The sequence below is a fragment of the Ranitomeya variabilis genome, chromosome 1 (assembly GCF_051348905.1).
Source record: "Ranitomeya variabilis isolate aRanVar5 chromosome 1, aRanVar5.hap1, whole genome shotgun sequence".
NCBI classification, from domain to species: Eukaryota; Metazoa; Chordata; class Amphibia; order Anura; family Dendrobatidae; genus Ranitomeya; species Ranitomeya variabilis.
In genome coordinates, this window is record NC_135232.1 from 977,793,232 (window position 1) to 977,937,410 (window position 144,179).

The 144,179-nt window shown below is 43.7% G+C and overlaps 1 protein-coding gene across 1 annotated transcript; it reads right to left on the reverse strand.

The window, feature by feature from the left end:
- Positions 1-23,820: 23,820 nt before the first annotated feature.
- On the reverse strand, positions 23,821-96,161 carry ASIC5 (acid sensing ion channel subunit family member 5). The gene is made up of 10 exons (XM_077282188.1): positions 96,152-96,161; positions 92,098-92,416; positions 68,685-68,922; positions 66,553-66,675; positions 62,815-62,964; positions 56,286-56,433; positions 52,932-52,988; positions 39,463-39,631; positions 34,536-34,627; positions 23,821-24,023 (listed from the first exon to the last, which is right to left on the reverse strand). The coding sequence occupies exons 1-10, from the start codon at positions 96,159-96,161 to the stop codon at positions 23,842-23,844; spliced, it is 1,488 nt and encodes a 495-aa protein (XP_077138303.1). The 3' UTR covers positions 23,821-23,841.
- Between the last annotated feature and the right edge of the window lie 48,018 nt (positions 96,162-144,179).

The following is a 144,179-nucleotide window of genomic DNA, read 5'->3' on the forward strand; positions in this document are numbered from 1 at the left end:
TGAGTCACAGAACAAGCAGAAGTAACCCTGCTACAGTACATGGACAATCTACTCCTTTGTGCAATTGACTTTGACACGTGTAAAGCCCATTCCTTGTATCTCCTACTCTACCTGGCGGAGCAGCACTGCAGGATCTCAAAGAACAAAGTCCAGTGGTGTCTGAAGCAAGTTACGTTCCAGAGACACTGTATTGCTCACCAGGCGAAACACCTGACAGATGACCGGAAGACCACAGTGGAGAAGATGGTCCCTCCGACAACTCCAAAGGTGCTACAGGCCTTCCTTGGTCTAGTTTCGTATTGCAGAGCCTGGATCCCTGATGCTTCCATCCTAATGCAGCCTCTGTGTGAATAAAACAGCATGACCCCGTTCCTCCTGACTGATGCAGCCTTCAGCTCGTTCAAGAAGTTAAAAGGCACAGTAGTCTCAGCGCCAGCACTAGGCCCATCTGACTACGAGAAGCCATTCCGTCTCTACTGATGAGAAAAGAAGGCCTTGCTACTGGAGTCCTGACACAGCTTCAGGGGGGAAAGCAGAAACTTTCGGACTACTTTTCAGCTTGCCTGGATCCAGTTGCAAGGGAAGCCTCTTCCTCCCGCATGAGAGCAGCAGTTGCAGCACACGCCCTCCTGGACAGGACTACTGACATCAGTGGAAAAATCATTGGAAACCCTGGCTCTGCATGACATCTCGGCAATCCTCAACCAAACCCAGCTAAAACATCTCTCCACCGCCAGGCATCTTCGCCTCCAGTGCTCTCTACTCCTGCCCAACAATGTCGCCATCTCCAGATGCACAGTCCTCAACCTGTCCACTCTACTCCCACTCCCAAGGGGGGATACAGATATGGACCCTCAGATAAAAAGTCTGCATGGGATCTGAATTTTCTCCGGACGGATGACCATGATTGCTTCAGCATCATGCCACAGGAAACAGCAGGACTACCCAAGGTGGCAGAAGAGCCAGTGACCAACCCAGAGTTGATCCTCTATGTGGATGGCTCCAGATTTGCAGATGATGAAGGAAGATTCCACACGGGATGTGCAGTGACCAGCAATCAAGAGATCCTGTGGTCCAGAAGTCTGCTGCCCACTCTGTCAGCCCAGGAAGCAGAACTGATAGCGCTGATGAAGGCCTACCAGATGGCAGAAGACAAGACTGAGAAAATGTATACCGATTCAAGGTACTTGCATGGCATAGCACATGACTTCGGACCCATCTGGGCTGCAAGGGACTTCATCACAGCAAGCGGAACAACCGTGAAGCATCATGGAGCCATTAAGGACCTGCTGAACACACTTCAACTTCCAAAAGTGGTGGCAGTACTAAAAGTCAAAGCGCATGGAAAACTGAACACAGTAGGGGCACGAGGCAACAACATGGCGGATATGGCAGCCAAAGAAACAGTCAAGGGAAGACAATATGGACAAGTGGAAGCGGTCGTAGAGCCGGACGGCTGCTACAGGACGGCTGAAGACAGGAAACCTGACAAGATGACATCCTGGGATCTGCTCAAAAAAGCTGCAAGAGCAAGCCCCAAAGGACGAGAAGGAATGCTGGATGCAGAAGTGAGCAACACATGAAGAAGGAAGGGTATACTAAATGGACTACAAACCCGGTTTACCCCGAAGCATGTACCCTATGGTGGTCCAGTGGACACATGGGCCCACACACAGATTAAAGACACAGATGAATGATCCGATTGGTGCTTACTGGTTCGCTCCAGAAATCTCCACCCTAACAGCCAAGTTCATAAACAGCTGTCTGACCTGTGGCAAATGCAACCCTGGAAGAATGAAGAAAGTTCCCACACATCATCTTGCCAGACCACTGTACCCCTTCCAGAGGATCCAGATAGACCACATCCAGATGCCGCCAAGTCGAGGTTTCAAATATGCCCTTGTGGCCGTGAACATGTTCTCAGGATGGCAGCCAGAAGCTTTCCCAGTGAATAACCAGTCAGCAAAGACTACTGCAAAGAAGCTACTCTCAGAGATGAGATATGCAGCTATGGGGTCCCAGAAGTGATAGAGAGTGACCAGGGACCCACATTCACAGCAAACCTCACACAAGAGATCTAGTCAGCAGTAGGGTCAGACTTAGGCCTACACACTCCCAATCACACTACTCAGTGTTAGGCACACTTCCAGAGGCCCAGCAAAGCTGTCACTATATGAAATTTTGTTTGTGTCTAGTCCCAGGTTAGGGGTATCCTTTTTCTCAGCAGCTGACTATGTAATATGATACTTTGTCTGCTTATGTAATTGAACTCACCAAGAAACTTGCTAACATCCATTCTCGAGTTTTTTTCTTCATTGCCAGATCCAGATTCAGTGTCCGGTATGCACTCCTAGAAGCCAGGAGACTGGGTGTTGGTGAAAAAGTTTGTAAGGAGAACACCACTCGATCCCAGATTTGATGGTCCTGCTCAAGTGCTGCTGATGACACCAAACTCTGTGAAACTGGAGGGAAGACCCACTTGGATCCACTCATCGCATGGCAAGAAAGCTCTCCTACCAGAAGATGACATCCAAGCCAGAATGATGTTGCGGCCTGACCGAATAGATGACCTACCTGATAAAGACTATACATCGCTCACTACACATGCTATTGACTAAGAGACTGATTGCAATGAACCCCCTTTAGGGACAGATCTCCTGACCGCCCATTTGCGAAAAGTCTGTACGGAGTGGGGCACAGGCGATAGGCTTGTGTCAGTTCGCCGACAGCACAAAAGAGTTGCAGCGCTTTGGGACAGGAGGCTAGGATTAGGGCAAGTGATATCTAAGGGGGGCTTGTGATAGAAATATATATATCATGTAGATCTCACTTGCATGTATACTCCTCTATAATCATATATACTCTTATACTCACAGCTAATATATACATTATAATCAATGGATTAAAATGGCTGACAATGAACTGATATGAGCCAGACAGATTGTATGGGGTTTTCCATCTCTCAAAAGCAGAAAAGTGTCAGATGTTTGGTGACTGCTGATCAGATGTCTCCACTTTGTCCTAGACACAGAACTCAAGTTTAGTTGCTTAATCCGCTGTCATATGAGCATTAGTCACAATATTCCATATATGTTTAGATAACCAATAACAGAGGAGCTAGACAATATGGTAATTAACTAACCACCCCTGACAACCCCTAACCACTCCTTTCTATGTGAAAATATAAAACTATGTATGTACAATAAAGTATCAGTATTGATGGAATGTTGTTCTGTCACAGTTGTGTACAGTCCATTCTTGATGAGCGCTCAAAATACTCAGTCTAATTGGGAGCGGCCACAGCACACACAGGGATATATTTATCCAACCCTAATATTTCCATAACAGTATGATGGCCCCAGTTATCCCCATATATATAGTATGATGGCCTAAGTTCTCCATATTAAAAATAATGAAGTTTATCGTCACCTCATCCTGATTCACGGCACTGCAGCCTCCATTTTCGCTTCTGGTCCGCAGAGTGGCATGAGACAATAATGTCATTGTGCCGCCTGCATGAGCACACTGAAGTCTTAGGAAGCTGCGGTCTGCAGCTTATGAAACAGACCAGGGCTGCCACTTGGAATTTCGGGACCCATACTGACAACATTTTTGGGCCCCCCTTGTGACTGCGCCTAGGATCCACCCCAGCTCCGCCTCCACCACCCCACTGCCCACTCTTTGAAAAACTCAACTTCTCCACCACATCCTCACCAATCAGATATTAACAGTTCCCATCCAACACCAGATTACATTCATAACCAGCAGCTTTTGTTCTGGCCAGAAGAATTTTTAAGCTGCCACCATGACATGGTAGACTCTTTCGGGCAGGCCCTACTCTACTCTAAACTATTAAAAATAAATAAATTTTAGGTATTTCTTTTTTTAAGGGAATGAGTCACATACAGTTTTTTTAAACAACCATTAATACCATATACAGTGGGGCAAAAAAGTATTTAGTCAGTCAGCAATAGTGCAAGTTCCACCACTTAAAAAGATGAGAGGCGTCTGTAATTTACATCATAGGTAGACCTCAACTATGGAAGACAAACTGAGAAAAAAAAAATCCAGAAAATCACATTGTCTGTTTTTTTATCATTTTATTTGCATATTATGGTGGAAAATAAGTATTTGGTCAGAAACAAACAATCAAGATTTCTGGCTCTCACAGACCTGTAACTTCTTCTTTAAGAGTCTCCTCTTTCCTCCACTCATTACCTGTAGTAATGGCACCTGTTTAAACTTGTTATCAGTATAAAAAGACACCTGTGCACACCCTCAAACAGTCTGACTCCAAACTCCACTATGGTGAAGACCAAAGAGCTGTCAAAGGACACCAGAAACAAAATTGTAGCCCTGCACCAGGCTGGGAAGACTGAATCAGCAATAGCCAACCAGCTTGGAGTGAAGAAATCAACAGTGGGAGCAATAATTAGAAAATGGAAGACATTCAAGACCACTGATAATCTCCCTCGATCTGGGGCTCCACGCAAAATCCCACCCCGTGGGGTCAGAATGATCACAAGAACAGTGAGCAAAAATCCCAGAACCACGCGGGGGGACCTAGTGAATGAACTGCAGAGAGCTGGGACCAATGTAACAAGGCCTACCATAAGTAACACACTACGCCACCATGGACTCAGATCCTGCAGTGCCAGACGTGTCCCACTGCTTAAGCCAGTACATGTCCGGGCCCGTCTGAAGTTTGCTAGAGAGCATTTGGATGATCCAGAGGAGTTTTGGGAGAATGTCCTATGGTCTGATGAAACCAAACTGGAACTGTTTGGTAGAAACACAACTTGTCGTGTTTGGAGGAAAAAGAATACTGAGTTGCATCCATCAAACACCATACCTACTGTAAAGCATGGTGGTGGAAACATCATGCTTTGGGGCTGTTTCTCTGCAAAGGGGCCAGGACGACTGACCCGGGTACATGAAAGAATGAATGGGGCCATGTATTGTGAGATTTTGAGTGCAAACCTCCTTCCATCAGCAAGGGCATTGAAGATGAAACGTGGCTGGGTCTTTCAACATGACAATGATCCAAAGCACACCGCCAGGGCAACGAAGGAGTGGCTTCGTAAGAAGCATTTCAAGGTCCTGGAGTGGCCTAGCCAGTCTCCAGATCTCAACCCTATAGAAAACCTTTGGAGGGAGTTGAAAGTCCGTGTTGCCAAGCGAAAAGCCAAAAACATCACTGCTCTAGAGGAGATCTGCATGGAGGAATGGGCCAACATACCAACAACAGTGTGTGGCAACCTTGTGAAGACTTACAGAAAACGTTTGACCTCTGTCATTGCCAACAAAGGATATATTACAAAGTATTGAGATGAAATTTTGTTTCTGACCAAATACTTATTTTCCACCATAATATGCAAATAAAATGTTAAAAAAACAGACAATGTGATTTTCTGGATTTTTTTTTCTCAGTTTGTCTCCCATAGTTGAGGTCTACCTATGATGTAAATTACAGACGCCTCTCATCTTTTTAAGTGGTGGAACTTGCACTATTGCTGACTGACTAAATACTTTTTTGCCCCACTGTACAAGGGACAAATATTGTCACACCATGACCAGACCACATATTACCACCACATAGTGACCGAATAATACCACATACAAGGAACAAATACCGCCACACCATGGCCAAACTACATATTACCACCACATAATTACTGAAAACTATAATACTGATCATTAATTAAAAAAACACAATACTAAGTGCCATTGTACACAGGAACTCTGTATTTACTGTCGGTGTACAGGAAGTACAATGATCACTGGTGACATTATACCAGGAGCTCTGTATATAGTGCCAGTGTACAGGTAATACAGTGATCACCAGTGACATTATACACAGGAGCTCTGTATATAGTATACAGTGTATAGTGTCAGTGTACAGTTAAAACAATGACTCACCAGTGATGTCTCTTGCTGAAGTCCTTCATCTTTGCTTTTCTTTTTCATCCAGCACAGACTGCCATCACTTCTTCCAGCCAGGACTCGTCTCTGCATGAAATAACACAGTTACCGCTTCCAGAGCACATTCCCCACTTTTTCTCTTTCTTCTACACTACACACCTAAATACAGAGGTGCACCCACAATCAATATATAATTGGTTATTATGCAACTCACCATTCCAAATATAAATTATAATCCACCATTGTGCACCCACTAACAATAAATAGCCACTCTCCCCATTTAATATATAAATTAATTAGCACCTGTACTCTTTCCCCCAATTCATTACTAGTCACTTCATCGTCAACGCCCCCCACTTTGTACTTCTCGCTCTAACCCTAACCCCGATTCATTATATTTACATGCCCCTCCCGCCCCAGTTCATCGTCATGTCTTTCTCCCCCACCCTCTATTAATTATCAACTGCTCTACCCCACATTCATTTACTCCCCCACCCTCAAATTCCATTATTTGTTCTCCCCCTAGATCATCATTTACTCTCCCCACCCCCCACCTTCAATTCATCATTTGCTCTCCCCAACCCCCACCTTCAATTAAATTGGTGTCCCCGTCCCTCACACTGAATTCATAATTTGCAGTCCCCAGTCCTCTCTCCCACTTCATCATTTGCAGTCCCCTCACTTTAATTTGAAGTCCCCTTACTTCATCCATTGCAGTCCCCTATCACCCACTCACTTCATCTGCAATGCCCCTTCATCAGTTTCAGCCCCCTATCCCCCTTCCATGTCATCATGTGCAGTCCACCATCAGACACACTTCACCAAGTGCAGTCCCCTTCCCCCCACTTCATCAAGTGCAGTCCCCCTTACCCCCTACTTTATTATGTGCAGTTCCCCTTACCTCCCATTTCATCATGTGCAGTCCCCTTACTCCCACTTCATCATGTGCAGTCCCCCTTACCCCCCACTTCATGTGCAGTCCCTTTTACCCCACATTTCATCATGTGCAGCCCCACTTCCCCACTTCATCATGTGCAATCCCCTTACTCCCCCCCACTTCATGTGCAGTCCCCCTTACCCCCACTTCATGTGCAGCCCTACTCCCCCCCACTCTATTATGTGCAGTCCCCCTTACCCCCAATTCATGTGCAGCCCAACTCCCACCTTCATCATGTGCAGTCCCTCTTACCCCCACATCATCAAGTGCAGCCCCACTCCCCCACTTCATCATGTGCAATCCCCATTACTCCCCCACTTCATGTGCAGTACCCCTTACCCCCTCTTTGTGTGCAGCCCCACTCCCTCTCCATCATGTGCAGTCCCCCTTACCCCCATGTCATCATGTGCAGCCCCACTCCCCTATTTCATCATGTGCAGCCCCACTTCATCATGTGCAATCCCCCTTACTCCCCCATTTCATCAAGTTCAGTCCCCCTTACCCTCCACTTTATGTCCAGCCACACTCCCCCTTCATCATGTGCAATCCCCCATATCCCCCATGTCATCATGTCCAGCCCCACTCCATCATGCGCAGCCCCACTCCATCATGTGCAGTCTCTTTTAACCCCCAAACTCCATCATGTGCAGTCCACCTTACACTTAACACTTCATCACTTGCAGTTACCCTCACCCCTCATCCACTGAATTCATTTTATAAAGAAAACAAAAAAGTTTTTCATACTTACCTCACAGTCGCTCCCCAGCAGTGCCATTCTGCTTCCAGCATCCGGTACATGTCAGTGCGTGCGCGATGACGTCATCGCGCATGCGTCGACACCTGACCCGGAAGAACAGAGAACATGGAGGGAGCAGAAGCTGTGCAGTGGCAGCCGTCAAGGTTAGATGGCTGTACACAGTTCCCGTTCCCGGCGCTGACATGTGCGCTGATAGACTGTGATGTGGCTGTGTCTGCTGCCGGCTGCGTCACAGTACAGTGGACACGGCCGCACACAATTTGCTGTGCATAGCCATCAGGCGGGCGGCCCTGTACAGCCGCTGGGGGTGTGGCCCGGGGGGCATTTGCCTCTCTGCCCCCCGACCCAGCCCGCCCCTGCGCTTTAGCACAACTTGTCAGAGATTGACAGCGGCATTTAACATGTTAACAGACACAGGTGGATCAGGATTCCACCCAATAAAATCAGCTGTCGTGTGGAGGGAAAGATACGGGCCCTGGTGCTGAACCCACAGAGAAATGACTGATGAAGTATGAATACGTCATTGGTCGTGAAGGGGTTAATAAACCTGTGTTTGCATTAAAGAGGTCAAAAGGGATTTAATACAGTCTTAGGAGATCTCAGAGTGTTGTGCACATGTTTTCCAGGGAATCAGAGGCTTTGAAATTTGTGGCAATCATAATTCTGCAAAGCTGGCAACCTGTAATTTCAAAAGATCCACTCATCTCCACCTTTATCATTATAGATGGTTTGCAGCATGTTACATGTCAAGTTACTGTTTGCTGCATCTTGGTACGCAATGTGCTAAATGTCCAGTTAATGTTTGCTATATCAGTAAGTGATGGGATGAGGACACTGAACTACAGTATATCTATTACTAGTTTAATCTTGTGTGAAGGTGCAGTAGAGGAAGAAGGCACGTGCACCTAGATTATGAGGTTTTATTGTTATATAGAACTATCCTGCTTGCTAATTATTTACTTAAGATGGAATGGAATCAGGTGTGGGCTTCCCCGAGAAGCAGAGGAGCATATCTGTAAGGTAATGTAAGGTCATGCACTTGGGTAGAAGTAATAAGACGTATAACTATGTGCTTAATTCTAAAAACTCTGGGCAAAACCGTCAATGAAAAAGACCTGGGTGTATGGGTGGATGACAAACTCATATTTAGTGGCCAGTGTCAGGCAGCTGCTACAAAGGCAAATAAAATAATGAGATGTATTAAAAGAGGCATAGATGCTCATGAGGAGAACATAATTTTACCTCTATACAAGTCACTAGTGCGACCACACGTAGAATACTGTGCACAGTTCTGGTCTCCGGTGTATAAGAAAGACATAGCTGAACTAGAGTGGGTGCAGAGAAGAGCGACCAAGGTTATTAGAGGACTGGGGGGTCTGCAATACCAAGATAGGTTATTACACTTGGGGCTATTTAGTTTGGAAAAACGAAGGCTAAGGGGTGATCTTATGTTAATGTATAAATATATGAGGGGACAGTACAAAGACCTTTCTGATGATCTTTTTAATCATAGACCGGTGACAGGGACAAGGGGGCATCCTCTACGTCTGGAGGAAAAAAGGTTTAAGCATAATAACAGATGCGGATTCTTTACTGTAAGAGCAGTGAGACTATGGAACTCTCTGCCGTATGATGTTGTAATGAGTGATTCATTAATTAAATTTAAGAGGGGACTGGATGCCTTTCTGGAAAAGCATAATGTTACAGGGTATATACACTAGATTCCATGATAGGGTGTTGATCCAGGGAACTAGTCTGATTGCCGTATGTGGAGTCGGGAAGGAATTTTTTTTCCCCAAGGTGGAGCTTACTCTTACCACATGGGGGTTTTTTTTGCCTTCCTCTGGATCAACATGTTAGGGCATGTTAGGTTAGGCTATGGGTTGAACTAGATGGACTTAAAGTCTCCCTTCAACCTTTATAACTATCTCCCACTATCGGCAGGCGCCCATCATCTGTTTTGGGCCGCTGTCTGCTGCTTTGGATGACAAGGGCTAGAACTGTACATTTAAATGTGATTTCACGTCACCCAGCGTGCTTTGCTGCTTCTGCACGCTAAAGAAAAGCTTGTGGGCAGAATGGATGAGGTCAGCATAGTGCTGACACAGGAGGTCTCGGACGTTTATACAGTGAGGAGGGGAGAGGACGCTATACATCTTGCTATGTACGGGCTGAATCCTTCTTTGTGTCTGCGGTTGCTCTACATAATGCATGGTGTGATTTATTACAGCAGTTTGAACAGTGTCGGACTAGGGTGTCAAGGGCCCACCAGTAACCTACTCAAGGACCCCACTTTTTAGCTTCATACAAATGTGACATTGTCCTCAATCACAAATATATATAACAATGAACTGGGTAGATTTGTAAATGAATTAGATGCTGCGTTTGTTTATTATTTTTTGCACATATGAGGGGTTGTTTTTTCCAGGATGAGTTGTACTTTTGAATTACACCATTCATTTTGGTGCCTGTCTCAGCATCATTCATTTTACCACATAATGGTGGTGGAAAACAGGAAAAAAATCTAAGTGTGTTGAAATTGGGAAAAAATGTTATTGAGACAATTGTTTTTTAGGAATTTTTTTTTACGGCAGACATTTTGCAGTAAAAAATGAACTGGCAGTTTGATTCTTCTCATCAGTACAATTGCGGCAATACAACATTTTCCGACTTTTTAAATCATTTTACTGGTGAAAAAAATCAGAACTTTAAAAAAAAAAAATAGTTTTGATTATGTCACCATTTTCCAAGACCTATGATGCTTTCATTTTTCAGTCTATGGAGCTGTATGAGTGCTTAATTTTTGCAGGTCGATACATTACTATTGATAACATTTTAGGATAGATATGACATTTTGATAGATTGGATTTTTCTGGACACGGTGAAATCACATATGTGTATTTATTTTTTTAGGTATTTTTAATTTTTTTATTATTCACTATATTTATTAGTATTCTTAGGGGTTTTGAACCTGCAATCATCGGTTTGCTCGTAATACAAGTGTTTCTCACAAAATTAGAATATCATCAAAAAGCTAATTTATTACAGTTCTTCAATCTAAAAAGTGAAACTCATATATTATATAGAGTCACTACAAACAGATCTATTTCAAGTGTCTATTTCTGTTAATGTTGATGATTATGGCTTACAGCCAATGAATATTCAAAAGTCATTATCTTAGTAAATTAGAATACTTTATAACACCAGTTTGAAAAATGATTTTAAATTCTGAAGTGTTGGTGTACTGAAATGTATGTTCAGTAAATGCACTCAATCCTTTTGCATCAATTACTGCATCAATGCGGTGTGGCATGGAGGCGATCAGCCTGTGGAACTGCTGAGGTGTTATGGAAGCCCAGGTTGCTGTGATAGCAGCCTTCAGCTCGTCTGCAATGTTGGGTCTGGTGGCTCTTATCTTCCTCTTGACAATACCCCACAGATTCTCTATAGGGGTTAAGATCAGGTAAGTTTGCTGGCCAATCAAGCACAGTGATACTGTTGTTTTTAAACCAGGTATTGATACTTTTGGCAGTGTGGACAGGTGCCAAGTCCTGCTGGAGAATTCATTTTCCATATCCAAAAATCTTGTTGGCAGAGGGGAGCATGAAGTGCTCTAAAATTTCCTGGTAGATGGCTGAGCTGACTTTGGTCTTAATAAAACACAATGGACCTACACCAGTAGATGACATGGCTCACCAAACCATCACTGATTGTGGAAACTTCACAATAGACCTCAAGCAGATTAGATTGTGTGCCTCTCCGCTCTTTCTCCAGAGTCTGAGACCTTGATTTCCAAATGAAATGCAATATTTCCTTTCATGTGGAAACAACACCTTGGACCACTGAGCAACAGTCCAGTTCTTTTTCTCCTCGGCCCAGGTAAGATGCTTCTGGCGTTGTCTATTGATCATGAGGGGCTTGAAACAAGGAATGAGACACTTGTAGCCCATGTCCTGGATATGTCTGTGTGTGGTGGCTCTTGAAGCAATGACTCCAGCAACAGTCCACTCCTTGTGAATCTCCCACACATTTTTGAATGGCCTTTTCTTAACAATCCTTTCAAGGCTGCAGTTATCCCGGTTGCTAGTGCACCTTTTTCCACCACACTTTTTCCTTCCACTCACCTTTCCTTTAATATGCTTGGATACAGCACTCTGTGAACAGAGCCAGCTTCTTTAGCAATGACCTTTATGACCTTTTGTGGCTTACCCTCCTTGTGGAGTATGTCAATGACTGCCTTCTGGACATCTGTCAAGTCAGGAGTCTTCCCCATGATTGTGGCGCCTAGTGAAACAGACTAAGGGACCTTTTTAAATGCTGATTGCCTCCATGCCACTCTGCATTGATGCAGTAATTGATGCAAAAGGAGCCTCGACCAAGTACTGAATGCATTTACTGAACATACATTTCAGTAGGCCAATATTTCGGATTTTAAAATAATTTTTCAAGCTGGTGCTATAAAGTATTCTAATTTACTGAGATAATGACTTTTGGGTTTCCACCTGCTGTAAGCCATAATAAGCAACATAAACAGAAATAAACACTTGAAATAGATCACTCTGTTTGTAATGATTCTATATTATACACTGCTCAAAAAAAAAAAAAAGAGAACACTAAAATCCCACATCCTACATATCACTGAATGAAATATTCCAGTTGTAAATCTATATTCATTACATAGTGGAATGTGTTGAGATTGAGAACAATAAAACCTAAAAATGATCAACGTAAATCACAACTAATATCCCAGTTGGAATGATGCTCAAAATCAAAGTGAAAAATGAAGTTACAGGCTGATCCAACTTCAGTGGAAATGCCTCAAGACAAGGAAATGATGCTCAGTAGTGTGTGTGGCCTCCACGTCCTGTATATCCTCCCTACAACGCCTGAGCATGCTCCTGATGAGGCGGCGGATGGTCTCCTGAGGGATCTCCTCCCAGACCTGGACTAACGCATCCGCCAACTCCTGGACAGTCTGTGGTGCAACGTGATGTTGGAGGTTGGTGTGAGACATGATGTCCCAGATGTGTTCAATCGGATTCAGGTTTGGGGAATGGGCGGGCCAGTCCATAGCTTCAATGCCTTCATCTTGCAGGAACTGCTGATACTCTCCAGTCACATGAGGTCTGGCACTGTCCTGCATTAGGAGGAACCCAGGGCCAACCGCACCAGCATATGGTCTCACAAGAGGTCTGAGGATCTCATCTCGGTACCTAATGGCAGTCAGGCTACCTCTGGCGAGCACATAGAGGGCTGTGCAGCCCTCCAAAGAAATGCCACCCCACACCATTACTGACCCACTGCCAAACCAGTCATGCTGAAGGATGTTGCAGGCAGCAGATCGCTCTCCACGGCATCTCCAGACTCTGTCACGTCTGTCACATGTGTTCCCAGGGTGCCAGTAGTGAATTTGCCAATCCTGGTGTTCTGTGGCAAATGCCAAGCGTCCGGCACAGTGTTGGGCTGTGAGCATAACACCCATCTGTGGACGTCGGGCACTCAGACCATCCACATGGAGTTGGTTTCTAATTGTTTGTGCAGACACATGCACATTTGTGGCCTGCTGGAGATCTTTTTGCAGTGCTCTGGCAGTGCTCTTCCTGTTCCTCCTTGCACAAAGGCTGAGATAATGGTCCTGCTGCTGGGTTGTTGCCCTCCTATGGCCCCGTCCAAATCTCCTGGTGTACTGGCCTGTCTCCTGGTAGTGCCTCCAGCCTTTGGACACTACACTGACAGACACAGCAAACCTTCTTTCCACAGCTAGCATTGATGTGCTATCTTGGATGAGCTGCACTGCCTGAGCCACTTGTGTGGGTTGTAGAGTCTGTTTCATGCTACCGCGAGTGTGAAAGCACAACCAACATTCAAAAGTGACCAAAACATCAGCCAGAAAGCATTGGTACTGAGATGTGGTCTGTGGTCCCCACCTGCAGAACCACTCCTTTATAGAGTGTGACTTGATAATTGCCAATAATTTCCATCTGTTGTCTATTGCATTTGCACAACAGCATGTGAAATTGTCAGTATTGCTTCCTAAGTGGACAGTTTGATTTCACAGAAGTTTGATTTACTTGGAGTTATATTTTGTTGTTTAAGTGTTCCCTTTATTTTTTTGAGCAGTGTATATGAGTTTCACTTTTTGTATTGAAGAACTGAAATAAATTAACTTTTGATGATATTCTAATTTAGTGAGAAGCACTTGTATATATAGTAATACCACAATACCACAGTATAGCTACATACAGTGGGGAAAATAAGTATGTGATACACTGCTGATTTAGCAAGATTTCCCACCTAGAAAGAATGGAGAGGTGTGTAAATTTTATCATAAGTACACATCAACTGTGAGAGACAGAATCTTTAAACAAATCCAGAAAATCACATTGTATGATTATTACATAATTAATTTGCATTTCATTGCATGAAATAAGTATTTGATACAATAAAAAACAGAACTTAATATGTGGCACAGAAACCTTTGGTTGCAATTACAAAGGTCAGATGTTTCCTGTAGCTGTTGACCAAGTTTGCACACACTGCAGTATAGATTTGGCCCACTCCTCCAAACAAATCTTCTCCAGATCTTATAGATTTCAGGGCTGCCAATGGGCAACATTGAGTTTCAGCTCCCTCTAAAGATTTGCTATTGGGTTCAGGTCTGGAGACTGACTAGGCCACTTTCTTATGGAGTCACGCCTTAGTTGCCCTGGCTGTGTGTGTCAGAAATTTTCATGGTGGAAGACCCAACCACGATCCATCTTCAATGCTCTTAATGAGGGAAGGAGGCTGTTGGCCAAAATTTTGCGATACATGACCCCATCCATCCTCCCTTCAATAAGGTACAGTCGTTCTGTCCTCCTTGCTGAAAAGCACCCCCAAAGTATGATGTTTCCCCCACCTTGCTTGATTGTGACGATGTTCTTGGGGGTGTACTCATCCTTCTTCTTCCTGCAAACACAGAGAGTCGAGCTGATACCAAAACGTTCTATTTTGGTCTCATCTGACCACACGACCTTCTCCCATCCCTCCTTTTTATCATCAAGAACTTCAAACAGGAAGAAAAAAAAGGAAAAGCCAGTTCACTGATCTTTCAGAAGGTGCACGGAACCCACGTCCTGATGAGACTAACCATGTAGAAAACACAGAAAAAAAAATTTGTTCCAGCTCTTCTTGATAAAAGACTTTATTTCATGCGTTTAAAATACAGACAGCCCCTTGAACAATGCACAGGAGGACATAAGCTATGCGTTTCGATCGCTGCCACGATCTTTATCAAAGCTACATGCCACTGAGTGAAAAAACATTAAAAAGAACCCAACACTGATCAAATGTCATATTTCCATCACATGATCAAAAGGTCCTTGTGCCAAAAATGCATACATTTGAACATATATAAAAACACACATACCGTATTTTTCGCTTTGTAAGACGCTCCGGATTATAAGACGCACCCCAAATTTTGAGGAGAAAAATAGGAAAAAACTTTTTTTAATAAATTGGTGGGGCGTCTTATAATCCATGCATCTTATTACTTACCAGGGGTTGTGGCTGTGGTGGATCAGGGTCCCAGGGTCGTTGCTGGAGGCAGGAGTGGAGCATTTCTGCAGGCTGGGATGAGGGGGTCTGCAGGGGGCTCCTGTGCTGCAGGGGGCTCCTGTGCTGCAGGCTGGGATGAGGGGTCTGCAGGGGACTCGTGTGCTGCAGGGCTGTCTCCGATGCTGCAGGGCTGTCTCCGGTGCTGCGGGGGGCTCTGGCGACATTTTGTGAAAGGCCAGAGCCCCCGGCAGTTCGTCCATGCGTTCCTGTATGACTGACTCCGGGAAAATGGCCGCCGGAATCTCGAGAGATGAGATCTCAGCACTGAAATCTCATCTCCCGAGATTCCGGTGGCCATTTTCCCGGAGTCAGTCATACTGGAACTAACTCCGGGAAAAAATTTTTTTATCCAACATATTGGATTATAGACATGGATTCACACTCTTCCCTCTTTCCCCATTTAGAGCTATACAATCATTTGAGTGATTTTGCTTCCGCTATTTCCGCATGCTCTAAACAAGCAATAACTTGCTGTAAGTACCACTGCTTCACCTGATATATTACCCCACATATCACTACGGTCCATCATGTTTTGCACCATTGCGCGCTTTGTCTCACCTTCTCCTATTGCGCTCATCTAGGCACAACTCTGATCAGTATACAAACGATTGTAGGTGTCTAAAAAGAAAGAAAAAAGACACTATACGGTATGTGTTACTCCCATAAATATGTCTCCTTCACAATTAATCATGTGTTTTTTGAGCGAGAATACTGTATACGGCTATGCTCTGATACAATGTCTTTCCATTATCTCTTTAAAATGGCTCCTTGATCATGTTGTATATACCTTATTTTTGTTTATAATGTACCTGGTTTTGATACACTGTACTATATTGTATTATGTTTATTTTTTGTTTATGTGATTGTAGTGACTGACGAAAGCCTAATTGAGGCTGAAACGTTTCCCCAGTGCTACATTAGCACCTAATAAAATCAGCAAAAACACTTAAGTTGAGTGCGAGACTTTTTCGTTCTGTTTGTAAAGGAGTTGGGTACCTAGTCTCTGCACCTATTATAGCAGTGCACACGGTGTTTTCTCCACATTTTCCCGGAGTCAGTCATACTGGAACTAACTCCGGGAAAATGGCCGCTGGAATCTCTCTAAAGATGAGATCTCAGCACTGAAATCTCATCTCCCGAGATTCCAGCGGCCATTTTCCCAGAATTAGTCATACTGGAACGCATGGACGAACTGCCGGGGGGCTCTGGTCTTTCACAAAATGTCGCCAGAGCCCCCCGCAGCACCGGAGCCTCCAGCATCACCCGGGGCAGCAGCGGACAACCCCGGCAGCGGCGGCTGACGACAGCGGCGGCGGGCGGTAGCGGCGGCGGACACCCCCTCATCCCAGCCTGAAATGGTAAGCGGTATATCCGCTTTGTTAGACGCACCCACATTTCCCCCCCCTAAATTTGGGGGAAATAAAGTGCGTCTTACAAAGCGTAAAATACGGTATATATATCGCTGCAAATTGGTTATTTACACATATAAAAATTAACAAAAGACAATAGCAATACAAATCAATATATTATGCCTTGATTATTAGTAGTGAAACATGGTTTAACCCATCCGGAAACCTGGTTCCCAAATTGAAGATCCAAAATGTTTCTCGTGTAAGTAAATTTCTCCTAGTGTCCCCACCCCGCAAAGGACTTTTAACTCTTTCTAATCCTGCAACCTATAGGGAAAAAATGTTGTGTGAGTGGCAAATAATAAAATGCTTGGTTGCTGATGAAATGTTGTGATTCCCATTTCTATGATTAAGAATATCATGCAAATGTTCCCCTATGCCTGGACATGTGCTGAAATGAGCAGGGGGACCTTATGTGCACTGTAGGATTTTAATCCATGATAGTGTAGCTTGTTACTAATGGTAATACTTGAGACTGTGGTCCCAGCTCTCTTGAGGTCATTGATCAGATCCTCCCATGTAGTCCTGGGCTGTTTCCTCAACTTTCTCAGAATCATCCTTACCCACGAGGCAAGATTTTGCATGGAGCCCCACACAGAGAAAATTTGACTGTCATCTTGTGTTTCTTCCACTTTCTAATAATTTTGACAACAGTTGTTGCCTTCTAACCAAGCTGCTTGCCTAATGTCCTATAGCTCATTTCAGCCTTGAGCAGGTCTACAATTTTGTCCCTGGTGTCCTCAGATAGCTCTTTGGTCTTGGTGGAGAGGTTGGAGTGTGATTGATTGAGTGTGTGGACAGGTGTCTTTTAGATAATGAGTTCAAACAGGTGTAATTAATACAGGTAATGAGTGCAGAGTAGGAGGGATTCTTAAAGAAAAACCAACAGGTGTGTGAGAGCCATAATTCTTGCTGGTTGGTAGGTGGTTAAGTACTTATCTCATGCAATAAAATGTAATTTAATTAGGCAAAATAATAAAATGAGATTTTCTGTTTTTAATTTTTAGATTCTGTCTCTCACAGTTGAAGTGTACCTACAATACAAATTATAGACCTCGCCATTCTTTGTAGGTAGGAAAAATTGCAGAATCGACAATGTATCAAATACTAATTTTCCCTACTGTACAGTAAAAACCGGTTACTTTTGAAGCCTGGCATGACATGTTCCCATTGTGGCATGCTATTAATGCCACTTTTAAAGGCCCAGAGCTCAAGCAAGTCAAGGACCCACGTGTACGGGACTCACGCGTGCTGATGGCTGTTGATGGCTGAAGATGTTTTCCCCTCTTCCCAGTTTGTTGTGCTTGTTGCGCCTCCCCTGCTGGATGGTAGCAATGCTGCAGCTGCTGAAGTGTCCTAAACACTCAGTCAAGGACTGGATCCTATCCAATAGGGAGAAACTGCCTCTAAGGGACTGTGTCCTTGTCACAAGGACCAATGTTTATGGGAGGGCAGATGGAAGACCTGATGATTCAGCTGAGTTCAAGGCAGATGGACTGGGCCCATGAACTGATGGGGCCACTGTTGTGTTGGCCTCAAGGCCTCTGATTATAAAGAACTTGAACTCTTTGTTCCGGGGTCCCAACTCAGTGGGACTGGGGTCAGTGCAGACCAGAACCTCCAGAAAGAGACTTATTGCTTATTGTTTTCTAGAAGTGAGATTGTGTGTAGAAATGTAATGTATATATGGGGTAAGGTGAGAGTTAATTTTGGGGACTAGTCCATAGTGGGAGGGGCTAGTCTTAGTGAAATGCATTCCTTCCTGTTGGGAAGGGAGACAGGGTTTGTTCTTCAGAGTGAGCAGTGCTGTTTACATGAGTAACCCTAGATAAGTGAAGACCTGAGAGGAGGGATAGCGAGATCCTGAAGATAAGTGATTAAGAGAGACAGAGTGGCCTTCCAGAGACGGGTCCTATGAGAGGATGCCTAACCACGAGACCTTGGGCTTTTAAAGCTGAGAGGTAAGGGGCCTAAACAGGACTGAGTACGGTGGACTAGTAAAAAATCATGAGTGGACATTCCAAAGCACTAGTAGTGGAAGAAAAAGAATGTAAACGGCCAAACAAGTAAATGAGACTTGTTGATCAGAACTGTAGTGTTAAAGCTGAGTTGTGGCAAAGCTGGGAGAAACTGGGCACATAAATATCCCTGAAGTATACTACTGTAAGGTGGCCAGGCAGGTAGTCGTGGCGGTGAGCTGTTGTGTTCCCACACAAAGGAAACAATGTCCCATCAGTTGTGTGTGATAAGTGCAAAATAGAACACTCGCATTAGGCTCCGGGGTTCTGTATTTCTAGTTCCAGCTTCCGGATTAACACAAACAGTTCCAAACTTGGTATTCATGATTAACAGTTCAACTTAACTTGAGGACAGGGGTTTAAATACAGATGCAGCACAGTTCACATTCATTTGCATTTCCTGAGCTCTCCCTGCATTCTCTAGCAACTCTCCTCCCGAAGACGCTCCTTTCACACCTGCTGCTCTCGTGCCCCTAGGTCTAGGTCCACCACCTCTATCTTTCCCCATCCGGTTTCTCTTGGGAAAGGTAAAAGGCGCACTCAGTTCTGCCTAGTCCCGGCCATATTCCCCGGCTCCTCTCAGAATGATTACTACACTGTATGGTGACCGCTCACAATATTCCCCGGCTCCTCTCAGAATGATTACTACACTGTATGGTGACCGCTCACATGCTGCCCATCCTGGGGTCCTGCACCGCCTCAGCGGTCTCCAGCCCCAAGCCCCTTCTGCCTTCCGTCTTCAGTTGCTATATCCCTCGCTCTGCTCTTAACCAGGAAGTCTCTCCACTATATCTCACTGCTCTGCACTACACCCATCTCTAGCTCCTTCCAACCTGGAAAAACTCTTATTTTATCTATGCTTATACTGACACTCTAATTCCCTATCTCTATTGTGCCCCACTAAACTATACCCAATACTATCCTATTCTACAGCTACCTTCTTACCTTGTCCTTCACATCTACCCCATTTCTTGTAACAATATTGAACATTAGATGTAAAACTCTTATGCAATATAACATACACAATGTTATTATTAAGATACAAGTAAGCATCGTTCACATTGCTTCAATTTAACTGTACACACATGGACACTAGGGGGAGATGCGCATGACAGCTTCTGTCACCCCCTTACATTACTAAGTAAGAGTACTGTGTGGAAAATGCTTCATGTTGCAAAGAAATGTCCATAAGACTTTGTACAAGGTATGCCTTGTATACAAAACTTACCAAGTTACTGGTTAGTAAAGAGTTTATTTTTGAATGGTGATCTCCCTCATTTAACTGTGAAACGTCTGGTCCTAGTAAACCAGCAAAATCGCTTTTAAGCAGCCTGAACGGGCGTATTACCCACACAGCACAAGGCCAGACAACCAGCCTGGACCCTGTGCAACATTCCACAACTGCAGTATTGGAGGAGCGCAGTGATAATGACTCTGGACAGATTGGGAGACAACAGTACACTCCAATGACACTAGCCATCTTCAGAAAAGTCTTTACAAGCTCAATATAAAAGAGCTTATAATCACAGTGCTCGTTTGGCCATCGCTGCAAGACTGCACTGATGAACATAAATCCAGACAATGAGCGGTAAACAATAACATTCAAATCACTCTGCTCAAGAGGATTTGTATCCTCTTCCTGATATCCACCATACACATATGACGTAAGTTGGAACCGGGTGTATGGATCGGGCAGACAGAATGAGCCCACCCCACAGATGGCGGATAATGACTGTGCGTCACAGACATAACCTGCCTCCAGCATTTCTACCTGTGACTGATAATCTGTCAATCTCTGACAACAACATTGGCAGTGCTCTGGTGTGGAGGACACGTCATTCTATGCTCTCATCAGACACCCGGCGACATGATCATGGGGAACCGAAGGGTTGCTATGGCAGCTGAGTGCCTGTTGAAGACCCCCATGCTTACCCTCAGTGAGCAGTATTGAAACTCAGCTTGTGGCTGGGATTCAAATCAGACTGTGATTTTTACTATACAGTATATAGCAATAATGAAGTATTGCTGTATATAGGATAAGCAATCAGACAATCGCAGGCTCAAGTCCCCTAGGGGAAATAACAAATATGGTAAATGGTAAGTCATGAAGTTTTTTTATTTTTTTAAATGACAAACAAATTTTATTTTTTTCACAAATTTCAGATGTGTCTTTCCCCACTAAAGTAATAACAAGCTTGGAATCGCAGAAAATCATATGAACTTGGACAATCATGAAGCAAAGTAATTTTCACCACACAATGTATGCCGTATAAACAATTCCCAAAAAACAATGTCACTATATTTTTTCCGCTATGCAATTTCACTGCACTTTTTCCACTACAATATGTGGGAAAATTAATGGTGTCATTAAAACATATAACTTGTCCCCAAAAAAACAAGCCCTCATATGTTTATGTTAATGGAAAATAAAAAAGATATGGCTCTTGGAAGAAGGGGAGGAAAAAAGATAACATTAAAAATCAAAATTGGCTAGGTTAGGAAGGAGATAATAACCAGTAAATTGAAAAGTTGCTTGTATGAGCACTTAGAAATTTTATAAAACATGGGAGTAACCTTTTAAAGATTGAAATGCAGGATATCTACACAAGCACCCAAATGCAGCTGCAGCAGTGAGTTGGGAGACTAGTATAATGATGACTTCCCACCGTGACCATGGACATTTTCATTGTATAACAGACATTAACATTGTTCATATTCCTTAGGTTAGCCTGAGAGAAAAAAATGCAATGTACAGCAGAAAGAGTATTTTAAAATCTTTACTATTAATGCTCATTACATTTCTTTGCTCAAGGTCCCAAATACATGTAAATTTTAGTAATTACAATAAAAACTGTCTATTCGATTCTTATACATAATTATTGTACTTTTTTACATATGATGTAAGCAAATCAATAAATAACTACAGTGGAGAAAGTAAGCATTTGATACACTGCGGGTTTTGCCACCTACAAAAAATGGAGAGGTATGTAATATTTATCGTGGTTACACTTCAACTGAGTGAAACGAAATCTAAAAATAAAAAACAGAAAATCACACTGTATGATTTTTAAATAATTAAATTGTATTCTATTGCGTGAAATAAATATTTGATCACCTACCATCCAGCAAAAACTCTATCAAAGACCTGCTACTTTTTCTTTAAGAAGCCGTCGTACTCTGCACTCATTACCTGTGTTAATTAATTGCACCTTTTTGAACTTATTGCCTGTATGAAAGACACCTGTCCACACACTCAATCCATCACACTCCAACCTCTCCACCATGGCAAAGACCAAGGAGCTGTCTAAGGACACTAAGGACAAAATTGTAGACCTGCACAAGGTTGGGATGGGCTACCAGACAATAGGCAAGCAGCTTGGTTCGAAGGCAACAACTGTTGGAAAAATTATTAGAAAATGGAAGAAACACAAGATGACTATCAATCTTCCTCAGTCTGGGGCTCCATGCAAGATCGTGAGGTAAGGATGATTCTGAGAAAGGCCAGGATCAGCACAGAACTACATGGGAGGACCTGGTCAATGACCTGAAGAGAACTGGGGCCACAGTCTCAAACATTACTGTTAGTAACATACTTTGCTGCCATGGATTAAAATCCTATACGACACGCAAGGTCCCCCTGCTCACTCCATCACAAGCCCAGGCCTGTTTGACGTTTGCCAATGACCATCTGGATTATCCAGAGGAGGCATGGGAGAAGGTCATGAGGTCAGATGACACCAAAAGAGAACTTATTGGTTTCAACTCCACTTGCCATGTTTGGAGGGAGAAGAAGGATAAGTACAACCCCAATAACACCTCCCTAACCTTGATGCATGGTGGGGGAAACATACTTTGGGGCTGCTCTTCTGTAAAGGGAACAGGACGACTGCACAGTATTGAGGGGAGGATGGATGGGGTCATGTATCGCGAAAATTTAGCCAACAACCTCCTTCCTTCTGTAAGAGCATTGAAGATGGTTTGTGGCTGGGTCTTCCACTTTGGAAGGAGTTGAAACTTAATGTTGCCCAGCAGCAGCCCCGAAACCTGAAAGATCTGTAGAATAACTGTATGGAGAAGTGGGCCAAAATCTCGCTGCAGTGTGTTCAAAGTTGGTCAAGAACTACAGGAAACGTCTAACCTCTGTAACTGCAGACCAAGGTTTGTGTACCAAATATTAAGTTCTGCTTTTCTATTGTATCAAATACTTATTTCATGCAATAAAATACAAAAAAATTGTACAATGTAATTTTCTGGATTTTTTTAAGATTCTTTCTGTCGCAGATGAAGTGTACCTACAATAAAAATTACAGACCTCCTCATTCTTTCTAGATGGGAAAACTTGAAAAATCGGCAGTGTGTCAAACGCTTATTTTGCTGACTGTAGATACTATAAGTGCATGTAAAATGAACATGAAAACATCATATAACAAAATGTCACTGTGCATATCAACATGCTACATCTGTACTTAAAGATCTTTTACATTTATGGATCTACATATCTGGAAAGTTTCTGCAGCTTTGGCTTTAATTGAAATCTCTCAGTATAATCAACCCTCCTAAGCTGTTTATATGGGCATACAGATAATGGAAAGTGGAATATGATAACACCTTGATGTCTGTGATCTTATTCTAGAATAATCAAGGTTCGTCTGAAAATGTAAAGAAGCTGTTAAGATCTGTGAGCCAGAGGTAGACCTTCCCAAGAACCTGCATCCAGAGATTACTTTAAATGAAAGAGGTTGTTACAAGTGTGAAATGTAATGACTTTTCTCTGTTCTCTTGATCTCACTGAAGAGCTAAGTGTGATAACTAACAAAGTACAGAAAAGCTGAACTTTGTCTTATTACAATTACATTTGCAATTGTACTCCTTCTCTTATAGTGTTGTCAACTCTGCTGTGCTGCCGTTCTCCCCACTGGCTGGTGGTGAGATGGAAGTTGAAGAAGTGTTAAAGAAGAATAAGACATTGGATTGCAGATATCAAAGTGTCACTTCATTCAGCTTCCTATGACCTACATGCTCATATAGACGACTGAGCAGGGTTGATCCTACTAACCAATTAAATTTTAAAAGCTATAAAATTCATTCAAAATATGCATTACATACATTATTTAAAGCATTCCCTTAGCAGAAAGATTTGCATATATACGAATTTACGGAAAATAATTATTAGTGGTCAAAAGACATATAATAGACTGGTCATTAGCATTCTTGCCTCTCCTGTTTATATCTTGACTGGCTGTCAGTCCATTGTGAGATATTGGGAACTTTCAGAATGAGAAAGGCACATAACCAGAAGAAGTTGGTCAGCAGAAACTCTAGAATCTCAATAATTGTAATCATGCTTGCTCCACAGAACAAACCCATCTGGCCACCAACGTCAGCTAAAAAAAAGAACACGATGGGAGAACCTGTTAACATGGCTGTCACCAAAAGAATTTACAGATCAATTTATAGCTTATAAAGGATCACAATCAACGTCAATCTATAGTATATTCTCCACAGGGCCTTCATTCATCCAGTCCGCAGTGATTATTCTATGCCCTGAACTCACAAACAGTTATACTCACACATGTATTAATTATACCATTTCTATTTGTGAGGGTGGAGAGGATGACGTTTCACCTCTCTGAAAATTCCTGTTATTTTAATGCATGGAAAATGTACTTTTTTGGGTTATCCTCATTGAGGCTGCAGTTCCTGATAGATAGTCATGTAAGGGTTAACTGTACGGCCGGCCCACATTTGGGGAAAAGTATAAGAGACTTATGGGTTAGTTTCAATTTTGTGTAAGCAGTTAGGAAAAAAAGAGAAAGGAAGGAGTAAGGACAACTTCAAAAAAAGGTGCTCAGGACTGTGTGTGTGTATGGGCTAAGAGAATAGAAGCAACAGAATCTCATTGGTGGCAGCAGTCTACTGTAAGCAGGTGAGTCGGTGGAAAACCTAAATTGAGGAATTTTACAAGGGTCCCTAAGTGACTACAGGGAACAAAGGAGTGTAGGCCAGGCTTGGAAACTGCAGTCACAGAAAGAGACAGTCCACAAGGTTGGGGGTACTCTCAATAAGGTGAGAGCCAGAGGTCTGCCATTATGTGGTTTCATAGAAGTAGGCTGAAATGTGGTAGTCACAGCTCAACACATCGACCCAAGTGGCACTATACTGGGAAGATGGAGGTCTCCGACTTAAGCTGCCATTCTCCAACTGTGATGCTGTTCATATCCATTGGAAGTGTACCGCTGCATTGTACAAAAGATCATGACAACTGTAACTCTTGCTATTTTGTGTGTGCAAACCCGATTGTTATTAAAGAGAACTTTGTTTTCATGAACCGGTGTGGCTTCAATATCTTGGGTCAAAGGGAACCGATGCCATGCAAAGTGTGATGCCACACAGCCGCACACTGAGCAAGGCGCGGGAGCGCCGCTCTACAGCCCACATTACCACGCCACTAGAGCAGTCTCAGATACCTGAGAGGGTCCCTCTCTACATGTTCTACCCTCTACCCTGGCACCAAACAACCAAGTAACCCCATGACTAAGACCCAGGAGGATCGAAACGTTGCTTTTTTTTGTGTTAAATCATATCACTTCACTGCTTGTGGTTTATATTTCTATTTTGGAATAAACTGTGAAAATACGTTTTGCAAACTAATGAATAAGAGTGTGCGGTGAATCTCTATTACTATGCCATGCAAAGTGTGGCAGAGCAGGACTGGGAGGTGACCATTGCAGAAACACGGCCGCACAAACATACAAATTCAAGACTCTGTTTTCCTGTAGTGGTCTGGGGTATGGGAGATGAGTACCTTTCCTGCGGCTACCACCCCAGGCACCATTACATATATATAAACTATCCACAGAACAAAGGACATCAAAAGCATACTTGCTCAATTGGGGTGTTGATGGCATCTGCTAAACAATTTGATTGAATATTTTTGAAACACAAGATTTGTTTTGCCTAATTGCAAAATAAAAGCCCACACAAAATCAAAATTTCTGGCAAAATTTAGACCCTGATCTTTATTATTATGACTCAATTTGGTCCGCCAAAAAGTATTATTCATGAGAATATGCCCCTAATTTTATCCTTGGCATGAAGAGGTTTCTGTTTTGGATTTATACAAAATCAGCAGAAAAAAAAATCCTGGCGTGCTTCATTGGAGGTAGTTTAGGTGAGAATATTGTTGTAAACGTGGAACTTAAGGTACTCCTACAAATGGCTTTACCTCTCTACATATCAGTCATAGGAATAGAGGATTCATGTATTTTTTATGCACTAATTTTGGTATATTTTATAGGTAAAGATGGTTTAAAGGGAATCTGTCAGTAGGATAAACCCTCCTAAGCTATTTATATGGGCGTGTAGGTCATAGGAAACTATATAAAATGATACCCTGATACAGTTATATGAAAAAGTTTGGGCACCCCTATTAATCTTAAGCTTAATGTTTTATAAAAATTGTTTTTTTTGCAACAGCTATTTCAGTTTCATATATCTAATAACTGTTGGACACAGTAATGTTTCTGCCTTCAAATGAGGTTTATTGTACTAACAGAAAATGTGCAATCTGCATTCAAACAAAATTGGACAGGTGCATAAGTATGGGCACCCTTATCATTTTCTTGTTTTAAATACTCATACCTACTTTTTACTGACTTACTAAAGCCCTTTTTTTGGTTTTGTAACCTCATTGAGCTTTGAACTTCATAGCCAGGTGTATGCAATCACGAGAAAAGCTACTTAAAGTGGCCACTTGCAAGTTGTTCTCCTGTTTGAATCTCCTCTGAAGAGTGGCATCATGGGCTCCTCAAAACAACTGTCAAATGATCTGAAAACAAAGACTATTCAACATAGTTGTTCAGGGGAAGGACACAAAAAGCTGTCTCAGAGATTTAACCTGTTAATTTCCACTGTGAGGAACATAGTAAGGAAATGGAAAAACACAGGTACGGTTCTTGTTAAGGCCAGAAGTGGCAGGCCAAGAAAAACATCAGAAAGGCAGAGAAGAAGAATGGTGAGATCAGTCAAGGACAATCATCAGACCACCTCCAGAGAGCTGCAGCATCAACTTGCTGCAGATGGTGTCACTGTGCATCGGTCAACTATACAACGCACTTTGCACAAGGAGAAGCTGTATGGGAGAGTGATGCGAAAGAAGCCGTTTCTGCAAGCACGCCACAAACAGAGTCAGCTGAGGTATGCAAAAGCACATTTGGAGAAGCCAATTTCTTTTTGGAAGAAGGTCCTGTGGACTGATGAAACCAAGATTGATTTGTTTGGTCATACAAAAAGGCGTTATGCATGGCAGCAAAAAAAAAAAAGCATTCCAAGAAAAACACTTGCTACCCACAGTAAAATTTGGTGGAGGTTCCATAATGCTTTGGGGCTGTGTGGCCAATACCGGCACTGGGAATCTTGTTAAAGTAGAGGGACGCATGGATTCCTCTCAGTATCAGCAGATTCTTGACAATAATGTTCATGAATCAGTGACAAAGTTGAAGTTACGCAGGGGATGGATCTTTCAGCAAGACAATGATCCAAAACACCGCTCCAAATCTACTCAGGCATTCATGCAGAGGAACAATTACACAGTTCTGGAATGGCCATCCCAGACCTGAATATCATTGAACATCTGTGGGATCATTTGAAGAGGGCTGTTCATGCTCGGCGACCATCAAACTTAACTGAACTGGAATTGTTTTGTAAAGAGGAATGGTCAAAAATACCTTCATCCAGGATCCAGGAACTCATTAAAAGCTACAGGAAGTGACTAGAGGCTGTTATTTTTGCAAAAGGAGGATCTACTTTATATTAATGTCACTTTTCTGGTGAGGTGCCCATACTTATGCACCTGTCAAATTTTGTTTGAATGCAAATTGCACATTTTCTGTTAGTACAATAAACCTCATTTCAAGGCAGAAACATTACTGTGTCCAACAGTTATTAGATATATGAAACTGAAATAGCTGTTGCAAAAAAAACTATTTTTATAAAACATTAAGCTTAAGATTAATAGGGGTGCCCAAACTTTTTCATATAACTGTATCTATGATCTGATGTCTTACTCCACAGAGTAAGAGGGTGACATCGTTTCCTCACTCTCTATCTCCTCTCTTGGCCTCTTCAACTGGAGTAACTTTAGTCCACCTCGGACATACCATGCCACGGAAACCTTTTTCTCCCTAGTACACCAGAAAGTTAATTCGTTGACTCACCGGCAACGCCTTGGTCTCTTCCCATCACATTCGAATATTTCTCCTACTGAGAAACAAGCACTTTCCTCCCTTCACACCAATAATTCCATCACTGTGAAACCGGCTGACAAAGGGGGAGCAATTGTAATTATGAACCGTGCACAGTACATGAATGAGATTAACCGCCAGTTATCAGATTCCAATACTTATGGTATTTTACCAAGGGATCCGGTTACCAGCATTAGTCTTAAGATTCGCAGAGTTGTGGACATGTACCTGGCACGACATACTATTGATCACAAAACAGCCACATTCCTTGTCAATCCTCACCCGGTCACACCAGTTTTCTATGTCTTACCTAAAATTCATAAGTCACTTCAAAACCCACCCGGCAGGCCAATCGTGGCCTCGACGGATTCTGTCTTGTCTCCCCTCTCCGTTTTTTTGGAAAAAGTCCTAACACCACTGATCAGATCAACTCAGTCCTTTCTCCTAGACACTGAGAACTTTCTGAGTGTAATTAAACAACTTGGCACAGTTCCACCCAATAGCACCCTTGTTACTCTTGATGTAAATAGCCTCTACACATCTATCCAGCACACCAAGGGGACAGAGGCCACAAGACACCTGCTATGCCAGTCCGCGATGTCGGAGGATGCTATCCAATTTTGCCTTGATTTACTTCATCTTGTACTTTTTGAAAACTATTTTTTGTACAGGGATACGTTCTACATCCAAAAGTGCGGTACAGCAATGGGTTCAAACGTTGCACCGGCTTATGCTAATGTGTCTATGAATTTCTTTGAAATCACCTATGTATTCACCAACAATCTTTTTACATGCCACGCGTTGGGATATCGCCGCTATATTGATGACATCTTTCTCATTTGGACAGGCACCCCTGATACGCTCACATCTTTCCATGCCTATCTGAACTCTATTTTCCCTGAATTACAGTTCACCATCCATCATGACACTGTATCAGTACCCTTTTTGGACACTATGGTTTCGAATGATAACCTTATCCACTGATGTCTATTGTAAACCCACTGACTGTAACAGTCTTTTACATTATACCAGTTGTCATCCTCGTGCTATGAAAAACAGTTTGCCACGATCTCAATTTAACAGGGTCGCCCGTATTGTCTCTGACACCAGTAATTTGAATGACAGGTTGATCACTATGACACAGAAATTCCGGACTAGAGGTTACCCTTCTAGACTCATCGAGGAGAGGACACGGATTCTCTCACCTCCATCTCCCCTTCCATGCAATAAACCCACAGAGAGGGTTCCATTTGTCCAAGTCTTCCACCCTCTGATGCCCAAGGTCTATTCTATTATCAAGAGACACTGACCCCTCCTGGCAAAAGCATACCCGGACATCCCCCCTTTTAGGGAACCGGCACTTATGTGCAGTAAAAGACCCACCAACATTAAGGATAGGCGAGTCAGGGTGGATATAGGTAGTGCACTCCCCGCCACCACACAGACATACCTTACCACCCGACATCATGGTACCTTCCCCTGCCTAAGCTGCGCAGCATGCTCTAACATCATAAAATTGGACTGTATAACCCACCCTAGGACTGGTAAATCCTATCCCATACAGGGTTTTTTCACATGCAACTCCAATTTCGTCATTTATTTGATAAAATGCCCCTGTGGGCTTCTGTATGTGGGTGAAACCACACAACATATAAAGGACAGAATTGCCAGTCACAAATCTACTATCAGATGCGGAAAAAATTGGCTACCCCTTCCAGACCATTTCTCAAAATTTAGGCACACAGTGGCCCAACTAAAATTTCAGGTCATTGAGCATGTCCCTCGTCCTAGGCTAGGTGGTGATCATATCAAAATACTCAAGTCACGTGAGACCTATTGGATCCACAAATAGGATACCTTGGCCCCAAAGGGACTCAATAGGGAAATTGACTGGTTGTTATAAGCATTTGTAGATTTCCTTGTATTTATTTTTTTTCTCTCCATTAATCCTTTTATCATCCTTTTTCAGGCTCGTTAATCCAATGTGACAATAGACCCACCTCCCCTTATGATACTAGGTGAGTTACCCTCTTGCTTGCATACATGCATCAACATATATTCATTATTTGGTTAGTGCACACTTTTCTATTAGTTATGCCCATCTGCAGACATATAATCCCTCTTTGCACATACGTACCTGTAGGTCCTATACCTACTTATATTAATGTTATCCTTATATGTTATGTCCCAATAATGGATGTTTTTACTGCAGGTTTATATATCCATTCCATTGATACACTAACCCAGTAATATGTTGATCCCCTTCTATACCTTGGAGCTCTTGGATACCTCCCATTTAATGCACCACGTATCTGATACCTCCCATCCTCTTACTATATGTAAGATGCCCACTTCCTCTCTATTTGCATATATTACTTGGCCCATCGCTAACAGCGAGATTCACAACGTGTTTACCAGTTGCCATGACAATCCACTGACATGCGCATTACATACCGCTGAATTGCGATACGTGTTGTGAACTCTATTTTTGGGCTCCCTCTAGTGGTCACAAGCGGTACTATGTAGTGTTGTCTTTCTGCAGGTTGGCTTCATCACCTGGTTCGTTATCCTTGGTTGGTTCCTATTTAACTCACCTGGATACTCAGTTCCTTGCCTGCTATCAATGTATTCAGTGCTCTTCAGATTCCTGGTGACTACCTTGCTCCCAGTCTCTCCAAGACAAGCTAAGTTTTTGTTTGTTCAGTTTCTGATTATCAGCGTTCATCATGTTTTTTTGTCCAGCTTGTTAAAATGTGATTTCTTACTTGCTGGTTGCTCTAGGGAACTGAGTTTCTCCCCTCACACCGTTAGTTGGTGTGGGGGTTCTTGAAATCTCAGTGTGGATATTTTGTAAGGGTTTTTTACTGACCGCATAAACCCCTTTTTTATTTTCTGCTGTCTAGAATTAGTGGGCCTCTTTTGCTGAATCTGCTTTCACCCCTGTGTATGTGCCTTCCTCTTACCTCACCGTTATTATCTGTTGGGGGCTTCTATATCTTTTTGGGATTATTTCTCTGGAGGCAAGATAGGTCTTTCTTTCTCTCTAGGGGTAGTTAGTTCCTCAGGCTGGCTCTAGACGTCTAGGATTTTAGACACGTTCACCGGCTGCCTCTAGTGTGGATGGATAGGTTCAGTTTTGCGGTCAGTCCAGTTTTCCACCTCCCTAGAGCTTGTCCTATGTTTAGTCACCTTGCTGGAGTAATTTGTGATCCTCAAACACTAAGGATCATAACAGTATAGCAGGCCATAAAGTGTTTTTTGCATCGCAGAAGTGGGATTAAAAGAAGACCTGAGTACATTTTTTTTTTTTTGTGCTGCAGTCTGTCTAGCTTCTTTCATCCCCTTGAACTCTGAGTGGTTTTGAGCTCAGCTGCAGACATGGATGTTCAGACTCTGACTTCTAGTGTGGATCATCTTGCTGCACGGGTGCAAAGTATTCAGGATTTTGTTATTCATAGCCCTATGTCAGAACCAAAGATACCCATTCCTGAGTTGTTTTCTGGAGATAGATCTAGGTTTCAGAATTTTAACAATAATTGTAAGTTATTTCTATCTCTGAGACCTCGTTCCTCTGGTGATTCCGCTCAGTAAGTAAAGATTGTTATCTCCTTGTTGCGTGGCGACCCGCAGAATTGGGCTTTCTCTCTGGCGCCAGGAGATCCTGCATTGCTTAATGTGGATGCGTTTTTTCTGGCTCTTGGATTGCTTTATGAGGAGCCTAATCTTGAGAATCAGGCAGAAAAAGCGTTGCTGGCCCTCTCTCAAGGGCAGGATGAAGCAGAGGTGTATTGTCAAAAATTTCGGAAATGGTCAGTGCTTACTCAATGGAATGAGTGTGCCCTGGCTGCAAATTTCAGAGAAGGTCTTTCTGAAGCCATTAAGGATGTTATGGTGGGGTTCCCCACCCCTACAAGTCTGAGTGATTCTATGGCTTTAGCCATTCAGGTTGATCGGCGTTTGCGGGAGCGCAAATCTGCTCATCCTTTGGCGGTATTTTCTGAACAGGGACCTGAGTCTATGCAATGTGATCGAACCCTGACCAGAATTGAGCGACAAAGTCATAGACGTCAAAATGGGTTGTGTTTTTACTGTGGTGATTCTGCTCATGTTATCTCAGCATGCTCTAAACGCTTAAAAAAGGTTGCTAAACCTGTCACCATTGGTACTATACAGCCTAAATTTATTTTGTCTGTTACTTTGATTTGTTCTTTGTCGTCTTACCCGGTTATGGCTTTTGTGGATTCGGGTGCTGCCCTGAATCTGATGGATTTGTCGTTTGCCAGGCGCTGTGGTTTTGTCCTGGAGCCTTTGGAATTTCCTATTCCTCTGAGGGGAATTGATGCTACGCCATTGGCTGAGAATAAGCCTCAGTATTGGACGCAAATGACCATGTGCATGACTCCCATACATCAGGAGGTGATTCGCTTTCTAGTTTTGCATAATTTGCATGATGTTGTCGTTTTGGGTCTGCCATGGCTGCAGGCTCATAATCCAGTTTTAGATTGGAAAGCTATGTCTGTGTCAAGTTGGGGTTGTCAGGGAATTCATGGCGATACTCCGTTGGTATCTATTGCTTCTTCCACTCCTTCTGAGGTCCCTGAGTTTTTGTCTGACTACCAGGATGTATTTGATGAGCCCAGGTCCAGTGTCCTGCCCCCTCATAGGGATTGTGACTGTGCTATAAATTTAATTCCTGGTAGTAAAAAACCCTTACAAAATATCCACACTGAGATTTCAAGAACCCCCACACCAACTAACGGTGTGAGGGGAGAAACTCAGTCCCCTAGAGCAACCAGCAAGTAAGAAATCACATTTTAACAAGCTGGACAAAAAAACATGATGAACGCTGATAATCAGAAACTGAACAAACAAAAACTTAGCTTGTCTTGGAGAGACTGGGAGCAAGGTAGTCACCAGGAATCTGAAGAGCACTGAATACATTGATAGCAGGCAAGGAACTGAGTATCCAGGTGAGTTAAATAGGAACCAACCAAGGATAACGAACCAGGTGATGAAGCCAACCTGCAGAAAGACAACACTACACAGTATCGCTTGTGACCACTAGAGGGAGCCCAAAAATAGAGTTCACAACAGATACGTCACTTCCGGTTTACACCGCGCACTTCCGGTGCGGCGGTGATTTACCAGTTGCCATGACAATCTACCAACATGCACATTACATACCGCTGAATTGCGAGACGTCACTTCCGGTTTATACCGCGCACTTCCGGTGCGGCGGCCGGGAGCTCCCCCTTAAAAGGATCCTGAGCGGCAGCATGCTCACGCCGGTAACAGCAGGGCGGTGGGAGCGCGGCTTACTACATAGGACACTGCAGGTAACACGGGGCTTCCCAGACAACCCCCCGGTCCATGCACAGTGGGACCGGTTTTACAGACGTTGTTTACCCTTTCAGATCCAGATCTTTTGGCTGCTTCATATGGACTTTGACATCCTATTAGGTATTATACACATCTCCAGGGGCACTCTGTTGGTCTGTTTGTTCCTTTATACTGATTGGCTTTTTTCTACAGTGTAGGAGTATTACCATTAGAGCAATCTTCCTCTACCTTAACACTGTGTATACTGAAATAAGGTAATTACTACGCCATTTTGGTATACCATTATGGGGATTATTCACAGATCATACGTTTAAGGTGGCAGATGGATCTTATCATACGTGTTGCACCCTTTCAGTTAGCCCGCTGGCTATTTGTCTTTTAACTAATGCACTATTCACAGTGTTACTTTTACCCGCAGGGCACTCAGGATTGTTACGTTACCCTGTGTCACCATTTCTTGATGCTACTTTCTGACTCGTCTTGCTCACCACTATTCGCCTTTTCCACTGGCATATATATATGGCGGAAGCTGTAGATGGACTCATTAATCTGTTGCCGACCCAGGACCTTTCTTACCGATGCTTCTGTATTATGTATTTTATGTTTTATGTATTTTATTATTGTTTATTACCTTCATTTATTGATTTTTGTCTTGTTTTGCGTATGTTGTCTGTTTTTCTTTTTTTCACAGCGATCACGTGACAAAGGCTCTGGTTGAGCCGAAATGTTGTAAATAGATCGCATAAGTTGCATATTCTGTTCCGCTCCCAGATTGTATGTTAAATAAAATTCACACTATACTTTATGTTACTAAAGAGTGTGCGGTGAATCTTATATATTTTACTCCACAGATATCCACGTTTTTCTTAAATGTAAATGAGCTGTTCCAGGCTTTGGGCTGGACACTGATCTGTATGACAATCTGCCTCCAGAGCTTATTATATATAAAAGTGGGTGTTAGCACTGTCACTTTGAATTCTTTAATCTGTGATATACTGCAGTAACAGCACAGCAGCACCTTTATAACAGCATATTTTTTATATTCACATTATACACCTTGCTTTCAAGGCAATTAATAGCTTTGCTGTATTGAAATTTGCAACAAATATATTCACTGCTTATCAAATTTTTGTTGAAAATTTGGCAAAGCCTGTAAATTCAAATTTCAAGAGAGTTGATCATCTTTAATGGCAGTGATTAGTTCTTTAATAAAGCAAACATCGTTTACAAATGGGGTCAAAGAACTTTATGCTGGATAGTACAGTAATACAGATAAAAACTATTTCAGTAGGATTTTTTTGTATGGTAACTTACAAAGAAGTTCAGTAGATGACAAAGCTTTCTGTTGCTTGGTTATTTTATAATTCAACTCATGATATTTAATGTCAATGTACACCAAATTATTCCTAAAAAGAAAAAAAAGATCAAATTCACCTACTGTATTAAAGTAGAAATAAAAACTTTACACTAAAAACAAATGTTATGTAATTCACACAATATAGACATAATAGATATGTGAATATTAATTTTGGAGAATACAGTAGGTAATTTTCCTAAGAAAAAGGGTCAGGCGGGTAACTTTTAATTTAAACTCTCAACCATTTTATTCTCTTGGGATATAAGTTGCTTTCAGTACTGCCTGGCAAATGCTTTTTATGTTCTTATTGAACACACATGAACATTTAGTCAAGTGGAAAGTGTAAATGTAACTAAAGAACAATTTGTGGTCATCTGGCACCTCTAAATATGGCTACCATGAACAGTCTTGGAGCTAAATACTCCATTTTCCAGATCCCAAGAATTCCATGGCCTTTACCCTTTAACTCCTATACAGGAGTCTGGACTTAAAATGGACCCCAAGGCTGAAGCTACGGAGTTTGCTGCTGTTCCATGGTGCGAGTTGAAGGCAAGAAAGTTGAGCAGGTGGGGTCAATGCCAAAAGGTCATATCAGGGACGAAATGGAAATGCAAGCTGATGGTTAAAATTAAAACCTATTTCAGAAATCTGAATACATCACGACAACACAACAGGAGCACAGAATAGACTTACAGACAAGATGGCAAAACTATTAACTGATGGCGGAAGTCAGAGCTTCAGGGGTTTAAATAGCTCTCAGGAAGGAGTGATCAAAACCAGATCAAAATTAAACTCATAGTTCCTTGAATAAGCTGCACCAAAAGTCCCTGGAAAAAAACAGGACTGTTGCTGTCATGCGTCACTAGTAATACAGGCACACCGCAGCCCAGTAGCCAAAGCAGATGAATTGACACATATGTTACACATATAATGCATTTTTTGAACTACAACATGCATTTTTTTAGCAAGAAAAAGTCTTACTTAAAAGTGGCTGCGTGCCATATTCTAAAGACAGAATCCTCAATCTCCCCACACCTGAGCAATGCCTGACCCTCATCTCCAGTTCCTCAGTGATCTGGCAGTGGGTTCATGAAGTGCTTCTCCTCATCATCCTAGCATTTTGCAGCGATGCATACATACAGTGGGTATGGAAAGTATTCAGAATCATACCCCTTTGAATTTTTCACTGTTTTTCACTGTTTGTTTCATTGCAGCCATCTGGCAAATTCAAAAAAGTTAACTTTTTTTCTCATCAATGTACACTCTGCACCCCATTTTGAGCTAGTACAGCCATGAGTCTTCTTGGTAATGAACAATGATGCTACAAGACTTCTGGTGGTCCCAAACTTCTTCCATTTAAGGATTATGAAGGCTACTGTGCTCTTAGAAACCTTGGCCAGTTCCTTTGACCTCATGATTCTCATTTGGTCTGACATGAACTGTGAGCTATGAGGTCTTATATAGACAGGTGTGTGCATTTCCAAATCAAGTCCATTCACCTGGATTTGGGGATCCTCTGCCATTCTTCCTTGCAGATCCTCTCCAGTTCCCTTCAGGTTGGATGGTAAACGTTGGTGGACAGCCATTTTCAGGTCTCTCCAGAGATGCTCAATTGGGTTTAGAAAAATATTTAGAATTGAGAGTCCTCAGTGGTTGATACCTTTTAATGGCTAACTGAAAAGATGGTAACAAATTGCAAGCTTTCGAAACTACACAGGTCTCTTCATCAGGCAAAGACTAAAAGTTAGCCATTAAAAGGTATCAACCACTGAGGACTCTCAACTCTAAATATTTTTCTATCTACTGGCTAACACGGTACCAAGATATATATCTTTCCTGTATCAATTGGGTTTAGGTCAGGGCTTTGGCTGGGCCAGTCAAGACTGGTCACAGAGTTGTTCTGAAGCCACTCCTTTGTTATTTTATCTGTGTGCTTAGGGTCATTGTCTTGTTGGAAGGTGAACCTTTGGCCAAGTCTGAGGTTCAGAGCACTCTGGAAGAGGTTTTCATCCAGGATATCTCTGTACTTGGCCGCATTCATGTTTCCTTCAATGACAACCAGTCATCCTGTCCCTGCAGCTGAAAAACACCCCCATAGCATGATGCTGCCACCAATTTTCACTGTTGGGATTGTATTGGGCAGGTGATGAGCAGTGCCTGGTTTTCTCCACACATACTGCTTAGAATTATCACCAAAAAGGTCTATCTTCATTTCATCAGACCAGAGAATCTTATTTCTCATAGTCTGGGAGTCCGTCATGGTTTTTTTCTTAGCAAACTCAATGCGGGCTTTCATATGTCTTACACTGAGGAGAGGCTTCCGTCTAGCCACTCTGCAATAAAGGCCCGACTGGTGGAGGGCTGCAGTGATAGTTGACTTTGTGGAACTTTCACCCATCTCCCTTCTGCATCTCTGGAGCTCAGCCACAGTAATCTTGGGGTTCTTTTTTTACCTCTCTCACCAAGGCTCCTCTCCCACGATTGCTCAGTTTGGCTGGCCTGCCAGGTCTAGGAAGACTTCTGGTTGTCCCAAACTTCTTCCATTTAAGGATTATGAAGGCTACTGTGCTCTTAGAAACTTTGAATACTGCAGAAATTCATAACCTTGGCCAGTTCCTTTGACCTCATGATTCTCATTTGGTCTGACATGAACTGTGAGCTATGAGGTCTTATATAGACAGGTGTGTGCATTTCCAAATCAAGTCCATTCAGTTTAATTAAACATAGCTGGCCTCCAATGAAGGAGTAGAACTATCACAAGGATGATCACAAGGAATTGGACAGCATGTGACTTAAATATGAGTGTATGAGCAAAAGGTCTGAATACTTATGACCATGTGATATTTCATTTTTTCTTTTTTATTAAATTTGCTAAATTTTAACTCTGTGACTGTTAGGGCTGGCGGAACGCACCGAGTAAATATAGAGATGTTATTTGATGCGTTCGCAGCCCGGGGTCCACCGTACAGGAAAAGAACCTGCTGCTGGCAAACGGCGGCACTATATGGCGGTAGAAGCGAACTCTGTTGCTTCACAGAGTCACTATAAAGAAAGGACTGTGTCCTGTTAAGCTTCACAGGAATAAACAGTAACTGCTGAGCAGATAGCAGCTTGTGGTCACACAGTCAAGGAGGCAAACATACAATCTCCTCACCGGAGGAGCCGGTATTCTAAGTGGCTTATTTCAGCCGGGGCCCTGAAACCATACACACAATCTCCTCACCGGAGGTGCCGGTATTCTAAGTGGCTTATTTCAGCCGGGTGCCTGAATACACACAAGAGTGACCACATTGGCGCAAAACTCATAACATGGATAGATACTAGCGCATGGCCGTGCGGCCATGCGAACCTTTTATAGCTGCAGCAAGTACAGGTCCTTCCTAGAAGGACCAATGAGAGGTTGCCACAGAGCCTGAGCAACTTCAGGACCTTCCTGGAGAACCAATGGGTTTTGCTGCAGTATCTGAGCATGTGACTCTCGATCTCCAATGAGAGATCTTACCCTGGGCATGCTCAGAAGGGAAAAAGCAGAACTTAGTCCCAAAAGCGTCTGCTCACCGCTGCCCAGCACTGGCTTCAATGGCAGAAGCTGGAAAAGCAGCAGCAACCCTTTGCACAGAGTCAGATTGAGCGAGACGCTGGGACTGACGTCTCCGCTGAGCAGGCTCTACTGTGGCAGGAGAAGAATGGGAGATCGCATCGGACATGGCCCGAGATCCCCCTGTGCAGGCGGGAACTCAACCCCCAACAGTGACAAGCCAGAACCCTGACCTAAACCTAATTGAGCATCTCTGAAGAGACCTGAATGTGGCTGTTCACCAACGTTCCCCATCCAACCTGACGGAACTGGAGAGGATCTGCAAGGAAGAATGGCAGAAGATCCCCAAATCCAGATGTGAAATACTTGTTACATAATTCCCAAGAAGACTCATGGCTGTACTAGCTCAAAAGGGTGCTTCTACTCAATACTGAGCAAAGTGTCAGAATACTTATGACCACGTGATATTTTAGTTTTTCTTTTTTTTATAAATTTGCAAAAAAATTACTGCATTTTTGCTTTTTCAGTCAAGATGGGTTGCAGAGTGTACAGTAATGTGAAAAAATTAACTTTTTTGAATTTACCAAATGGCTGCAATGAAACAAAGAGTGAAGAATTTAAAGGAGTATGAATACTTTCCGTACCCACTGTAGTTGCAGAGTGCTTTTCTCTCTGCCAAACACTGACCTGTCTGATCAATGCAGGGCAGGAGAAAATGAGCTTTTTTACTGGCTCTGCTGCATTACATCTGCCAGAGACTCTTCTGGCACTGAGCTCATTCACACAAATACTGTGTCCAGCAGCCCCTTCCTTCATTCTCTCTTCCTCCTCCTAGGTCAGTGAAGCTCCAGTATCAAAACCAAGTGCCTTCAATTTTCTTATAGACCATAGCATCGTACAGTCCTAAAAATGTTGCGGTTTATTTTGTCTTTAAGACGAAGATCTAATACTACAATAATGTGGGATTAAAACAAAACACATTAAAGATACCTCCTTTGTGGATGGTCCATTTTCTTATCTAGGAAATAACTGTACAAGACTTTCTTCCCTCGGGTTACTCATTTAAAATCAATAGACCATTCATTAGCTGATGTTTGTCGCTTGCAGTCTATGATTTATGTTGCTTAAGTACTTAGTGATAGAACAATGTTTTATGCATTAAGATGTTTGACTGCCAGTCTCCTGGCATTCCTCTGTTTGCAGACCATAAAATTCCAGCTTGAGAAAATCTGAGGTCATCAATGAGCTCAAATATTTCTTTGTAATCAATAAGGGAACGTGGATAAATATTAGTAATGAGATGACAACGCAAGAACTTTAATTCAGACTGGTATACGCACACTTACCTCATGTACGAAGCATTTTTGTTAAGTTTACTTGAGAGATAATCGGCAGCTTTCATACTTGGAAATGTTGAATATGAGAGGACTGCAGGATAGTCTGTCTCTTCACAAGGAACGGGACACGTAGAATTGTATGTTCCTACTGTACATAGCTCTTCCTTCTCAAGTCGAACTGCAAACACAATATAGTCTATTCTTCCAACAGGTATGTTCATCCAGCTCTCCTACATGAAGCGCACATAATACATCACCCAGCTTTGCGCATAGACTTTCCCCTGCTCCTAGCATTGTGATGGTATGTTCATCCAGCTCTCCTACATGAAGCGCACATAATACATCACCCAGCTTTGCGCATAGACTTTCCCCTGCTCCTAGCATTGTGATGGTATGTTCATCCAGCTCTCCTACATGAAGCGCACATAATACATCACCCAGCTTTGCGCATAGACTTTCCCCTGCTCCTAGCATTGTGATGGTATGTTCATCCAGCTCTCCTACATGAAGCGCACATAATACATCACCCAGCTTTGCGCATAGACTTTCCCCTGCTCCTAGCATTGTGATGGTATGCCTTTCAGCTAACCCCCAACTTACTCTGATATTTATGACCTTGTTTACTTAGTCTTGATTGTATGCATCTGGTCGACCCTTAATTCTCTGACCAAGATGAGCAGAGACCACTCCTCTCTGCTCCACACCTGACCGCACTTAGTTTTCCATATATTGCATAGCACAAGTCTGCAGGACTTTAGTCTGCAGTGTGATTTCTAGAAGTGTGTTCTAAAAGTGTGGATTACAGTAGAATTAAAACCTGAATTGAACCTGAAGGTAACTGGCCAGTCACTGCAAACAATGTTTCTGTTTGTTGTCACTTTTACCCCTATAATCTTTCACTTTCTGCAACCTCCCCCAATCCCCACACCAAGTAAGGAACTGTTCATCTCCTCTTCAATCCTCCCCATCCATCTCACCTCCTCCTCAGAACTGTTCCTTAACATACAATCCTCTGTCTCAAAGCACAGGCAGCCCCCTCACGCTCTCTCCTGCTCCCACCTGCTAACACTATCTCTGCTCCTTCTCACTGCTGGTGATATCTCTCCAAATCCTGGTCCTCCTCACCATATTACCACAGTCATTTCTACCTCCCATCCACGCTCCATCACAAACTTCCGTAACCTCTCTAACCTTATACCCATTCGCCCAGCCCCCGCTTCCCCAGTCCCACTAACAGGAGCTCTGTGGAACGCTCGCTCTGTCTGTAACAAGCTTTCCTACATCCATGATCTTTTTGTTACTACCAAACTTTCCTTCCTCGCCATCACCGAAACCTGGCTCACCCCTTCTGACACGGCCTCCCCTGCTGCACTCTCTTACGGTGGCTTCCACCTTTCTCACACACCCCGCCCCAGCAGCAAGCATGGTGGAGGAGTTGGTTTTCTCCTGTCAGATAACTGCTCCTTCACCCCAATCCCACTGCCACCCTCTGTTACCCTCCCTTCCTTTGAGGTGCACTCTGTGCGCATCTACTCCCCCTCCAACCTCCAACTGGCTGTTATTTACCGCCCCCCAGGGCCAGCCACCACCTTCTTTGACCACTTCACCACCTGGCTACTTCATTTCCTTTCTGCGGACATCCCCACTATCATCATGGGCGATTTCAACATACCCATTGACACTTCCCTCTCAGCTGCCACTAAACTTCTATCTCTCTCTTCCTCCTTCGGCCTCACTCAATGGTCTTCTGCAGCCACTCACAAAGATGGTCACACACTGGACCTCATCTTCACCCGCCTCTGCTCCCTATCTAACCTCTCTAACTCGCCTCTTCCTCTCTCTGACCACAACCTTCTCACATTCTCATCTCTCTCCACTCCATGTCTAGAGTCCCCACCCCACAAACTTTCACACCCTCGCAGAAATCTTAAACATCTTGACCTACATTCATTCTCTGAATCCCTCCTCCCTCTCACAGACATAAGTTCCATACACAATGCGGATGACGCTGCCGCTCTATATAACACCACAATAGCTGTAGCCTTGGAATATGCTGCCCCACTTACACATACCAAAGCTCGCAAAATCAACAGACAGCCCTGGCACACCAGCCTGACCAAGGAACTGAGGCGAGCTTCCAGGGCTGCTGAGCGCAGATGGAAAAGATCCCACTCCAACGACCACTTAATCGCATTCAAACAGTCCCTCACTACTTTCAAGACTGCACTCGCCACAGCTAAACAAACCTACTTCTCATCTCTCATATCCTCCCTGTCTCACAACCCTAAACAGTTATTCAACACCTTCAATTCTCTCCTCCGTCCCCCAGCACCTCCTCTCTCCCCACTTATCTCTGCTGAAGACTTTGCCTCATTCTTCAAGCAGAAGATTGATAACATCAGAGACAGTTTTGGTCAACAAGCCCCAGAGCCCTTCCTCCCAACTTCCCTACCCTCCACCTCCAAAACCAACTACTCCACCATTACAGAAGATCAACTCGCCACTCTACTCTCAAGATCGCATCTCACCACCTGTGCACTTGACCCGCTCCCATCCCACCTCATCCCAAACCTCACCACAATCTTCATCCCAACCCTAACCCATCTCTTCAACCTATCACTAACAACTGGTGTTTTCCCCTCAAGCTTTAAACATGCCTCCATCACACCTATCCTCAAAAAGCCCTCTCTTGACCCATCCTCTGTATCTAGCTATCGCCCTATATCACTTCTCCCCTATGCCTCAAAACTACTGGAACAACACGTCTACCTTGAACTGTCCTCCCATCTCTCTTCTTGCTCCCTCTTTGACCGCTTACAATCTGGCTTCCGGTCACACCATTCCACTGAAACTGCCCTAACTAAGGTCACCAATGACCTCTTAACCGCCAAGAGCAAGCGACACTACTCTGTTCTCCTCCTCCTCGACCTGTCGGCTGCCTTTGACACAGTGGACCATTCCCTATTATTACAGACCCTCTCATCCCTTGGCATCACAGACTTGGCCCTATCCTGGATCTCATCATACCTAACAGACCGGACATTCAGCGTCTTCCACTCACACACCACCTCCTCACCTCGCCCCCTCTCTGTCGGAGTCCCACAAGGTTCAGTCCTTGGGCCCCTGCTCTTCTCCATTTACACCTTTGGCCTGGGACAGCTCATAGAATCTCATGGCTTTCAGTATCACCTCTATGCTGATGACACACAGATCTACATCTCTGGACCAGATATCACCTCCCTACTAACCAGAATCCCTCAATGTCTGTCCACTATTTCATCCTTCTTCTCCGCTAGATTTCTGAAACTTAACATGGACAAAACAGAATTCATCATCTTTCCCCCATCTCACGTGACCCCCCCAACGAACCTATCCATTACAGTAAATGGCTGCCCACTCTCCCCAGTCCCACAAGCTCGCTGCCTCGGGGTAATCCTTGACGCTGATCTCTCCTTCAAACCACATATCCAAGCCCTTTCCACTTCCTGCCGACTTCAACTCAAAAATATTGCACGAATCCGTTCATTCCTCAACCAAGAATCTGCAAAAACCCTAGTCCATGCCCTCATCATCTCTCGCCTTGACTACTGCAACCTTCTGCTCTGTGGCCTCCCCTCAAACACTCTCGCACCCCTCCAATCTATTCTAAACTCTGCTGCCCGACTAATCCACCTGTCCCCCCGCTATTCTCCGGCCTCTCCCCTCTGTCAATCCCTTCACTGGCTCCCCATTGCCCAGAGACTCCAGTACAAAACCCTAACCATGACGTACAAAGCCATCCACAACCTGTCTCCTCCTTACATCTGCGACCTCATCTCCCGGTACTTTCCTACACGCAACCTCCGATCGTCACAAGATCTCCTTCTCTACTCCCCTCTTATCTCCTCTTCCCACAATCGCATACAAGATTTCTCTCGCGTATCACCCCTACTCTGGAACCCTCTACCACAACACATCAGACTCTCGCCCACCATCGAAACCTTCAAAAAGAATCTGAAGACCCACCTCTTCCGACAAGCCTACAACCTGCAGTAACCACCGATCGACCAAACCGCTGCATGACCAGCTCTACCCTCACCTACTGTATTCTCACCCATCCCTTGTAGATTGTGAGCCTTCGCGGGCAGGGTCCTCTCTCCTACTGTACCAGTTATGACTTGTATTGTTCAAGATTATTGTACTTGTTATTATGTATACCCCTCCTCACTTGTAAAGCGCCATGGAATAAATGGCGCTATAACAATAAATAATAATAATAATAATAATATAGTCTAACCACATACAGTAAAACTACTTACAGTTTATAGGTAAAAGAATAAATAATACATCTTTGTGCTAGATCATGAAATTCGTGCTACTTACTCTAAGAAAGTTCACTTACTGCATCCAGGTCTGGTGAGCAGAAGCTACATTAACCAAAAGTTGGGTGACAGTGTGTTCGGCATTGGGATTCTCCCACTGTGCAGGGTAGATCCTAAGCATTGTCTGGAGCTGTGGTCTCCCATTCGGGTCTGGCTGATGCGGTTGCTGCTCAGCACAGACGTCAGTCCCAGCATCTTTCTCAGGCTCATGGTACACGTTTGGTTACTGCTGGCTTTCCAGCCAAGTCTATGGTAACCAGTGATATGCAGGTGGAGCCTTGCGCTCTGGAGTCTAAGTCCAGAGATCACCTTTATGAGCATGTCCATGATGTGACATCCTCTTATTGGTGGTCAGACGTTAGCTGCTCTGGTGATGTGGCAGCTCCTCATTGGCCCGCAGGCGATGTCTCGACCAACTGGGCATGAGTGCTTGGGGTGGAGCCTGGCATATAAAAGGTTCTCAGCGGCGCACGTGGGCGTGCTAGTGTCATTTATGTTTGTTGTATGTGGGTGGCTACTCTTTCCCTCTGTCTCCATGTTTGTGTGTGTGTGTCTTTGCTCAGAGTTTGTACACATTGGCAGGCAGGTTGCACACTTATGCGATTTCGTACCATTGGCTATGTGATGGGGCCTCTGGTTTGCTACATGCTTAGGGTGCCGGTTCAGTAGTGTCAAGACTGGGGTAACTAGCCGCTTGGCTTAGCATCTGTTTCATACATCTGCGCGATTAGTACAGTTCAGTTACAGAGCAAGTTCAACCCTTCTGCTATACTTCTCGGTGTAAGCGACAGGGTATTGTACCTAGCGTCAAAGAGCTCTCTCTTGGCTCAGCATCTGCTTTATTCGTGTGTGTGGTTAACACTGTTTAGTTGCAGAGCTAGCCCAATCCACATGCTATTATCCCTGTGATGCTAACAGGGTATAGCACTTCGCATACTGGTACCGTACCTCTCGGTGAAGTAACTGAGTTGGTACTCAGTGTTCCGTTCACACTGAGTGGCGTTAACACAATGTGTGTTCAAGGTAATGCTTGCTGTTGTGTTCCATCATTACTCACACTAGCAGCAGGGTTCTTCTCTGCACGCTGGACCCCAGGTTGCGATTGCACTTTACTTTCATATTTAATTTTTTTATTTAGTGCAATCCGTCAACCCTAACACAGTGGGTATCACCTGGTACAGGGCCAGTGGAACTACTGACCCTGGGTTGGGATCTTGTGGACTGGGACCATCTCACTGTGACCATTTACTTAAGTTGCTGTAAGACCGTGGATGGAAGAAATAAAACTAATTGAAATATTAACCTGCCAAGGTTATTATTACAACCCACAACATCAGATCTTCACAAGTGGTGGCATCAGTGGGATCACCTATCTATGGACAGCTTACCGGGTAAATTTACTGATTGGTGACTTGGCAGAAGAGATGGCAGAATCCATCTACTGTACAAGAGGCTCAAGAAGGAGAAGCTGAGAGTCCTTTGCTCTGGGAGAGAGCTACGGTGGTTGCTGTAGGACAACCGTGTGACCTTAATTCAGTGCTTTGGCCGAGTGGGACCGAGAACACCCACAGTGGTGGTCAGTTCAGATGTGGAGGACGGCAGCTCTTGGGAGGGACCAGAGCTGAGGGCTGTCATCTAGATGGCAAAGGATCAACTGACTGAGTTGATGTGGATGCTGGCTGTGCTAGGAGAGAGGGCCACTGAGATAGAGCCAGTGGCAGTGGTAAGCACATATCTACTCCCACTCGCCTCACCGCAGATGACAATGGATAACAGAAGAGAGGGGCCCGCATCTTTAAGGTACTGAGACATATTACAATTCAATGATGACACCTCGGATATTGATGAACATCTCTGGTTATTTGAAAACCTCTACCTGCAGCATGAGGTGTCAGTCAGTGACTAGCTGAGATTTTTGAGTGTTGGCCTTACCGGAAGAGCAAGAGAAGCTTTTAATAACTTTTCATCTGGTTATTAGAGATGTTACTCTACCATTCATAGTGCATTACTAGAGAAGTATGCCGTCATGCCTGATACCTACAGGAGGAAATTTTGGGAGACTGACAAACCCGTTTTACACGTGCATCATACAGTGGGGCAAAAAAGTATTTAGTCAGTCAGCAATAGTGCAAGTTCCACCACTTAAAAAGATGAGAGGCGTCTGTAATTTACATCATAGGTAGACCTCAACTATGGGAGACAAACTGAGAAAAAAAAATCCAGAAAATCACATTGTCTGTTTTTTTAGCATTTTATTTGCATTTTATGGTGGAAAATAAGTATTTGGTCAGAAACAAACAATCAAGATTTCTGGCTCTCACAGACCTGTAACTTCTTCTTTAAGAGTCTCCTCTTTCCTCCACTCATTACCTGTAGTAATGGCTCCTGTTTAAACTTGTTATCAGTATAAAAAGACACCTGTGCACACCCTCAAACAGTCTGACTCCAAACTCCACTATGGTGAAGACCAAAGAGCTGTCAAAGGACACCAGAAACAAAATTGTAGCCCTGCACCAGGCTGGGAAGACTGAATCTGCAATAGCCAACCAGCTTGGAGTGAAGAAATCAACAGTGGGAGCAATAATTAGAAAATGGAAGACATACAAGACCACTGATAATCTCCCTCGATCTGGGGCTCCACGGAAAATCCCACCCCGTGGGGTCAGAATGATCACAAGAACGGTGAGCAAAAATCCCAGAACCACGTGGGGGGACCTAGTGAACGAACTGCAGAGAGCTGGGACCAATGTAACAAGGCCTACCATAAGTAACACACTATGCCACCATGGACTCAGATCCTGCAGTGCCAGACGTGTCCCACTGCTTAAGCCAGTACATGTCCGGGCCCGTCTGAAGTTTGCTAGAGAGCATTTCGATGATCCAGAGGAGTTTTGGGAGAATGTCCTATGGTCTGATGAAACCAAACTGGAACTGTTTGGTAGAAACACAACTTGTCGTGTTTGGAGGAAAAAGAATTCTGAGTTGCATCCATCAAACACCATACCTACTGTAAAGCATGGTGGTGGAAACATCATGCTTTGGGGCTGTTTCTCTGCAAAGGGGCCAGGACGACTGATCCGGGTACATGAAAGAATGAATGGGGCCATGTATCGTGAGATTTTGAGTGCAAACCTCCTTCCATCAGCAAGGGCATTGAAGATGAAATGTGGCTGGGTCTTTCAACATGACAATGATCCAAAGCACACCGCCAGGGCAACGAAGGAGTGGCTTCGTAAGAAGCATTTCAAGGTCCTGGAGTGGCCTAGCCAGTCTCCAGATCTCAACCCTATAGAAAACCTTTGGAGGGAGTTGAAAGTCCGTGTTGCCAAGCGAAAAGCCAAAAACATCACTGCTCTAGAGGAGATCTGCATGGAGGAATGGGCCAACTTACCAACAACAGTGTGTGGCAACCTTGTGAAGACTTACAGAAAACGTTTGACCTCTGTCATTGCCAACAAAGGATATATTACAAAGTATTGAGATGAAATTTTGTTTCTGACCAAATACTTATTTTCCACCATAATATGCAAATAAAATGATAAAAAAACAGACAATGTGATTTTCTGGATTTTTTTTTCTCAGTTTGTCTCCCATAGTTGAGGTCTACCTATGATGTAAATTACAGACGCCTCTCATCTTTTTAAGTGGTGGAACTTGCACTATTGCTGACTGACTAAATACTTTTTTGCCCCACTGTACGTCATGCACTCGGTGGATAGAAAGACTGGGGGCTTGGAAAGCAGAATATGTCTTGGATATATTAATGCAGGAACAATGTATGTCTAAGCTCCCAGGTGACTTAAAGGATGGTGGATAGAAAACAACTCAGTCTGAATGATGCTGCAAGACTGGCTGATGATTAGTCTGCCAATTGACCTGGGCTACATGGAAGGACAGCCCCAGTGAGTTGGAAACAGGGGCTTACATGGAGGTCGGTGAGACCCATGGACCAGCAAGAAGAGGAACTGTGGGGATTTCAGACTTCACCAAACTTCACAAAGAGGAGGAGGTTTCCCAACCCCCAAGTACGGTCCTCATCAAGCCGAGGGGGGTTAAGTTTCCATATCTGTGGATGCGTGGGACACTTTGCCAGGGAATGCCAGGAACATTCTAGCCTACATCATCCGCATCACCAACCAGTGAACACTGTGCTGCAATGGGTCTGGAATGCTGGGGGTGAGACGATCCCACTAACACAACCAGAAGAGGAAGAGGCATGTTTGGTACAAGGACAAGTGTCCTGGACTAGATAGGACATATCAGCAACCATAAACCAGCATCTGCAGCCAGTCTGGGTAGAGGGCGTGGAGGCTGAGGGGGTGCCGTGACTCTGGAGTCTCAGTCATTTTGATCAAAGAACATCTAGTACCGGACGACCAATGTATTTTTCCCGCCAGCCATATGTTAGTCAACGTAGCTAGAGGTGAATCTCTGAAAGTTAGGAGGGCCCGACTACATTTAGACTTGGGTTACAGTCATAGAATGGTGGATGTAGGAGTAGTGTGGCACTTAACAGTAGATGTTTTGCTGGAGAACAGCCTATAGACAGTGTTGGTGTGCCACTGGGCAAATGTCTTAACCCGAAGACAAGGATCCGTATCATCGAGCTGAAGAATCACAAGAGAGAGGCACCGCATCGTTTGCCTTCATCAGCTTCCAGGATCTGTGGAATGCGGAGGATACCATGATTGGATGCAATGGATTCGAGTTCAGTTCTCATCAGTTATATGTGGAGTTTCCCAGGTCGAACCCAGGATCAGGGGGAGGATATGAATGACCCTGTGGAAGGAACAGACACCTGCCCCGTCAAAGTGAACACAGAGTTCTCGTCTCAGGGCTTCCCCCATTGAGGAGTTGGCAGGATCTGAAAGATCATATGAGAGAAGTTGGAGATGTCTGCTATGCTGATGTACACAAGGATCAAATGGGGATTGTGGAGTTAATTCAGAAGGCAGACATAGAATATGCTTTGAGGAAACTGGATGATACAAAGTTTTGTTCTCAAGAAGGTGAAACCTCTAACATCCTTGTCTGTGATGAAAGAAATGCTGATGGCTTGTCCCTGGCAAGTGGAGAAGGATGACCAGAAGCATTTATTCTTAATTATGCCAGACGTACAGGGAATACGGAAATAATTCATACCCTATTAAAATTTTCACTCTTTATTTCATTGCAGCCATTTGGTAAATTCAAAAAAGTTCATTTTTTCACATTAATGTACACTCTGCACCCCATCATCACTGAAAAAAAAACCAGAAAGGTAGACATTTTTGCAAATTTAAAGGGAACCTGTCACCCCCTCAGGCGTTTGTAACTAAAACAGCCACCTTGTGCAGCACTAATGCTGCATTTGGACAAGGTGGCTCTTTTAGTTATGCTCCTTGCACATGCCAAAATAAACCCTTATAAAATGTGCCCCCTCATACCGTGAAACTGTCCGGGAGGCGGGACTTTCATTCCTAATCAGACGCAGCACAGCCGTCATTCATACCCCCTTGGTGCTGTGCGCCGCCCCCTCAGCGTTGTTTGAATCTGTCCCAGAGCCTGCGCTGTTATGTTATCCCTTGGGCATGCGCAGTTAGCGACATTTGATGTCAGGCTGACTGCGCCTGTGCGGCCGCGCTGCCCGAGATCCTACCCCGCAGTGTCTTCTGATTTATTCTCACTGCGGGGCTGGGATTCGTGGCCATGCGCAGTGCATATCTTCGCCTCTCACTCATCTCTGCCTTCTTCAGACTGTGCGGCGTCAGCTGATCCCTAATCGCCGTGGAATGCGATTAGGTATCATACCCAAGAAGACTCATGGCTATACTAGCTCAAAAGGATGCTGCTACTCAATGCCAAGCAAAGGGTCTGAATACTTATGACCATGTGATATTTCAGCTTTGCTTTATTAATAAATTTGTAAAAATTACTACATTTCTGTTTTTTTTCAGTCAAGATGGGGTGCAGAGTGTACATTAATGAGAAAAAAGGGAACTTTTTTGAATTTACTAAATGGCTGCAAAGAAAAAAAGAGTAAACAATTTAAAGGGATCTGAATACTTTCCGTACCCATTGTATTGTTCCTATATTCCTATGGCCATTTACCTGGAGTTGCTGTAAGACTGTGGACTGAAGAAATAAAACTAATTGCATCACCTGCCTAGGTGATTATTACGACCCACAACCTCAGACACTCACATTAATAATTACCTCAACACCATTGAACAAGTGAATCCGAGCAGACAGAGTTAGCATGTGTGACCGCCAGCACTTGACACATTAGACATTCTTTAAATTAATTAAGATTCTTCTTTGGGGCACCATAACAAGTATGTAATGGCAATATCTAGACAAGGGAACTTTTTTTAAATGATTCCAAGTAAATTTTTGGGAATCATGGAGTGTTGATGAATTATCCTGGCAGCTATGTAGAATATGGTTGCAAGTTCAAGTCCCCAAATGATTGAAAAAATGCAAATAAAGTAAAAAATAATTATCTGACATCACTCAGGAATGAAAACTAGCCATTAGAATAATGGACCTTTTTGTCTTTATGTTTTTGATCTAGGGGAAATGCGTATGGGCTTTTGTGATTGTAGTTATTGCTGTACATTACACAGTAAATGTATTATTGTGTGTATTATAACCAGGTATGGACTAGGACTGAAATTCAGCCCTGGCATTTAAACTCATACAGACCCATGCTGTCCCCATCCCCGAGCACCAGATGGGATATATTACTACTATTACCCTGGATGGAGGAAAGCAAGATTTACTACAAGACCAATATTTCTAATGATTCCCGTGGCCTACTGGGGTAAGTGATGGAGTCAGTGACTTTGTGCTCCGTCACAACTCTTAATAGTATGGGTGTATTGAGAACACCGATTCTGTTAACAATGTAGAAGACAAGGCGGCCCACGACCAGACAGGCCCTTCTGGTATTTACCAGAATTGTCAGATGGCCAGTCCGGCCCTGATTATAACCTATATACATTATATTAACAGTATAATATAAATCATTCCTTTTTCCCTGCAGGGTTGTTTATTGTTCCTGAAAATGTTATCTGTCTGTCGTTATCACCTTTGTTAAAGAAAAAGGGGGTAGCGGGCACCACAGACACAAGTGAATCAGGGATCAACCATATGCATATAAGTAAGACAATTGAAAACTTAGACAAGAGAAAGGATATGCACACCAATGGGATCAACCATCAAAAATTACAACTTTATTTGTAGAAAAAAGCACAACAGAGCAAAACCAAACATTTAAAAACATTTCAAAAACCAAGAAAATGGCACATGGCTGATAAGACACATGCACCCCCCCAGGCAATTGGAAATAAATATCTGCTTCACATTCCCCTGATGAAGACGCTTCTATAGCGTCGATACGCGTGGGGCCTCAGTCCCCCCCAGCACCAGCACAAGCTTTTACTATTGGGCTACCGCATCTTTGTTCGGCTCTTGTGTCGCTCTTTTCCCGGACCCTTGAGTAATATATTCAGGTTACCAGATAGTTTCTTGTGCAATGAGACCTATTGCACAGGATGAATGGGTCCAGGGTATGGGACTTAAGGCTTCATATATTTTTTGTGCCTATCTGTGAGTGATTGATCAGTGCACATAGAGTATAGCTGGTAGCAGAGTGGTGTTCACTTGTGCATATGTTTATATATGTATATAGACCTCTTGAATGAATATACCTTGTTTTGCTTGGTGCTCTAAGATATTTATTTCCAATTGCCTGGGGGGGGTGCATGTGTCTTATCAGCCATGTGCCATTTTCTTGGTTTTTAAATGTTTTTAAATGTTTGGTTTTGCTCTGTTGTGCTTTTTTCTACAAATAAAGTTGTAATTTTTGATGGTTGATCCCATTGGTGTGCATATCCTTTCTCTTGTCTAAGTTTTCTTTGTTAAAGAAAAAAAATATGAACAGTTACAATCAAGAAAGTCCGGAAATTTCTGAACTCAGCAATTAGTAGTAGATGAATACTCATCCTGTGAGTTACTGGACTGTACTATGAATAGGGACTAGATATTATACAGTGTATATACACTAGATGGAGGCCCGATGTGAGGGGGTAATGTCACGATGGAGGCAGGCTTTGCAGCGTTGAGAATCTCCCCCCATGTGCTCACCCACCTATCCACTCTCTCTTTCCCCATGTGCTGACTTCTCCCATCTGTGCTCTCTTCTTTGACCTGTCTACCCCATGTGCTGTCTCTCTCCTTCCTATGCTGTGTTCTTCCCTCATGTGCTGTCCTGTTTAAGCTGTCTCCCCCCTTGTGCTCTGTCTCTCTCACCCCTGTGCGCTGTGTGTGTGTGTACGGCATATACAGTGTGTTTGTGTGTGATGCGTACAGCATATACAGTGTGTGTGTGTGTGTGTGTGTGTGTGTGGTGCGTATGGCGTATATAAAGTGTGTGTGTGTGGTGCGTACGGCACATACAGTGTGTGTGTGTGGTGCGTACAGCGTATACAGTGTGTCTGTGTGTGTGTTGCGTATGGCGCATACAGTGTGTGTGTGTGGTGCGTACAGCATATACAGTGTGTCTGTGTGTGTGTATTGCGTATGGCGCATACAGTGTGTGTGTGTGTGGTGCGTACAGCGTATACAGTGTGTCTGTGTGTGTGGTGCGTACGACGCATACAGTGTGTGTGTGTGGTGCGACGGTGTTCCGCTGGTGGTACCGCAGAAGAGGCTGGTACCACCAGCAGTTTCCATATTGAGACACTCATCACTTGGGTGTCCCAATATGGCGGTCGGTGAACTTCTGCCACTTGGAATTCTGGAATCTGGACACATCTGGACGGAACAGGATGTGAAGACATTTCAAGGTAAGTATATATTAAGATCACCTTTTAACATAAAGCTGATATGGCAATCAACTGTTCACCACGTGACTAGTCTTCAAAACATCAATCACCCAGATTTCCAAGAAAATCAGGCATTTCATCAGACATCATCACCTATTACTCATTCCTAGTACATTAAATATTTACATAGTTGCTGCATCATTTACCATCACTTCTTTCTCAACCAAGTCCCCTATCTGCCTCATGCATGTACGAGTATTTATAGTAAAAATACTATAGTACGCAAATAAATACATTCAATACAACTTACAAAGTGTAGGGTATACACAGTTATAGAAACGATGAAGATCACATTCTTTCCCAAAACCTATAAAGAAAAAAAGTGTACTTTACCTGCCTTGTTTCATCAGACAAGTAATGCTGCCTGTCACGCAGATGTCAAGGGAATTTGTAAGTGTTAATAACCCTCCTAAGTCATCTATATGGGCATGTAGGTCACAGAAAGCTGGACAAAATGATACCTAGATATCTGCGATCCAATAACTTATTCCAGAGAAATCCACATTCTTCTTAATTTGTAAATAAGTTAGGATCGGATTGCAGATATCAAGGTATCATCTTAATCAGCTTTCTATGATCTACATGCCCATATAGACAACTTAGGAGGTTGATCCCTTTATTAAAAAGCATTCATCATTATTAGGCTTTGGCCAAAGCAGACTATTGTGGCAAATAATATACATTTTCCCAAGGACTCATCAGCCAATAGCACAATGAAAAAGGTTAAATGGCTGTATGCATGTATACACCCGGATAATCCACACCATGTATGGCAATGGATCGGTAATTTCAGGCCCGCACAACAATACGAACTATCATGAAAATGACATTATATAATTTGTATAATCAAGATACAGCACTTCAGCGTTTGTTATGTTGTGTATGTATGTATGTATGTATGTATATATACAGCTCTGGCAAAAATTAAGAGACCACTGCAAAATGTTCAGTTTGTTTGATTTTTCTCTTTATAGGTATATTTTTGAGTAAAATGTAAACTGTTCATTTATTCTACAAACTTCTGACAACATGTCTCTGAATTTCCAAGCAATAAATTTAGTATTTTTTTCTGAAAAGGAGAAATGGTCAAAATTTAAAAAAAACAGTGACTTCAGACCTCAAATAATGCAAAGAAAACATGTTCATAATCATTTAGAAACAACAATACTAATGTTTTAACTCAGGAAAAGTTCAGAAATCAATATTTTGTGGAATAACCATGATTTTTAATCACAGCTTTCATGCATCTTGGCATGCTTTCCACCAGTCTTTCACACTGCTTCTAGCGCAAAAATGTAAGCAGTTCTTCTTTGTTTGATGGCTTGTGACTATCCATCATCCTCTTCATTACATTCCAGAGGTTTTCAATAGGGTTTAGGTCTGGAGACTGGGCTGCCCATGACAGGGTGTTCATATGGTGGTCTATTAATTTTGCCAGAGCTGTATATATATATATATATATATATATATATATATATATACTGCTCAAAAAAATAAGGGGAACACTTAAACAACAGAATATAACTCCAAGTAAATCAAACTTCCGTGAAATCAAACTGTCCATTTAGGAAGCATAACTTTTTGGCAATCAATTTCACATGCTGTTGTGTAAATGGAATAGACACAGATGGAAATTATTGACAATTATCAAGACACACTCAATAAAGGAATGGTTCTGCTGGTGGGCACCACAGACGACATCTTAGTACCAATGCTTTCTTGCTGATGTTTTGGTCACTTTTGAATGTTAGTTGTGCTATCACACTTGTGGTAGCATGAGACAGACTCTGCAACTCACACAAGTGGCTCAGGTAGTGCAGCTCATCCAGGATGGCACATCAATGCGAGCTGTGGCAAGAAGGTTTGCTGTGTGTGTCAGCATAGTGTCCAGAGGCTGGAGGCACTACCAGGAGACAGGCCAGTACACCAGGACACATGGAGGGGGCCATAGGAGGGCAACAACACAGAATTTCACAGAATTCTGATTTACCTGGAGTTATATTCTGTTGTTTACATACCACTGCAGAATTTTTTTCTTTCCTGGCCTTTTTTTTTTAGAGAATATGGATGTTAACACCAAAATTTCTCCACTCATGGTGGTAGGGTAAAGCCATTTATTGTCAAACTACTGTGTTTTCTCTTTTTAAATCATAACGACAACCCAAAACATCCAAATGACTCTGATCAAAAGTTCACATACCCTGGTGATTTTGGCCTGATAACATACACAGAAGTTGACACAAATGGGTTTTAATGACTACAAAAGGTAACATCCTCACCTGTGACCTGTTTACTTGAAATCAGTGTATATGCATAAAAGCTGAGTGAGTTTCTGGGATCCAGACAAATTATTGCATCTTTCATCCAGCCACTGATGTTTCTGGAGTGTGAGTCATGGGGAAAGCAAAAGAATTGTCAACAGATCTACGGGAAAAGGTAGTTGAACTGTATAAAACAGGAAAGGGATACACAAAGATATCCAAGGAATTGATAATGCCAGTCAGCAGTGTTCACAGTGTGATTAGAAATGGAAAATCAGGGGCTCTGTAAAAACAAAACCAAGGTCAGGTAGACCAACAAAATTGTTGTCCACAGCTGCCAGGAAAATTGTTTGGGATGCAAAGAAAAACCCACAAATAACATCAGCTGAAACACAGGACTCTCTGAAAACTAGCAGTGTGGCTGTTTCAAGATGCACAATATGGAGGCACTTGAAGAAAAATGAGCTGCATGGTCAAGTCACCAGTAGAAAGTTATTGCTAGGCAAATGCCATAAAGTATGTCACCTACAGAACACAGAAACAAGCCTCAAAACTTCCGGAACAAGGTAATTTGGAGTGATGAGACCAAAATTGAACTTTTTGGCCACAACCATAAACATTATGTTTGGAGAGAGGTCAACAAAGCCTATGATGAAAGGAACACCTTTACTACCATAAAACACGGTACAGGAAACTTGGTCAAAGTTGAAAGAAAGATGAATGCAGCACGTTATCAGCAAATACTGGAGGCAAATTTGCACTCATCAGCCCAGAAGCTGCGCATGGGACGTACTTGGACGTTCCAACATGACAACGATCCAAAACACAAGGCCACAAGTTGACCTGTCATTGGCTACAGCAGGACAAAGGTTCTGGAGTGGCCATCTCAGTCTCCTGAATTCAATATCATTGAGTCACTCTGGGGAGATCTCAAACGAGCAGTTCATGCTAGACAGCCCAGGAATTTACAGGAACTGGAGGCTTTTTGCCAAGCAGAGTGGGCGACTTTACCATCTGAGAAAATAAAGATCCTCATCCACAACTACCACAATAGACTTCAAGCTGTCATTGATGTTAGAGGGGGCAATACACGGTATTAAGAAATGGGGTATGTGAACTTTTGATTAGTGTCATTTGGATGTTTTGGGTTGTCATTATGATTTAAAAAGAGAAAACACAGTGGTTTGAGAATAAATTGTTTCACCCAACCACTAACCATGACTAGAGAGAAAGTTTTGGTGTTATAATTCAAATTCTCTGAAAAAGGCTGTCAATCGTTCTTTATAGCTATACTACATCTGGCTTTTAAAATGAAATGCGTTATTTTTAATTATAACTTATACCTGGCAGAAGAAAAGGCAAACATCCACATTCATTTTGTATATAAGATGACTTGCATTCTTGAAGGCATCCATAAGTGCTGTAGACTTCTTCATATGCTAGTACTAATGCAGGATTGCATTCACCCCAAGGATATTCCTGAGTAATTGTCTGGAATGTGTACAAATAGGTTTTCTAATTTAGTGATTTTCAAAGAAGAAGAAAAGGTAAAACAAACTGAATCCTAATGTGAATTAATTTGGAAAAGTAGAAGTATCATTTTATCATTTTATCTTTAAGATCAATGTAGAGTTTTACACCAAAGCCTTTAAAATAAATAATAATGATATCCACTTGACATAACAGATATATGGTCTGTCACCAATTAAAGGGAAAATAAACTATATCAGTTTATTATATGTTCCCCAGTGCACATTCAGGTATATAAAATAATTTACTGTTAGTTTCTCTATAATACATGTTATTTTCTTATTTGCCAACATTCACAAATCTAAAGTTATTTAAGCCCAACATTAGTACGACCTGGATACCTGCCAAAAATATACAGACACTCTCCAAAAACTACCATTTTTGGGCAAGAATTTATTTTATTTGCGGTAATTAAAATGAGCCTGAATGTCGTATCTGAAGATGTTTAAAGGCTGGAGTTACAGTGAGAGCTCCGACTAATCAGATTACGCAAAAATATGAAAGGTAACGTGATTAACCAATAAGCTGCTTAAAACAAGAGATGAACAAGGGTGGAAAGTGTCGTGAATAATGATCAGCAGCCATTTTGATAAGATACATAAACAAAATTCAGGTCTGCTGTAATGCAAGTTTCTATAAGAAAAAATCACAATGACATTTTAGAATATATTTGTCATATAATTCCATAATGATTACTCCAAAAACATAAAATTGGAGATTTTTGATTCCTTATTTTCTTCAAAAGTAGCAGCAGTGGTTTACTCACTCAAAGATATTATCCAAACTGATTGGGGTATGTAATAGCAATAAAGCATATCTTTGTAGTGTATATGCTATTAAAACGCACAAACATGGGAATAATAGGTACAGTCATATGAAAAAGTTTGGGCACCCCTATTAATCTTAAGCTTAATCTTTTATAAAAAATGGTTTATTTTGCAACAGCTATTTCAGTTTCATATATCTAATAACTGTTGGACACAGTAATGTTTCTGCCTTGAAATGAGGTTTATTGTACTAACAGAAAATGTGCAATCTGCATTCAAACAAAATTTGACAGGTGCATAAGTATGGGCACCCTTATCATTTTCTTGTTTTAAATACTCCTACCTACTTTTTACTGACTTACTAAAGCACTTTTTTTGGTTTTGTGACCTCATTGAGCTTTGAACTTCATAGCTAGGTGTATGCAATCATGAGAAAAGCTACTTAAAGTGGTCACTTGCAAGTTGTTCTCCTGTTTGAATCTCCTCTGAAGAGTGTCATCATGGGCTCCTCAAAACAACTGTCAAATGATCTGAAAACAAAGATTATTCAACATAGTTGTTCAGGGGAAGGATACAAAAAGCTGTCTCAGAGATTTAACCTGTCAATTTCCACTGTGAGGAACATAGTAAGGAAATGGAAGAACACAGGTACAGTTCTTGTTAAGGCCAGAAATGGCAGGCCAAGAAAAACATCAGAAAGGCAGAGAAGAAGAATGGTGAGATCAGTCAAGGACAATCCTCAGATCATCTCCAGAGAGCTGCAGCATCAACTTGCTGCAGATGGTGTCACTGTGCATCGGTCAACTATACAACGCACTGTGTTTTTTTGCCGCCATGCATAACGCCTTTTTGTATTACCAAACAACTCAATCTTGGTTTCATGAGTCCACAGGACCTTCTTCCAAAAATAAATTGGCTTCTCCAAATGTGCTTTTGCATACCTCAGCCGACTATGTTTGTGGCGTGCTTGCAGAAATGGCTTCTTTCGCATCACTCTCCCATACAGCTTCTCCTTGTGCAAAGTGCGTTGTATAGTTGACCGATGCACAGTGACACCATCTGCAGCAAGTTGATGCTGCAGCTCTCTGGAGATGGTCTGAGGATTGTCCTTGACTGATCTCACCATTCTTCTTCTCTGCCTTTCTGATGTTTTTCTTGGCCTGCCACTTCTGGCCTTAACAAGAACTGTACCTGTGTTCTTCCATTTCCTTACTATGTTCCTCACAGTGGAAATTGACAGGCTAAACCTCTGAGACAGCATTTTGTATCCTTCCCCTGAACAACTATGTTGAATAATCTTTGTTTTCAGATCATTTGACAGTTGTTTTGAGGAGCCCATGATGCCACTCTTCAGATGAGATTCAAACAGGAGAACAACTTGGAAGTGGCCACTTTAAGTAGCTTTTCTCATGATTGCATACACCTAGCTATGAAATTCAAAGCTCAATGAGGTTACAAAACCAAAAAAAGTGCTTTAGTAAGTCAGTAAAAAGTAGGTAGGAGTATTTAAAACAAGAAAATGATAAGGGTGCCCATACTTATGCACCTGTCAAAATTTGTTTGAATGCAGATTGCACATTTTCTGTTAGTACAATAAACCTCATTTCAAGGCAGAAACATTACTGTGTCCAACAGTTATTAGATATATGAAACTGAAATAGCTGTTGCAAAAAAAAAACATTTTTATAAAACATTAAGCTTAAGATTAATAGGGGTGCCCAAACTTTTTCATATGACTGTAAATATCTCCATGCAGATAGATAGAAATAGAGATGAATAGTATATTACACCTTAATATGAGGCAAGCGATTGGCTACACGGGAACAAACTGGAATTCTTCAGTATTATGATCAGTCGAATAAAAAAATTCTATGAAAAAAGTAGGGTACTTTAGATTTACTGCAATATATATATAAAAACAGTCTAATAAATGAATCTCAGAGTTGAGTCCCAAAGAAAATTGAGTCACTATTAATAATGAGCGAGCGTGCTCAGATGTCATGTTATCCATGCATCTCGGGCGTGCTCGAGTAAGACAGCCGCAACACATGGAGGGTTTGCCTGTTTGTTAGGCAATCCCCACATATGTTGCGGCTGTCTAACAGCCATGATTCATGCATCAGCAGGGACTTGAACATAATAGACGAGCACTTTAAGCCCAAAAATATAGATAACCTATTACTAATATAATTAAATCAAATTCAAGTAGACAACAAAATCTTGTACCAAAAAAACTACCTGAACAACTAAAACCATAATAACCACATAATCAACCATATTGTCTTCATAATGTAAATAATTTTATTAAAGACACCAATCCAAATTTACACAAAATCATGATTAAAAAACATATATAACAGATCTAAAAACAAGGAGAGCAGATCACCATACATAATCTAATTTAATTTATAATCCACAATAAGGTACTATGTACATCCAGCTAGTTATGGTAAGTAGGGAAACACATATTTCATGTTAACAATCTCATCATCTATCAAAATAGTCAATAAAGTGCTATAAATATATATCAAATCCTGGTAGTACCAAAAATAAATAAAGTGCATATATAATAGGGTACATATAACTCCAAAATATACCATAAAGTGCGGAAGTGCAAGTCATATACAATGATTTCTAGCAAGGGAGTTCCAGAGATATAATATATATGTCCATATAATAACCAGGATTCATTTCCCACGTGGTGCCACTGCTGCCCCTCACTCTAATGCGCGTTTCACACGTTGTTTCGTCAGGGAGTGATCACGTTTCAGACGTTGCTTCGTCAGGGAGTGATCACGTTTCACACGTTGCTTCGTCAGGGAGTGATCACGTTTCACATGTTGCTTCGTCAGGGAGCATGCTCGCTCATCACTAGTCACTATACAATAAGCATATAGATGCCACCAAACCTATGGTGCACTGGTGACTCATATGGACGTATTTAGTATGACCACAGTGGTGGGTTTATGATAATTAAACAAAATATAAATAAAGTAGAATGTCCTCACCTGTTAGTGGTAGATTGCTGGTGGTCTGGCATCGGGGGTGTCTCAGATAGTACTTTGCAGATATCGTGGGAAAGGCATCTGGTATTGCGCCCATCTTTCCCTATATAATCTGCACTAGTCTGATACCCCTTTTGCTCCCACCCTGACAAGGGCAGCTCACAGATAATTCCTATATCGGTTGGCCCTGCACTCTGTCTTTATGCCGCTCATGTTTCCCGACATGTTTCTTGCAGAGGAGTCATCAGGGAACATGTACACATGGTGTAGTAGGAGTATATACTAAAGTGCTATGCATAAGAGCCACTCCTGTCTCTGCTACCTCTAAGCAAAGCAGTGGAGAGGTTTATAGGGCAGGGGTTATATTCCATCACAGAGTGATTATAATAAGGAACAGGTGATACGAAAGTCAATTGTCCAATAAAAACTGAGCTTCCATTATTAGATATTACAAAGTCACAAAATTATATACTTGCTGCGACCTAATTAGTTACATATCACTCACCAGTGGGTGGAGCAAGTGGTAAGGCATGCGGTCTTTAGGTCTATGTGGTGTGCGCTCCTGCTGGAATGCAAACAAGCCGAAGTGAACTGTAGAAATGTCAATTCTGCTGACACAGGGATCGCATCATCATGACATTTCTGGTTCGATAGAACACCTAGCCCCTCCTCTTCATGGAGCGCACAGCCATTTTGGAGTGGGCTATATCATCGCTATATGGCCAGTAGTGGCAGGAGTGGCCTTACAGATGATTCACTGACCAAGATAACCTATTTGGTTTTGGGTCATGTTTGTGCTTTTTAAAGTGAACCTTGCTTAGGTTTCTGTTGGTGGCGTAGTGGTTTGCGACTGCGCAGGTGACGAAAAACAGCGCGCTCTGCGCTATATCCCTGGTGATCGGTGGGGGCGGCCATCTTCCTGTGGCCGCGCGTGCGCAGTTGGAGCGCTCTGCTGCCCGGGGCTTCAGGAAAATGGCCGCAGGCTGCCGCGCGTGCGCAGATGGAGATCGCGGCGGCCATTTTCCTGAAGCCGAGATGCGAACTCTGCTTCAGGAAAATGGCCGCCGCGATCCCCATCTGCGCACGCGCGGCATACCGCGGCCATTTTCCTGAAGCCCCGGGCAGCAGAGCGCTCCAACTGCGCACGCGCGGCCACAGGAAGATGGCCGCCCCCACCGATCACCAGGGATATAGCGCAGAGCATGCTGTTTTTCGTCACCTGTGCAGTCGCAAACCACTACGCCACCAACGGAAACCTAAGCAAGATCTGGGGGAAGAAACAGCTTTGTCACCACGCCCCTATGACCAGACCAGCATGATTGACAAGCGAAAATGGGGACTTTGGTAAGTAATTTCGGCAGCTTAGGTGGGGAATCAGGGTAGAAAAAAATACACTTTTGTAAAGCACAGCTCATGCCCTATGTAGCGGTATTTTTATCTCCGAGTGAAAAACCGGGGTGACAGGTTCCCTTTAATTCATGAATAAAGCACATAAGGAATTAGTAAACTTCTTGAATGTAGTTTTGAGCATTTTGCGGGATATAGGTTTTAGAAAGGTTTATGTTTTGGTTATTTTCTGTCATATAGGCCCCCCAAAGTCACTTAAAATGTGATGCGGTCTTTAGAAAAATGGCTTTGTAAATTTTGTTGGAAAAATGTGAAATTGATGACCAACTTTTAACCTTTCTAACTTCCAAAAAGAAAAAAAAAGTATGTTTAAAAATTGATGCAGGTGTAAAGTAGACATGTGGTAAATGTTAGTTATTAACTATTTTGACTGACATAAGTCTTTGGTTTCAGGGCATAAGAATTCAAAGTTTGAAAATTGAGACATTTTCAAAATTTCCTCCAAATTTCCGATTTTTTCACAAATAAACGCAAGTCATGTTGAACAAATTTTATTACTGTCATGAAGTACAATATGTCATGAAGAAATGTCTTAGAATCACTGGGATCCGTTGAAGCGTTAATACCTCATAAATTAACACTGGTCAGAGTTGTAAAGTTTGGTCTGGTTATGAAAGGGAAAAATGGCTGGGGGGTGGGGAGGGGGTTTATATCCCAAAGAGAAACAGTTTTAAAACTGGTAAATGCGCATGCATGATAAAACTAAAAAATGTGTCTGGCCACCAACAGGCATACATGGACAGTCATGAACTGGTTAATTAAATGAGTGTTTGTAATTTGTAAATATTTATCTAATGTTTCGAAAATAGCGGAAGAACTTGTATTGCATTAGCCACAGAAACCGGCTTTATAATTAGGTTTGACAGAAACCAGGAGCTGTCTTAACATATCTGAATCCCTAAGGGTCATCACTATGTTCTACAAAGCTATGCTAATATCTGGAAGATGACATTTATTGGCTTTACAGCCTGCTGGCTTTCAGTGGGGTCCGCTGTTTGTTTTTAAAAACATAGTACATTATGTATGTAAATCTAATTAGAGGAAAGACTATGCATGCACTTAGGAAACCTTCTTGCTGTTAAGTCGTCTTCTGAATCATTTATTTGCATAATAAAATATACCATATTTGCCTCTAGCTTCCATTCTTTTAAATATGTAAATACCTTCAAATGTCTTATAGAAGCGTGAGCGTGCATCCCTGCAGGACAGTGTAGACCCAAACCATCAAATCTGGGAGGAATCTTTGGAGAGTGTATCACAAATGTTATCCCAGCATCCACGTACCCCAGCGACGGATCATCAGTAAATTCTGTCTGGTTTAAAAGAACCATAAATATTAATTATAAAGAGATGTGTATTAAACGTTGTAGTCAACGTACCAAAAGGTATATACTGTATACGATAGATAACAACTAGAAAGTTGAAGAATACATCCATGTGAAAGTGAAACATCTTCGAAGCTGGTAGTATTTTACAGGACCTCTACTGTTACTCTAAAGAAACAGTAACAGAATCATCAACAATACTACAAAGCAATACTAAAAGCATGATGTCAAGGATAGGGAAATGAGTGGTATATCCGTCCACAATGTGTAAAAATTAGTTCATGCTTTATTAAATGTTCATTAAAAACACAGAATCCAAAAAATCTCTATATGAACCTAACAATACATTTGCACAAAGCTAGGCAAATATCAATTTTTGGGGTAATAAAGCTGTAAAGTAAAAAACATGGGGCAAAATATGAAGGGATCTGAAAATTCTATAGGACAAAGTTTTAGAGGGCCTCAAAAGCAACAAAAATATCACATACCGTACATACTCGAGTATAAGTCGACCCGAGTATAAGCCGAGGAACCTAATTTTTCTACGAAAAACTGGGAAAACTTATTGACTCGAGTATAAGCTGGATATGCATTGTCCCCTCATCCCTATCCTGGTATGCATGGCTCCCCATCCCCATCCTTGTATGCATGGCTCCCCATCCCCATATGCATAGCTCCGTGTCTCTGTCCTTGTATGTAGGCTCCCCGTCGCTGTCATTGTATCCATGGCTCCTCATTCCCGTCCTTGTATGCATGGCTCCCCATCTCTGTATGCATGGCTCCTTATCTCAGTCCTTGCATGCATGGCTCCTTATCCCCAATCCTTGTATGCATACTTCCTATAAAAAAACACATCCTACTTACATTTCCTGCGTGCCCTCGCTGCATCTCATTCCGGCGCCAGCAGCTCTTTCGGCTGAGCGATCATGTGTCCCCACTCATTAAAGTAATTAATATTTACTCCACGCCTATGGGAGTGGAGAGGATTGAATATTCATTACCTTAATGAGCGGGGGACACGTGATTGCTTGGCTGGAAGACTGGCACCGGAAGGAGATGCAGCGAGGGCACGCAGAGAAGGTAAGTATGATGTATGCTGGAAGCTGGCGGCTGCGGCTGTAACTACTGTGCACGCTATAAGAGAAATGAATATTCACTGCCAGCGCAGTGAATATTCATTTCTCTTTAGCTGCGGGCACAGCTACACAGTTATATAAGTTTATATAATTTATACAATATGATTTTCTGGATTTTATTTCTGATATTCTATATCTCAATGTTAAAATTAACCTACCCTTAAAATTATAGACTGTTCATGTCTTTTTCAGTAAGCAAACTTACAAAATCAGCATGGGATCAAAGACTTTTTTCCCCCACTGTATATAATATACCATTACTTAAGGTCTCTGCTTGCCGACACCTTGGAACTACCGCCTGGGGCACTCTCTCTTCATCCTGCTTTCCTTCTCACCACTGCTCCATCAGTTGACAGTCAGATAACTCCACAACATCCCGCTAGCCTTTCTGTCCCAGACCTCGCCTCAAGAGAATCTCTCACTCCATCTAAGACTTTTCCTTGTCTCCACTCTAGATCACGCTATCTGTTGCCTCACTTTAGTGACACCCAATTCATGCAGCACTGCTGACTAATCAGACCACTGGCAGAAACAGACAGAAAAGGGCCCCTGTGCAAGAACAATATATGGGCCCTTTGCAGGACAAGAGCTTCTAAAAATGCAAAATAACATCTGCTTTGGAGGTACAAATGGGCCCACTTAACTCTTAGGCCCCTGTGCGCCCGCACAGGTTACTTCAGTGATATGGCCAACTTTTAGTCAGACCAAAATGTCTGCTCTTGCTTGCAATCTAGACCCTATCGGCCTCCCTGACAAGAAACTCCCTCTGTCCCTTCAGGCTCTCCTACTCTGGGCTCGTCTCAACTATTAACCTTGTAGGCTACCTAGTGCTGGGAAGAACACAACTGTGATGGGGTGATATGCTATGTGGGTATCATTTTGTGTATATTTCTATTTTACTGATTATCATGGTGTTACTGTATCTTGTAGGATGAGTTGCTATTTGCCATCTGATATTCTCCCCACAGTTCTGTATTGTTATCTCTCCACAGGGTCAGTGAATAATGTTGTTTGCTAATATGCTAATGACATGTTGACCTAGCTTGTTGAAACAATGAGCCCCTGAGACCTTCCCCCTCCTGGCCTGTGAATGAGGGGGGGGAGAAGTGTAAATATCAGGGAGGTGAGACACAGAGATCAGTCTTGTGTGGAACCTGGATGTGAAGAGCATGTCAGAGAGAAAGAAGGGAATATGGACTGTTATCCTCTGTGCTGGATTGTTGGACGTTTATTCTGTAACTGAACTGCATTCGTGTTCTGGAATATTTAATCCTTTGTGTGATAGATCGTATATATGGACCTTTCGTGTTTTGCCTAAATAAAGGTCTTGGAATTGTTCACTATTCTCTTGCTCTGTTGATTGTGTGATACCGGAGAAGGAACCGTGACAACAACCCATCATTATCAATACAGCTTATTATGCATTCAAATGTCATAACGCAATGCAACAGTATACATGTCTTTAGAGGGAATGTGGGCAACACCTCCACCCCCTTACACATGCCCCAAAGATTGCTGTGCAGTGACCTCTGGGACCCTACAGCCAGAACTTCCTGCTGCAAGTAGGTGCAAGAGCATGAGCAGTGAACTCTGGGGCCTGCTTATAGCTGGAAGCCCTGACTTAGAGTGAATGGCAAGCTGTAGATGTGACACGATGAAGGCATGAATGACCAAACAGTAGAAAGTGGCAGCCAGACAGGAGAGCAGTGAGGCAAGTATGTTTTTTTTAACCTTTTGCCAGTCTTCTCCTGTTCAATTGCTGAATTTACCTGCAGCGAATTACCAAAAAATGTTTTCTCCAAAAAGCAGATTTTTTAAAAATTCCAATAGAATTAAATACCACCCAAACAAATTTGTCCATCTATACTTCTAGGGGAAGTCAGAGTGTTATACAAATATTGTTGGGCCAGTTAGAGGCTTTTCTGTATTGCAATTAGCGGCAGAGAGAAAATCAAAATTTGTTGAATTTGTTGAAAAAATTAAGCAAAACTGAAGAATTAGAAAAGATCTGCCCAACTCTATTGGAATACATTCACATGGAGCGAATACACTGCAGAATTTATAAGTATATTACCAGTAAAGAGGATCTTGTTTGACTAAATTTCATCCGCATACTGCATTTCTTACACTGATCTGTTAAGAAATATATCCACATGGGACATAAATTGGGCAAAAATAAAATTACACATCATTTGGTCTGGATCTTGCTGGAAATTTGATACCGATTTTAACCTATGCATGGCAAAGGGTAACATTTGCTGAAAATATCTTAGCATTAATTGACTTGTGAGCAATTTTATATTCGCACCACAGGACACTATTCCCTGTGGAATATTTATGCAGATTTGGAAAAGCTTGCCTCAAGTGCTTACGGTTAATGTTTAACACTGGACATTTGTAAAAAGATGTTTGTCTTCATTTACTGAAGTTATTGTATTACCTGCTTTATATCAAATAGTACACTTAATCCTCTTCCAGAACTACTGACCCTTTTATATGGTTTGGCGGGATCTTGATTAAAAGTGTAACAGTTTCCATATTCTGTGAAAACATGTTTAAAATCCTTAAAGGGAATAAATAAATAATGAGAAACGTAGTCATTAAAATAAACTATTTAAACATAAAGAACAAATGCAGCATATTCTTTAACAGAACTTTAAGCAATAATGTGTGTTATTTGCGGAATACATTTATTAATTAACTTGAGTAAGGGCTTGTGAACACATAATGTTTTTGCTTAGAAAAAAATGCAGCATTTTACTGTACCAGCAAATATAATAAGATTTCTGACGTTTTATGCATATGCTGATTATTTTTTATCATTTGTAAGCAGTTTCAGGTATGCATGTCAATTCTTTCAGCATTTTTCACCCATTCAAATGAATGGAGAAGAAATCTCATAAAAAATGCATGCAAAAGTGTGACAAAAATCATGCGCATATCATGCAGAGGTTAACAGAAATGTCTGCTGCAGATATTTAACGTGTGCACACACCCTGAGGTATCCTTACTGCATGTAGGTATTCACAATTAACCCCATAGGGAGGGGATGCCGTCAATTTTTGGTTTTGCTGTTTAATTTTTTAAATCTTTTTCAAATAGCCATAACTTTTTAATTTTCCACCCACATATCCCTTTGACTGATTGTTTCTTACAGGATGGGTTATAGTTTTAAAGGAAAACATTCATTTTACAATGTGGAGAAATGGAAAATGGCCAAAAAAATCCAAGTGTGATGAAATGATGAAGAGAAAAAAAACAATTCCATCATTATTTTTGGGGTTTTCATTTAACAGCCTTAATTGTGCAGTAAAAATTACCTGGAAATATGATTATCCAGGTAAGTAAGATTACAGAGATACATATAGTTTTTTTTTTTACTATTTTACTGGCTTAACAAAAAAATCAGAATTTACATGTATGTATTTTCTTCAAGCAGCACAGACGACAAGGGCCAATATATGTCTATGAGTCCATGAAAAAGAGTTACAGCACATGGATGTCATCCGTGTGCCATCTGTGTGCTGTATGTGCTACATTAGTAGAAGAGAAGCTTTGTAATTTCATTCTTTCTTTATCCATACTGGAAAAACACTGATGACACCGGTACTGTTTTTTCCAGTACTGGTTTTATACGGATGTGTGAAGGGGCCTTAGGCCGGGTCACACTTGCGAGTGCAATGCAAGAAACTTGCGTGTGTCTCTCGCATCAACACCCAGCACTGCTGATGGCACTCAGGACAGGAGTGTGTGGCTGCATAGAAATACATGCAGCCGCATGCTCCGGTCCCGAGTGCCGTCAGCAGTGCCGGGTATTGAGGCGAGAGATTGAGGCGAGAGACTGGTGCGAGTTTCTCGCATTGAACTCACAAGTGTGACACCGGCCTTAAATAGAGTCTGTCAGCACAGAATGACTGTCAAACCAAGTACAGGAGCTCAGATACAGCCAGGCTCGGACCGGCCCACAGGAGAACAGGAGAATCCTCCGGTGGGCCCCTTGCAGTAGTGGGCCACCACCCTCTTATATGAGCAGTTCTTGGCACAATTCACTCGATTCACTATGTACAGACAAATGCAGCATCTTTATTTTTATTGCTATTTTATTGCTATAGAAATTTGTGATTGAGAATAATATCACATTTGCATGTAGCTGAAAAGTGGAGCCCTGGAGTTGATGTTACTGGTGGGCCCCTGGCATCACAGTTCGACACTGGATACAGCTATGATAAAAATCCCACGGACTGGCCCGGCACCTCTCCTGACCGGAGCATAGCAGCATAATGTATTCCTATGCAGCTGTTATGCTCAGGTCGGGAGCGCAGATGCTTAGTCCGAGTTTTTCAATTCGATCCTCGCTCCAGAAATGCCTCTTCTGTCTGTCCCCTACTTGTTAACCCTCACACTGTAAAATCAGCTTTAATGTGTAGACTATTTCTGAATCAAAATGTAATATGGTAGTCATAAATTACACTGCTAAGTTATGATTGGCAAATTAGTTTTTGCAAATAATCATGTATACGTGAAGATATGTCCTTTATTATAAACTACTGGAAGAAATGAAAGAAACTTTACCTCTGGGTAGCATGGAATGCCAAAAAAATTACACTTTAATAATGTCCTGTTATTGATATAAAATCCATGGTTTTTGGTGAAGTCCTTAATGCTGAAATTTTGGTTAAGTTGCAAAAAATCAATTACTTCCTGTAAACTGTCAAAATTTTCCTCGGTATTCGAAAAATAAAGAACTGTAGACACAATGTTCCACATTAAAAATGCAACACTCAGATTATTAACAGCATTGGTTTGGAACCTAAAAAATGAAGAAGATACCGATTGTGAGACATTGGCAAGGAAAGCAATGGGAATTACTATAAATCCCCAAGATTCCTCTTAGACCTCATTCACACATCAATATTTTTGATCAGTATTTCATCAGTATTTGTTTGCCAAAACCATGAATGTCTCCAAAGCCCTGAACAGGTGTCAATCTTTCAATTTGTTTCTCTCTGTAGGTTACTCTTGTAACTTTTGTTTATAAACACTGATGCAAAATACTGACGTGTGAATGAGGACACATAAATATGATGTGTCCTTAGGATGTCCTTTTTTTTCAGGCAGCACACATAGGGGTGGAGCCACATATTCATCACTGTAATGAGCAGTACCACGTGACCGCTCACACAGGACAAGCTGCCGGCGCTGAGAGGAGGCATCGTGGGAGCTGGGTGAGTATTACTCTGCAAGAGGGTGGGCGCACGGGGGGTGGGAGGCGGGAGGTGACCCCAAACTTTATTTTTAGCAAAAAAATTTAAAAAACCTTGATTTTTCATTCCTTCTCTCCAGCGAACGCTGCTGGGGAGAAGGAATGAATTTTGGCTACAGCACCATAAGCAGGGGACAGCGCTTAACTGTAGCGCAGTCTCCTGCACGGTCTGTGTGGTCCTCAGTCAGCACACGGTCGGCATACGGCTGCCGCACATGTGCCACACTGATGTGCCACGTGAGCACATGGACACATGGGCACAGATAACTCCGGTACCGATTTCTCCGGTACCGGAATTATCTGGACGTGTGAGACTGGCCTCAAAGACTACCTATAACGATCACCAAGCTTCTTACATTTCTCAACTGGAATTTTCGACCACTCTTCTTTTGCGAACTGCTTCAGGTCTCTGATCTTGGAAGGATGTCTTCTCCCAACACCAATTTTAAGATCTCTCCACAGTTGTTTAATGCGATTTAGGTCTGGACTCATTGCTGGACACTTTAGAACTCTCCAGCGCTTTGTGTCCATCCATTTCTGGGTGTTTCTTGAAGTATGTTTGGGGTAATTGTTCTGCTGGAAAACCCATGATCTAGGATGCAAACCCAGCTTCCTGACACTGGACACTACATTACGATCCAAAATCCTTTGGTAATCTTCAGATTTCATGATGCCTTGCTCACAGTCAAATCACCCAGTGCCAGACCCAGAAAAACAACCTCAAAACATTTTTGAAACATCACCATATTTGACTGTAGGTACTGTGTTCTTTTCTTTGTGGCACACATAGACACACAATGCAAAGATCGAGTCAACTACTCCCCTTTTTATCTGGTTTCAGATGTGATTTACATATTTCCCACATCTGCTACTTGCCACAGGTGAGTTTGAATGTCCATCACATAATTTTGGAATGGTGCCAACAATTTTGTCTGGCCCATTTTGGGGGTTTTGTGTGAAATTATATCCAATTCGCTATTTTTCTCTGTTTTTTGTGTTGTTCCAATATACACAATGAAAATAAACGTGAAATTGCAATAATTTTCTGGGAGAAATATTTCGTTTTCTGGAACAATTTCAAGTGCACCAGCACTTTCATAATGACTGTATGTGTGATGCTGCGCTCTTTGGTTTGCATATAGTTGTCATGGGAAGACTAGGTGGGCAAGAGCAAATAACCCGGGCCCCTGCAATTTCCCTCAGACTAGGGAAATCCTGACTGACCCTCTACCTAGAGTTTACACTGATGGTGTGCATGTCTAGGCCTCGAACCTCACCCTGTCTCCTGTTTCAACCCTAGGCTGAAACCACCGCACGCCACCCAGTGAAAAGATTATACACCAATATCCACAGTTAGCACAGACAAGGATAACGGAAAAAATATACACCACGCCGCAGTCACTCAGGAATACACAATAAGTGCACAGGGCAAAAAAAATACAAATATAGGAAGGAGTAAATAAGACAAAGGGAAATACACCACCAGCAACGATACTCCAACTACTAGCTCACCACTCCAGACCGAGATAACAATGCACAAGACAGAAGCTATAATCGGCGACGCCCAATGTTCAGGAGAACTATTTAAAGGCAGTGGGCATGGCCCAGTTTCCAATCCGAGCACCAGGTAAATTAACCCCGGACCAGCTAGATAAAATCTAGCCGACGCCAATGAGCGCATAGTGGTCAAAAGTGGAATTACCGCTGTCTGTCGAACGACCTGGTCTGAACAACGTCTGACATGACAGTACCCCACCTTCTACGAGGGACCCCAGGGCCCTCACGGCTTATAGGACCTGGCTTGTCCGGATGGCGGCGGTGAAAAAACCTGACCAGCCGATCATGAATGTCCGAGGCTGGTACTCAGGACCTCTCCTCAGGCCCATAACCACGCCAGTGCACAAGTACTGTAAAGTGCGGCGCACTACACGAGAGTCAACCACCTTGGAGACTTCAAATTCCAAATTACCATCCACCAAGACTGGAGGTGGCATAGGCGCCGCGTCCACGGAACCCACCACCTTCTTTAAAAGAGACCTGTGGAACACGTTGTGTATCTTATACATCATAGGAAGCTCCAATCGGTACGCTACTGGGTTAATGATGGCGGTGACCCTAAATGGACCAAAAAACCGTGGACCCAATTTAAGAGATGGTATTTTGAGTCTTATGATTTTTGTGGATAACCACTCCCAGTCATCCACACTCAGGTCCGGACCTGGCACATGCCTACTGTGAGGCAACACGTTTGTACCTAGCACCCACACTCAACAGGCGCTGTTTAACTCTCCTTCAGACTGATGACAATTGTGCTCCTAACTGGTCCTCTTCCGGAACGCCGGAAGAGCCCCTCTGACTCAAAGTACAAAATTGATGATGTAGCCCGTAAACACAAAAAAAGGAGACTCCCTAGACGACTCCTGGCGGTGATTATTGATGGCAAACTCAGCCAAAGGAAGAAACTTTGACCACTCCTCCTGGTTATCCGAAACAAAGCAGCATAAGTACTGTTCCAAATTTTGGTTCATACGCTTGGTCTGACCATTAGACTGAGGGTGAAACGCCGAAGAATGAGAAAACTTGATCCCCAGCCGTGAACAAAATGGTTTCCAAAATTTTGCCACAAACTGAGACCCCCTATCAGAAACGATGTCAGACGGAATCCCATGAAGTCTGACCACCTCCTGCACAAATACCTGAGCCAGAGTCTTAGCATTAGGCAATGAAGGCAAAGACACAAAGTGCGACATTTTTGAAAACCGATCAACAATCACCAAGATGACCGTGTTCCCAGCTGAGGAGGGCAAGTCACTGATAAAATCCATGGAGATTTCCATCCATGGCTTACTAGGTACCTCGAGAGGAAGTAGTGTGCCAACAGGACGGGAGCGAGGCGTCTTAGTCCTGGCGCACGTGGTGCAAGCTGACACGTATGAGACCACGTCCTGTCGGATCTTGGGCCACCAAAACCGACATGACACCAACTCCAAGGTACCCCTAACCCCTGGATGGCCAGCCAGGACAGCATCATGATGCTCCGCCAAAACCTTTAAGCGGAGATGAAGCGGTACAAACGTTTTGTTAATGGGAAGCTCAGATGGTACCTCCTCCTGGGCCTCGGCAATCTCAGCCTCAACCTCGGTAGTGAGAGCCAAAACCACAACACCCTTTTGGAGGATGGGTACTGGATCTTCCCGAGGCTCTCCCCCAGAAAACACCTGGACAAAGCATCCACCTTAGTGTTTTTAGAACCAGGTCTGTAAGTGACAACAAAGTTGAACTGCGTGAAAAACAATGCCCAGCGAGCCTGCCTGGGAGACAGACGCTTGGCAGACTCCAAATAAAGCAAATTCTTATGGTCCGTAATAACAGTAACCTGATGAACCGACCCCTCCAAGAAGTGTCGCCATTCCTCAAAGGCCAATTTGATTGCCAACAACTCTCTGTTGCCGATATCATAGTTACGTTGGCGGGCGACAGTTTCTTGGAAAAATAGGCGCATGGACGCAAACCGCTCAAGGATGAGCCTTGTGACAGCACCGCCCCCACACCAACCTCAGACGCATCGACTTCTACAACAAAAGGTTTCGATACATCTGGCTGCACCAGAATGGGAGCCGAAACAAACCTGTTTTTAAGAGATTCAAATGCGCACACAGCAGCCTCAGGCCAAACGGAGAAATTGGTACCCTTTTTAGTCATGTCAGTTAGTGGTTTAGCAATGATAGAAAAATCCTTGATAAACTTCCTATAGTAGTTAGAAAACCCAAGGAACCGCTGAAGTGCTTTTAGGTTATCAGGCCGTTCCCAATGCAACACCGCTTGCACCTTAGCGGCGTCCATTTTAAACCCTGAAGCAGACACAATATAGCCCAAGAAAGGCAACTCCTGTACCGAAAATACACATTTCTCCAGTTTCGCATATAGCTTATTCTCTCTGAGAAGCTGTAACACCTGCCTGACATGATCTAAATGAGTATCACGGTCGCAAGAATATATGAGGATGTCATCTAGGTACACGATAACGAATTTCCCCAAAACATGCGAGAACACATCATTTATGAAATGTTGAAACACTGCAGGTGCGTTAGTCAACCCAAATGGCATCACCAAATTTTCAAAATGACCCTCAGGGGTATTAAAAGCCGTCTTCCACTCATCACCTTGACAGACTCTTATGAGGTTGTACGCCCCCCTGAGGTCAAGCTTGGTAAACCACTTAGCACTTGCCACCTGGTTGAACAAATCCGGTATCAGTGGCATAGGATATGGATCACGAACCGTAATCTGGTTCAACTCCCTGAAATCCAAACACGGGCGTAATCCGCCATCTTTCTTCTTCATGAAGAAGAACCCTGCTGCCACAGGCGAGGATGAAGGCCTGATGTGCCCTTTGCTCAAACTTTCAGCAATGTAATCCTTTAACGCTTGTCTCTCCGGACCGGAGATGTTAAACATCCTTGCTTTAGGCAATTTGGCCCCTGGTTTAAACCTGATAGTAAAGTCATAGGGACGATGTGGTGGCATCTCTGAACAACCCTTCTCAGGCAATTCTCCTGGCAGAACTCGCTCCACTGAACTATGTCCTGAGTTTTCCAGTCAATTACCGGGTTGTGCATAGACAACCATGGAAAACCCAAAACCACCTGAGCAGGAAGATTCCTGAGCACCTTACATGTAACCTGCTCGGAATGTAAAACCCCAATGTGGAGTTTCACCTCAGCCACAAATTCAGTAATTGGCAGCTCAATAACCTTATCAGGGAGCATGCATTGAGAAACCACCATGGAGGATATACATAAGCTCAGATTGGTCTCTTCCACACCCTCTGAGCTTAGAAGTTTTCCGCCGTTGCATTTTTCTTAGACAGCAGAGGACAGATGTTAATAAAATGACCAGTTTTACCACAGTAAAAACAGGCTCCCTGCTTCCTGAGCTCAGGGGCTCGACGCTTCACATGTGACACCTCTGCGATTTGCATAGGCTCCGTGGGCTCACCTGCAGCAACCTCACGTGAACCTAAACCCTCTCCCATAGGCGATGTCTCATGCTCCCCCTGACGCAAACGGCGATCAATGCGGACAACCAGACTCATAGCGGAGTCTAGAGAAGTAGGAGTCTCATACATCAGAAGGGCTTTTTTAACCCTTCCAGAAACCCCATGAATAAACTGACTCCACAGCGCTGGATCATTCCACTGTGTATCGATCGCCCAGTGACGAAATCCAGAACAGTAATCCTCTGCAACTCGCTCCCCCTGGTGAATAGTGCGTATCTTAGATTCTGCTAGAGCCATTCTGTCAGGCTCATTGTAAATATTTCCAAGAAAGGAAAAAAAACTCTCCACAGAGTCAAATGCAGCAGAATCAGATGGCAAAGAAAACGCCCATGCTTGGGGATCCCCGCTTAACAATGACAACACCAGGCCCACACGCTGAGCCTCATTACCCGAGGAGATCGGGCGCAAACGGAAATATAGTTTGCAAGCTTCACGAAAAGAAACAAATTTACTGCGTTCCCCAGCAAATTTTTCAGGCAAAGGAAATTTAGGCTCAGCAACTCTACCTGTCGTTCCAGCTTGCACAGTAGATACTGCTAGTCCTTGTTGCTGCACTGCCCCCCTCAACTCAGTGACCTGTAGGGACAGCGCCTCCAACTGGCGGGTTATGGAAGTCATGGGATCCATGACAAAAAAAAAAAAAAAGGAAACCCCCTTTTTTTTTTGTTTTAAAGGCCAATTATAATGTCACGGGAAGACTAGGTGGGCAAGAGCAAATAACCCGGGACCCTGCAATTTCCCTCAGACTAGGGAAATCCTGATTGACCCTCTACCTAGAGTTTACACTGATGGTGTGCATGTCTAGGCCTCGAACCTCACCCTGTCTCGTGTTTCAACCCTAGGCTGAAACCACCGCACGCCACCCAGTGAAAAGATTATACACCAATACCCACAGTTAGCACAGACAAGGATAACGGAAAAAATATACACCACGCCGCAGTCACTCAGGAATACACAATAAGTGCACAGGGCAAAATAAATACAAATATAGGAAGGAGTAAATAAGACAAAGGAAAATACACCACCAGCAACGAATCTCCAGCAACCAGCTCTCCACTCCAGACCGAGATAACAACGCACAAGACAGAAGCTATAATCGGCGACGCCCAATGTTCAGGAGAACTATTCAAAGGCAGTGGGCATGGCCCAGCTTCCAATCCGAGCACCAGGTAAATTAACCCCGGACCGGCTAGATAAAATCTAGCTGACGCCAATGAGCGCATAGTGGTCAAAAGCAGAATTACCGCTGTCTGTCGAACGACCTGGTCTGAACAGCGTCCGACATGACAATAGTAGAGTCACAGGAGCTTGTGCTGTTCACACTTGATATACTCAAACAAACACAAACACACACATACGTAGTACTGTGCAAAATGTTTAGGCCGATGTGGAGAAAATGTTACAAAGTAACAATGCTTTCAAAAAAAGAAGTGTTAATTTATTTTAATCAATTAATCCCTTTCTGACCTCGGACGGGATAGTACGTCCGAGGTCAGATCCCCCTCTTTGATGCAGGGCTTTGGCAGTGAGCCCGCATCAAAGCCGGGACATGTTAGCTGTTTTGAACAGCTGACATGTGCCCGCAATAGCGGCGGGTGAAATCGCGATTCACCCGCCTTTATTAACTAGTGAAATTCCGCTGTCAAACGCTGACAGCGGCATTTAACCAGCGCTTCCGGCCATCCGGCCGGAAATGAGCGCATCGCTGACCCCCGTCACATGATCGGGGGTCAGCGATGCATCTGCATAGTAACCATAGAGGTCCTTGAGACCTCTATGGTTACTGATGCCGGCCTGCTGTGAGCGCCACCCTGTGGTCGGCGCTCATACCACACCTGCAATTCAGCTACATAGCAGCGATCTGATGATCGCTGCTATGTAGCAGAGGTGATCGAGTTGTGCCAGCTTCTAGCCTCCTATGGAGGCTATTGAATCATGGAAAAAGTTAAAAAAAAGTAAAGAAAATGTGAAAAAAATAAAAAGTTTAAATCACCCCCCTTTCGCCCCATTCAAAATAAATCAATAAAAAAAAAATCAAACCTACACATATTTGGTATCGCCGCATTCAGAATCGCCCGATCTATCAATAAAAAAAGCATTAACCTGATCGCTAAATGGCGTAGCGAGAAAAAAATTTGAAACGCCAGAATTACGTTTTTTGGTCGCCACGACATTGCATTAAAATGCAATAACTGGCGATCTAAAGAACGTATCTGCACCAAAATGGTATCATTAAAAACGCCATATCGGCTCGCAAAAAATAAGCCCTCAACTGACCCCAGATCACAAAAAATGGAGACACTACGGGTATCACAAAATGGCACAATTTTTTTTTTAGCAAAGTTTGGAATTTTTTTCACCCCTTAGATAAAAAATAACCTAGACATCTTAGGTGTCTTTGAACTTGTAATGACCTGGAGAATCATAATGGCAGGTCAGTTTTAGCATTTAGTGAACCTAGCAAAAAAGCCAAACAAAAAACAAGTGTGGGATTGCACTTTTTTTTGCAATTTCACCGCACTTGGAATTTTTTTTCCGTTTTCTAGTACACAACATGCTAAAACCAATGATGTCATTCAAAAGTACAACTTGTTTTGCAAAAAATAAGCCCTCACATGGCCATATTGACGGAAAAATAAAAAAGTTACAGCTCTGGGAAGGAGGGGAGCAAAAAACGAACACGGAAAAACAGAAAATCCCAAGGTCATGAAGGGGTTAAGGACAAACAGAAGAATTTGCACAAGCCTACATCCACAGATATGTGGTTTGTTCCAGAAGATATTTGGAACAAGATTCCTGCTGAGGAACTTCAAAAACTGTGTGCAACTGTGTTTAGAAGAATTGATACCTTGATGCTGTTTTGATGGCAAAGGATGGCCCCACCAAATATTGATTTAATTTAGATTTCTCATTAAATGATAAAAATAGACTAACATTTCAATTTTGAAAACGTTTTTACCTTGTATTATTTTTTTCCACACTTGCCTAGAACGTTTGCACAGTACACTTTCTGTATATATATATATATATATATATATATATATATATATATATATATATATATATATATATATATATCCTTCCTCTAGTGTTAGCTTTCTGTTACTCTTTCTTATGTTAACGGGTCGGTTTTGACCCGTGTCTTAAATCACCCCTAGGTTACCCTAAAAACAGTTATTTATGATCCAATTTGTTTCTTACCTCTTAGTTACCTTGTTAGGGTTTCTCATCCATGGGAGGATTGATTTTAATATTTTTGTTGTGGCCCCCTGGGCCTTTCATTTGAGAGCATACCCTTCATTTTCAATATAAAAATATTGTCAAATGAACCTCAAGAGAATAATATAAACTTAAAAAAGTTTGTTATATTACCTGACTATTACTGAAGGGTTTTAGAACACATTTCTTAAATGTAAAAAAAATATACATATATATTTTATATTATTAACTCTAGTAACATCTATTGTGTTACAGGTCAATTTTGACCCATATCTAACTACTTTATGAAAAAGGCAAAAAACAGATTTTTTTTTTTTATAGAACTTTAATACAAATAAAAGATGAAAATTATATTAACATTAATAGCAATAATAATAAAAAGTAGCTTTTCTAGGTCAAACAAACAAACAACAATCAATCAAGCAAATCAAATCAACAGAAATCAAGTACTAGTTTTTAGATGCATTAGTATTTAGATGCATGTGTGGCAAAAAGTGACACTTTTTGTGTGTTCTTTGCAGAGGTATTTTTTGCAGGCGAAGCACGATGTGTTTGTCTTTCTGTCCTCATCCTCATTGCTAGGGCAGACCTGACACCTCTTTCTTTTAGAATCAGGTGGTCTCACTGGGGTTGTGGCTGTTGTGGTTGATGTTCAGGCAGGGCTGGTTGAGGAGGATGCTGGTGATGATGCTCTTTGTGTTGCTGTGGGTGTGGACGAAGCACTTGTTGAGCTCTGGGGTTGTCGGACCAAGGCTGCAGCTGCTGGGTCTCGGGGCACTCGTTCCCTTTGGTCAATGTGCACCTTGACAAGGGATCTTCCTAGTTCCTCAAGAAACATCCTCCGCTTGTTTTTTTTCTTTGAATTCCATCCTTGGCGAATGTGGGTCCACAACACAAATGAATTGCATGCTGACACATCAAGGATGTTGTAAAATACAACCATTGGCCATCTCCTAGTCATTCGCTGGCAAGTGTAGGTGGCAGTCAGCTTGTCCAAGTTGTCCACTCCTCCTTTGTTTTTGTTATAGTCCAGGATGATTCTGGGCTTTTTGTCACTTCCTGATAACACAGCTGCATCTTTGTGAAGTGTGGACATCAGTACCACATTCCGTCGTTTTTTGGGGCAGTATGAAACAGCAGTGGTGGTGTCTGTGAAAACAAACTTTGAGGAAAGTGGAGCCCTGTCCTTCATCTGCAACAATTCAGCGGGCAAGCTCAGGTTTGTTTTTTTTCACTGTACCCACCATGGTGATTTTCCTCCTGAGAAGTTCTTGTCCAAGGTCATAGCTGGTAAAAAAATTGTCACAAGTAATGTTATGACCCTGCAGTCCAGTAGTCATATCGAGGACTACACGTTTTCCTTGGTTTTCAGGGATGCTGCTTGCAGACTTGCCTGTGTAAATCTGTAGAGTCCATGCATAGCTAGTTTTTGCATCACAGGCTGCCCAGATTTTTATGCCTTATTTGCCTGGCTTACTTGGCATGTATTGCCGGTAGGGGCATTTTCCGCGGAAAGGGAGAAAACGTTCGTCTACTGTCACCTCTGGCCCTGGGTTGAACATCTGTGGAAGGAGCTGCACCCATTTCTCCCAAACATCCCTGATGGGAGCAAGTTTGTCAGATTTTGTTCTGGTGTCTCTGTTGTCAAATCTGAGGACTCTTGATATCATTTGAAACTTTTGAAGTGATATTGTTGCCCGGAAAATATTCCTGCCTGTCGATGCCGTGGACTTTTTTTCCTTCAAGTTTTGTCATAGCAATAATGACTTTTTTTTATTGACAATGGCATAAACAGATCAAAACATGTCTTGATGTCACTTACTCTTGTCACAGCAAACCTTGTGATCCCAGGGGTCATTTTTTTGACATTTGCAGCATCTGCCCTGCCATGTACATCTGGAGTTACTGAGCTCCAACTGATCTTGCCTCTTTTGGATTTGAATCTTTCAGCGGGAGCAGCTTCAGCACCAGTGACCTCCTCATCAGACTGATCAGAACTGTCTGTGTCTTCCAGGTGATACTCCACATCATCTTCCTCCTCAGAAACCTGTTCATCTGTATCAGTTTGCCGCTGTGTGTCCTCTGATTCATTATCATCTAAGATATAATCCAGAATTTGGCTTACATCAAATCTTCTCATTGTTGCATGTGTAAACTGGAGATGTATACTCTGCAAAGTACCAACTCAAAGCTGATTTGGTCATACATGCCTGGACATGTTCCTAACTCAAGCTGGCTGTGGGCTGTTGGTTTATATTGTGTTTATGAGTTCAGTTTTGGGACTTATTATTGTTTTTTTACTCTTATATTAGACCTGGGTCGAAATTGACCCTAACAACACAAATGTTATAATTTTAATAAGAGCATTTTTTAATTTATTTTTTTATTGTATTTTGTTTAAAAATAAGTTCCTGAAAAAGTCAAAAAGTCTTGATGCAATAAACAAATGTATGCAGAATTTGTATGCATGTAAAACCTAAAACGGGTCGGTCACGACCCTAACACTAGAGGAAGGATATATATATATATATATATATATATATATATATATATTTACTATATAATTGTCTAAGGGTCACTTCCGTCTTTCTGTCTGTCTGTCTTTCTGTCTGTCACGGATATTCATTGGTCGCGGCCTCTGTCTGTCATGGAAATCCAAGTCGCTGATTGGCCGTGGCAAAACGCCCATGACCAATCAGCGACGCACACAGTCCGGAAGAAAATGGCCGCTCCTTACTCCCCGCACTCAGTGCCCGGCGCCCGCATACTTCCCTCCGGTCACCGCTCACACAGGGTTAATGCCGGCGGTAATGGACCACGTTATGCCGCGGGTAATGCACTCCGTAACCTCTGCTATTAACCCTGTGTGTCCCCAATTTTTTACTATTGGTGCTGTCTATGCGGCACAATATACTATGTGGGCTGTGCTATATACAACGTGGGCTATGCAATATACAACGTGGTCTGTGCAATATACTATGTGGGCTACGCAATATACAACGTGGGATGCGCAATATACAACGTGGGCTGCGCAATATGCAACGTGGGCTGCGCAATATACAACGTGGGCTGTGCAATATACTACGTGGGCTGCGCAATATACTACATGGGCTGCGCAATGTACAATGTGGGCTGCGCAATGTACTATGTGGGCTGCGCAATGTACTACGTGGGCTGCGCAATGTACTACGTGGGCTGTGCAATGTACAACGTGGGCTGCGCAATATACAACGCACTCCGTAACCTCTGCTATTAACCCTGTGTGTCCCCAATTTTTTACTATTGGTGCTGTCTATGCGGCACAATATACTATGTGGGCTGTGCAATATACAACGTGGGCTACGCAATATACAACGTGGGCTGCGCAATGTACAACGAGGCCTGCGCAATATACAACGTGGGATGCGCAATATACAACGTGGGCTGCGCAATATACAACGTGGGCTGCGCAATATACAACGTGGGCTGTGCAATATACTACGTGGGCTGCGCAATATACTACATGGGCTGCGCAATGTACAAGGTGGGCTGCGCAATGTACTACGTGGGCTGCGCAATGTACTACGTGGGCTGTGCAATGTACTACGTGGGCTGTGCAATGTACAATGTGGGCTGCGCAATATACAACGTGGGCTGCGCAATGTATTACGTAGGCTGCACAATGTACTACGTGGGCTGCGCAATGTACTACTTGGGCTGCGCAATGTACTGCGTGGGCTGCGCAATGTACTGCGTTGGCTGCGCAATGTACTGCATTGGCTGCGCAATGTACTGCGTGGGCTGCACAATGTACTGCGTGGGCTGCGCAATGTACTGCATGGCTGTGCAATATACTACGTGGGCTGTGCTATACACTACGCATACATATTCTAGAATACCCGATGCGTTAGAATCGGGCCACCATCTAATATATACAGTTAGGTCCATATATATTTGGACAGAGACAACATTTTTCTAATTTTGGTTATAGACATTACCACAATGAATTTAAAACAAAACAATTCAGATGCAGTTGAAGTTCAGACTTTCAGCTTTCATTTGAGGGTATCCACATTAAAATTGGATGAAGGGTTTAGGAGTTTCAGCTCCTTAACATGTGCCACCCTGTTTTTAAAGGGACCAAAAGTAATTGGACAATTGACTCCAAGGCTATTTCATGGACAGGTGTGGGCAATCCCTTCGTTATGTCATTCTCAATTAAGCAGATAAAAGGCCTGGAGTTGATCTGAGGTATGGTGCTTGCATTTGGAAGGTTTTGCTGTGAAGTAAACATGCGGTCAAAGGAGCTCTCCATGCAGGTGAAACAAGCCATCCTTAAGCTGCGAAAACAGAAAAAACCTATCAGAGAACTTGCTACAATATTATGAGTGGCAAAATCTACAGTTTGGTACATCCTGAGAAAGAAAGAAAGAAAGCACTGGTGAACTCATCAATGCAAAAAGACCTGGGTGCCCACAGAAGACAATTGTGGTGGATGATTGCAGAATAATCTCCATGGTGAAAAGAAACCCCTTCACAACAGCCAACCAAGTGAACAACACTCTCCAGGAGGTAGGGGTATCAATATCCAAATCTACCATAAAGACTGCATGAAAGTAAATACAGAGGGTTCACTGCACGGTGCAAGCCGCTCATAAGCATCAAGAATAAAAAGGCTAGACTGGACTTTGCTAAAAAACATCTAAAAAAGCCAGCACAGTTCTGGAGGAACATTCTTTGGACAGATGAAACCAAGATCAACTTGTACCAGAATGATGGAAAGAGAAAAGTATGGCGAAGGCGTGGTACAGCTCATGATCCAAAGCATACCACATCATCTGTAAAACACGGCGGAGGCAGTGTGATGGCTTGGGCATGCATAGCTGCCAGTGGCACTGGGTCACTAGTATTTATTGATGATGTGACACAGGACAGATGCAGCCGAATGAATTCTGAGGTATTCAGAGCCATACTGTATGCTCAGATCCAGCCAAATGCAGCCAAACTGATTGGTCGTCGTTTCATACTAGAGATGGACAATGACCCAAAACATAAAGCCAAAGCAACCCAGGAGTTTATTAAAGCAAAGAAGTGGAATATTCTTGAATGGCCAAGTCAGTCACCTGATCTCAACCCAATTGAGCATGCATTTCACTTGTTAAAAACTAAACTTCAGACAGGAAGGCCCACAAACAAACACCAACTGAAAACCACCGCAATGAAGGCCCGGCAGAGCATCAAAAAGGAGGAAACACAGCGTCTGGTGATGTCCATGAGTTCAAGACTTCAGGCAGTCATTGCCAACAAAGGGTTTTCAACCAAGTGCTAAAAATTAACATTTTATTTAAAATTATTGAATCTGTCCAATTACTTTTGGTCCCTTTAAAAACAGGAGCTGAAACTCCTAAACCCTTCATCCTATTTTAATGTGGATACCCTCAAATGAAATCTGAAAGTCTGAACTTCAACTGCATCTGAATTGTTTTGTTTAAAATTAATTGTGGTAATGTCTATGACCAAAATTAGAAAAATGTTGTCTCTGTCCAAATATATTTGGACCTAACTGTATATATATATATATATATATATATATATATATATATATTTACATTGCTCAAAAAAATAATGGGGAACAACTAAACAACAGAATATAACTCCAAGTAAATCAAGCTTCTGTGAAATGAAACTGTCCACTTAGGAAGCAACACTGTTTGACAATCAATTTCACATGCTGCTGTGCAAATGGAGTAGACAACAGATGGAAATTATTGCCAATTATCAAGACACACTCAATAAATTAGTGGTTCTTCAGGTGGGGACCACAGACCACATCTCAGTATAAATGTTTTCTGGCTCATGTTTTGGTCACTTTTGAATGTTGGTTGTGCTTTCACACTCGTAGTAGCATGAGATGGACTCTACAACCCACACAAGTGGCTCAGGTAGTGCAGCTCATCCAGGATGGCACATCAATGCGAGCTGTGGCAAGAAGGCTTGCTGTGTCTGTCAGCGTAGTTTCCAGAAGTTGGAGTCGCTACCAGGAGACAGACAAGTACACCAGGAGACGTGGATGGGGCTGTAGGAGGGCAACAACCCAGCAGCAGGACTGCTACCTCAGCCTTTCTGCAAGGAGGAACAGGAGGAGCACTGCCAGAGCCCTGCAAAATTACCTCCAGCAGGCCACAAATGGCATGTATCTGCACAAATGGTTAGAAACTGACTCTATGAGGAAGGTCTGAGTGCCCAACATCCACAGATGGGGGTTATGCTCACAGCGTAACACTGTGCAGGATGCTTGGCATTTGCCACAGAACACCAGGATTGGCAAATTCGCCACTGGCACCCTGTGCTCTTCACAGATGAAAGTAGGTTCACACTGAGCACATGTGACAGACGTGACAGAGTCTGGAGACACCATGGAGAGCAATCTGCTGCCTGCAACATCCTTCAGCATGACTAGCTTGGCAGTGGGTCAGTAATGGTGTGGGGTGGCATTTCTTTGGAGGGCCGCACAGCCCTCCATGTGCTCGCCAGAGGTAGCTTGACTGCCATTAGGTACCGAGATAAGATCCTCAGACCCCTTGTGAGACCATATGCTGGTGCGATTGGCCCTGGGTTCCTCCTAATGCAGGACAATGCCAGACCTCATGTGTTGTGAATTTGCTTTTTGCTCCCTCTAGTGGTTACTAGTTTTTTGACTCTGGTTTTTCTGTCATTCCTTTTATCCGCACCTGGGTCGTTAGTTAGGGGTGTTGCTATATAAGCTCCCTGGACCTTCAGTTCAATGCCTGGCAACGTAGTTATCAGAGCTAGTCTGCTGTGCTCTTGTCTACTGATCCTGGTTCCAGTTATATCAGCTAAGTCTGCCTTTTGCTTTTTGCTATTTGTTTTGGTTTTGTATTTTTGTCCAGCTTGTTCCAAATCTATATCCTGACCTTTGCTGGAAGCTCTAGGGGGCTGGTGTTCTCCCCCCGGACCGTTAGACGGTTCGGGGGTTCTTGAATTTCCAGTGTGGATTTTGATAGGGTTTTTGTTGACCATATAAGTTACCTTTCTTTATTCTGCTATCAGTAAGCGGGCCTCTCTGTGCTAAACCTGGTTCATTTCTGTGTTTGTCATTTCCTCTTACCTCACCGTTATTATTTGTGGGGGGCTTCTATCCAGCTTTGGGGTCCCCTTCTCTGGAGGCAAGAAAGGTCTTTTGTTTTCCTCTACTAGGGGTAGCTAGATTCTCCGGCTGGAGCGTGTCATCTAGAATCAACGTAGGAATGATCCCCGGCTACTTCTAGTGTTGGCGTTAGGAGTAGATATATGGTCAACCCAGTTACCACTGCCCTATGAGCTGGATTTTTGTATTCTGCAGACTTCCACGTACCTCTGAGACCCTCGCCATTGGGGTCATAACAGTTTGCCAGGCCAGTATTAAATGTTTAATGCGTTGCAGAAGAGGGATTATAAGAAAGAAGATTCTGAGTTTTTTTTTTTTTTTCTTTCTTCTTCCCCTTTACCTCAGAGTGGCTATGCTTGCTGCAGACATGAATGTCCAGACCTTGATTACAAGTGTGGACCAGCTGGCTACTCGTGTGCAGGGCATACAAGACTATGTTATCAGAAATCCTAGGTCAGAACCTAAAATACCGATTCCTGAACTGTTTTCCGGAGACAGGTTTAAGTTTAGGAATTTTGTGAATAATTGTAAATTGTTTTTGTCCCTGAGACCCTGTTCATCTGGAGACTCTGCTCATCAAGTAAAAATAGTTATTTCGTTCTTACGGGGCGACCCTCAGGATTGGGCTTTTTCGCTGGCGCCAGGAGATCCGGCATTGGCTGATATTGATGCGTTTTTTCTGGCGCTCGGTTTACTTTATGAGGAACCCAATCTTGAGATTCAGGCAGAAAAGGCCTTGCTGGCTATGTCTCAGGGGCAGGACGAGGCTGAAGTGTATTGCCAAAAATTTCGGAAATGGTCCGTGCTGACACATTGGAACGAGTGTGCACTGGCCGCTAATTTTAGAAATGGCCTATCTGAAGCCATTAAGAATGTTATGGTGGGTTTTCCCATTCCCACAGGTCTCAATGATACTATGGCACTGGCTATTCAAATTGACCGGCGGTTGCGGGAGCGCAAAACCGCAAATTCCCTCATGGTGTTGTCTGAACAGACACCTAATTCGGTGCAATGTGATAGAAAAACCGCAAATTCCCTCATGGTGTTGTCTGAACAGACACCTGATTTAATGCAATGTGATAGAATCCTGACTAGAAATGAGCGGAAAATTCATAGACGCCGGAATGGCTTGTGCTACTACTGTGGTGATTCTACACATGTTATCTCAGCATGCTCTAAACGTATAGCTAAGGTTGTTAGTCCTGTCACCGTTGGTAATTTGCAACCTAAATTTATTCTGTCTGTAACTTTGATTTGCTCACTGTCGTCTTATCCTGTCATGGCGTTTGTAGATTCAGGTGCTGCCCTGAGTCTTATGGATCTGTCATTTGCTAAGCACTGTGGTTTTACTCTTGAACCATTAGAAAATCCTATTCCTCTTAGGGGTATTGATGCTACGCCATTGGCAGCAAATAAACCGCAGTATTGGACACAGGTTATCATGTGCATGACTCCTGAACACCGCGAGGTGATACGTTTCCTGGTTTTACATAAAATGCATGATTTGGTTGTTTTAGGGCTGCCATGGTTACAGACCCATAATCCAGTCCTGGACTGGAAGGCTATGTCAGTCTCAAGTTGGGGCTGTCGTGGTATTCATGGGGATTCCCTGCCTGTGTCTATTGCTTCTTCTACGCCTTCGGAAGTTCCGGAGTATTTGTCTGATTATCAGGATGTCTTCAGTGAGTCTGAGTCCAGTGCACTGCCTCCTCATAGGGACTGTGACTGTGCTATAGATTTGATCCCAGGCAGTAAGTTTCCTAAGGGAAGACTGTTTAATCTGTCGGTACCTGAACATACCGCTATGCGTTCATATATCAGGGAGTCTCTGGAGAAAGGACATATTCGTCCGTCTTCTTCCCCCCTTGGTGCGGGATTCTTTTTTGTGGCAAAAAAGGACGGATCTTTGAGACCTTGTATTGATTATCGGCTTTTAAATAAGATCACTGTCAAATTTCAGTATCCTTTACCGCTGTTGTCTGACTTGTTTGCCCGGATTAAAGGTGCCAAGTGGTTCACCAAGATAGACCTTCGTGGTGCGTACAACCTTGTGCGCATTAAGCAAGGTGATGAATGGAAAACCGCATTCAATACGCCCGAAGGTCATTTTGAGTACTTGGTGATGCCTTTTGGGCTCTCCAATGCGCCTTCAGTTTTTCAGTCCTTTATGCATGACATTTTCCGGAAGTATCTGGATAAATTTTTGATTGTTTATCTGGATGATATTTTGGTTTTTTCTGATGATTGGGATTCGCATGTGGAGCAGGTCAGGTTGGTCTTTAAAATTTTGCGTGAAAATTCTTTGTTTGTCAAGGGCTCAAAGTGTCTCTTTGGTGTACAGAAGGTTCCCTTTTTGGGGTTCATTTTTTCCCCTTCTGCTGTGGAGATGGACCCAGTCAAGGTCCGAGCTATTCTTGATTGGACTCAGCCCTCGTCGGTTAAGAGTCTTCAGAAGTTCTTGGGTTTCGCTAACTTCTACCGTCGTTTTATCGCTAATTTTTCTAGCATTGTGAAACCGTTGACGGATATGACCAAGAAGGGCTCCGATGTAGCTAACTGGGCTCCTGCTGCCGTGGAGGCTTTCCAGGAGTTGAAGCGCCGGTTTACTTCGGCGCCTGTTTTGTGCCAGCCCGATGTCTCACTTCCCTTTCAGGTTGAGGTGGATGCTTCAGAGATTGGAGCAGGGGCCGTTTTGTCGCAGAGAGGCCCTGGTTGCTCTGTTATGAAACCTTGTGCCTTTTTCTCCAGGAAGTTTTCACCTGCCGAGCGAAATTATGATGTGGGCAATCGGGAGTTGTTGGCCATGAAATGGGCATTTGAGGAGTGGCGTCATTGGCTCGAGGGTGCTAAGCATCGTGTGGTGGTCTTGACTGATCACAAAAATCTGATGTATCTCGAGTCTGCTAAACGCCTTAATCCGAGACAGGCCCGCTGGTCATTGTTTTTCTCCCGCTTTGATTTTGTTGTCTCGTATTTACCAGGTTCAAAGAATGTGAAGGCCGATGCTCTTTCTAGGAGCTTTGTGCCTGATGCTCCTGGAGTCGCTGATCCTGTTGGTATTCTTAAAGATGGAGTTATCTTGTCAGCTATTTCTCCGGATCTGCGACGTGTGTTGCAGAGATTTCAGGCTGATAGGCCTGAGTCTTGTCCACCTGACAGACTGTTTGTCCCGGATAAATGGACCAGCAGAGTCATTTCCGAGGTTCATTCCTCGGTGTTGGCAGGTCACCCGGGAATTTTTGGCACCAGAGATCTGGTGGCCAGGTCCTTTTGGTGGCCTTCCTTGTCAAGGGATGTGCGGTCATTTGTGCAGTCCTGTGGGACTTGTGCTCGAGCTAAGCCTTGCTGTTCTCGTGCCAGCGGTTTGCTCTTGCCCTTGCCTGTCCCGAAGAGACCTTGGACACATATCTCCATGGATTTCATTTCTGATCTTCCGCTATCTCAGGGCATGTCCGTTATCTGGGTGATATGTGATCGCTTCTCCAAGATGGTCCATTTGGTTCCTTTGCCTAAGCTGCCTTCCTCTTCCGATCTGGTTCCTGTGTTTTTCCAGAACGTGGTTCGTTTGCACGGCATCCCTGAGAATATTGTGTCAGACAGAGGATCCCAGTTCATTTCTAGGTTCTGGCGATCCTTTTGTAGTAGGATGGGCATTGATTTGTCGTTTTCGTCTGCTTTCCATCCTCAGACTAATGGACAGACGGAGCGAACCAATCAGACTTTGGAGGCTTATTTGAGGTGTTTTGTCTCTGCTGATCAGGACGATTGGGTGACATTCTTGCTGTTGGCTGAGTTTGCCCTTAATAATCGGGCTAGTTCCGCCACCTTGGTTTCGCCTTTTTTCTGCAACTCTGGTTTCCATCCTCGCTTTTCTTCGGGTCATGTGGAGCCTTCTGACTGTCCTGGGGTGGATTCTGTGGTAGATAGGTTGCAGCGGATCTGGAATCATGTGGTGGACAACTTGAAGTTGTCACAGGAGAGGGCTCAGCGCTTTGCCAACCGCCGCCGCGGTGTGGGTCCCCGACTACGCGTTGGGGATTTGGTATGGCTTTCTTCCCGCTTTGTTCCTATGAAGGTCTCCTCTCCCAAATTTAAACCTCGTTTTATTGGGCCTTACAAGATATTGGAAATCCTTAATCCTGTATCTTTTCGTCTGGATCTTCCTGTGTCGTTTGCTATTCACAATGTATTTCATAGGTCCTTGTTGCGGCGGTACATTGTGCCTGTAGTTCCTTCTGCTGAGCCTCCTGCTCCGGTGTTGGTTGAGGGCGAGTTGGAGTACGTGGTGGAGAAGATCTTGGATTCTCGCCTCTCCAGGTGGAGGCTTCAGTACCTGGTCAAGTGGAAGGGCTATGGTCAGGAGGATAATTCCTGGGTGGTCGCCTCTGATGTTCATGCGGCCGATTTAGTTCGTGCCTTTCATGCCGCTCATCCTGATCGCCCTGGTGGTCGTGGTGAGGGTTCGGTGACCCCTCACTAAGGGGGGGGTACTGTTGTGAATTTGCTTTTTGCTCCCTCTAGTGGTTACTAGTTTTTTGACTCTGGTTTTTCTGTCATTCCTTTTATCCGCACCTGGGTCGTTAGTTAGGGGTGTTGCTATATAAGCTCCCTAGACCTTCAGTTCAATGCCTGGCAACGTAGTTATCAGAGCTAGTCTGCTGTGCTCTTGTCTACTGATCCTGGTTCCAGTTATATCAGCTAAGTCTGCCTTTTGCTTTTTGCTATTTGTTTTGGTTTTGTATTTTTGTCCAGCTTGTTCCAAATCTATATCCTGACCTTTGCTGGAAGCTCTAGGGGGCTGGTGTTCTCCCCCCGGACCGTTAGACGGTTCGGGGGTTCTTGAATTTCCAGTGTGGATTTTGATAGGGTTTTTGTTGACCATATAAGTTACCTTTCTTTATTCTGCTATCAGTAAGCGGGCCTCTCTGTGCTAAACCTGGTTCATTTCTGTGTTTGTCATTTCCTCTTACCTCACCGTTATTATTTGTGGGGGGCTTCTATCCAGCTTTGGGGTCCCCTTCTCTGGAGGCAAGAAAGGTCTTTTGTTTTCCTCTACTAGGGGTAGCTAGATTCTCCGGCTGGAGCGTGTCATCTAGAATCAACGTAGGAATGATCCCCGGCTACTTCTAGTGTTGGCATTAGGAGTAGATATATGGTCAACCCAGTTACCACTGCCCTATGAGCTGGATTTTTGTATTCTGCAGACTTCCACGTACCTCTGAGACCCTCGCCATTGGGGTCATAACACTCATGTGGCTGGAGTGTGTTAGCAGATCCTGCAAGATGAAGGCATTGAAGCTATGGACTGGCCCGCCCATTCCCTAGACCTGAATCCGATTGAACACATCTGGGACATCATGTCTTGCACCATCCACCAACGTCAAGTTGCATCACTGTCCAGGAGTTGGCGGATGCTTTAGTCCAGGTCTGGGAGGAGATCCCTCAGGATACCATCATCCACCTCATCAGGAGCATGCCCAGGCATTGTAGGGAGGTCATACAGGAAAGTGGAGGCCACACACTACTGAGCATCATTTCCTCGTCTTCAGGCATTTCCACTGAAGTTGGATCAGCCTGTAACTTCATTTTCCACTTTGATTTTGAGCATCATTCCAACTCCAGATCTTCGTGGGATATTAGTCGTGATTTATGTTGATAATTTTTAGGCTTTATTTTTCTCAACACATTCCACTATGTAGTGAATAAAGATTTACAACTGTAATGTTTCATTCAGTGATATTTAGGATGTGGGATTTTAGTGTTCCCTTTATTTTTTTTGAGCAGTGTATATGTATATATATATATATATATATATATATATATATATATATACATACATATACATATATATTTATATATATATATATATATGTATATATATATACTTGTGCATATATATATATACTAGATTGTGGCCCGATTCTAATGCATCGGGTATTCTAGAATATGCATGTCCAGAATATGCATGATTCCAGAATTCGCGGCAGACTGTGCCCGTCGCTGATTGGTCGAGGCAACCTTTATGACATCATCGTCGCCATGGCAACCATTATGACATCTACGTCGACACTGTGCCCATCGCTGATTGGTCGAGGCCTGGCGGCCTCGACCAATCAGAGACGCGGGATTTCCAGGACAGACAGACAGACAGACAGACAGAAAGACAGACAGACGGAAAAACCCTTAGACAATTATATATATAGATATATATATCTATATATATACAGTACTGCTCAAAAAGTTTACATACCCTAGCAGAATTTTGCTTTCTCGGCCTTTTTCAGAGAATATGAATGATAACACCAAAACAGGTTGCAACCAGGCCCGTGTGGGAATGGGGTCCGTTGACGCTAGCACAAACCTTTACCTGGGTGTGCGTCCTCTGACACACATTCAGCTGAAGTGCATTGCGCTGCAATACATGCTGCCGGACAATCAGAAGCCAGCAGCTGACGTCATCATGCATGTGACTGGGGGTCGCATGGCAGTGATGTTATGCGCTCCTGTCGCTTGCACGCTGAGTCACCTGCCGGCTTCTGAAAAAGATGCCACGTGGCAGAGAAATGGAGGAAAGGGGAGTATAATCTTTTTTTAGTGCATTAAAGGACAGCAGCAAAATGGCGGACATATACCAAGCTGAGCCCAGGATGGGGAACATATATACTCAGGATGGGTGATATATATACACCGGGATGATGCCCAGGAGAAGGGACAAATATACATAATAACATACATACCAGGATGTGCCCAGAATGGGGGACATGTATATTAGGATGGGGAACATATACTGTATTCTAAGATGGGGGATATATATACCAGGATGGAGGTCATCTATACCAGGGTGAGGCACATATATAACAGAATGGAGGACATAGCTATATACCAGGATGGGATCAGGATGAGGGACGTGTTTACCAGGAAGGAGCCCAAAATGGGAGACATTACTACATAATAGGGGAGAGTGGCTACTTGTATGTCCTTATAGGATTTAGAATGCTACAAGGGCTCCTACATCTGATCACCATGCAGGGGCAGGGAGGCAGTAGTTGCAGAGCACAGGTCCAAATTTTGCATTGGGGCCCATCGGAGTCTAGTTACACCACTGAATAGCAGACAGTGCTTCTTTTTAGATGGAAATGATTCTCATAATTATCGGGCTCTGATTGCTCCACATCCATGCATAACATTAATCACTTATGTGATTTAATATGATAAGCTAATAAAATGCATGGTAAGTGTCTTAGAAATCATCAACAGCAATTGTTACATTGATAAGATTAGAAGAGTGTACAGTTACCTGTTTAAATTACAAAATGTCACAGAAGGGAATTCAATCTTGTCCATATATTGAACAGTCACTGAAGTGGTTGTCGGCCAGCTAAAATAATTGATAACTCGAATATAGACTTGCGTTAAGGCTGCAATGACAAAAATCATGACCACAACAATCCAGAGCACTCTACGGATTTGCCCACTTGTTCCAGAATTACTTTTTACGAGGTTATGCAATCCATGGAAGGAGGTGGAAACAGCAAAATCATGGTTAAACTTCCGACGATCTTCTACACATGGAGCTGTATGCTTTCTAAAATAGGAATGTATCTTATTCCAGAAGGCTAAAAGAAAAATGATAATGACCATTATTTTATAGAGTCACAGTTAGAAAATGATAACCACAACATATAACTGACATTATGAGTTAGATACTCGTATCATTAGGGACCATAGGGTCCATCAAAGAAAATAATTCTGAGCACCCACCCTTCATTATGCAGATTATGGTAATGTATGCTTGCAATCACATTGTAGTATTTGCTGTTGTCATTGCATATATTGATATTATTAATAAAATCCATAAAAAATTCAACCCTAGTAATTTGCCCCAAACTGAGCTCCAGGTCAGTCTTTAGAGCCCACTGTTGTATCAGAGTCCACCAAAGGAATTTCTGGTAAGTTAGCCTAATTCTGGTGCAAAATGAGTATGAACTGCACAGTTATAGTCAAGGGTGCCAGTGAAGAACTTGTCACCATCATAGTAATCCAACTGAAGACATATTGCCTTATCCATATTGTTAATAAAGTAGTTTTCCCACAATATCAAGTAATCTCCTATTCGCAGAATGTACGGTAGGATTACTTGCTGTTCGCTGTGGGTTTTAGTTTTAAGACCCCCAGTGATCCTGCAAACTGGGCTTGGCAGTGCCCTTTCTTGAATGGTGCAGAGGCACGCATGCCCAGTCTCCATTCCATTCACTTTCTACGGGACTGCTGGAAACATCTGGGACCATACTCAGCTTTGTCCAGCAGTTCTATAGAAAATAAATAAACTGGAAGTGGAGCAAAAAAACGTTCTTAGGGTTTTGGAGGCCACATTCTCAGGATCCTATCAATAGGAAATAACTTGAGTTTCGAGAAAACCCTTAAATCATTATCTTGGTCTCCAAGTTTAGACAGTCAGCAGCATGACGATAATACAACTATTTTATAAGCTCCAAGTGTTCAGTCCATTTGGATCTTTCTTAGAAGTAATTAAATAAAGCTAATGAAGCATTGTATGAGGAGCCCACTCTTCACATCTCTCTGACATGTTTAAGATATGTTCTCAAAAGATACAAAACCCATAACTAAAATACTATGCAAACAAGATATATAGCCAAACCCCATAGTTAGAATACTATGCAAACAAGATATATAGCCATAAATGAAGTACTATTTATTTATTAGCTTTGATCATCATTTCTACATACTGCAAACATCAAGTATAACAAATTTAACAGATCAGTATAATTTTTAGTACAGTGTCTTCTTGACCAAGATGAAATGCTACATTGGAAGACCTGCAGTATCATATCATTGTATATTCATAGAAATAAATAATACATGTTAGGCTGCTATAATCACTTCATAAATACAGGGTTATTTAAGTTTAAGGCTTACATACTACCTTTATGATGCACATTTGATTTATTTGGTTGATCCATTTTTGCAAAGAAGAAAATGATGAATTCATGTGATGTGTTAGTATAGATGTAGTTTTATAGGAAGCCCAGTGTGGGTGGAGAACTTATTACTTGTGCATAATCCAGTTGTTAAGCTGCCCGCGTTGCTACAGTGCACTTCCTATACTAATAGTACTGGCCTAATAACACTAATGGAAGGTCAATAAAATCTTCTGATCTGAATAGAATAAGTGTGATCAACAAAGTACAGCAGCGATGTCTACACTATTGTATGTTACAGAAACAAGTCTTGACGCCATACACAAAACGTGCGTCAGGGGTGTTCTTCTCTGGTATGACTCTCACTTTGGCATGCCTTTTTTCTAGTATGGCTACTGCTTAATTATTCAGTTGTGTTTATATAGGACATCTTCCACGTTTTATTTTTGGATAGGATCTGCTCTTGTCGAGGGCCATGCCCCCTTATCTATAATGTGCTTTATAATCAATATGCTATACTAAGTGTGCTTTATACATAACACACTTGGAATCCTTTCAGTCATAGCCTTAAGTAACTTCCTATAGGAAAGATTCCTCAACACACTGGGCTGTTTTGCTTTATTTCCCTCAATATTAAAAAAGATTTATTCTCATGGATATGTGTATCCCTGGGTTTAATGGTGACAATACTATGTACAACCCATGCATATATAATATATAAATATTATATCTGTGGATGTCTGTGGATGGATACCATGTTTTGGCATAGGTGGTTTTCCTTTATTGGATGCTGCCCTTCCCGTGGTTGTTCCTTCCCGGTGAAAGACTTGGCTATTCATTGCTTGCGTTGAGAAACACGTGATGGTGTCTCCGCAGCTTTTCTACATGGCTTAGAAAAAAGACGTTTCAGGGAAGATCTCATTTATAAGTATAAGCCCGACAAATTCATCTCTCTCCTCTCTACCCTCTGCTTCCCCCCTCTGCAAATCTCTTCACAGACTCCCATTCCCTCAGCGTATCCAGTTCAAATTACTAATACTGACCTACAAAGCCATCCATAACCTGTTTCCTCCATATATCTCTGAACTAATCTCCCGATATCTTCCCTCACGTAATCTCCGGTCCTCCCAAGACCTCCTTCTCTCCACCACACTTATTCTTCGCTCCTCACCCAACCGCCTCCAAGACTTCTCCCGAATATCCCCCATCCTCTGGAATTCTTTGCCCCAACACGTCCGACTATCAACTACATTTGGATCCTTCAGACAGAACCTGAAAACCCACCTCTTCAGGAAAGCCTACAGCCTGCACTGACCCCGCTGCCTCCTCATCACTATCGGTGCTACTGCCTCACCAAAACCGGAGCTCCTGCAACCCTCAACCTATTGTCTCCTTCCCCACCATCCTGTAAAATGTAAGCCCGCAAGGGCAGGGTCCTTGCCCCTCTGTATCAGTCTGTCATTGTTAGTTTGCTTACTGTAAGTGATATCTGTAATTTGTATGTAACCCCTTTCTCATGTACAGCACCATGGAATCAATGGTGCTATATAAATAATAATAATAATAATAACAATAATAATAATAATGAAAAGTACATGTGTGGCCAATACAAAGGACTGGCAAATGACTTATTCCTTCCAAGGACCTGGGGATATTTATTGCGTGTGGAGGAAAGGCGATGGAGAATTTATTGTAAATTAAGACGGTTGAACTTGAGGGAACTAAGTATTTTTTCAACCTATGGTAAGTATGCTATTGTAAAGTAGGCATTGACGACAATAGTGGAACTGAACGCAAGAAGACAAAACATAAAATTTCCTTAGTCTTTAAATGGTAATAAGCTAAAATAATATGCACATGGCATCCTGAAAAATATTGTACACATTAGGCTACAATTACACATGATAAAAACCGCATTAAAAACTTTAAAAAAAAAATTGAAAGCCTACTTATGCTAAATATTTGTTAAAACTTTTTTTTAAGGAGAAAAAAAAACAGGAAAAATCTCACCAAAATTACCAGTGCACTTATTTTATTTTAAACACTTTTAGATTAAACAAATTTTATTTGGACTGAGACATAGCTATAGTGGTTTAAGAGCATTTTTACCTGGTTACTAGTACTTAAAGGGGTTCCTCAGGTTACTCTCTCACATAAAGAGATACTGCTATTATAAATGGCAAATGGTGGTATAGGAGGGGAGCCCTGATCTAGTGTTGGCACTGAGGCACAGAAACTACTTAGATGGTTGAATTTTTAGCAATTGATAGTGTATGTGATGCTTGACAGAAGCACAAGAGGGAGCATCACTCCAATTTCTAGCCCTGCAATTAAAATTACACACAATTATTTTCTGAGCTTAAAAAGAACCTGAATACTGAAGAAAAAAAACAACAACAAAATGCTATTTACCTGCAGCCATAGTGGTTATATGCAGGTAAATAGTGTTTAAACACATGCTCAACCATTTAACTGAGAAAGCATGGCAGGTCCAATTTAACAGCCACATATCTTTAAAATGCTATTTACCTGCAAATTACCACTATGGCTGCTGGAATTGCATGTTTTAGATAGCATAAATTAATTCTCTAGTGCAAAGTACAGCCAGCGGACCACATCCAGCCCTTTTGCTGTTCCAATGTGGCTCTAGGACAGAGGCAGCCAAAGGGCTGAAATAGTGACCCACAGGATGCACCCTGCCTGCCGTCCATCTGCCGCCGCCCAATGTCACCACTATTCGCTTCATCGGGATGTAGACAGCGGTTAATACATTGGTGGAAGAGGGGTCGCCGGCCCTTTTAAAATCAATAAGGCCGGTTTCACACGTCAGTGGCTCCGTTACGTGTGGTGACACTGACACACATAGTCCCATGTGTCCGTGTGAAAAATATGTGGACATGTCAGCTTTTACCCGGACATACGGGCCACTAAAAGTCCCACACAGGTGCACACGGAGAACAGTGTACATTGTCCTCCGTGTGCACAGACGGCCGTGGGGGAAACAGCGCTACTGAAAGCACTGTTCCCCTGCGTGTGGTGCTGAACGCGGCTTTCATCCATTGTCCCCTGCTCTGCCGGCAGCAGCAAGAGCAGAGGACAATAAATGAATGAAAAAAATGATGTAGGGTCCCCCCTAGTTTATTAGCCAACCAGACAAAACTCACATGTACAGGCTGCTATTCTCAGGTAAGGTAAGGGGCCATGGATATGAGCCCCCCCAGCCTAAAAATAGCAGCCCACAGCTGCCCAGAAAAAGCGCATCTATTAGATGCTCCAATTCTGGAGCTTTGCCTTGTTCTTTCCACTTGCCGTATAGCGGTAGCAAGTGGGGTAATGAGGGGTTAATGTCACCTTCCTATTGTAAGGTGACATTAAGCTGGCTTAGTAATGGAGAGCTGTCAATAAGACACCTCTCCATTACTAATCCTATAGTTGCTAAAGGGTTAATAAACCACACAGTAAAAAAAAGTCTTTTAAATAGTTTTTCCATCTTTATTAGTCTGCCATTCCAAGCGAATCCCTCGATCTGCTGTAAAAAATATCAAAATAATAAACCAACACTATACCCATACCTGTCCGGTGTACAGTCAGTCCCACGCAGTAATCCATATCTAGGGGAATGTACAGTTTACAACCGGGAATGCTGCTAATGCGACCGCTCCCAGCTGTAAACTACTGGGGAATGAATGAGAAGCAGCGAGCACAGACTCAGTGATGTCGCTGCTAGTTACTGACCCTCTCATGTGGCCACTTGGGAAAATTAATTGGCCACCCTTGCTCTAATGCATACTACAAGATGCAGTCTCCCTTGCCTAAGGGCTCATTCACATGTCAGTTTTTCACGTACAAGTGCTATCCATGCTTTTTCTTTTATGTAAAAATACATGACGTCTCAATGAGGCCTTATTTTAGTAAGAGATGCCTGACAGACAGACTGCAGGTATTCAAAACCTCAAACAAGTTGCAATCTGAGTACCTTCCTATCCAATGAACCATGAAATAGCACACAGGACAATGGATGATAGATCACAGCTTTTGTTAGAGGAAAATTATCAGCTGATTAATGCTGCCCAAACCACAGACAGCATGAATCAGAGAATGGCTGCACGATTGCAGCCAGATAAATTTTTATCTGCAATGCTTTGGCTTTTCAGAGAAAATATAGAGGATCTGGCAGGGAACCACAACCGGAGGCGTGTCTTATCCAGTGTCGCCCCTGCCAGCTTTTCCCAGCGCTGCTGCAGGTGATTGACAGGTCACTAGAGAGTGACAGAAAAAAATATATCTGGTTACAGTAATGCAGCCAGGCTATTATTCATGCAGTCCATGGTTTGGGCAGCATTAATCAGCTGAAAACTTGATAATGTATAAAATAATGACTGGGAAGCGATGTACAAGCCACAGAACCTTCTGTAGGCATGTCCTTCAGCTGTGATAATTTTGGGCGGTAATGGAAAAGACACAAATGATAGAATGCTCAGGGGGCATATTGATATGTATCACAAACATATTAGAATAGCGCCTAAAATTAACACTGTTCCATAAGGGGCCAGACTGTAACTCGTGAACAAATGGACAAAGCAACCAGTCTCCTTTACCTGATAGGGAAAGGCTGAGATACAAAAGTATATGAGAATACATAGATTCCCCCCTCATCCTTTACGATATAGGGTGGGATAGGAGGTCATTGGTCAGCTGGGGCGATACCATTGGTAACAAACCGAGGGAAGGAACAATGCCTGTCATGGACACAAGACAGCACCTTTTAAGGGACAACACTAACTCCATACAGTTGGGAGCACTCCACTTGAAAGGCAGCCAAAACTACAAATAATCTGCATGTTTTTTCCAATGGAACCATGGAAGAACACATAGGACAACCAATATACTTCCTTGACACCAATATTTAAATCATCACTTTTTCCACACAGAGCAGCACGCTCATAAATAGTTTGAATATAGCTCCCCATGCCAAAATAAACTTACCGGTAATTAATTGCACATTCCATGTTATTCTATATCTTTTCTTCCATGTGTGAAGCCTTTTGGTACATCCACTGCTGGGTCCCTGTCCTTAATGCGGGCTCAGTAGCTAAACAGATCTTGTATACTGGCAGATAATTGCTGTGTTATTCAACCATCATCTGCCTTTGTCAGAGCGTTGTACAGGGGGTGCCTTTTCTATTCACCTATCAGCACCCCCACCAAGCACTGATGGCTTGTCATCACAGCTGGGGGTCCACTGAATATCTCAGGTGCCTGTCATAATATGACTTTCATAAGAGATCATGACTTTTTATAGTGAATACAGGTTCAAGATGTTAGGGCTAGCAGAACGCACTAAATAATTATAAGGATGGTATAAGGTGCGTTCGCAGCCCGGGGTCCACCGTGCGGAGATGGAACCTGCTGCTGAGTAATGACAGACTATATGGCGATATAATGTGGATACACACACGGGTTATCCGGGTTAGCTTCACCTGGTATGAAGGAAGCGAACCCTGTTGCGTCACAAGGCCACGGTACTGCATAAAGAGCGCAAGCAAAGAGTCACAGAACTCTGTCCCAAGACTCAGGGAAAGAGTTCCTCTAGACCTCTTGCGCTCGACACCGCTACTGGGGTGTCAGAGATTAACAGAACTAATAATTTTCTGCACAAGGGTGCGTGTAGTGCCGCTCTGGCGGACGCTACTAACCACCCAGACTTAAGCCAGGAAAGTGCTCTATTAGCGCACAGCGCTGCACTGGCGGTCACTGCTATCAGACGCTGTATTGTGTGCTAGCTGTGCGGGATAGCATTGTCAGGCGCTAGGTAGCTTCCACCATTCGCGAACAGTCAACAACACTAAAGATGGAAATGATTCGGAGCTTTCATCCATCGATAAGCATAAATCCACACACACAATAGTAAGTTTATACTAGCGCATGGCCATGCGGCCATGTGAACCTTTTATAGCGGAAGCTCTCCAGGACCTTCCTAGTTGTCCAATAGGAGCTGCTACAGGACCTGTGCATGTGACCCCTGACCTCCAATGAGAGGTCGTCCCTTGGGCATGCTCAGAAGAAGAAAAACAGGACTTAGTCCCAGGGACGCCTGCTCGCCGCTGATGAGTACTGGTTACAATGGCTGAGCCTGGAAGAACAGCAGTAACCAGCTGCACAGTATCAGCTTGAGCCAGATTCTGGGACCAACGTCTCTGCTGAGCAGGCTCCATTGCGGCTGGAGAAGAATGGGAACCCGCAGCAGAGATGGCTCGAGATTCCCCCTGTGCAGCGGCGGGAACTTGACACCTAACATTACCCCCCTCCTTGAGCCTCACTACGCTTGAAGGCAGCAATGAGCTGCGGAGCCCGAATGTGCTCAACAGGCTCCCAGGACCTGTCCTCTGGGCCATGACACTTCCAATCCACCAAATAGAATTTTTTGCCACGTACCACCTTACACCCCATGATGGCATTCACCTCGTATTCCTCAGTGGATGAACCCGATGTCCGGGCAGATGACTCAGAAAACCGGGACATGTGGATGGGCTTTAGGAGGGACACATGAAAGGTGTTGGTGATGCCTAAGCGTGGAAGAAGGGTCAGACAGTAGACCACAGGATTAACCTGTTCCAGGACCTTGAAGGGACCTAAGTAGCGAGGCGCAAACTTAGTGGACTCAACTCGCTGCCTGATGTTACGGGCGGAGAGCCACACTAAATCGCCAGGAGCAAAGGTTGGAGCGGGGCACCGATGTGCATCGGCGGAGACCCTCATTCTCTCCTTGGAGGCCCAGATAGCATCCTGTGTGCGGTCCCAAATGTCACATGCCTCCACAGCCCAGTCTGCCACCCTGGAGTCGGCGGAAGACACGGGCATAAGTACAGGAACCTGAGGATGCTGGCCGTAATTAAGGAGGAATGGGGTCTGTCTAGCGGAGTCGCCTACAGCGTTGTTCAGCGCAAACTCTGCCAATGGTAGAAAAGATGTCCAGTCATCCTGCCTGGCTGAGACAAAATGTTGCAGGTATGTGACCATTCGTCTCGGGATGGTATGCTGAAGAGAGATTCAGGTCGATGCTGTGAAGATGACAAAGCTTTCTCCAGAACCAAGACGCAAACTGGGGAAACCGGTCACTGACAATGTTGTCTGGCATACCATGTAGGCGGAAAACATGCTTAATAAACAATGCCGCCAAGGCCTGTGCACAAAGTAGTCGTGGAAGAGGCACCAAGTGCACCATTTTGGAAAAATGGTCAGTGACTACCCAAAAAATGGTGCGGCTATGGGCCTTGGGTAAGCCCACCACAAAGTCCATCCCGACCATTTCCCAGGGCCTGTCCACCACCGGCAGGGGGTAAAGTAGCCCAGCAGGCCATTGTCGAGGAGACTTATTCTTGGCGCAGGAGACACACGCCCGAATATAGTCTCTGACGTCATGGGCCATATGCGGCCACCAGTACGTCCTCGCCAGGAGCTTAGATGTCTTCTTAGTCCCAAAATGTTCACCCACCCTGGACGAGTGAGCCCATGAGAGAACCTCCGGTTGCAAATTAGATGGCACAAAGGTCTTGCCTGGGGGCAGAGACTCTAGCGAAACCGGGGCCACGGTCCTCAGGCTCTCCGAAGGGACAATTAACCGAGGCTCCTCCTCCTTCTCCTCTACTGATGACACTACGGAGAGGGAGAGAGCGTCGGCACGGATGTTCTTTTCCCTGGAAAGATAATGGAGTGTGAAGTGGAAGCGGGAGAAGAACAAGGACCATCTAGCCTGGCGAGAGTTTAGCCGCTGGGCAGTCTGTAAATAAAGCAAGTTTTTGTGGTTGGTATACACTTGGAAAGGAAAATGAACCCCCTCCAGGAGGTGTCTCCAGTCCAAGAAGGCCAACTTCATAGCTAGAAACTCCCTGTCACTGATGGAATAATTCCTCTCCGCTGGTGTGAAGGTCTTGGAGAAAAAGAAGCAAGGATGCTTCCGACCTTGAGCATCCTTTTGGAAGACTGCTCCAGCACCGATGGATGAGGTATCCACCTCCATTATAAATGGTTTATCTACATCGGGGCGATGTAGAATGGGAGCACTAGCTTAATGAGACTTAATAGAGAGGAAGGCTTTGGAGACCTCTTCCGACAACAATTTGGGATTTGCTCCCTTCTTGGTGAGGGTTACCAAGGGAGCTACCAAAGTTGAGAAGTGGGGAATGAACTGGCGATAATGGTTAATGAACCCCATAAAGCGCTGCACTGCTTTGAGAGGATGGGGTTCCTGCCAGTCCATCACAGCCTGTAGCTTGGCAGGATCTATAGCCAATCCCTGGGTGGAGATGATATAGCGAAGGAAAGGCAAGGACTCCTCCTCAAACACACACTTCTCCAACTTGGCATAGAGGGAGTTTGCCTGTAGGAGGTTGAAGACTTTGCAATCATCTCTCCGGTGGGAGTCTATATCTGGAGAGTAGATGAGAATATCATCCAGATAGACTACGACCGAGGTGGTGAGCATATCCCGGAAGATATCATTCACAAAGTCTTGGAAAATGGCAGAAGCATTACAGAGCCCGAAGGGCTCACCAGGTATTCATAGTGCCCGTCCCTGGTGTTAAATGCCGTCTTCCATTCATCCCCCTCACGGATTCGATACACTCGCTCCCCGCAACCTATCGAATAGCTCAGATATCAGAGGCAGAGGGTATTTGTTCTTAACGGTGATTGCGTTAAGACCCCTGTAATCTATGCATGGACGTAATTCTCCGTTCTTCTTCTGCACGAACAAGAACCCTGCCCCTGCAGGTGACACTGACTTCCTAATGAATCCTCTTGCCAGATTCTCCTGAATGTATTGGGTCATCGCCTCCGTCTCCGGGAGAAAGAGGGGATAGACTCGACCCCAGGGAGGCTCTGCACCAGACAAGAGGTCAATAGGACAGTCATAGGGGCGGTGGGGTGGAAGGGGCACCGCAGCCCTCTTGGAAAACACGTCCGCATAGGGCCAATAGTGCTTGGGGAGAGAAGAAAGATCTGCGGGTACTTCAGTAGTAGCAACCTGAATGCACTCCCTCAGACATCTACCCTCATAAGATTCACTCCATCTCAGAATTCTCCCAGAGGACCACTCTATATGAGGAGAAGGAGAGTGGTAGCGTAGCCATGGTATCCCTAACAGAACCTCATCAATTCCCTCAGGAATGACAAACAGGGAGATAATCTCCTGATGGGATGGAGACATGGATAAAGTAAATGGGGTGGTACAGTACAGTCACCGGCTTGGCGAGCATCACCAGGGGTATTGCGTGGCATTGGGCGAAGGCAGAAGACGTAAAATTCCCCTCCGCCCCGGAATCCACACAAAGCTCGACTGTAAGAGTGGATGGGCCAAAGGTGATTGTCCCTTTCAAGGACAGTTTGGAGGAAAATGTCGCCGCGTCTAGTGTACCTCCTTCTACATCCACTAGACACTGACATTTTCCCGACCGCTGGGAACATCTGGAGGCAAGATGTCCTGACCGCCGGCAGACATGACAGACCTTGAGTGCACGAGCGATCCGAGACTTTGATCCCGCTCATGACACCTCCATGGCCTCATGTGGCTCGGATGCCTGGACTGGAGATTCCAGAGGTATGGCGAAGGTGGGAGCCAGCCGAAACTTCTGTCTACACTGGGTTCGCTCCAACCTTCGCTTGTTTAAATGAAGGTCGAAGGTTGATACAGCTATTAGCTCCTCCAGTGTGGCGGGAATCTCTCTAGTGGCCAAAGCGTCCTGCACATGGTCAGCCAGCCCCCTCCAAAATACAGTGATGAGAGCTTCATCCGGCCACTCCAGCTCAGATGTTAAAGTCTGGAAGTGGACAGAAAAATGGCTTACCAAGGATGAGCCTTGTGTCAGTGCCAGCAGTTGGAGCACTGTATCATGGGTGACTTGAGGTCCCAAAAAGACCTGTCTCAGAGTGCTCAGGAACCGCAGAGCACTCTGCACCACATGATCGACACACTCCCACAGTGGTGTAGCCCACTCCAACTCCCTGTCCAACAAGAGAAATATTATGAATCCCACTTTAGCCCGCTCTGAGGGGAAATGTTCAGCCAGAAGCTCAAGATGTATCACACACTGGTTCATGAATCCCCTGCATGACTTGCTATCGCCAGAGTACTTATCTGGCAGCGGGAGGCGGGATAAGGTCGGAACAGGGGTGGCAGTGGACAAACTAGCTGCAGCCATGCTAGCAGCCTGAACAGCTACTGCGGTAATATCCACAGCGGAGGTTGTGCGCTCGAGAGCCACCAACCTGCCCTCAAGCTGCTGGATGTACTGCTGCAGTCGCTATTCGTCCGCCATTACTAGCCAGACTCTGGTGCTAGTATAATGTTAGGGCTAGCGGAATGCACCAAATAATTATAAGGATGGTATAAGGTGCGTTCGCAGCCCGGGGTCCACCGTGCAGAGATGGAACCTGCTGCTGAGTAATTACGGACTATATGGTGGTATAATGTGGATACATACAGGGGTTAGCTTCACCCAGTATGAAGGAAGCGAACACTGCTGCTTCACAGGTCCATGGTACCGCACAAAGAATGCAAGCAAAAAGACACAGAACTCTGTCCCAAGACTCAGGGAAAGAGTTCCTCTAGACCTCTTGCACTTGACACCGCTACTGGGGTGTCAGAGATTAACAGAACTAATAATTTTCTGCACAAGGTGCAGTGCCGCTCTGGCGGATGCCACTAACCACCCAGACTTGGGCCAGGAAAGCGCTCTCTTAGCGCACGGCGCAGCACTGGCGGTCACTGCTATCAGATGCTGTATCGTGTGCTAGCTGTGCGGGATGGCACTGTCAGGCACTAGGTAGCTTCCACCATTCGCGATCAGTCAACAACACTAGGGATGTGAATGATTCGGAGCTTTCATCCATCGACAGACATACATCCACACACACCACGTGAACCTTTTATAACAGAAGCTCTCCAGGACCTTCCTAGTGGTCCAATAGGAGCTGCTACAGGACCTGAGCATGTGACCCCCGACCTCCAATGAGAGGTTGTCCCTTGGGCATGCTCAGAAGAAGAAAAGCAGGACTTTGCCCCGGGGACACCTGCTCGCCGCTGGTCAGTACTGGTTACAATGGCTGAGCCTAGAACAGCAGTAACCAGCCGCACAGTATCAGCTTGAGCCAGATGCTGGGACCAATGTCTCTGCTGAGCAGGCTCCACTGCGGCTGGAGGAGAATGGGAGACCACAGTGGAGATGGCTCGAGATTTCCACTGTGCAGTGGCGGCAACTCGACACCTAACACAAGTTCCCTAAAAGAACTACAAAATACAGGGAAAAAGGGAAAAAAGTAGAAGTTTGAATTAATCCCCTTTTCCAGCATTAAAAATAAGGACATATATATATATTTATATACAGTATATATAAAATACACATATGCGGGATATCCACATCTGTAGTAGTCTAATCTATCTAAATATAAAATTAATTAACATGATTGGCAAACTCTGTATAGAGAAAAAAATATATAAACATGAGAATTTTCTGACAACAGTGCAAAAATATGCATTAAAGCCGGTGTCACACATAACATATAAAAAATTGGTCTGTTTTTCACAGCTGAAAATTGCAGAAATGTTATCTGAACAGTGATCTGTATGTCATCCGTGTGCAATGCAAGGATGTGATTTCCTCACATATAAGCATCCGTATGGTGAGATTTTCTAGCCGTCTTGCAAAATGGACATACAATGGATCCCGGCCCAGAAAATGATGAATAAATAATGTGGAAGCCTATTTATTGGCTGCACAAGTTCCATTCTACAAGCATAAAAAATTGCACAGTAAAAAGGGAAAAAGTTCAGAAACTTTACCATGCTACAGCGCAGAGGTGTCAAACTGCATTCCTTGAGGGCCGCCAACAGGTCATGTTTTCAGGATTTCCTTAGCATTCCACAAGGTGCTGGAATCATTCTGTGCAGGTGATTAGATTATCACCTGTGCAATACAAGGAAATCCTGAAAACATGACCTGTTGGCGGCCCTCGAGGAATGCAGTTTGACACCTCTGCTACAGCGTTCACGTCTGGTCAGGTGGGGAGGCTGCGCTGACAGCTTTCATTCATTACACAGTGGTTCACAGTCAGAGCGGTAGCATTAGCACTGCTCCCGGTTGTAAACTATTTAACCCTTGAGATTAATTGCAGCATGGGACTTGACTGTATGGCGGACAGGTATGGGATATTGTTGCTTTTTAATTTTTTTACAGGAGAACACGGGCTTTGCTTGGATTGGGAGTGTAATAAAGATGGAAAACCTGTATGTTTAATTATTTCATTTAAAGACTTTATTCTTGATGTGTGTGGATTTTTTTTAACCCTTTCATACTATTGGATTAATAATGGATAGGTGTCTTATTGACACCTCTCCATTATTATCCGGGCTTAATAGCAAGGTGACATTAACCTCATATTACCCCATATGCCAAGGCTACAGGGCAATGGGAAGAGAGAGGCTAAGTGCCAGAATTGTTGTATCTTACAGATGCGCCTTTTCTGGGGTGGCTGGGGGCAGATGTTTTTAGCCAGGTGAGGGGCAATAACCATGTTCCCTTTCTAGGCTATTAATATCTGCCCTGAGTCACTGGCTTTCCCTCTCTGAAGGAGAAAATTGCGCAGGAGCCCACGCAATTTTTTTCCATGAATAAGTTTGTTAATTTAATACCTACATCTCCAAAATTTAACACACACTTAGTACTAACATTATTAGCCAGGGACATATATAAATCTAACTGATATGCAATGGTTTACTTTATGCAAACCATGTGACATATCAGGTTGGCTTCTGCAGTGATTTAAAGAAGCCGACAATTGAATTATCACCTATTCTGTTTCCTCTCTATGAAATATAAATATATATATGTGTGTCAATGACATATATATATATATATATATATATATATACCCATACTATGTGTATACATTTATTTTATCTCTTCTATTTTAACATATCAGTGTGATTTTACATTACAGCGCCCTGAATTGCCAGCTTTTCTAAAGGACAGCGGTCTTGCAAGTCACGCGCATAGTCCGTGTGTATTCTGTTTTTTTCTCGCACCCAGACTTGCATTGGCGAGTCTCGGCCGTAATACGGTGCAAATCGCAGCATGCTGCGATTTCCTCGCACGTATAATACGCACAAGAAAAAAACAGATGATGGGAGCTGCCCCATAGATTAACATTGGTCCAAGTGCTTGCACGAAAAACAAGCTCTCATACAGCAACACTGCCTGAGAAATGAAAAGGATACTGTTTCAAAAAATGGAATTTATTGTTAAAACATAACTTTTAATATAAATGTTGAAAAAAAATAAATTAGGGTATTCCCATACAGATAACAAGAAACCTATAGACCACCTGTTTTCAGGACCTAGGACATAAATCGTACATGAAAGCATAACATACATGCTATACAAAAGTGCAATAATAATATCCATGCTAGTAATAAATTACTGCACTCTCACCCAATCCATATGACTGGTTGTTGTAGTTTGTGGAGTCACTTGAGGGTTAACAATAAAATGGATTTTGCCGTGACTCTAGTTCTCCCTGTCCTGCCCCATGTGGTATTCGGAATTGTGTTTCTCCCGGATATTTTATTTTACTGTTCTCCACTAGATCATGAGGTAAAATGGATGATATATTTTACATGTACAATTCGTCCTGCAGAAAACATGCCCTCATACAGCTATAGCAATGAAAAATGGAAAAGTTATGGCTCTAGTAAAAAGGGAAAGAAATAAATCAAAACTGCAAAAATAGAAAATCGCTTTGTCGGGAAAGGGTTAAACCCTTTTATATTCAGACAAACAGTTCAGTATTGGATATGTTTCACTACTAGCATTTAATATACTATGAGAGTAATATAAGGCTATGCAAGTCGCTGCCAAAGGAAGTTGCAATGGGTAAATTGCTAAATTAATTTCACGATTGTGGATGTTTACTTTTACAAAATATATTACAGTGCCTTGCGAAAGTATTCGGCTCCCTGGAACTTTTCAACCTTTTCCCATATATCATGTTTAAAACATAAAGATACCAAATGTACATTTTTGGTGAAGAATCAACAACAAGTGGAACACAATTGTGAAGTTGAATGAAATTTATTGTTTATTTTTAATTTTTGTGGAAATTCAAAAACTGAAAAGTGGGGCGTGCAATATTAATCGGCCCCTTTACTTTCAGTGCAGCAAACTCACTCTAGAAGTTCATTGTGGATCTCTGAATGATCCAATGTTGTCATAAATGCCTAATGATGATAAATATAATCCACCTGTGTGTAATCAAGTCTCCGTATAAATGCACCTGCTCTGTGATAGTCTCAGGGTTCTGTTTGAAGCACAGAGAGCATCATGAAGACCAAGGAACGCAACAGACAGGTCCATGATACTGTTGTGGTGAAGTTTAAAGCTGGATTTGGGTATAAAATCATTTCCAAAACTTTACACATCCCAAGGAGCACTGTGCAAGCGATCATATTGAAATGGAAGGAGTATCATACCACTGCAAATCTACCAAGACCCGGCCGTCCCTCTAAACTTTCATCTCAAACAAGGAAAAGACTGATCAGAGATGCAGCCAAGAAGCCCATGATCACTATGGATGAACTGCAGAGATCTACAGCTGAGGTGGGACAGTCTGTCCAAAGGACAACAATCAGTCGTACACTGCACAAATCTGGCCTTTATGGAAGAGAGGCAAGAAGAAAGCCATTTCTTAAAGATATCCATAAAAAGTTTATTTTAAAGTTTGCAACAAGCCACCTGGGAGACACACCAAACATGTGGAAGAAGGTGCTCTGGTCAGATGAAACCAAAATCGAACTTTGTGGCAACAATGCCAAACGATATGTTTGGCGTAAAGGCAACACAGCTCATGACCCTGAACACACCATCCCCACTGTCAAACATGGTGGTGGCGGCATCATGGTTTGGGCCTGCTTTTCTTCAGAAGGGACAGGGAAGATGGTTAAAATTGATGGGAAGATGGATGGGGCCAAATACAAGACCATTCTTGAAGAAAACTTGTTGGAGTCTGCAAAAGACCTGAGACTGGGACAGAGATTTGTCTTCCAACAAGACAATGATCCCAAACATAAAGCAAAATCCGCAATGGAAGCTCATCAAGAGAATGCCAAGAGTGTGCAAAGCAGTCATCAAAGCAAAAGGTGGCTACTTTGAAGAACCTAGAATATAAGACATAATTTCAGTTGTTTCACACTTTTTTGTTAAGTATATAATTCCACATGTGTTAATTCATAGTTTTGATGCCTTCAGTGTGAATGTACAATTTTTATAGTCATGAAAATACAGAAAAATCTTTTAATGAGAAGGTGTGTCCAAACTTTTGGTCTGTACTGTATGTTTGCATTTTAAACATGTGCTTTAGTGAGAATATCTGTGGGGATAAAGTCTGATGCAAAGGGAATAGAGTTCACAGATCATTGGTCGATACTGGTGGGTGGAATGAAGGTCAATGACTCTTGTCGCGAGTTGCAATTCAAATAAATGGAAAAATAAACACATGAAAAAATAAATAGTAGACTGGTTTTGACATTGCTCATTAAAATCCTATGTTCAATTGTATTTACATATGTGTATAACTCTATTTATTTCCCTATCAAGCAGCTGTTTAATGCCCTGCTTAAACCTTGCGACTACCATGCTATGTGCACAGAACCATCAATGATACATTTGGTATAAAAGGTTTGTTAGTGATCATTCTGTGCGTATATTAACCCCTTAACGACCGCCGATACGCCTTTTAACGGCGGCCGCTAAGGGTACTTAAACCACAGCGCCGTTAATTAACGGCGCTGTGGAAAAAGTGAATAGCGCCCCCCAGAGTCAGATTTTCTCTGGGGTCTCGGTTGCCGAGGGTAGCCGAGACCCCAGAGAACATGATTCGGGGGGTTTTTACCGACCCCCGAGTTGCGATCGCCGGTAATTAACCGTTTACCGGCGGTCGCAACAAAAAAAAAAAAAACGCGATTTGCCGTTTAATTTCTCTGTCCTCCGATGTGATCGCACATCGGAGGACAGAGAAATGTGGTCCCCGATGGCCCCCAATAGCCCCCCAATACTTACCTACCTCCCCCGGTGCTCCTCGTGTCTCCCCATGGGCGCCGCCATCTTTTTTCCGGGAAAAAATGGCGGGCGCACGCGCAGTGCGCCCGCCGCCCGGCACCCGGATGTTCTTTGGGGTCTCGGCTGCCGGGGGTAGCCGAGACCCCAAAGAACATGATCGGGGTCGATTTGCACCGACCCCTGCTTTGCGATCGCCGGTAATTAACAGTTTACCGGCGACCGCAAAAAAAAAAAAAAAAAAAAAAGCGATCAGTTATTTCTCTGTCCTCTGATGTGATCGCACATCAGAGGACAGAGAAATAGGGGGATTCGGGGACCCTATCATACTCACCCGGGGTCCCTGGGTCCTCTTCTGTCTTCTCCTGCCGGCCGGCTTTTTCATCATGGCGGGCGCATGCGCAGTGCGCCCGCCATCTGCTGCCATCTGCCGGCCGGCAGGAGAAGACAAGTTGGGGCTAAAATTAGGGTTAGGGTTAGGGTTAGGGTTAGAGTTAGGGTTAGGGTTAGGGTTAGAGTTAGGGTTAGGGTTGGGGCTAAATTTAGGGTTAGGGCTAGGGTTAGGCTACTTTCACACTAGCGTTTTTTGGCTTCCGTCGCAATGCGTCGTTGGAGAAAAAACGCATCCTGCAAAAGTGCTTGCAGGATGCGTTTTTTCTCCATTGGCTTGCATTAGCGACGCATTGCGACGGATTGCCACATGTCGCATCCGTCGTGCGACGGATGCGTCGTGCTTCGGCGGACCGTCGACACAAAAAAACTACATGTAACTTTTTTGTGCAACGTGTCCCACATATTTCAGTGCCACGTGCCACGTATTTAAGTGACACGTGCCACGTATCAAAGTGCCACGTGCCACATATTTCAGTGCCACGTATCAAAGTGCCACGTGCCACGTATCAAAGTGCCACGTGCCACGTATCAAAGTGCCACGTGCCACGTATCAAAGTGCCACGTGCCACATATTTCAGTGCCACGTGCCACGTATCAAAGTGCCACGTGCCACGTATCAAAGTGCCACGTGCCACATCTTTCAGTGCCACGTGCCACGTATTTAAGAGACACGTGCCACGTATCAAAGTGCCACGTGCCACATATTTCAGTGCCACGTGCCACGTATTTAAGTGACACGTGCCACGTATCAAAGTGCCACGTGCCACGTATCAAAGTGCCACGTGCCACGTATCAAAGTGCCACGTGCCACGTATCAAAGTGCCACGTGCCACATATTTCAGTGCCACGTGCCACGTATCAAAGTGCCACGTGCCACGTATCAAAGTGCCACGTGCCACATCTTTCAGTGCCACGTATTTAAGAGACACGTGCCACGTATCAAAGTGCCACGTATCACGTATTTCAGTGCCACGTATTTAAGTGACACGTATCACGTATAAGTGCCACGTGTCACGTATTTAATTGCCACATATTTAAGTGCCACGTATCAAGATTTTCCATGGAGAACAGACACATCCAGAGATATGTCTGCTCTCCACGGCTGCAGCAACACACTGACAGGAGCCATAGTTCCTGTCGGTGTGTCACTGCGCATGCGCGAGCGAGTTTACCGGCGGTCATTGACCCCGGCACTCTCGCTTAACGGCAGTGCTGCGTGGGAAAGTTCAACGCAGCTGTACTGCTGTTAACCGAGACGCCGGAGTCATTGAACTCCGGAACAGTACGCGATACACTGCTAGGAGCTTCGCTCCTGGCAGTGTATCGCCGGAGAGCAGCCGATCGGCGTGGGACACTCGTTTTATGGATTCTGCGGACAGGGAGTATGAATTTAGTTTATTATTTTTGGATTTTTTCCTGGAGGATCGAGGGCTTCGCCTACAAGTGTGCTGTTGGTGAGTATATACTCTGTGTTATATGTTGTATGTACTGTGTGTCATGTATGTGTATTGTGTGTAGGTGTTTTGTGTAACTTTACAATTGTGCTAAGTCGCCGGACACAGGGACAACTCTCCCATCCTAATACCGGATGGGAGTAGTAGTCCCATACGGCGACTTAGCACAGTGGTGGCACTAGCGTCGCATGGGGACACACACACGCACACACACGCACACACACGCACACACACACACACAGAAGGACTCCATGCTGCTTCACTGGGGGGCGGGGGCTTCCCTCTTCCTGTCCGACGTCACGTCCGGTCCTGGGTGTCAACCCCTCCGTACAAAGACGCCGACACCCAGGACAAAGGCGCTGTGTGTGGAAGGTAATATGGGGCCCTAGGGGGATACGCAGACACGCCGCTGCGTAAAGAATTGACATGTCAATTCTTTTTACGCCGGCGTGTTTGCAGACAAAAGCGCCGCGTTTTTTTGCGGTGTGTCTGAACGGCAAAGTGAATTTCTCATTCACTTTGCCGGCAGACGAAAAAGACATTGCGCATTTTTGAAAAGCGCCCGCAAAATAGCGCTCAAAAATGCGCTATGTCTGAAAGTAGCCTAAGGCTTCTTTCACACTTGCGTCGGTACGGGGCGGTCGCAATGCGTCGGCCCGATGTACCGACGCACGTTGTGAAAATTGTGCACAACGTGGGCAGCGGATGCAGTTTTTCAACGCATCCGCTGCCCAGTCTATGTCCTGGGGAGGAGGGGGCAGAGTTACGGCCACGCATCCGTGGAAATGGCGGACGCGACGTACAAAAAAAAGGTTACATTGAACTTTTTTTGTGACGACGGGGGCTAAAGTTATGGTTAGGGTTGGGGCTAAAGTTAGGGTTGGGGCTAAAGTTAGGGTTAGAGTTGGGATTAGGGTTAGGGTTTGGATTAGGGTTGGGATTAGTGTTACGTTTGGGATTAGGGTTGGGATTAGGGTTAGGGTTGGGATTAGGGTTAGGGGTGTGTTGGATTTAGGGTTTTGATTAGGGTTATGGTTAGGGTTGAGATTAGGGCTGTTTTGGGGTTAGGGTTGTGATTATCGTTAGGGTTGTGATTAGGATTATGGATCGGGTTGAGATTAGGGTTAGGGCTGTGTTGGGGTTAGGGTTGGAGTTAGAATTGGGGGGTTTCCACTGTTTAGGTACATCAGGGGGTCTCCAAACACGACAGCCAATTTTGCGCTAAAAAAGTCAAATGGTACTCCCTCCCTTCTGAGCTCTGCCGTGCGCCCAAACAGTGGTTTACCCCCACATATGGGGCATCAGCGTACTCGGGATAAATTGGACAACAACTTTTGGGGTCCAATTTCTCCTGTTACCCTTGTGAAAATAAAAACTTGGGGGCTAAAAATCTTTTTTGTTGGAAAAAAATATATTTTTTTATTTTCACTACTCTGCATTATAAATTTCTGTGAAGCACTTGAGCTTTCAAAGTTCTCACCACATATCTAGATAAGTTCCTTAGGGGGTCTAGTTTCCAAAATTTGGTCACTTGTGGGGGTTTCTACTGTTTAGGTACATTAGGGGTCTGCAAACGCAACATAACGCCCGCAGACAATTCTATCAAAGTCTGCATTGCAAAATGGCGCTCCTTCCCTTCCGAGCTCTGCCGTGCGCCCAAACAGTGGTTTACCCCCACATATGGGGTACCAGCATACTCAGGACAAATTGGTCAACAACTTTTGGGGTCCAATTTCTCTTGTTACCCTTGTGAAAATAAAAATTTGGGGGCTAAAAAAATCTTTTTTGTGGGAAAAAAAATATTTTTTATTTTCACTACTCTGCATTATAAACTTCTGTGAAGCACTTGGGCATTCAAAGTTCTCACCACATATCTAGATAAGTTCCTTGGGGGGTCTATTTTCCAAAATGGGGTCACTTGTTGGGGGTTTCTACTGTTTAGGTACATTAGGGGTCTGCAAAGGCAACATAACGCCCGCAGACAATTCTATCAAAGTCTGCATTCCAAAATGGCACTCCTTCCCTTCCGAGCTCTGCCATGCGCCCAAACAGTGGTTTACCCCCACATATGGGGTACCAGCATACTCAGGATAAATTGGACAACAACTTTTGGGGTCCAATTTCTCTTGTTACCCTTGTGAAAATAAAAACTTGGGGGCTAAAAAATCTTTATTGTTAAAAAATATATATTTTTTATTTTCACGACTCTGCATTATAAACTTCTGTGATGCACTTGGGCATTCAAAGTTCTCACTACACATCTAGATAAGTTCCATGGGGGGTCTAGTTTCCAAAATGGGGTCACTTTTGGGGGGTTTCTGCTGTTTAGGCACATCAGGGGCTCTCCAAATGCGACATGGCGTCCGATCTCAATTCCAGTCAATTTTGCATTGAAAAGTCAAATGGCGCTCCTTTGCTTCCGAGCTCAGCCATGCGCCCAAACAGTGGTTTACCCCCACATATGGGGTGTCGGCGTACTCAAGACAAATTGTACAACAGCTTCTGGGGTCCATTTTCTCCTGTTACCCTTGGTAAAATAAAAATTTGGAGGCAAAAAGATCATTTTTGTAGAAAAAATGTGATTTTTTTATTTTCACGGCTCTACGTTATAAACTTCTGTGAAGCACCTGGGGGTTTAAAGTGCTCACCACACATCTAGATAAGTTCCTTAAGGGGTCTAGTTTCCAAAATGGTGTCATATGTGGGGGGTCTCTACTGTTTAGGCACATCAGCGGCTCTCCAAACGTGACATGGCGTCCGATCTCAATTCCAGCCAATTCTACATTGAAAAAGTAAAACGACACTCCTTCTCTTCCAAGCTCTGCGGTGCGCCCAAACAGTGGTTTACCCCCATATATGGGGTATCGACGTACTCAGGAGAAATTGCAAAACAACTTTTGTGGTCTAATTTCTCCTGTTACCCTTGTGAAAATAAAAATTTGGGGGCAAAAAGATCATTTTTGTAGAAAAAATGAGATTTTTTATTTTCACGGCTCTACGTTATAAACTTCTGTGAAGCACTTGGGGGTTCAAAGTGCTCACCACACATCTAGATAAGTTCCTTGGGGGGTCTAGTTTCCAAAATGGTATCACTTGTGGGGGGTTTCCACTGTTTAGGCACATCAGGGACTCTCCAAACGCGACATGGCATCCGATCTCAATTCCAGCCAATTCTGCATTGAAAAAGTCAAACGGTGCTCCTTCACTTCCAAGCTCTGCGGTGCGCCCAAACAGTGGTTTACCCCCATATATGGGGTATCGACGTACTCAGGAGAAATTGCACAACAACTTTTGTGGTCTAATTTCTCCCGTTACCCTTGTGAAAATAAAAATTTTGGGGCAAAAAGATCATTTTTGTAGAAAAAATGAGATTTTTTATTTTCACGGCTCTACGTTATAAACTTCTGTGAAGCACTTGGGGGTTCAAAGTGCTCACCACACATCTAGATAAGTTCCTTGGGGGGTCTAGTTTCCAAAATGGTATCACTTGTGGGGGGTTTCCACTGTTTAGGCACATCAGGGACTCTCCAAACGCGACATGGCATCCGATCTCAATTCCAGCCAATTCTGCATTGAAAAAGTCAAACGGTGCTCCTTCACTTCCAAGCTCTGCGGTGCGCCCAAACAGTGGTTTACCTCCACATATGGGGTATCGACGTACTCAGGAGAAATTGCACAACAACTTTTGTGGTCTAATTTCTCCTGTTACCCTTGTGAAAATAAGAATTTGTGGGCGAAAAAATCATTTTTGTGAAAACAAATGCGATTTTTTATTTTCACGGCTCTACGTTATAAACTTCTGTGAAGCACTTGGGGGTTCAAAGTGCTCACCACACATCTAGATAAGTTCCTTGGGGGGTCTAGTTTCCAAAATGGTGTCACTTGTGGGGGGTTTCCACTGTTTAGGCACATTAGGGGCTCTCCAAACGCGACATGGCGTCCGATCTCAATTCCAGCCAATTCTGCATTGAAACAGTCAAACGGTGCTCCTTCACTTCCAAGCTCTGCGGTGCGCCCAAACAGTGGTTTACCTCCACATATGGGGTATCGGCTTACTCAGGAAAAATTGCACAACAAAATTTGTGGTTAAATTTCTGTTTTTACACTTGTGAAAATTAAAAAAAATGGTTCTGAAGTAAAATGTTTGCAAAAAAAAGTAAAATGTTAATTTTTTTCTTCCACATTGTTTTAGTTCCTGTGAAGTACGTAAAGGGTTAATAAACTTCTTGAATGTGGTTTTGAGCAGCTTGAGGGGTGCAGTTTTTAGAATGGTGTCACACTTGGTTATTTTCTATCATATAGACCCCTCAAAATCACTTCAAAGGTGATGTGGTCCCTAAAAAAAACATGGTGTTGTAAAAATGAGAAATTGCTGGTCAACTTTTAACCCTTATAACTCCCTAACAAAAAAAAAATTGTTTCCAAAATTGTGCTGATGTAAAGTAGACATGTGAGAAATGTTATTTATTAACTATTTTTTGTGACATATGTCTCTGATTTAAGGGCATAAAAATACAAAGTTTGAAAATTGCAAAATTTTAAAAATTTTCGCCATATTTCCATTTTTTTCATAAATAATCGCAAGTAATATCGAAGAAATGTTACCACTAACTTGAAGTACAACATGTCACGAAAAAACAATCTCAGAATCAGCGGGATCCGATAAAGCGTTCCAGAGTTATAACCTCATAAAGTGACACTGGTCAGAATTGTAAAAATTGGCTCGGTCATTAAGTACCAAATTGGCTCTGTCACTAAGGGGTTAAATGTGTCCAGCCAGTCCAAACATGCTATTAAACAACTGACGATCAGCAAACAAGTAGTTGATTAGCGGTCATTTATACCACATGTTGGATGGTGTACACTGTTGTGGATTCTGTTTGCGGGCTCCCTCTGGTGGTTACTGCTGGTACTGGGTGACTTTGGTGGGTTGCGGCCTTTGGTTTCCATCTGTCCATCAGAGGCTGGGTGTTTCCTATTTTACCTGGCCTCTCTGTCATTTCCCTTGCCGGCTATCAATGTGTTCAGATGTGCTCTGTTTGGTTCCTGCCTACCTGCTCCCAGATCTTTCAGGATAAGCTAAGTGCTGATTTTCAGTTGATTGGTTTTTTGTCCAGCTTGCTTAGAATGTCTCTTTGTTAGCTGGTTGCTCTAGTGGACTGAGGTTCTCCCCATGTGCCATGAGTTGGCACATGGGTTCTTGTAATCTCAGGATGGTTTTTTTGATTAGGGTTTTTTGCTGACCGCTCAGTCCCCTTTTGTGTCATTCTGCTTTCTAGTTTTCAGCGGGCCTCTATTTGCTAAAGCTATATACATCATCTCTATGTATGTGCCTTCCTCTCATTTCACCATCAATACATGTGGGGGGCAACTATATCTTTGGGGTTAATTCCTCTGGAGGCAAGTGAGGTCTTGTTTTCTCTGCAGTACTAGTTAGCTCTTAGGCTGGTGCGTGGCGTCTAGAACCAACGTAGGCACGCTCCCTGGCTATCTCTAGTTGCGTTTGTCAGGCGTAGGGCAGCGGTCAGCCCAGGTTCCATCACCCTAGAGCTCGTCCGATATTTATTATACTTTGCTTATCCTGTGCTATCCCTAGCCATTGGGGATTCATGACAGTATAGCCGGCCCACAAAGTGTTAATTGTTTGGGCTGAAGCAGGAGGAAAAGAAGTGTTCAAGGAAAATTTTTTTTTTTTTCCTTCAGAGTTTTGCTGCCTAGCCCTTAATTGCTGTCTAGCTGCTTCTTACCTCCTCTTAACCCTTGAATGGCTCTGATCTTAGCTGTTTATCATGGATGTCCAGAGTTTGGCTTCCAGCCTGAGTAATCTCGCGGCAAAGGTTCAAAACATACAGGATTTCGTTGTTCACACTCCCATGTCTGAACCTAGAATTCCTATTCCAGAGTTTTTTTTTCTGGAGATAGATCTACCTTCCTGAATTTCAGGAACAATTGTAAATTGTTTCTCTCTTTGAAATCTCGCTCCTCTGGAGACCCTGCTCAACAGGTCAAGATTGTTATATCGTTCCTACGGGGCGACCCTCAGAATTGGGCATTTGCATTGGCACCAGGGGATCCTGCATTGCTCAGTGTGGATGCGTTTTTTCTGGCATTGGGATTGCTCTATGAGGAACCTAACCTAGAGATTCAGGCTGAAAAGGCTTTATTGGCCCTCTCTCAGGGGCATGATGAAGCGGAAATATATTGTCAGAAATTTCGGAAATGGTCGGTGCTTACTCAGTGGAATGAGTGCGCCCTGGCTGCAAACTTCAGAAATGGTCTTTCTGAGGCCATTAAGGATATTATGGTGGGGTTCCCTGCGCCTACAGGTCTGAATGAGTCTATGGCTATGGCCATTCAGATTGATCGGCGTTTACGGGAGCGCAAACCCGTGCACCAGTTGGCGGTGTCTTCTGAACAGGCACCTGAGACTATGCAATGTGATAGAATTCAGTCCAGAAGTGAACGGCAAAATTATAGGCGGAAAAATGGTTTGTGTTTTTATTGTGGTGATTCAGCTCATGTTATATCAGCATGCTCTAAACGCACAAAAAGGGTTGATAAATCTTTTGCCATTGATACTCTGCAGTCTAAGTTCATTTTGTCTGTGACTCTGATTTTTTCACTGTCTTCCATTTCCGTCGATGCCTATGTGGATTCAGGCGCTGCCCTGAGTCTTATGGATTGGTCATTTGCTAAACGCTGCGGTTTTAGTCTAGAGCCTCTGGAAGTTCCTATTCCTCTGAAAGGAATTGATTCTACACCATTGGCTATGAATAAACCGCAGTATTGGACACAAGTGACCATGCGCATGACTCCCGTTCATCAGGAGGTGATTCGCTTCCTTGTACTGTATAATTTACATGATGTACTAGTGCTTGGTCTGCCATGGTTACAAACTCATAATCCTGTCCTGGACTGGAAAACAATGTCTGTGTTAAGCTGGGGATGTCACGGGGTTCATGATGATGCACCTCCGATTTCTATAGCTTCATCTACTCCTTCGGAGATCCCTGCATTTTTGTCGGATTATAGGGATGTTTTTGAGGAGCCTAAGCTCAATTCGCTCCCTCCCCATAGAGAGTGTGACTGTGCTATAGAATTGATTCCTGGCAGTAAGTTCCCTAAGGGTCGTTTATTTAATCTGTCACTGCCAGAGCATACTGCTATGCGGAATTATATTAAGGAGTCCTTGGAAAAGGGACATATTCGTCCATCTTCGTCCCCTCTGGGAGCAGGTTTTTTTTTCGTGGCAAAAAAAGATGGTTCCCTGAGGCCTTGCATAGATTATCGCCTTCTGAATAAGATTACAGTCAAATACCAGTAGAGTCATCTCCGAGGTCCATTCTTCTGTGTTGGCTGGTCATCCTGGAATATTTGGTACAAGAGACTTGGTGGCCAGGTCTTTTTGGTGGCCTTCCTTGTCTAGGGATGTGCGTACCTTTGTGCAGTCTTGTGAAGTGTGTGCTCGAGCTAAGCCTTGCTGTTCACGGGCTAGTGGGTTGTTGTTATCCTTGCCCATCCCGAAGAGGCCTTGGACGCACATTTCCATGGATTTTATTTCTGATCTCCCGGTTTCACAGAAAATGTCCGTTATCTGGGTTGTGTGTGACCGCTTTTCTAAGATGGTTCATTTGGTGCCCTTGCCTAAGTTGCCCTCCTCCTCTGAGTTGGTTCCTTTGTTTTTTCAGAACGTGGTTCGTTTGCATGGGATTCCGGAGAATATCGTTTCTGACAGGGGATCCCAGTTTGTGTCTAGATTTTGGCGGACGTTTTGTGCCAAGATGGGCATTGATTTGTCTTTCTCGTCTGCATTCCATCCTCAGACGAATGGCCAGACGGAGCGAACTAATCAGACCTTGGAAACTTATTTGAGGTGTTTTGTTTCTGCTGATCAGGATGACTGGGTTGCTTTTTTGCCACTGGCCGAATTTGCTCTTAATAATCGGGCTAGTTCGGCCACGTTGGTCTCTCCTTTTTTTTGTAATTCGGGGTTTCATCCTCGTTTTTCCTCTGGTCAGGTGGAGTCTTCGGATTGTCCTGGAGTGGACGTGGTGGTGGACAGGCTACATCACATTTGGAATCAGGTGGTGGACAATTTGAAGTTATCTCAGGAGAAGACTCAGCAGTTTGCTAATCGCCGTCGCCGCGTGGGTCCCCGACTTCTTGTTGGGGACTTGGTGTGGTTGTCTTCTCGTTTTGTCCCTATGAAGGTCTCTTCTCCTAAGTTCAAGCCTCGGTTCATCGGTCCTTATAGGATCTCGGAGATTCTTAACCCTGTATCTTTCCGTTTGGATCTCCCAGCATCGTTCGCTATTCATAATGTGTTCCATCGGTCGTTGTTGCGGAGGTATGAGGTGCCTGTTGTTCCTTCGGTCGAGCCTCCTGCTCCGGTGCTGGTGGAGGGAGAATTGGAGTATGTTGTTGAAAAGATCTTGGATTCTCGTGTTTCCAGACACAAACTCCAGTATTTGGTTAAGTGGAAGGGTTATGGTCAGGAGGACAATTCCTGGGTGGTCGCCTCCGATGTTCATGCGACTGATTTGGTCCGCGCCTTCCATAGAGCTCACCCTGATCGCCCTGGGGGTTCTCGTGAGGGTTCGGTGACCCCTCCTCAAGGGGGGGGTACTGTTGTGGATTCTGTTTGCGGGCTCCCTCTGGTGGTTACTGCTGGTACTGGGTGACTTTGGTGGGTTGCGGCCTTTGGTTTCCATCTGTCCATCAGAGGCTGGGTGTTTCCTATTTTACCTGGCCTCTCTGTCATTTCCCTTGCCGGCTATCAATGTGTTCAGATGTGCTCTGTTTGGTTCCTGCCTACCTGCTCCCAGATCTTTCAGGATAAGCTAAGTGCTGATTTTCAGTTGATTGGTTTTTTGTCCAGCTTGCTTAGAATGTCTCTTTGTTAGCTGGTTGCTCTAGTGGACTGAGGTTCTCCCCATGTGCCATGAGTTGGCACATGGGTTCTTGTAATCTCAGGATGGTTTTTTTGATTAGGGTTTTTTGCTGACCGCTCAGTCCCCTTTTGTGTCATTCTGCTTTCTAGTTTTCAGCGGGCCTCTATTTGCTAAAGCTATATACATCATCTCTATGTATGTGCCTTCCTCTCATTTCACCGTCAATACATGTGGGGGGCAACTATATCTTTGGGGTTAATTCCTCTGGAGGCAAGTGAGGTCTTGTTTTCTCTGCAGTACTAGTTAGCTCTTAGGCTGGTGCGTGGCGTCTAGAACCAACGTAGGCACGCTCCCTGGCTATCTCTAGTTGCGTTTGTCAGGCGTAGGGCAGCGGTCAGCCCAGGTTCCATCACCCTAGAGCTCGTCCGATATTTATTATACTTTGCTTATCCTGTGCTATCCCTAGCCATTGGGGATTCATGACAGTACACCCACCTTCTCTTCCGTTTTTTTAGTTTGGCACATCCAATTTTCTTTTCTTTTGTTCCAAAGATAACATTGCAACAATTCGTGTAGCAATGCTATTTGCCCTTCACAGTAGGGGTCACTTAATGTTTTGCGTGCCACAGAATCTTCCGAAACTCTTCTTTTGTATAATTTTAGGCTTAGGTTTCTACTAAACAGAATGTTTCTGAATGACATTACTGAAATATTCTGACAAATTCTTCCCATTTTCCCAGTAATGTTTGTTGTATTCAATATCTTGTCTTGCTCATGTTTCTTTTTTACCTTCATTGTTATTGTCCTTTTGTTGGTGCCCATTTATTTTCGAAAAAAATTGTGACCGTATATACAGTATCTTATTGTAGATAAAGTTATATTCCAAATATTCGCAAAAGAGTGCAATAAAACAAGTTCTCCAAATATGTGTGATTTAGCTGTATGGCAAAAAACAAAATTGACAAGCTGTTATGACTAGGGTTGAGCGAAACGGGTCGTTCATTTTCAAAAGTCGCCGACTTTTGGCTAAGTCGGCGTCTCATGAAACCCGATCCGACCCCTGTGCTTGTCGGCCATGCGGTACGCGACTTTCGCGCCAAAGTCGCGTTTCAATGACGCGAAAAGCGCCATTTCTCAGCCAATGAAGGTGAACGCAGAGTGTGGGCAGCGTGATGACATAGGTCCTGGTCCCCACCATCTTAGAGAAGGGCATTGCAGTGATTGGCTTGCTGTCTGCGGCGTCACAGGGGCTATAAAGGGGCGTTCCCGCCGACCGCCATGTTACTGCTGCTGCTCTGAGCTTAGGGAGAGGTTGCTGCCGCTTCGTCAGAAGCAGGGAGAGCGTTAGGCAGGGTCCACTAACCACCAAACCGCTTGTGCTGTAGCGATTTCCACTGTCCAACACCACCTTCGGTGTGCAGGGACAGTGAAAGCAATTTTTTTTTTTTTTTTCCCTCAGCGCTGTAGCTCATTGGGCTGCCCTAGAAGGCTCCCTGATAGCTGTATTGCTGTGTGTACGCCACTGTGGAAACCAACTGCTTTTTTCAAAGCACATATCCTCTTGTTCCTTCCTTTCTGCACAGCTATCTTTTTTGTTTGTCCACACTTTTTATTTAATTTGTGCATCAGTCCACTCCTATTGCTGCCTGCCATACCTGGCTGAGATTACTGCAGGGAGATAGTAATTGTAGGACAGTCCCTGTTTTTTTTTTTTTTTTTGTGGGAGATTAAGATTGGCATTTCTGCTACAGTGCCATCCCTGTGTGTGCCATCTCTCACTGAGTGGGCCATAGAAAGCCTATTTATTTTTGTCCTTGATTTGTGTTCTGAAATCTACCTCAACACAAAAACACTACATCAATCAGTGGGAGAAAAATATTGGCCTCAGTCAGGGCTTGTGTGCCACTCCTGTGCGTGCCATCTCTCATTCAGTGGGCCATAGAAAGCCTTTTTTTTTGTTTTTTTTTAATATTATTTGGTTTCTAAAGTCTCCCTGAAAATAAAAAAAAAAAAACTTAAAAAAACAGTGGGAGAGTAATATTGCCCTTTCAGCTTGTGCGCCAGTCTTGACTCCTGGGTGTGCCACCTCTCTCTCTCTAATTGTGGGCCATAGAAAGCCTATTTATTTTTTTCCTTCATTTGTGTTTTAAAATCTACCTCAACACAAAAACACTACATCAATCAGTGGGAGAAAAATATTGGCCTCAGTCAGGGCTTGTGTGCCACTCCTGTGCGTGTCATCTCTCATTCAGTGGGCCATAGAAAGCCTTTTTTTTTGTTTTTTTTTAATATTATTTGGTTTCTAAAGTCTCCCTGAAAATAAAAAAAAAAAAACTTAAAAAAACAGTGGGAGAGTAATATTGCCCTTTCAGCTTGTGCGCCAGTCTTGACTCCTGGGTGTGCCACCTCTCTCTCTCTAATTGTGGGCCATAGAAAGCCTATTTATTTTTTTCCTTCATTTGTGTTTTAAAATCTACCTCAACACAAAAACACTACATCAATCAGTGGGAGAAAAATATTGGCCTCAGTCAGGGCTTGTGTGCCACTCCTGTGCGTGTCATCTCTCATTCAGTGGGCCTTAGAAGGCTTTTTTTTTTGTTTTTTTTTAATATTATTTGGTTTCTAAAGTCTCCCTGAAAATAAAAAAAAAAAAACTTAAAAAAACAGTGGGAGAGTAATATTGCCCTTTCAGCTTGTGCGCCAGTCTTGACTCCTGGGTGTGCCACCTCTCTCTCTCTAATTGTGGGCCATAGAAAGCCTATTTATTTTTTTCCTTGATTTGGGTTTTAAAATCTACCTTAATAAAAAAACACTACATCAATCAGTGGGAGAAAAATATTGGCCTCAGTCAGGGCTTGTGTGCCACTCCTGTGCGTGTCATCTCTCATTCAGTGGGCCATAGAAAGCCTTTTTTTTATTTTATTTAATTATTTGGTTTCTAAAGTCTCCCTGAAAAAATAAAACATAAAAAAAAAACAGTGGGAGATTAATATTGCCCTTTCAGCTTGTGCGCCAGTCTTGACTCCTGGGTGTGCCACCTCTCTCTCTCTAATTGTGGGCCATAGAAAGCCTATTTATTTTTTTCCTTGATTTGGGTTTTAAAATCTACCTTAATAAAAAAAACACTACATCAATCAGTGGGAGAAAAATATTGGCCTCAGTCAGGGCTTGTGTGCCACTCCTGTGCGTGTCATCTCTCATTCAGTGGGCCATAGAAAGCCTTTTTTTTTATTTTATTTAATTATTTGGTTTCTAAAGTCTCCCTGAAAAAATAAAACATAAAAAAAAAACAGTGGGAGATTAATATTGCCCTTTCAGCTTGTGCGCCAGTCTTGACTCCTGGGTGCGCCACCTCTCTCTCTCTAATTGTGGGCCATAGAAAGCCTATTTATTTTTTTCCTTGATTTGGGTTTTAAAATCTACCTTAACAAAAAAACACTACATCAATCAGTGGGAGAAAAATATTGGCCTCAGTCAGGGCTTGTGTGCCACTCCTGTGCGTGTCATCTCTCATTCAGTGGGCCATAGAAAGCCTTTTTTTTTTTTTTTTTTTAATATTATTTGGTTTCTAAAGTCTCCCTGAAAAAAAAAAAAAAAAAAACATAAAAAAAACAGTGGGAGAGTAATATTGCCCTTTCAGCTTGTGCGCCAGTCTTGACTCCTGGGTGTGCCACCTCTCTCTCTGTAATTGTGGGCCATAGAAAGCCTAATTTTTTTTTTCCTTCATTTGTGTTTTAAAATCTACCTCAACACAAAAACACTACATCAATCAGTGGGAGAAAAATATTGGCCTCAGTCAGGGCTTGTGTGCCACTCCTGTGCGTGCCATCTCTCATTCAGTGGGCCATAGAAAGCCTTTTTTTTTTTTTTTTTTTTTTTTTTTTTTATAAATATTATTTGGTTTCTAAAGTCTCCCTGAAAAAAAAAAAAAAAAAAATTAGGTGGGAGATTAATATTGACATTAGTGCTTGAGTGACAGTCCTGCTTGTGTGTCATCTCTGTGATTTGGTGCCACAGAAAACAGAGTGTGTAACATTGTGCCTGATTTTCCTTGTGGTCTCACCAACCTGTTAAGGGATATTGAAATCATACTGAAGTTATAGCTCACCATGTAAGTTGTTTGACAGCAACAAATAAAGTTACTTTGGTTAAGATTTTAAAACAATGAGGAAGTCTGGTGCAAGAGGTCGTCATGGGCGTTCATTGTCAGCTGGTAATGATGGTAGTGGTAGTGGAGCATCAGGTGGTCGTGGGGATAAAAATATTCCACCTAAGTCTGGAGCTGTGGAGCCAGTTTCGTCGTCAGGCTACACAAGGCCTCGAACGCTCTCTTTTCTGGGAGTAGGAAAACCGCTTTTAAAGGCGGAGCAGCAACAGCAAGTTTTGGCTTACATTGCAGACTCAGCCTCTAGCTCTTTTGCCTCCTCTTCAGAAACTGGTAAATGTAAAAGCAGCGCGTCGCTTGTGGATGTTCACGGTCAGGGACAAGTCGCTTCCTTGTCCTCCTCAGCAAAAACTACAACAAGAGAGAAGGATGCAGCAGGCGACACAACGGGTCACTCCATGGAGCTCTTTACACATACCGTCCCTGGCTTAGAAAGTGAAACATTTAACAGGCCATGCCCATTACAAGTACATTCTGACATGGAGTGCACTGATGCACAGCCACAGCCAGAGTACTATGCTGCTCCTTTGACTCAGACCACCATATTGCCCTCTCAGGGTACAGATCCACAATCAGACCCTGATGAGACTATGTTGCCCCGCCACGAACGCTATACCACCGACCGACACAGTGACACAGACGAAGTTGCACACGAGCTCGAAGAGGAGGTAATAGATGACCCAGTTATTGACCCCGATTGGCAGCCATTGGGGGAACAGGGTGCAGGCGGCAGTAGTTCAGAAGCGGAGGTGGAGGAGGGGCCGCAGCAGGCATCAACATCGCAACAGGTTCCATCAGCCGGGCCCGTATCTGGCCCAAAACGCGTGTAAAAGCCAAAACCTGTTGGAGGACAGCGTGGCCATCCGGTTAAAGCTCAGTCTGCAATCCCTGAAAAGGGATCCGATGCTAGGAAGAGTGCAGTCTGGCATTTTTTTAAACAACATCCAACTGATCAGCGCAAAGTCATCTGTCAAAAATGTTCAACTAGCTTAAGCAGAGGTCAGAATCTGAAAAGTCTAAATACTAGTTGCATGCATAGACACTTAACCACCATGCATTTTCAAGCCTGGACTAACTACCAAACGTCCCTTAAGGTTGTAGCACCCTCGGCCAATGAAGCTAGTCAGCAACGCAACATCCCTTCCGTCACTGTAAGGCCACCATTTTCCGCACCACCGGCAGATTCTGTGCAGGTTTCTTTGCCAGCCAAAAGCAGTCAGGGTCAGGGAATCACCAGTTTTGTAGGAGGAAATATTGCATCTAGGGCACCGGCGGAAACAATACCGTCTCCAACCGTCTCAGTCTGCCATGTACACCGGCACACCCGAAAGTTCCACGATCTCCAGCTCTCCAGTCCAGCTCACCCTACATGAGACTCTGGTTAGAAAAAGGAAGTACTTATCCTCGCATCCGCGTACACAGGGTTTTAACGCCCACATAGCTAGACTAATCTCGTTAGAGATGATGCCCTACCGGTTAGTTGAAAGCGAAGCTTTCAAAGCCCTGATGGAGTACGCTGAACCACGATACGAGCTACCCAGTCGACACTTTTTTTCAAGAAAAGCCATCCCAGCCCTGCACCAGCATGTTAAACAGCGCATCGTCCATGCACTCAGGCAATCTGTGAGTACAAAGGTGCACCTGACTACAGATGCATGGACCAGTAGGCATGGCCAGGGACATTATGTGTCCATCACGGCACACTGGGTGAATGTGGTGGATGCAGGGTCCACAGGCGACATCAATTTAGGGACAGTTGTGCCTAGCCCACGGTCTAGGAAACAGTTGGCTGTAGGCGTTCGCACCCCCTCCTCCTCGTCCTCCTGCAGAAGCTACAGCTCTTCCACAGAACGCAGTCGGCCAACCACTCCATCGGCAGATGACACTGTTGCACACCAGTTGTCCCATTATGGGCCAGCTACTGGCAGGCTGTATTGGCTATGAAGTGTTTGGGCGACAACAGACACACCGCGGAAGTTCTGTCCGAGTTCTTGCAACAAGAAACGCAGTCGTGGCTGGGCACAGTAGATCTTGAGGCAGGCAAGGTAGTGAGTGATAACGGAAGGAATTTCATGGCTGCCATCTCCCTTTCCCAACTGAAACACATTCCTTGCCTGGCACACACCTTAAACCTGGTGGTGCAGTGCTTATTGAAAACTTATCCTGGGTTCTCCGACCTGCTCCTCAAAGTGCGTGCACTTTGCTCACATATCCGACGTTCGCCTGTACACGCCAGCCGTATGCAGACCTATCAGCGGTCTTTGAACCTTCCCCAGCATCGCCTAATCATAGACGTTGCAACAAGGTGGAACTCAACACTGCACATGCTTCAGAGACTGTGCGAACAGAGGCGTGCTGTTATTTATTTGTGGGAGGATACACGGGCAGGCAGTAGGATGGCAGACATGGAGTTGTCAGGTGTGCAGTGGTCTAAGATACAAGACATGTGTCAAGTCCTTCAGTGTTTTGAGGAATGCACACGGCTGGTTAGTGCAGACAACGCCGTAATAAGCATGAGCATCCCCCTAATGCGTCTGCTGATGCAAAGTTTGACGCACATAAAGGAGCAGGCGTCTGCACCAGAGGAAGAGGAAAGCCTTGATGACAGTCAGCCATTGTCTGGTCAGGGCAGTGTACAGGACGAGGTAGCGGGCGAAGAGGAGGTGGAGGACGAGGAGGATGATGGGGATGAGTATATTTTTAATGCGGAACCTTTCCCGGGGGCACTGGAAATTGGTTGCGTGTCACGGCCGGGTTCTGGTTTTTTGAGGGACACAAGTGACGTAGATTTGCCTGCAACTGCCCCTCAACCAATCACAACCGGAGATTTGACAACTGGAACTTTGGCCCACATGGCGGATTATGCCTTACGTATCCTAAAAAGGGACACACGCATTACGAAAATGATGAACGATGACGATTACTGGTTGGCCTGCCTCCTTGATCCACGCTATAAAGGCAAATTGCAAAATATTATGCCACATGAGAACTTGGAACTAATATTAGCAACCAAACAATCAACTCTTGTTGACCGTTTGCTTCAGGCATTCCCAGCACACAGCGCACGTGATCGTTCTCACACGAGCTCCAGGGGGCAGCAGACTAGGAGTGTTAGGGGTGCACACATCAGAAGTGGCGTTGGACAGAGGGGTTTTCTGACCAGGTTGTGGAGTGATTTTGCTATGACCGCAGACAGGACAGGTACTGCTGCATCAATTGAAAGTGACAGGAGACAACATTTGTCCAGTATGGTTACTAACTATTTTTCATCCCTTATCGATGTTCTCCCTCAACCGTCATTCCCATTTGATTACTGGGCCTCCAAATTAGACACCTGGCCAGAATTGGCAGAATATGCATTGCAGGAGCTTGCTTGCCCGGCAGCAAGTGTCCTATCAGAAAGAGTATTCAGTGCTGCAGGTTCAATATTAACCGAAAAAAGGACTCGTCTGGCTACCCAAAATGTTGACGATCTAACATTCATTAAAATGAACCACAACTGGATTTCGAAATCTTTTGCCCCACCTTGCCCGGCCGACACCTAGCTTTCCTATGAAAAGCTCTTGCCTGTGAATTACTTTTCTAATGTCTAATTTGCTGCAGCTGATTGTACAGCATACGACATGTTTACACCTCCCTAAATGGCCAAACTCCCCACACGGGGCCGTGGTATCGCGACTTGGCGCAAGCACCCGTGAGACTGCTGTTTGTCTGAAGAGGTGGGTGTGCTTGCTTTTGGTTGACGGCATTGCTACTGGGTCCCTCATAGTACAATGTAGTGTCTCTGGCGGTGGTGGTGCGCACCCAACGTCAGACACACCGTTGTAACATGAGGGGCCCTGGGGCGGTCCCGCCGGCCTCAAGAGAGTTCCCCCCTCCCCCAGCTCAAAATGTGCTGTACCACGTGCAAAATTATGTCGCACAGCTCCACCAATCTTTAGTCTATTCGCTGACATCATTCAATGTCTGGCACTGACAATACAAATTTGTAGACATCTATGATGCAACTTAAAGTAGTCTGTGTCTGTGTCCTATATTGGCACCATTAAATAGTTACCGCCAAATTACTATGTCAGAAACTCAGCAGATGAGCCCACCCCTGTACCTAAGTATGCCACCTTTTTTTTTGTTTTGGTTGTTTTGCGAGACATTAACATCTATTTATATTTTGGGAGTACTGGGACAGACACTCCTTGCAATACTCCTCCACTGACCACCAAGCTGCCTGTGTATCCATGTAACCGATGTAAAACTGCCATGAGCCTATTGTTTGTTATTTTAGGCCTTTGATAGCCTGTCTGCGGTCCCTACTTTCAATACTCCACCACTGACCACCAAGCTGCCTGCCGTGTATCCATGTAACCGCTGTAAAACTGCCATGAGCCTATTGTTTGTTATTTTAGGCCTTCGAAGCCTGTCTGCGGTCCCTCCTTCCACTAGGCCTCCACTGACCTGACCACTGCTGCCCGTGTACCCCTGGAACCAATTTTAAAGTGCCTACAGCCAGCCCATTTTATTGTGTTAGGCCTTCGAAGCCTGTCTGCGGTCCCTCCTTCCACTAGGCCTACACTGACCAGACCACTGCTGCCCGTGTACCCCTGGAACCAATTATAAAGTGCCTACAGCCAGCCCATTTTATTATGTTAGGCCTTGGAAGCCTGTCTGCGGTCCCTCCTTCCACTAGGCCTCCACTGACCTGACCACTGCTGCCCGTGTACCCCTGGAACCAATTTTAAAGTGCCTACAGCCAGCCCATTTTATTGTGTTAGGCCTTCGAAGCCTGTCTGCGGTCCCTCCTTCCACTAGGCCTACACTGACCAGACCACTGCTGCCCGTGTACCCCTGGAACCAATTTTAAAGTGCTTACAGCCAGCCCATTTTATTGTGTTAGGCCTTCGAAGCCTGTCTGCGGTCCCTCCTTCCACTAGGCCTCCACTGACCTGACCACTGCTGCCCGTGTACCCCTGGAACCAATTTTAAAGTGCCTACAGCCAGCCCATTTTATTGTGTTAGGCCTTCGAAGCCTGTCTGCGGTCCCTCCTTCCACTAGGCCTACACTGACCAGACCACTGCTGCCCGTGTACCCCTGGAACCAATTTTAAAGTGCCTACAGCCAGCCCATTTTATTGTGTTAGGCCTTCGAAGCCTGTCTGCGGTCCCTCCTTCCACTAGGCCTCCACTGATCTGACCACTGCTGCCCGTGTACCCCTGGAACCAATTTTAAAGTGCCTACAGCCAGCCCATTTTATTATGTTAGGCCTTGGAAGCCTGTCTGCGGTCCCTCCTTCCACTAGGCCTCCACTGACCTGACCACTGCTGCCCGTGTACCCCTGGAACCAATTTTAAAGTGCCTACAGCCAGCCCATTTTATTGTGTTAGGCCTTCGAAGCCTGTCTGCGGTCCCTCCTTCCACTAGGCCTCCACTGACCTGACCACTGCTGCCCGTGTACCCCTGGAACCAATTTTAAAGTGCCTACAGCCAGCCAATTTTATTGTGTTAGGCCTTCGAAGCCTGTCTGCGGTCCCTCCTTCCACTAGGCCTACACTGACCAGACCACTGCTGCCCGTGTACCCCTGGAACCAATTTTAAAGTGCCTACAGCCAGCACATTTTATTATGTTAGGCCTTCGAAGCCTGTCTGCGGTCCCTCCTTCCACTAGGCCTACACTGACAAAGGTACACCTGACAACAGACACATGGACCTGTAGGCATGGCCACGGAAGGTTACGTGTCCTTTGTGGCTCAATGGGTTAATGTATTGGATGCATGGTCCACACAGGGGACAGCCTGCTAAGTCTGTCTGCAGTCCCTAATTCAAGTTGTCCTCAACTGAATAAAGCTGAGCTTCTACCTTCCGGCTCTGATTAACTGCTGTTTTTAAACACATTGGTGGTTCCGGCCTACTAACGGTGTCTGCCCCTGCCTGGTGTTGTCCTCAACTGAATACAGCTGAGCTTCAACCTTCTGCCTCTCATTAACTGCTGTTTTTTTTTTTTTTTTTAAATGGTGTTTAGGGCCTACTAATGGTGTCTGCCCCTCCCTGGTGTTGCCCTCAACTGAATAAAGCTGAGCTTCAACCTTCTGGCTCTCATTAAGTGTTTTTTAAAAAACAAAATGGTGTTTAGGGCCTACTAACGGTGTCTGCCCCTCCCTGGTGTTGCCCTCAACTGAATAAAGCTGGGCTTCAACCTTCTGGCTCTCATTAAGTGTTTTTTAAAAAACAAAATGGTGTTTAGGGCCTACTAACGGTTTCTGCCCCTCCCTGGTGTTGGCCTCAACTGAATAAAGCTGAGCTTCAACCTTCTGCCTCTCAGTAAGTGTTTTTTAAAAAACAAAATGGTGTTTAGGGCCTACTAACGGCTTTTGCCCCTCCCTGGTGTTGTCCTCAACTGAATAAAGCTGAGCTTCAACCTTCTGGCTCTCATTAAGTGTTTTTTAAAAAACAAAATGGTGGTTAGGGCCTACTAACGGTGTCTGCCCCTCCCTGGTGTTGCCCTCAACTGAATAAAGCTGTGCTTCAACCTTCTGGCTCTCATTAAGTGTTTTTTAAAAAACAAAATGGTGTTTAGGGCCTACTAACGGCTTCTGCCCCTCCCTGGTGTTGTCCTCAACTGAATAAAGCTGAGCTTCAACCTTCTGGCTCTCATTAAGTGTTTTTTAAAAAACAAAATGGTGGTTAGGGCCTACTAACGGTGTCTGCCCCTCCCTGGTGTTGCCCTCAACTGAATAAAGCTGTGCTTCAACCTTCTGGCTTTCAGCCTATAGTATCAGATATTAAACTGCATTTGGCCTTCAACTTTGGTTACGGCCTACTAACGGTGTCTGCCCCTCCCTGGTGTTGCCCTCAACTGAATAAAGCTGAGCTTCAACCTTCTGGCTCTCATTAAGTGTTTTTTAAAAAACAAAATGGTGTTTAGGGCCTACTAACGGTGTCTGCCCCTCCCTGGTGTTGCCCTCAACTGAATAAAGCTGTGCTTCAACCTTCTGGCTCTCATTAAGTGTTTTTTAAAAAACAAAATGGTGTTTAGGGCCTACTAACGGCTTCTGCCCCTCCCTGGTGTTGCCCTCAACTGAATAAAGCTGTGCTTCAACCTTCTGGCTTTCAGCCTATAGTATCAGATATTAAACTGCATTTGGCCTTCAACTTTGGTTACGGCCTACTAACGGTGTCTGCCCCTCCCTGGTGTTGCCCTCAACTGAATAAAGCTGAGCTTCAACCTTCTGGCTCTCATTAAGTGTTTTTTAAAAAACAAAATGGTGTTTAGGGCCTACTAACGGTGTTTGCCCCTCCCTGGTGTTGCCCTCAACTGAATAAAGCTGGGCTTCAACCTTCTGGCTCTCATTAAGTGTTTTTTAAAAAACAAAATGGTGTTTAGGGCCTACTAACGGCTTCTGCCCCTCCCTGGTGTTGTCCTCAACTGAATAAAGCTGAGCTTCAACCTTCTGGCTCTCATTAAGTGTTTTTTAAAAAACAAAATGGTGGTTAGGGCCTACTAACGGTGTCTGCCCCTCCCTGGTGTTGCCCTCAACTGAATAAAGCTGTGCTTCAACCTTCTGGCTCTCATTAAGTGTTTTTTAAAAAACAAAATGGTGTTTAGGGCCTACTAACGGCTTCTGCCCCTCCCTGGTGTTGCCCTCAACTGAATAAAGCTGTGCTTCAACCTTCTGGCTTTCAGCCTATAGTATCAGATATTAAACTGCATTTGGCCTTCAACTTTGGTTACGGCCTACTAACGGTGTCTGCCCCTCCCTGGTGTTGCCCTCAACTGAATAAAGCTGGGCTTCAACCTTCTGGCTCTCATTAAGTGTTTTTTAAAAAACAAAATGGTGTTTAGGGCCTACTAACGGTTTCTGCCCCTCCCTGGTGTTGGCCTCAACTGAATAAAGCTGAGCTTCAACCTTCTGCCTCTCAGTAAGTGTTTTTTAAAAAACAAAATGGTGTTTAGGGCCTACTAACGGTGTCTGCCCCTCCCTGGTGTTGCCCTCAACTGAATAAAGCTGGGCTTCAACCTTCTGGCTCTCATTAAGTGTTTTTTAAAAAACAAAATGGTGTTTAGGGCCTACTAACGGCTTCTGCCCCTCCCTGGTGTTGTCCTCAACTGAATAAAGCTGAGCTTCAACCTTCTGGCTCTCATTAAGTGTTTTTTAAAAAACAAAATGGTGGTTAGGGCCTACTAACGGTTTCTGCCCCTCCCTGGTGTTGTCCTCAACTGAACAAAGCTGAGCTTCCACATTCTGGCTTTCGGCCTATACTATCAGATATTAAACTGCATTTGGCCTACTAGTGTGGTTAGGCCCTTGAAACAGTGTCTGCTGCTCTTGGGTTTGCTACTCCACTGAACAAAGCAATGCCGCCTGTTTAGTCCTGTTACCAATTTTGATCTGCATTTAGCCTACTTTATTCTTTGGCCCTATATCTGTTTCCTCCTCATCCTGCCCATTGCCCAGCCACTGCTAGATGAGTCTGCTGGTACATTGACCTAGACCACTACATTCCCCTTGTACTCTACACAGCCAGAATCTGACCCTGCTGAAAGTAAGGTTCCCCTTCCCACATATTATACCACCTTACACAGGGACAAAGAGGAAGGTGCAGATGAAAGTGCAGGTTCCTTCATCAGGTGGGGGGGGCATACTCGTTGGCGACGTCACTGGCACAGGGCCACTCAGAGTACGCAAAAGTGTCGCTGCTGGTGGGAGGCGCCCCCGCCATGCAAACACACCGCCGTACTTTGAGGGGCCCTGTGCCAGTGCCAATGCGAACGAGTGGGCCCCCCCTGCTTGCTCAGGATCACAGCACTTGCAACGTTGAAATACTTACCTCTCCCTGCTCCACCGCCATGACGTAGTCCACGTTTCCTGGGCCCACTAAAACCTTGAACCAGCCCTACCCCCCACAACTTTTGCCAAATGACCCCCAATTTCCAGTGCCCAACTATTATTATAAAGTTAATTAAGATTGACAAGCTTCAGAAAACAAGAATGGATGTTTTTGGCAGTAAAATGGGCACTGTAGGTGTTTTCCTGGCCTCCACTCACTGCCGGCTATGCTTCCCCATTGACTTGCATTGGGTTTCGTGTTTCGGTCGATCCCCGACTTTTAGCGATAATCGGCCGACTTCACTCGACTCGACTCTGGACTAAATCGGGTTTCACAAAACCAGACTCGATCTTAAAAAAATGAAAGTCGCTCAACCCTAGTTATGACAGCATTAGGGATGAGCGGACTAGTGCAACTTCTGGTTTGACTGAACTCTAGTCCGCACTGCCCAAGGTCCAATGGTGTAGTCACACATAAGGTGAAAGCATGAATGTGGTTTAATGTGTCAACGCGTTCAAGGACCTCCTCATCAGGACCAAACCACAATGATAGAATACAATTCAAAGAGTGTGCGAATATATGGACATATACAGTATGTAGTATACATGCAAAGGTTCGTCACTGTGCATCCTTTTTTGAATAACTTGTCCTTATTTTCCCGCACTTTTTGAGTTGCATTCTATCATTGTGGTTTGGTCCTGATGAAGAGGTTTGAAAACCTTGAACGCGTTGACACAATAAATCACATTCACTCTTTAACTTGCATATGACTACATCTTAGTCCAAACTTCAGCTCGGGTACCATTCCCAATGGAGCTGGAAAATTGCTCTCTAACCCACGCTGTCTCTCCAAACAAATACAACCAAACTCTGGGCTACAAAATATGATTGCATTCAAAAGAACACACCTGTTCATGAATTGTTTTTTCTTTTTTCATTTGAATGTACACATTGTAGATTCAATCTGAAGACAGGAAAACCAGAACCCCATTTACTTGAATACAGTGTTTGACACACTGTCATATGCATGACAGCGCGGCAACTTCTGATCGGCGGTAAAACCATCCCCGCTGGTCAGAGAATCGCGGTTCCCACGCTGTCAAAAGACAGCATGGGCGCTCAGCTGTGATCAGAGGTATACAGTTTACCTCCAGTCATTGGTGTCAGCTGATGAGACTACTGCTCCCATCATCCGACACCTGCTGCCACTAATGACCACAAGCGGAGGAGCGGCAGATGGGAGTAATCATTAGCCGGCTTCCCCGCTGGAAATAATAAAAAAAAAAACCTGCATGCGTTCCCCATATTTTTGATAATCAGCCAGGCAAAACTCACAGCCAGGGGATGCAGCCCTCAGCTGTCAGCATTAGCAAGTCTGGTTATGAAGAATAGAGGGTCCCCACGCTGTTTTTCTGGTAAGGGGCCATGGATATTGGCCCCCCCAGCCTAAAAATATCAGCCCACAGCTGACCAGAAAAGGCACATATAGAGATGAACCCTAAAAACGTGCCTTTAATAGATATTCTTTGAAAAGTGAAAAACAATAGAAAAAAAACAAAAGTATAAAAATATAAAAAGCACCTTTAAATCCTTGAGACCCAGGCTGGTGTAAATTGGTATATACACATCGATACCGGTATCGATGTGTATATACCAATTTACACCAGGCTGGGTCTCAAGGATTTAAAGGTGCTTTTTATATTTTTGTATTTTTGTTTTTTGATATTGTTTTTCACTTTTTTAACCCCTTAACCCCCAAGTGTGGTTTGCATTTTAATGACCAGGCCAATTTTTACAATTCTGACCACTGTCCCTTTATGAGGTTATAACTCTGGAACACTTGCATTGATTCTGACACTGTTTTCTCGTGACATATTGTAATTCATGCTAGTGGTAAAAGTTCCTTGATATAACTTGTGTTTATTTGTGGAAAAAAAGGGAATTTGGAAAAAAGTAGAAAATTTCGCAATTTTCCAACTTTTAATTTTCATACCCTTAAATCAAAGAGATATGTCACACAAAATACTTAATAAGTAACATTTCCCACATGTCTACTTTACATCAGCACAATTCTGGGACCAACATTTTTTTGTGTTAGGGAGTTAAAGGGTTAAAAGTGGACCAGCAATTTCTCATTTTTACAACACCATTTTTTTTAGGGACCACATCACATTTGAAGTCACTTTGAGGGGTCTATATGATAGCCAAGTGTGACACCATTCTAAAAATTGCACCCGTCAAGGTGCTCAAAACCACATTCAAGAAGTTTATTAACCCTTCAGGTGTTTCACAGGAATTTTTGGAATGTTTAAAAAAAAATGAACATTTCACTTTTTTTCACCAAAAATTTAATTCAGATCCAATTTGTTTTATTTTCCCAAGGGTAACAGGAGAAATTGGACCCCAAAAGTTGTTGTACAATTTGTCCTGAGTACGCTGATACCACATATGTGGGGGTAAGCCACTGTTTGGGCGCATGGCAGAGCTCGGAAGGGAAGGAGCACCATTTGACTTTTCAATGCAAAATTGGCTGGAATTCAGATAGGACTCCATGCCGCGTTTGGAGAGCCTCTGATGTGCCTAAACAGTGTAAACCCCCCAAAATGACACCATTTTGGAAAGTAGACTCTCTAAAGAACTTATTTAGATGTGTGGTGAGCACTTTGACCCACCAAGTGCTTCACATAAGTTTATAATGTAGAGCCGTAAAAAAGTTTTTTCACAAAAATGATATTTCGACCCCCAATTTTTTTATTTTCCCAAGGGTAACAGGAGAAATTGGACCCCAAACGTTGTTGTCCAATTTTCCTTGAGTACACTGATACCCAATATGTGGGGGTAAACAACTGTTTGGGCGCACGGCAGAGCTCGGAAGGAAAGGAGCACCGTTTTACTTTTTCAACGTAGAATTGGATGGAATTGAGATCGGATGTCATGTTGCGTTTGCAGAGCCCCTGGTGTGCCTCAACAGTGGAAACCTCCCAATTCTAACTCCAACCCTAACCCCAACACACCCCTAACCCTAATCCCAAACCTACCCACACCCCTAACCTGAACACACCCCTAACCCTAAATCCAACCCCAACACATCCCTAACCCTGACACACCCCTAATCCAACCGTAAACGTAATCCTAACCCTAATCCCAACCCTAACTTTAGCCCCAACCCTAACTTTAGCCCCAACCCTAACCCTAATGGGAAAATGGAAATAAATACTTTTTTTATTTTATTATTTTTCCCTAACTAAGGCGGTGATAAAGGGGGGTTTGATTACTATTTATAGCAGGTTTTATGTTTACACACTAAAAGATGCTTTTTATTGCAAAAAATATTTTTGGGGTTATCACAATCTGAGAGCTATAATTTTTCCATATTTTGGTCCACAGAGTCATGCGAGGTCTAATTTTTTGCAGAACGAGTTGACATTTTTATTTCTATCATTTTTGGGTACATGATATTTTTTGATCGCTTTTTATTCTGATTTTTGTTAGGCCGAATGAACAAAAACTAGCAATTCGTGAATTTCTTTTGGGGGGGGGGAGCGTTTATACCCTTCCGCGTTTCGAAAATTGTTAGGCAGTTTTATTGTTCGGGTCAGTACGATTACAGCGATACCTCATATATGTAATTTTTTTGTTTTGGTGCTTTTATACAATAATAACTATTTTATAGAAGAAATAATTATTTTTGCATCACTTTATTCAGAGGGCTATGACCTTTTTATTTTTTTGCTGATGATGCTGTATGGTAGCTTGTTTTTTTGTGGGACAAGATGACATTTTCGGCGATACCATGCTTATTCATATCTGTCTTTTTGATTGCGTGTTATTCCACTTTTTGTTTGGCAGTATGATGATAAATTATAGTATTTTGCCTGTTTTTTATTTATTTTTTTACGGTGTTCACTGAAGGGGTTAACTCGTGGGACAGTTTTATAGGTCAGGTTGTTACAGACGCGGCGATACTAAATATTTGTACTTTTATTGTTTTTTTATTTACATAAAGAAATATATTTATTGGAACAGTATATATAAACATTTTTTAATTTATTTAGTTTTTTTTTTTTTTTACACATGTAAATATTTTTTACTTTTTTACTTTGTCCCAGGGTGGGACATCATGGTATAGTGTCAGATAGCTGATCTGACACTTTGCACAGCACTGTGTTAGACCAGCGATCTGACAGGCAGTGCTGCAGGCTTGCCGGCGTCTGCTCTCAGCAGGCGCTTGCAAGCCACCTCCCTGCAGGACCCGGAAGGCCCCCCGTGGCCATCTTGGATCCGGGGCCTGCAGGGAGGAGGACAGAAGAGACGCTCGGAACAGCGCGATCACATCGCTTAGTTCCGATGGTCTCAGGGAAGCACACAGGGAGCCCCCTCCCTGTGCGATGATTCCCTATGCCGCCGGAACGCTGCAATCATGTTTTATAATATCAGCTGACACCCGGCCGCGATCGGCCGCTCTCCCCCATTCATTCATCAGTGGTTCTCAGCCTGGATAGTCGCATCTTGGCACCGTCCAGGTTCAAAACTGTTTATCCCCAGGATTTGAACCTAGCAGCTCCTGTGCACCAATTGGCAGTTCTTCCTTCTGAGCTATTCAACTCACTGGACAGTTCCATGCTTATCCAAATACTTGAACTTATGTTGTTGCTGATGTCTCCTCCCTGAGTTTCTTGTTGGGTACCACCCTGAGTTCCTGATTGGTTCATTCTGACTGCACACCTTATTTAAACCTGGCCTTGCTCTCAGTACCTTGCGTGATTATTGAGTTACCTGCCTTTAGTCAAGCTTCCTTCCACCTACTACTCCTTCAAACGATACTGCTGCTCTTGGTAAACGACCTCCGGCTTCCTTGACTAAAGTTCCTGCTTATTCCTTCAAACAATATTGCTGCTCCTGGTAAACGACCCCCAGCTTACTTGAGTACGATTCCTGCTTATTCCTTCAAAATACTTTGCTGTTCCTGTGTATCAACTCCTTGGCGATTCCAGACTATGTTACCTGCCCGGTGCTGCCCCTAGTGGTTGCAATATCACTACACAAACCAGGTCAGTTCATAACACATGGATTACGGCATGGGACAGAATGACAGAGATGTGAGGGATATGGTTGTTTTTTATTTTAATTCTCTTGCAGGAGACAATGGCGTTGGTGGAATAGGCGAGGTCGTAAGTATGGTTTAATTAAGATTTATTAAAGGTGACATCAACCCCCCAACTATCACCCCACTTGCCATTGCTACAGGGCAAGTAGGAAGAGCAATGCTAAGAGCCAGAATTGGCACATCTTAAAGGTGCACCTTTTCTGGGGTGGCTGAGAGCTGATGTTTTTAGCCTGGGGAGGGGGGCAGTATCCATGCACTAGTCTATTAATATCAGCCCTCAGTTGTCTGCATAGCCTTCGCTGGTTATTAATTATAGGGGGCCCCTATGTCATTTTTTTAGGGTCCACCATTTTAATAGCTGGTAAAGGCTAAGTATACAGCTGTGAGCTGATATTAATATCCTGGGAAGCTCCATGGGTATTACCCCCTTCCCAGGCTATGAACATGGCATAATTCGGGGGATATTAGCTACTCACAAATGGCCCCCTTACAAAATCCAGCTGCTGCAGCATCTCAATGAGGATGACCCAGATCGGTGCGCAGAATTTGCAGAATGGGCAAAACAAAAATTGGAACAGGACCCTCAGTTTAAACAGAACATAATGTTCAGTGATGAGGCAACCTTTTTTGGGTGGGCCATTTATATGGATACACCTAAATAACATGGGAATGATGACAGTTTTCTTGCGTAGGGTGTCTTGCATTGAAATTTGCTGCAATGACCCGGGTACTGTGTTAATGAAATAATAAAGTTACATTAAAACCAAGCACATCATTGTTTTTCTCAATAAGTTTGACGTGTCACATGACCCTCTTCCCATTGGAAAAAATAAAGTTGGATCCAAAATGGCCAACTTCAAAATGGCCGCAATGGTCACCACCCATCTTGAAAAGTTTTCCCCCTCCCATATACTAATGTGCCACAAACAGGAAGTTGATGTCACCAACCATTCCCATTTTATTTAGGTGTATCCATATAAATGGCCCACCGTATATATGTATATATGTATATATACACTACGGTTCCAAAGTTTAGGGTCACCCAGGCAATTTTGTGTTTTCCATGAAAACTAATACTTTTATTAATCAAATGAGTTGCCAAATGAATTGAAAATCTAGTCCAGACATTGACAAGGTTCGAAAAAAGGATTTTTATTTGAAATAATAATTTTCTCCTTCAAGCTTTGCTTTCGTCAAACAATGCTCCCTTTGCAGCAATTACAGTATTGCAGACCTTTGGCATTCTAGCAGTTAATTTGCTGAGGTAATCTGGAGAAATTTCACCCCATGCTTCCAGAAGCCCCTCCCACATGTTGGTTTGGCTTGATGGGCACTTTTTGCGTACCATACTGGTCAAGCTGCTCTTATAACACCTCAATGGAGTTGAGATCTGGTGACTGCACTGGCCACTACATTACAGATAGAATACCAGCTGCCTGCTTCCTCCCTAAATAGTTCTTGCATAATTTGGAGGTGTGCTTTGAGTCATTGTCCTGCTGTAGGATGAAATTGACTCCAATCAAGCGCTGTCCACAGGGTATGGCATGGCGTTGCAAAATGGAGTGATAGCCTTCCTTATTCAAAATGTCTTTTACCTTATCTCCCACATTCCCAGCACCAAAGCAATCCCAGACCATCACATTACCTCCACCATGCTTGACAGATAATAATAATCTTTATTTATATAGCGCCAACATATTCCACAGTGCTTTACAGTTTAACAGTTTCAAACACAACAGTCATAAGTAACAACGTTAACAATACAATAATTAAAGCAAAATAAGATGACCCTGCTCGTGAGAGCTTACAATCTACAATGAGGAGGGGGAGATACAAAGCACACATGTGTATTTACAATGATGTATTTACAATGATGGCCAGCCATCTTCAGGGGATGGGAGATAGATGGAAGTAATGAATGGGCTACACACACACACACACACACACACACACACACAAACCTAAAATGACTTTGATTAGGGAACATTATAGGCCGCTCTGACTAAATGTGTTTTGAGGGAGTGCCTAAAACTATGCAAATTGTGGATGGTCCTAATATCTTGGGTAGAGCATTCCAGAGGATTGGCGCAGCACGGGAGAAGTCTTGGAGTCGGGAGTGGGAGGTATGGATTAGTGCAGAGGTTAGTTGAAAGTCGTTTGCAGAGCGCAGTGGTCGGTTAGGCCGATAGAAAGAAATGAGGGAGGAGATGTAAGGGGGTGCCGCACTGTGGAGAGCTTTGTGGGTGAGAACAAGTACTTTGAATTGGATTCTATAATGAATGTGCAGCGAGTGTAATGATTGGCGAAGAGCGGACATGTCTGAATACCGATTAGCTAGATGGACAACCCTGCACTAAGGATAGACTGGAGAGGGGAAAGTTGATTAAGGGGGAGGCCAATTAATAGAGCATTGCAGTAGTCCAGGCAGGAGTGGATCAGGGCGACAGTGAGGGTTTTTGCTTTTTCCATAGTGAGAAAAGGGTGGATTCTAGAGATGTTCTTTAGGTGTAAGCGGCAAGAGCGGGCAAGAGATTGTATATGGGATGTGAAGGAGAGATCGGAGTCAAATATAACACCCAGACAGCGCGCCTGCTGCAGGGGTGTTATTATGGTGCCACCCACGGAGAGGGAACTGTCAGATTTAGGGAGGTTGGTAGATGGCAGGAGCAGATGAAGTTCAGTTTTGGAGAGGTTGAGTTTTAGATAGAGAGCGGACATGATGTTGGAGACTGCGGACAGTCACTGGCGTTCTGTAGTACAGCGGGGGTAAGGTCAGGGGATGACGTGTAGAGTTGTGTGTCATCAGCGTAAAGATGATACTGAAAGCCAAATCTGCTGATGGTCTGTCCAATTGAGGCCATGTAGAGAGAGAAGAGAAGGGGGCCAAGGACTGAGTCCTGAGGTACGCCAACAGTGAGAGGAAGAGGAGATGAGGTGGAGCCAGCAAACAAAACACTGAAGGACTGATCAGAAAGTTAGGAAGAGAACCAGGAGAGAGCAGTGTCCTTATTGCCTAGTGACTGGAGCCTAGAGCGTAGGAGACGGTGGTCAACAGTGTTGAAAGCTGCAGAAAGGTCAAGAAGAATGAGCAGAGAGTGTTCACCATTACATTTTGCTGTCAGGTCATTGGTTACTTTGATGAGTGCAGTTTCTGTCGAATGTAGAGGGCGGAAGCCGGATTGTGAAGGGTCTAGGAGGGAGTGAGTGGAGATGTAACGGTTAAGGCGGGTGTAGACTAGGCACTCCAAGAGTTTACAGATGAAGGGGAGATTGGAGACTGGTCTGTAGTTATTTGTGCAGGATGGATCGAGAGAGGGTTTCTTTACTAATGGAGTAATGATAGAGTGTTTGAAGGAGGATGGGAAAATGCCTGAGGAGAGGGAGAGATTAAAGATTGGTGTCAGGCACTCTTCCAGCATCCTTTCAGTTGTTCTGCATCTCACAAATGTTATTCTGTGTGATCCAAACACCTCAAACTTGGATTCGTCTGTCCGTAACACTTTTTTTCCAATCTTCCTCTGTCCAATGTCTGCCCATATTAATATTTTCCTTTTATAAGCCAGTCTCAGATATGGATGTTTCTTTGCCACTCTGCCCTGAAGGCCAGCATCCCGGAGTCGCCTCTTCACTGTAGATGTTGACACTGGCAATTTGCGTGTACTATTTAATGAAGCTGCCAGTTGAGGACCTGTGAGGCATCGATTTCTCAAACTACAGACTCTAATGTACTTATCTTGTTGCTTAGTTGTGCAGCGGGGCCTCCCACTTCTCTTTCTACTCTGGTTAGAGCCTGTTTGTGCTCTCCTCTGAAGGGAGTAGTACACACCGTTGTAGGAAATCTTCAGTTTCTTGGCAGTTTCTCGCATGGAATAGCCTTCATTTCTAAGAACAAGAATAGACTGTCGAGTTTCACATGATAGTTCTTTTTTTTCCTGGCCATTTTGTGAGTTTAATGGAACCAACAAATGTAATGCTCCAGATTCTCAATTAGCTCAAAGCAAGATCAGGTTTATAGGTTCTCTAATCAGCCAAACTGTTTTCAGCTGTGCTAACATACTTGCACAAGGGTTATAAAGGGTATTCTAACCATCCATTAGCCTTCTTATACAGTTAGCAAACACAAAGTACCATAAGAACACTGGAGTGATGGTTGTTGGAAATAGGCCTCTATACACCTATGAAGATATTGCATTACAAACCAGACGTTTGCAGCTAGAATAGACATTTACCACATTAGCAATGCATAGAGTGTATTTCTGAATCATTTAATGTTGGCTTCATTGGAAAAAACTGTGCTTCCCTTTAAAAAATAAGGAAATGTCTATGCAGCGCCCCAGAGTCCTGGTTGTTGCAGTACTGTTGCTCTGCCACTAAGGGGAGTGTTATGAACTGGTGGCCTAGAAGCAGTATGGACGAGCTCTGGAGTAGGTGGCCTCTATACTGACCGCAGACCCTGAACTTAACACATCAACTAGAAGTAGCCGTGGGATGTTCCTGTCACTCCCTAGACACCTCGTCACGGCCGGAGGACTAATTACACCTAAAGAAAGAAACAGGAATACTATCTTGCCTCAGAGAAAATTCCCAAAGGAAAGGCAGCCCCCCACAAATATTGACTGTGAGATGAGAGGGAAATTACAAACGCAGACTGAAAACAGAATTTAGCAAAGGAGGCCACGCTACCTAGAAAGAAAAGACAGGAAAGAATACTGTGCGGTCAGTATAAAAAATACTACAAAATCCACCACAGAGAATACAAAAATCTCCACACCTAACTAAAGGCATGGAGGGTAACTCTGTGACTCCAGAGCTTCCAACTTGGCTGAGTAAATCTTAACTGTCATGGTTCTCAATGGCAAGAGACCGTAGTAAAGCATACAAAAGGACTAGCTCTTGGAAGATGGGAACTCGAGCTGACTGTGAGCTAAACCTACCGCACAACTAACAGTGGCCGGGTAGCGTGCCTACGTTTTATCCCTAGACGCCCAGCGCCAGCCGGAGGACTGACTGACCCTAGCAGAGGAAAATACAGACCTGGCTTACCTCTAGAGAAATTTTCCCCAAAAGGCAGACAGTAGCCCCCACATATATTGTCGGTGATTTTAGAGGAAAATGACACACGAAGTATGAAGATAGGTTTAGCAAATTGAGGTCCGCTTACTAGATAGTAGGAAGACAGAAAAGGGAACTTCACAGTCAGCTGAAAACCCTTTCAAAACACCATCCCGAAATTACTTTAAAACTCTAATATCAACTCATGACACCAGAGTGGCAATTTCAGCTCACAAGAGCTTCCAGCCTCAGAAATATTCAAAAACAGAGAACTGGAACAAAAATGCAAAACAATCTTAGGACTACAAGTCCAACTTAGCTGATAGTAGTCTAGGAGCAGGAACAAGCAACAGAAAGGCTTCTGGTAACATTGTTGGCCGGCATAGAAATGACTGAGGAGCAAGGCTAAATAGAAACTCCCACATCCTGATGGAAACAGGTGAACAGAGGA

Bases quoted from the DNA above. Each gene is read 5' to 3' on its own strand.
- ASIC5 (XM_077282188.1), bottom strand. The intron at 62,965-66,552 runs GTAATACAATAA...CTTTTAAACCAG, and splicing joins TACTATTTGATATAAAGCAG to ACAGAATTTACTGATGATCC. The intron at 24,024-34,535 runs GTAAGTTACCAT...TCTTTTTTTTAG, and splicing joins GTCATCTACTGAACTTCTTT to CTGACGTTGGTGGCCAGATG.